At 39.4% G+C, this 144179-nt stretch overlaps 4 protein-coding genes across 6 annotated transcripts; 2 read left to right on the top strand and 2 right to left on the bottom strand.

The window, feature by feature from the left end:
* Positions 1-1713: 1713 nt before the first annotated feature.
* Skp2 (S-phase kinase-associated protein 2) lies at positions 1714-30574 on the bottom strand. The gene is given in 10 exon segments (XM_067085202.1): positions 1714-4384; positions 5731-5893; positions 8898-9025; positions 14484-14583; positions 14586-14663; positions 16719-16827; positions 17920-18143; positions 25774-25891; positions 26954-27155; positions 30420-30574. Coding segments are annotated over 10 exon segments (1332 nt in total). The 5' UTR covers positions 30443-30574; the 3' UTR covers positions 1714-4197.
* Positions 30575-54849: 24275 nt separating this feature from the next.
* LOC136827727 (transmembrane protein 62-like) lies at positions 54850-110625 on the bottom strand. The gene is made up of 14 exons (XM_067085191.1): positions 110482-110625; positions 106553-106798; positions 103844-103952; positions 98552-98689; positions 98193-98414; positions 90464-90677; positions 87616-87747; positions 82256-82433; positions 80059-80184; positions 77633-77699; positions 75311-75421; positions 64763-64881; positions 64342-64397; positions 54850-59186 (listed from the first exon to the last, which is right to left on the bottom strand). The coding sequence occupies exons 1-14, from the start codon at positions 110485-110487 to the stop codon at positions 59012-59014; spliced, it is 1899 nt and encodes a 632-aa protein (XP_066941292.1). The 5' UTR covers positions 110488-110625; the 3' UTR covers positions 54850-59011.
* On the top strand, positions 68028-72063 carry Rpb11 (DNA-directed RNA polymerase II subunit RPB11). The gene is made up of 3 exons (XM_067085197.1): positions 68028-68183; positions 71565-71714; positions 71833-72063. The coding sequence occupies exons 1-3, from the start codon at positions 68106-68108 to the stop codon at positions 71959-71961; spliced, it is 357 nt and encodes a 118-aa protein (XP_066941298.1). The 5' UTR covers positions 68028-68105; the 3' UTR covers positions 71962-72063.
* Positions 110626-116192: 5567 nt separating the features above from the next.
* Positions 116193-126261, top strand: LOC136827710 (oocyte zinc finger protein XlCOF28-like). 3 transcript variants are annotated; one of them, XM_067085180.1, is made up of 3 exons: positions 116193-116307; positions 123274-123321; positions 124317-126261. In XM_067085180.1, exons 2-3 carry the CDS (start codon positions 123310-123312, stop codon positions 125568-125570), a joined length of 1266 nt encoding a protein of 421 aa, XP_066941281.1. In that variant the 5' UTR covers positions 116193-116307; positions 123274-123309; the 3' UTR covers positions 125571-126261. The 3 variants fall into 3 exon arrangements, with proteins under 3 accessions (XP_066941281.1, XP_066941277.1, XP_066941285.1); XM_067085176.1 differs by having other exon boundaries at positions 116204-116367; XM_067085184.1 differs by lacking the exon at positions 116193-116307 and adding an exon at positions 116685-116927.
* Positions 126262-144179: the final 17918 nt, after the last annotated feature.

Here is a 144179-nt window from a genome sequence, read left to right as displayed (position 1 = left end):
CCCACCTAGGAGTGAATTTTACTATTTCAAAGGCTAGGGGGGGCAAACCAAGTCTTGGGGAGGGGGGCCATCAGTCTTGAGGGGGTAAGTGGCACCCCCCCCCAACAAATGACACAATGGCACACAGTTTTGGGTTCTTCACTGCTATGGTGCCACCACAAAACAGTGGCCTCAACTCCAGGCACCCTTCCCCACCCATTAGTACAAACAGGTAAAAATTCAAGTTTAGACTTGTTTCAAGTTTATAGACTATTAACTTCCGTTTAGATTTATGTAAGGCATCTGTCTACAATGCATTTACCTTAAGTAACACTATCTGCTTTCACACTTTAACAATAACAATAGTAACAAGGCTCACAAAAAGCCTCATTGCTGTGTAGCAAGTCTTGTGACATTAGGTAACAAGCAAACTGCCACATGGAGGTAATGTTGCCTTTATGTGAGAATACTGAGGGAGAGTACCAGTTTCATGCTCAGTTTCACTAAAGGGTGGACAATATTCCATTCAGACTTCTTGCTCTTGTCCATCCCTTCTCTTGAGATGGCAGAGTTGGACTCTCAAAACTTCTCTTTCGTCACATTCAACATATCCCTGATTGTTCATAGAGAGGTAGAGAGGCCTCTCTTTAAGCCTGATCACCGCGGCAGGCCATGCACTATGTATGGGTCACGGAACTCTAGTCATTCATCTCCCTCTTCATGACTTCATCCCCACATCCCTTTAGCACAAAGTGGAGATTTTTCATTATGTCAGGTTAATCACACCCGTACTATTCCAGGTTACAACTTCCACTGCATTCGTTACTTAAGGATGCTACCTGAATTTCCAAGGTCATCCTTTGCCCCAGTGCCTATTGTTTACAGGAATTTGACTTCTTACATCTGGGTGTACTATTCGTTTTAGAAGCTCTTGCTTCATCCTCCCTCCTAAATTCAGGTTATGATTAATGTGTTTTGCAAAACAGAATTTTTACAATAAAACAAGCTTTTATACAAATTCATTAATCATAATCTTGACTGCCATCCTCTTCCAGATGAAGGTTGGCACAGAGGAATGAGAAGCAATACCTTGTGCAACAGTGGATCTGGACTCGCCTAAGTATGGTTGGATTTCGACTCTCAAGATCTTTTAATCTGGTGTGACTGGGTCCATTTCACATGGAGTAAGCTTACCCAAGATTGATGGGTATGTGCAAAAATAAGTTTTCCTGTTAAACCAATTTTGATTGGACAACAATAATGGAAAATTTATGAAAATTTACAAAAGATTAATGAAAACAAGTTACAATTGTCAAAACTACCAAATCAAGCTTCATTAGCATGACTCAAGACATGTTTAAGAATGAGCATTGCTGTTGTTGCCTGCTAATGGGTCAGAGATGAGGACATTTTATCAGTTGTTTGATGCTCTTCTGCTTTTGTCTGCATGACATTATCATTATCATCGTATAAGTAACTCCCAAAGATAGGTGCCTTGAGAATTCAACGCTTTGAGTAAGACTAATTATGACTGATGAGTCTGTCGTAAAACAAATCAGATTGTGCAATATATAAGATGGCAGATTAACAAGAGCTACTCTACATGCAATTCCCACACATTCTTTTGTTAATTTAGTCCCGACATAACATGGATACTAATGGTACATTATAACTGAAGTTATAGGAGCACGATCATCCACTTCTTAGGTATCCATGCACGTAAAAGAAAACAAACAAACTTTTCTTTTTATTTCCCATTTGCATGACATTTCTGTATGAAATTCTATGTGGAATTCTCAAAACATAAAATAAAACAAACATGAATCAAACTGAAATAATTCATATACCAAAAACAATTTGCAAAAGCTACCTTAAATGTATGCAAGGAGTACAAATGACAAATTCAACACAAGTAATGTAAAATTATATACATTTAAAGATCTTATCTGTACAGGGCTTATAATAGACCTAAACTACAACACTAAACTAAGCATTTCATAAAAAAGAATGAAAAATAAAATGAGTTTATCTTCTACGCTTGGAAATATTCTCTGCTATTGACCTTTTATCACAGTTCGTTTTCTTTGTGACGCCATAAGACAATGACTCACCAAAACAACCCACAGTATAAGTATTACGCATAATAACATATAGCCCATGAAGATGTCAATGGCCATCACTAACTAGAAATACATCCATGTAACACTTGAATATTATGCTGTACTGATAATAACATGTAAGACGAACATACAAAAACAAGCCTTATCCAAGGAGGAGCACCATCCGAGCTGAGCACTTTCTATGACAGAACACGACCTCTTCCATTCTCAAGGTAAACACCAGAATTATAGACAGAGGCATGGCCTACAACACATACAATCAAAACCTGGCTTGTCTGATTTGTTCTTCAGACTTTAAAATGTCTCTTCAAAAATTAAAACATATGATGAGCTAAGCTATAAATTTTTCCCTAACAAGAATGCTTATAATGCATAAAAATTTTACACATATAGCTTATAATGAATGTTGCAAGTAAATGCATCCAATAAGAGGGTGCAATACCCATACTGAATTATCTTTAAATACTAATGGTAATATGTTACAACCCCAATCTTAAAATATGAGTAAGGCAAAATTGAGGCTAAACATTCTTGTGAGAAACAAATGCAGGCATAAACCAGAGGGAAAAAGGAAACATGCATGAACAGAGCAACATATTTAAAAATGTTTCTATCTGCTTCAAGTCAATGAGCAAAATACGTAGTTTCCTCCCTGAATTAATCATCAAGATAAATAAATAATGCTATCACACACAATTATCTCAAAACCAAAGTACGGCCTGATCTACAGTGGACAACAGATACTTCAATAACAGTACTTACTTTAACAGGGGCAAGGCTGAGACTTTTACTTTAGCCAGTAAATTTTCCTTAAAGCTCCTATATCTGACGGCTTTGTATGCAACAAAGTGAATTACCGTACCAATGGAACATCCTAAACTTCCCACTCATTCCACTGCAACACTGATTTGACTAACATGGCATCTCCTTGGCATAATCTGAGTTGGATACTAGAAAAAGAAAGGCATTTTCTCACAAAATTTTCCCCACAGAGTGATAATCTCATCAGCAAATGAGCAGCATTCAGTAGATCCTCTTTTCAATCAAAATATAACAAAGCCTACTCGATACGTACCAATTTTTCCCAAACAACTCTTATGACACAAAACTAACTGCTAGAGACGTTACATTAAGTGATGAAAAAAAAATCCAAGAATATATATACAGTATACACCTTATACTTCAAAGCACTTCATCCGACCATAAGACACATGATGGTGGTAAATTTGCAGAATGACTACAGTATTATGAAAAATCTTTAGTTGAAAAGTTGAAGCATAGCCAAGCTTAATGTTTTACCTTTCAAATAAAATAAATCTGATGAGTAAAATATAAGAACAAGTTTTATGAATTTTGTGAAGATGACATCATCTGCACTCATTTTTTAGTTTTGTTTGCACCACTATAGAAACTAAACCCTGTCAGAACAAAAAAAAAAAAAGATAAGACTCACAGAGTGACTGGCATTCTGATAAGTCCCAATGATTAGCACAGTATACCTACCACTGGATGAAAATTGATGATATCTAATGAAAACGATAGTCAATGTGGTATTCATATGAAATGCACTCTTTGGTGTTTGGCTGGTATGTGATTAACAATATGAGAAATTATGAATTAAGCATTTCATCGTTTGTGTTGTGAAAACTAATCATAATTTATTTTTCCAAACACATGTACCATGAAAATATGTAACCATTTTACTTAACACTATACTGTATTCATAAATTTCAGAAAATTTATACTGAAAAATTAAAATGAAATTACTCAAACTACCAAAATAACTAATGAAACAGACACAGTTCATAGTTGAACCTATGACTGGACTTCAATTCCATAAAATTCAAACATAAAATCACAAGACTGAAGAAATGAGAATTTGCATGTAAAAATCCTTTGGAAATGAACACTGTACCATTTCTCCGCATGAAAAAACCACTATATCAACTACTTCACTTGTAATAAATGCATCTATCATAATCTCATAAATAATGGCAGTGCAGTACAGAATTATTAAGTTATCACAATGCACTTATGAAATTCAGTTAACTTCAGTGACAAGATACAGTAATAAATACCTACATGCAATGACCTTATTCTAATCTCGCACCCTAAGTCCCCATATCGAAGTTCGGCGAATTCCAACGGTGGGCCGCGCAACAGATGAAAATAAATACTTGTTTACGTGGATCCGTGACAGACTTTGTCTTAGAGTTGCTATGGCGCTCTCGTTGAGTATTCCATAAATATCCAGGTACAAAAGGCTTGGAATCATCTTCAGTTCACTGGAAATAAAAAAAATTAAACAATTGTATTTCTGCAGATACAACACTCTATTTTATTTGTGCTATGATGCCTTCTATAGTGTCTTTTTACTTAAAGTTGGGGCTCAAACATGAAAGAAGTCTTCAGTGTCATCTTCTAAGGTGAGAATTCTACCCTTAAAGGAGGTCCCCTAGCCCCTTTGCTATATATAAAAAAAAAAAGGCAATCACATCATATATGTTTAATTGTAAAAGCAGTTCTCCATTCTTGGACTAGGTCATGTAGGTTAGTTATCGAAATACCCACGAGTCAAATGAGTGTGACAATTTAAGAGATGGGATACAATTACCTAACTGGCATTCTTTTTGAACTACAAGCAATATTATCAAGCAGCAAGTTTAATCTGTTTTATTATTGGAATTATTCCTCATAACCTGTCATTTGCTTAAAATGATAGGGTTTAGGAATGGTAAGAAATCACTGACACAAACACATACATCTGATCTAGTCAAAATAGTGATGCACTACTCGTAAAGGAAACCAGTTTGTTTTATTAGGTAAGAGCAGAAAATCCTTCACCTGGCAAAGATTTGAAACTGCCAGCATATACTGGGTAATATGAAACCTAAAGTTTTGTATGTTTACTGTGAGCTGCTTGTGGTGTTAAAGGATATGTATATGCACCACTTTTAGACGGACAGTTAAAGTATGCACAAACATACTTTGTACAGTCCAAGGAGGGGGAGAGTTATGGCCATCATCACCATTATACTATTGAAGAAAATTATTTGCGTACATTTATTTACACATTTTTTTTAATTCTAATTAGGATTTGCAGTGAATAATTACTTGTAAAAAGAGAGACATTTCAATTTTCATTGCAATTTTATATGCCTACTGTGTCACAGTGAGGAGAGAATGACAGTTCTACACTTTCAACTTCCAGCTCATGTGTCCACCAAAGTTTAAATACTTAGAAATTAGCAGTCTGGCCAATACGTATTTTATTGTTTCTCATTTTTAGTTCATGGTTGACAATCAACTGCTTGAATTGACATCATAAAATATGATTTTTTTTTAAATAAAATGGAAAACTTTTACAACAGCTAAACCAGAACAGCAAGGTAACATCAAGTCTCGTAGGGCTGGCCTGAAGGGTTTGGTAGTAATAAATATACAAAATCTTATTCTAAAAATTACAACTCCTTTACATCTGAATAATCTGAAAATGCTGAAGATTTTGACAAAATCTCTCAGATGGGGTTGTTTCAAAACTCGATATTTGAAAATTTCAGCCCAGGAGTTCTTAATGCAACACGGAATGAAGTTTCCAAAAGGAAGAAGCACTGTACATGTTTTGACTTACATATATGCATCTGGCTGTATTGTATAGCAGCGTGAGAAGGCTAAGTATTCAACACTGCGTAGCTGACTAATAATGGTCGTGACTGCAGCTGCAGTGAGTTGTGTTCCATCACTCACATCAAGTTCCACAAGTCCTGGAGCCTGATCCGCTAATAACTTCACATCTGAAAAACGAAGCGCAAAGCACAATTAGGTCATAGTTTAGAGGAAGCTGTGGTATATTATAAATTTTTAGGATAACTTGCATTTTTCTAGATATATCAACCTGAAGTCTTTCATGTGGATTGCATTCGGTGTAAGGGGTCCAGTCCTTGAAGCTTGGTAACAAAAAAGTTTAATAGCAGTAGATGAGTAAGGGGCGAAGGGACCAACCAACTCACTCAGTATGCAGCACCGGTTTTTTCTTCAGCATCAAGGACAAAAGCAGGGTTGTTTGGAGGTGGGATTATTATAGAAGACTTTACGTTTGTGTATCTAGGAAAAATGCAAATTATCTTAAAAATGACATTTTTATAATAAAAGTTTCACATATACGTACAAAGTAATTATACAGCCTATGTTTCTGACTTGCCTGACAGCTAAAAATTTGAAATTCGCAGTAGTGCTCAATTGTTTTAGTGTAAGTGACAAGGCCCCGCCCACTATTGGGGAAGGATAGGTACAACACAGCTGAAGAGCTCAGTTCGTTTGTGCCCTCAATGTCTGTGAACGGGGAGGAGGGAGGGCTCTAATTTTGTAATTACTTGGTAAGTATATACTGTATATATATCTGAATCCCATATTGACAGGTGGTGGGATGCATGGACATAGATAACCCCAAAATTTCAGTGAAAAAATGATTTTGAGACAAAAATTCTAGATAGCATTGGTTAAAATGCTTGTTGTACTCTTACTGTTAAAGAGAGCTGCTGCAGATAGATACTGCCTATGGCTGGTGCTCATCTTAGCTATAGTAGTGAAGCTGTGGAAGTGCACATCAGTGAGGTTATTCTGAGCTACAAGGCATCAATGGAGGTTATGTCTCATGGCTAAAATAACCTTACAAGAGTGCCCTTGCCCTGGGTGCAGTACTGTAAAGACAGACAACCAGAAAATGCTGTCACCTACACACCATAAAAAATCCCATTAAAAACCATTACCCACCCATAAAAAAGGACTGGTGGGTACTCCAAGTACATAGTACCCCCAAAGCTCCCCAAGAACTCAACAGCCCACATCAAGGCGAAAGAGGTAGAATAGGAGCAGACTCCTATGCTTCCTCCCTTAACATCATGCCAGCTACAGACAACGGACCCAGGGTACTATTTACGTGCAATAGTACCCGTAAGTAATGCGCCGCAAACACAAATTTACATTCCAAAAGGTTAATTAAAGAATTGCAGACAAATACACGTTTTATGTTTACAATGTCCGTCCCAGAGGTTTCAGAAGAAGAGATGTTATTTCTTCTGCACCAGCTGCGGAATACTGCTCACTTTGCTTGGTAGACTCTGGAAGAGGACTGCCGTCTAGTAATCGCTTCTGCAGCTGATCTTGAAAAACCCTTCACTCTGATGAGTCTCCTGACAGTCTGAATCCTGTCAGAGCAAGAACGGATAGGTTGCGATGGAATCCGTGGAAACGCAGTTACTTGAGAAGCTTTGGCTTCTGTGGAAGGAGCCCAGGGTAGTCGACTAACAGTTTGAGGAGATTTGAGAACCACTCTCTTCGTGGCCAAAAGGGGGCTACCAAAGTCATCGTCGTGTCCTGATGGGAAAAGAACTTGTTGATCACTTTCCTCACCATGCTGAATGCGGAAAGGCATATAGGTCTAGGGATGACCAATTCTGGAGCATGGCATCTGTCGCCCATGCCAGAGGGTCCAGTGCCAGAGAGCAAAATAATGGGAGGCAATGGTTCTTCGACGTCGAGAACAGGTCCATCGACGGCTTTCCCTGCAACTTCCACAGGTTGGTGCATACCTGTGGACCTAGTACCCATTCTGTGGGTCAAAAATTGGGGGGAGAATCTTGGCTCCAATATTTTCGATCGAAATCCTAATTGATAAATGAATGTCTAATATTATTTTTCTCCAATATTTTCGATCGAAATCCTAATTGATAAATGAATGTCTAATATTTTTTTCTCCTGAACCACACAGGGAGCAAAAGAAAGCAGAGCAGAAAGAGAGAGGAATTAACCTAGGCTAACAGGTGGTAGGTTAAAGGAGGAGAAGCCACACCGGAAGACAAAAGGAAAAGACAGTAGGCTTCTGGTGTGCCCTAACTAACTGTCTACATAAATTATCAGCCTCTAACATCTTCTGATGCTACACAAAATTTACATCCTCTCATCATATCACTCAAAATCTACAAATCAAGAAAGCCATGCTCATGCCTGAGCAGCTAGCCTAACACAGGCTACAAGGTTATCTTGCAAAATCTAACATTCGGTTTTCACAAAGTCTTTCCTATACAGTCTAATGCTTTCATCTCTGCTTGTAGATGACATAAAGCAAAAACAGAAACAAGCACAGTACCGTACAGGAGAAAATGGCCAGAATCATCAAAATATTACTAATGTCGATCCGACCACCAGGTCAGCATGAAGGAATATGACAAGAAAGTAAACATTCCAGCACCATCTGGTGGGAAAACAGATGGCTACAGTGACAGTCCGAGTAGGTTAGCCAAGCGTATTTTGATTTTTTCTTTTTAAATGCTGACTGCACCAAAAGGTGCAAAGATAAAGCTAACTTTACCAGTAGGTAAGTTCATTCCAAATAATATATACTTACTTGACCCTTTATAACTTTCACTGATTTATTCCTTCTTAACATGTATTATTTAATTATACAAGTATAATCTTTGATGTCCATTACATATACATACAATGGGGTCCCACAAAGTATAGTAAGTTAATTTTAATCCATTCATATTAAAATTTATATTAATAAATTTCAAACAAAATCTACAGCAAACAAAATTTTAATGTTTTTACTTCATGTAATATACCACATGACCCAAGTACCTTATTTGTTGCCTGTTCAATTCTGCAGATTTCCCTGGACAAGACTTTCTATTTAATCATCAGCTTTTAGCCAATAAACTGCTTCATAATGAATTTTCCTTTGTGCTAATCGGGAATTCAAAACAATCTAAATTTAGAAAGATTCACAAGATCACTTACGAGAATCTGTTAGGGTACTACGACAACCAGATATATTCAAGCGTTCCAAAGACGAAGGAAATCGACGGCATATAACACGAAGATCTTCTGTTGATAGCCCAGTCCAGGCTAAATTTAATGACTGCATCCTGCAAATAAATGACAACATATAAGTAAACAACATTAATTTCTTTAATGTATTTGTTTGAGCTGAATAAATCACCAATCTTATCAATAATAACCACATTACCAGAAAGCTAGTTTATATTGTAACTCTTTCTCCTTTCTTTGAACATTAAAACCATTTAAATTCTTTTTATAGAAAATAATAATTTTCATGATAAAATTAATTTATCTGGATTCTGAACTACTGTTAAAGTTAGCTTTATCTTCGTGACATTTGGTGCTAACCTACGAGGACTGTCACTGTGGTCATCCATTTTCCCAGCAGATGGTGTTGGAATGTTTTTTGTTCTTGTCATATTTCTTCTGACCACCCACAATGAAGTGGGGAGGCTCAGTGGGTTTCTACTGTAACAGTAGGTAAGTATCCAAATAATTAATTTTATCATGAAAATTATCATTATTTGGAATGAATCTTACACACTGTTAAAGTTAACTGACAACCACATTGAATAAGGATGGTGGGTTAGTACAGCCAGAGAAATAGGGTTCAGCCAAGTGAACTAAAAGCTTTTTTAAAAGGGGAGAAAAAGCTTCTCAACATTCCTGTCTGAAGTGTGATCCTTCTGGTAAGTACTGTCGTCAGATGTTGGAACCACGCCAGGGTGTAAGGTCCTCGTAGCAAGACTTGTCAGAGGATCCTTACAAAAAAAAGGACTCGTAGAGTACTTGTGACTCCTGTGCCTGAGTCGAAAGCCCATAACCAACAGTTCAAAGCTAAAGACAACTACCACCATCTGATAAGAAGGTGCACTCCTATACACAAAAAGTGCACCTTCATGTTCCTCAAATTCAATAGCGGGATTTCTAACAACTAACGATATGACAGAAATCAAGGTTACTTTCAAATTTGGTTGAGGAGAGAAAGTCCCTACTGCAACGAAAGGACTAAGGGCTTAATACCTCATGCTAAAATTGAACACTCACAAATAATGAGGCAAAAACAGTTATAACTCCCCTCATTGGCAGGAAAACCTTCTCTAGAAGAAGGTTTTAAAGGAAATAAAGACATGTTACAGCACGGAAGCCATGAGGATTATTTCCAGAAACAGGTAAAAAACTCCAGAATCTACTCTGTGTGCATAGACTTTACCCATCTTGGACATTGGAGTGTTTGGCTTTCTAACAACCACAGATAAATTCTTAACCTCTCCTCCTAAAGGTTATGTCTGTCCAGGTAAACCCTTAAGAGTTCTAACTGGACATAAGACAACCATTATTCCATTGCTACCTAATTAGCTAGATTAGGTGCTTTCACAAATCTGGGAAGGGCTTTCAATTCTACTTGGGAAATTCTATATGGAACTTTCGTGCAAAAAATGTTGTAGAGGCAAGTCCCTAAAGGGAAGACTGCAAAGGTAGCGTTAAGAATTTCTAATCTCCCGATTCGAGACATCTTCGGCGATGGCCCTAAACACTTAAGGGTTAAGTAGACATGATGGGCCACTGTCAAAAAACAGCTACCAATGGTTGAGCAGGGCTACGTAATATAATTTACACAACTGTTTCTGTTATTAAAAACGGAGTTCTAAAAGGAATAAGACATTCTTCCCATAGCCTTGGAAGTAGGTCTACAAGGAGAGGTTATAACTGTGAAGCATCATAAACTCTGCCTCTTCAGGACTAATATTTATTATAACCTTACACATATCTACATATGTACATTTATATACATACACATCTGCACGTGCATGCAAAAACATTACACATATATATGCTTATATATACTGTACATACATACAAACAGTCGACCCCCAGTATTTGTGGGGATAGGGACCACAAACCCCCCTGAATAGCTAAAGTCCTTGAATACTTGACACCCTCTCTAAAAATGCTTATAACTATCTATTTTAATCTTTCAAACACCGAAGACCCCCCCTCTAAAAAATGCTTATCACTGCCTATTTTAATAGTTCAAACTATCCTCCTAAAACACGTACATATTTTAATATAATTTCAATCACTTTAATATCATTTCAGTACACATCATTTCTGATACCAGTTTGGGAGTTCAGTTACCGACAGGGTTCCCAATAAGGAGGTCCCTTGGGTACTGTAAAGGGGTCCCTCCTGAACCTATGGAGGGGAGGGAACTAGTTCTTTACCAGCCAAAGCTAAAGACCTGTTTCTTTCCACATAAGTTTCTTTCTTTCTCTCTCTCTCCAAGTTATTATTTACTCTTATTACTATTACAGTATTATTATTATTATTTAATCTTATTATTTGAAAATTAGTACTTATTATTACCTGCATTATTACAGGTATTAGTGAATGTTTCTCAACGAAAAAGTCTGCAAATGGCCAAATTTTATCGCAAATAATTTGGGGGTAAATTCTACAGAAAAATCTGCCAGTCGGTGAGTCCGTGAATTGCAAGACCACGAACAGCAGGGGTTGACTTTATATAAAAAATAATATAATCATATATAAGTATTACACTTGAAGTAATCGAGCTGTAGTGTTAGAATGAAATACTGAAATCAAAGGTACTTTCACCTCAAAATCAGGCTAAATTACCTTACCTATAGAGGAGACTTCACTTCCTTCGTCCAAGAACTAGAAACTTTCACGTTGAACAAAGGAGGGTGAAAAAAAAATGTATATTGTAAACAAGTCCTCACTGAGTTCTAAGCAGCTTCAAAACTGGAAAAGAAGCTGTAGCATCTGAGAACCAGAATAAAGAGAATGCTTCTGAGGTCACCTCTGAAGAAGAGATTAAGCCAGCAACATGCTGGCACATCGTCTAGTTTGATTGGTTCCTAAGAGCTCACTCTACAAACACAGTTGCGAGCACAAAACATTGCTCATGTTAGGAGCAGAACTATTAAACACTAAACAGATACCTAGCTTCATATTTCATTGAAAATATAGTAAGATATAGTAATTCTCTTATGACAGTTCAGCCATTTCCCCAAAGGCTCTAATTCATGAGAACATACCCTACCATAAACAGAGTTAACTTCTTACTCGTTTTAACAGGAGCCGAGGTAGAAGCAAACTAAAGGCCCTGGTTAATGGATTCAATTTGGCAAAAGGAAGAGAATACGGAACAGAGCGAGCTATGCACCACTTAAATACAAAAGGAGAATCAACCGAAACATGGTTGAGACTCCTCAAGTCCAAACAGAGGAACCGAGGTGGAAGAGGTGAAATATGGCCAGAACGTGAGTAATGACTACACGAAATGCCGGGTGAAAATACCGGATGGAGGAATGGGTACTTGGATGGATTCTTGTATGACGTCACCACCTAACCTTGATGACAATCAAGTGGCGTCTGCACAGATTGATGTCATCACTTAACAGTGACGACAGTCGCAGAGAGTGCACAACACTTAAGAGGCAATTAGCGAGAAGCAAGAGCTGTGCTAAAATCAGGCTAACTCACTCTAGTTAAAAAGGCGGTGGAAGAGGAAGAGCCGCTATACAAAAAGGAATAGTAACTGTCACCAGGTGACGAATACGAAACAACAGAGGGAAAAACTGAACAAGAGGGGGGGAGTAAAAGATAACACACGAACAGACACGTGGTTCATATCTGCTGAGGCAAACGTAATACGCCTGAAGCCATAACTCTACCGGTTCACATACTGTACATCACAATTATTCTAAAAGGGATGTTACATGAGCCAGCCAGAGCTGCAAACTTAGTGGAAAAAACCCCATGTTTGGCAGATTTTAACTTGTCACAGTTGGCAACACAGAGCCAGTGAATGCGAGTGTCAACAATGAAAACTCCCCACGAGTTTGCTGTTGAACCCGAACCGGGAAAAAAGGAGGAGAGAGAGGTGTCAAAGGGCACAGAACCTTGGTCCCAAGATACGCCTTGGTTCCCTGTCCGAAGAGACAAGCAGCTGACACAGGGCAGTCAAGAGGGTGGGCTACAGACACATGCCAAGGCTCCGACACCTCCTCCCTCGCGGAAGAAACTGAAAAAGGATGAAAACTGGGGGTCGTTGGAATCTGGCCCTAATATTTTCAATCGAAATCCTAATAAAATATATGTCAATAATTGTTTTTCTCTGAACCACACAGGGAGCAAAAGAAGGCAGAGCAGAATGAGAGAGAGCGAGGAGTTAACCTAGGCTATCAGGTAGGTTAATGGAGGAGGAGAAGGAGAAGCAACAACAGATGACAAAAGGAAAAGACTGGGTAGGCTTCTGGCGTGCCCTAATTGTTTACATAAATTATCAGCCTCTAACATCTTCCGATACTACACAAAATTTACATCCCGTCATCAGAGCACTCAAATTCTACATATCAAGAAAACCAACCCCGTGCCTGAGCAGCTAGTCTTCCATAGGCTACAAGGTCATCTTGCAAAATCTAAACATTCAGTTTTCACAAAGTCTTTCCTATACAACCTAATGCTTTCATCTCTGCTTATTGCAGATGACAGAGAGCAAAAACACAAACAAGCACAATACCGTACTGGAGAAAATTAGCCAGAAATCAACAAAATATTACTGGAGAAAATTAGCCAGAAATCAACAAAATATTACAAACGCCAATCCAACCGGCCATATAACAGGTCGGCATGAAGAAATATGACAAGACTGTAAACATTTCAGCACCATTTGGTTGGAAAACAGATGATTACAGTGACAATCGGAGCGGGTTAGCCAAGCGTATTTTGATTTTTAAATGCAACTGCACCAACCAGCACGAAGATAAAGCTAACTTTAACAGTGGGTAAGAGTCACATTCCAAATAATAAGCATCAAGGTGTCTGCAACTTAAACCTGTCATATTTTTGTTCTATTCACTTAGGACATAAGACTTATTTACCACCAGTCTAGAAATCTTTCCATTACAACCAGGCTACTAAGACCCTTTCTAATCCATATTAAAACAAGGTTCACAGTTCAGCATGCTACCATGGTAACAGAAGTGTTCTGTACACAGTTATGATTAAGTGCAGTTCTTTGTAGGTCTAAATTCACAAGTTGGGTTGGAAATACCCAAGGAGCATTAGGTTACAGGCTCTTTTTTTCTTTTCCAAGTTTGGTTAAAACGGCTGAGAAAATAGTTTTCAGTTTTGAAGAAGATATCTTAAATTTATCTTATTACCAAAAAGCCAAAGCTTTCTTGGTGACCTAAAGGTTACAAGTAAAAAAAAAAAAGAGTATAACATTAAAGTATAGGCTTGACCATAAACCTAAAGAAAAGTATATTTTACAGTATATCTTCATCAGCAAATTGCTTATCAACAAATCACCAAAAAGCCAAAGCTTTGTTGGTGACCTAAAGGTTACAGGTAAAAAAAAAAAAGTGAGCATAACATTAAAATACAGACTTCACCGTAAACCTAAAGAAATGCATATTTTACAGTACATATTTATCAGCAAACTGCTTGTCAACAAATCACAAAAATGAATGATCAGATTACCTTCACAAACAACAAAATAACGTTCCACTGACTTACCTTCTGCACTTTGTTAGAATAGGAGTTAAACAAGAATGACTGAGGCCGTATACCATAGCCAAATTCAATGTTTCAAGCTTCACATTATTGGAAATGTGGAACAAATTATCTTTGACACTGTGCAGTGTTCCAAACTAAGCTTCTTGAGCTCAAAACAAACGCTCAGCAATTCTTCCAAAGCTGAAAAGAAGGTAAACAAACTTGAGAATACTGTCCTTGCTTCAAACTGTCATACACCAGTTTAGCTAATAACAAAAATTATCAGTTCCTTGGACTACACATTTGGATTTAATTAACATACCTTTATACTGTTTATCAAAATGTAGCTATTAAATGATTTAAAACGTGAAATACCACAGATTCAAGATACAAGTCATTTGCAATTTTCCTTGATATTATCACCTCATGTCTTTTATACAGCACTAAACTTCAGTGAAAGCTGTTTCAGCTACTGAAGCCTGGTAACAAGGTGGTAGCTAGCAGCAGGTGAGTATGAGGACATCATTTATCTTGGAGTTCTCTGGAATGCTGAACTTAAGATGAAGTATCAGAGGTACGGAAATGCGCTTGGGCGGAACAACTGGATACAAGATGAGATCAGGTCTGATGGAGCTTCCTTGGAATATTCTCCAACTAACCTTACATGATTTTCAAACACACACATGGGACCCTCCAGTCTTAATGGGTTCCTGGCTAAGATGGACAACACCCCCTTGAAAAAGATGGTAGAGACCTACTGAGTGTTTGGAATTGACAAATCCTGACACTGGACTGCAACTGGAAGATAGCATGTCTCCATCCCTATGTGTAGAAGGAGAACCAGGCTTGCCGGAACTAGTGCCAGGCCTAGGGAAAGCAGCTACAAAGACTTGGGAGGATAAGGACTCCTAGACCAGGAGATCAATTGCCATGGGCTATCTTCCTAAATTTCTCCTGTTTGGAGACAGAGGTGGTGAGGAAAATGAAGAAGGCAAGGAAGACAAAGGTCGAGGCAGAAGGAGCACGCTTGTGTTTCTTCCCTTTGCTACCACTTTGTAGCTGTGTGCTCTACAAAGGCAGCAAACAGAACTCTCTAGGCAATCCCAGAGAAGGCCACAACACCTTCAACATTTCCCAGAACTGCAACGATTTGCCTAGAGTAGATGGCATTACACGAGCAGACGTGGAAAGAACAGGTGCACAGTCAAGCCCACACCAGCCAGTCACCTGTCTCACCAAAAGCAGAGGGCAAGAGTTGAATCTCCTTCTGCCCAATTTTTCCCCCTATGGAAAGGGAAACCTATCACGAATGAGAGGTATCGGGGCAAGCAGATGAAACAGAAGACAAGGGACAGAAAATAGCCAAAAATCAGCGCCAGGGATAATGGCAATGGCTTAACCACCAAACATGCCAGTCAATGCTTTTTGGCCTTCTTGCTCTTGGTTCTGTATTTCACCATAAGTTTTTAATGCCAGATTCCATCTGTCGTTGCAAGGTCCTACTGCTGTGGTAAAGGCATGGTGATGAATACAGTACTGTACCAAATTAGACAGGTGCTGTCACAACAAATCCTCAGGAGTGCAAAATGGAGTAAAAATGTTCAATCCTCACATATATAAGAACACATGATGAATAATGGGAAGTGAAAAACAACATTGTGATTACAAGGAACGGTTAGAAGAAGTAAAACATGTTATTTGGGAAGACACTGGACTGTGAAGTCTTCACTGAGAAGGCAGTGAAATACAGAAAAGCAAACAGCCTGGATGGAGAGGATTTACAGTATATTGCTAGGCTAATGGTAAATATATCCAGTAAGCAGGCAGAGAAAAGACTTATGATGCATATACAATGCTCGTGTAACTCTAACCTGCAGAAACAAAGGCAATGATAAAGAAAATGAAACCTTAAATAGTTGGAACCATAGAATGCTAAAATTCATAAACAGAATGAGTAGGAAGACCATATCAAAAGAGAGGAAAAATAAAGAGAGAAAAAATGTACTGTCCAGTGTCTTGAAACTCAGAAAGAGATATCAAAGATAAGGCAGAGCTAGCCCAAAAAGTAGTAGGCATGAAAACAGCCCTGGAAGGTCAAGACATTCATGGAAAGGGCAGAGATAATGGTCTAGAGCAGCTGGGAACTCAAGCAGAAACTGAACCAGACAGGGAAAAAGAGAAAACTCATTTCACCTCTTACATATCTAAAATATACAAACAAAACTTTTATGGAAACATCAAAAACTCTTGTCTTACCATGAATCTCAATAGCTGCCATGCTTAGGTCCAAGTACTGCAATCTACTACGAACTGGAGGAAGGCTTGGCAGATAATGTAACTGTGGAGAAAATATAGGACTACTAATCTGAAAAAAAAAAAATAAATAAATAACATTAGTACTGAAAGTTATTATGTAAGCAGTGGTTCAACAATTCTGTACATCAAGAATCTAAGTGGTCTGACAGTGTACAATTGTATATGAATGGGCATATCCGTGCATAGGCACAATGAAACAAAGAAGCATGTTTGTTTATGTATACAAAAGCATATTTTGTATATGTCAATTACTAAATAATGTTTGTGGTTCATGTCGGGCAAGGCCTCAGGGACATGTGAGGTGTTGCTTATGCATCCCTGGGTGCTCTTGTATTTCTTGACGGAAACAGTGTGTCTAGCGTTCGCTCACCATGCTAACACCGACTCTTGATATCCAGCAATGGTCAGATCATCTACTCCCTTCCAGCAGAAAGATGAATACGCAAGAGAACACAGACCAGATAGTGCCCCCCAAAACGCCAGACACATTGCTCCTGTCACAAAATACAAGAGCACCGAGGGAAGCACAAGCAACACCTAACATTACCATGAGGCCTCGCCTGACACGAACCATGAACGTTATCTTGTAGCTGATACTGCACAGGCAGTCCCCGGTTATCAGGGGGTGTTCCGTTCTGACGGCATGATGATAACCGAAAAGCGACGATATCCGAGGGGCTTTTTCAGCGATTTTCGTTTATTGGCACCTCTGTTAGGTATGTATCGGCCCCGATATGCAGAAATTGGCGATTTTCAGTGCTAAAAATTGCTGATTTTCGTCACTAGACAAGTGCCGTAAAACCGGATTGCAGATAACTGGGGACTGCTTGTATATGCAAAATATATTTTTGTATAAATATACACATGATGCTTGTAAATATATATACACTCATACCATTTATTATACATTAAAAATAACCTTTAGCGAGCATTTCTCAATGAAAAAGTCTGCGAATTGCTGAATTTTTCATGAACAATTTGGGGATAAGTTCCACAAAAAATCCGTGAATTGGTGAAGCTGCGAATTGAGAAACCATGAATAGTGGCGGTTGACTGTATTATACAGCTTATCACATTGCAGACAATGATGCAATTTATGTAAATTTTAGCATACAAAACAAATGATCAATTTGATACCAACCTCTGCTTTTGCCAGTCGAAGAATGCTTGCACCCCTCAGAATAACACGTCCAACCACACCAGGCTTTAAGGACTTTCCACCAAGATCCAGTCGCCTCCACAGGCTCTCGTCAAAGGAAAGTCTTTTCCATCTTCTGCAAACCTGTGCACATCTGGCCAACATAAACTTAGGTAACCAACGAAACACAGCAAGAATTACTTCATCAGTCATCCTATTGAATTTGTCTGAAAAATTTAGTTGTGTTAGAACAAGGTTCAATGCTTTAGAATATCTAACAATGCAATGTCAAGACCATTCTAAGCTTTAATCTACAGATATATTTTTTCAGTGGCTGGCCTACATTAGCCCCTAAGGGACGGGCTAAATATATATTAAGCTCACCCCTGACCGGGCAAACTTTAAGGTTGGTCAATTTAAGAAAAAAACACATCAATGGAAAGAGGAAGATATGCAAATTTTGCACATGGTATAAGAAAAAAAATTCTAATAATTTTTCCCTACCTTCCATGGGAAGTTGAAAGTGACTATTTACAACCCTGTGTGGGGCCTCTTTAACCCATAAGAGGTTGCATGGTTTACTCCTCAGGTTACAAATAAAAAAATTTTTTTTTTTTTTGCTTAATCAGAGTCAAATGGCCCCAAAACAAAGAAAATAGCATTTAAAAGGTACACAATCCATGTTTACAGGTCCAAAACTGGAAGTTTGCATTAGGGACATATCCCATTCTGGCTGCTGAGACATAATCCTCGTCGTGTTGTTGTTCATTTTCGCTTTTTTTTTATATTTTTTCTGACCCTCCATACCTCCCCTTATAGTCCACTAATACAAACAATTTATTATATAAATTTCTCTTACAAAATTGAAATTAGACAAATTTATTTTACTTTTTATTCAGTAATGCAACTTACAAACTACATTTTCTTTTTTCTCTAGCACTTTTACAAATTTCTAAGAGTATGATATTCTTCAAAGCATGGTTCCAGACATAGTGGAACATCACATTCACTGCAGGGGAGACGAGTGTCTTTTCTCTGCTGTGGTCGAAGATTTGTAAGTCGGCATACATAGCAAGCCCTTTGTACTCTCTGTTTTTGGCACCTGGTGGCACTAGCATTCGTACAAATAAAATGATGTGCAGGAAGTCTGGCTGGATCTCCAGCAGCAGGGTGATGACCAGGTGAGGGCAGTCAAAAGTATTATCTTCTAACAGCTAGTGTATCACTTCAACCATGAAATGTGGCAGTGAACATTTCTTATGGCTCTTGAGCATAAACAATATTTGTGCATCCAACACTGCGATATCTAACATGTCAAAACAAAAAAGTTTCTTGAACCATTTTAGTGTCTTACGAGCACAATCAATAGATGATGTCATTGCATCTGACTTGTCTACCAAACGCATATTAGTGTTATAATCATTGACACATTCAGGTTTGGATATTCTTTCATGAGTATGAGGATCAACATTCTGGCTGAGGACCATGAGAGGATTGTGAACAGATGTGAGGAGGGAAACTTCCTGGTTGTCATCTTCCAGTGACCAGCAAGGATATTATTTGATTGCTTGTGTGTCACTTCACCCCTGCAGACAATAGGAGCGACGTTGGCATGTTTTTTTGTTGTCTTTTCACAGTACCACAGGCTCCTGTCTTTCTGGAATAGATACTGAAGGAGGGCTGGAGGTATACCAATTATCGACAAATAATACATGATCTTTGTCAAGATAAGGTTCCATAATGGTTAGCACTACACCACACCACAGACAAACTGAAAATCTCATTGAGTGTCACTTGTTTCAGCACCAGTGCACAGTATAAGATCTTGAACAAACCAGTTTGACAGTCACATAAAATGAAGTTTCAACTCAAATCTGTGACGTTTTGAAGGAATGTACTGTCTAAATGATATATTACCTCTCTATAAAACGAGGCTCTCATCTATGACCACATTATGAAAGGGATAAAACACTTCTTTGCATCTATATCTCATATGATCAAACATTGCACAAATTCTGTTTATCTTGCCTACTGCATTGGTTAGATAACCTTCAAGATTATCATAAAAATGTAATGCATGTAAAATGTTTCTAAAACGATTCACAGACATTATTTTTGGAAAAATGGGCGTATTCAGGAGAGTATCAGTGACCCAATAATCACGATACCTGCCCTTCCTGGCAATACCCATAAGCACAACCAAGGCAAAGAAACTTCTCATCTCTGATACTGTGATGTCATACCACTGTAGTTCCCTTGAGTGTTCGCTTGATATATGAACTCCTTGCATAAAATGAAAGTAATGATTTGACTCCTCTACAATTAGTTCCATCACAGAATCATTCCAAAATAAATTGAGAAAATCACTTTCACGATTAATTTCTTCAAAATCATCCTCCTGCATTCCTGATAAACTTTCATCAAAATTGAAGCTGGTCTGATATTTCTGACACGGCCAGCCCTACCTCCCCGGCCACCCATGACTCCCCTCCTCCATGCAGTTCGTAGAAATGGACGACAAGCTCGTCTTCCTCTTGGTGGTGGTGGTGTCGGAGATGGGGTGGGGGTATCGGGTGGGATGGGGGGATCATCAATATCAGAGTCATCAGCAGAAACATTGATTGGCTAACTCTTCCTCTACTCTTTTTTGATCAAGAATGAAGCCGTGATGTTGGAGATGGTGTTGGAAAGCGTTGGAGAATAGAGATAGCTGGGGAAATGGAGGCTGCACCATCTCCAAGAGCTAAAATTTCTTCATTCGCTGAAACTTCATCACTTTTGTCTTCAGATTCATCTCTAATATCTTCGTGTACATAAGTTTTATCTTTATCACTATCATCTACTGATCTTCACTACATACATCACCTTCAAAACCATCAGGTCGACACTTACGACCATAAAATACGCGCACAGAGAAAGGAGAAGGTGATTGAGAGTGCGATCAGCCAGCTCGACCTTGCTCCATGATGACTAATAAGGCCATTGGTGTGATTATTATTATTATTATTATGTTATTATTAACACTTTTATTATTATAAAAAAAATATATTTCTGGGCTCGACCTGTGTCACCCAGTGAAATGGTTCCATTTAGCACATTTCTAGGTATAATAATTGCTAAATATACCAGAGAAAAAGCTATCTAGAATGCCGGGGTTACCGCCCCCGGAGCGATCATCTAATCAATGTCGATATACACTAGGGGTGAACTTCCCTTATATGGGAGTAGCCCAGATCAAATAAAAGAGCCCAAGTAAAATCAAAAGTAGCCCAAAAAGTTGCAAGTACAGATTGTGAAATCTGGTTGCCCAAAGGTTTAAAAAGCAGCCCAATCTGGCAACCCTGGGCCGGCCTCAAGTGCCGTTGCCCAATCCAACATAAACAATGTCCATTCAATGAGCTATGAAGGGGTGCAAATCTGAAAACTTAAGATCATCATGTGACGTGGATAACCTATGTGGGACGACCTCTGCAACATGTTTGACCTCTTATGGGTTAACAAGACACTCATAAAGATATGTTAATTTTACCAAGTCATACATGTTTTTTTTAATAATTTATTTTATTTGGTAAAATTATACTTACAGCTCATACAATATCATAACAGATAAGTACTAAGATCGTTAACAAATTCTGAGTATATTTGTTGTAAAACATTTACGAGATTTACTGACATGGGGATATGCAGCAACTTTTTGTGAAGTATACATGTTTTTAATAATATTTCTTTGCAAAATTACAATTATAGCTGACATATACTATCATAAAAGATAAGAACTAAAACCAACAGCAATCCTTGGGTATATTTATGAGCAAATAAATAAAAAGACATCCTGGAGTGGCAGAGAGCCAGTACATTCCCCTATGAAATCTCAGGGCATACTGATCGATGTCTCTCCCGTGCTCAGCTAAATAGTTGCCATAAATCATTCATGGCCCATTTGAAGTGCTATGAACCATTTTCCCATTAAATTCATCCAAACTGAATGGCGTGTAATATCAATACTCATATGAGGATTCCTGTCCATGACCCAAAACCTCTTATAGATATTCATATGAGGATTCCCGTCCATTAAGGGTTAAACTTACTACTGTACAGATACACAATAAAACCAGAACATTTTGATCACAGCTACACTTTCATAAACAAGGAAAATGTGGCAATAATTATAATTGTAAATCTGAAGTGCACAAGATGAAATTATGACAAACATAAAAAGTTCTTTTCCAAATTGGGAGTTGCTAACTAGCAAATCTTTCCACAAGGATTTAGCAGCAACAATTACTAGTACTGTTATAAAAAGTTCTTTATGCCATTCCAATGAATTTCAGCCAATAATTGATGTTTCATAATACAGAGTATAAGTATTGTTACACACGCTAATTTTTTCAAAAATTTGTCTATTAAGTCAGTGGTCTCCATTATTCAAGATAAGGTGCAGTTGTGTTAAAATATTAGGCTGACCAAAAAACATCTGCAAACAGCACATAAATCCATCTTTTCAGACTAATGCATACAAATAGCAAATTTAAGATAATTTGCATTTTTCCTGACATACAAAAATGAAGTCTTTTATATCATGAAGGCTAGATTGGTCACTGAAACTTGGTAGTTAATCAGCAATAGGTGAGTCAGAAGGTAGGGGAACCACCCACTCATTTGGAAGAGTCCACGTTTCCTTCAGCAACGGGGACAAACGCAGGGCATGGTACAGGTGAGTTTTTAATAAAACACCTCGCGCTTTTACATCTCGGAAAAATGCAAATAATCTTAATTTTGTGATTTGTTCCTCTCCGATCAAACTGTCTTTCTTATGAAGATACACCCCTAGTCCACCAGGAAATGCTAGCTTCCCAGTCACATGTATGAGCAGGGGAAGGATCATTCCTGTATCACCTCAGTATCCTGGCGTATGTGATGTCGGGGATGGCAGGGAATGTACCACAGTATAACTTGATTGTAACCTTACCCTAGGAAATTAGAGGACTGTCTGGTTTCCCATTTTGGATGGGCAGACCAGTTGAACAGAGAACAGAACCGTAAGTGTTGGTACCTATGAGGTCATTCAGTGCTGAAACGGAAATTGACAGTTAAATGGTTTGAAAGGTTTAACAGGAAGAGAAACTCACAGTGGCACAATTAAAAAATTGTTAGAAGGCACAAAGTAAGATGGAAGAAAGAGAATATGAATGTGGGTACAGTTAAATGAATGAAAGGGGTTGCAGCTAGTGGCCAAAGGGATGTTGTGAAGTCCCTTAGGTAATGCTGGGAAGACCAACTGAAAAGTAGCATATTATTACACAATCAAATATATGCTCCCTTATCCCTGTCAAAAATTTAAATCTTTGGTATGTAACTAACTTGCATTTGGCCTGTCCAGAGAGAATATGACTGTTGATAACTGGGCAGCAGAAGACAGAAAGAGGAAAGAATACCAGTCATCTTCCTTTCATCTGATTCTCCATCATTTCCTCTCCTAAGATGAATGAATGGGCTACCTGCCACAAGCAAGCTCACACATTGGGATCATTCCTGAGAGAACTTGACACAAAGATTTAGCTTTCTTGTAGCAGGTTGCCATCCAGGCCTCCTTCTTGTGTCTCCTCCAATGCCAAGTATTAGCCTGTTGATCACCTGATGAATCAGGCAAAAGGGTGGAAAGTTGTAAACATCCAGGTTGCCCCACGGATGTTGAAACAGGTGGTGAACAGATCCACCATTGGCATCCCCCATAGGAGAAACAGCCTTTCCGTCACTTCTTGGCGCAAGGACCACTCTGTTCCCAAGACTTGGTTCTGATAACTCAATTTGTCTGCCACTACGTTCCTTTTGCCAGGAATGTACCAAAGAACCACCGAGGCGGTTTATTGCCCACTGATGTAATGGACTGTCAAATCGTGAAGGCGGCCTAGCCCTCCCCCCCCGCGATGGAAGCCACCACCATGGCGTTTCTCTCACAACCATGGAATGTCCTGCTAGGGGGCTGGCCCAGGACATTGATGTGAAGATGTTTTTCTTCCAGGCAAAATAAGTCAGAAGATTGTTTCTCCCCACCCTTTCAATAAGAAGAGAAGGATCTCTGAAAGAGGAGCATGAAGTGTCCCTTGGTCACTTTTCCACCATGCCAAGTTGTCTCACCACCTCTGGGGACACAGGAGAATGGGGACTCTCAAACCAAAACTGTCCTCCACTGTAAAGAGCAGAGGTGAAGTCGGCCGTGAGACCCCGGTAAAGAGTTCTTTGGCTGGGGACAAGATTTGATTTCTCCATATTTATCACTATCCCCAGGTTAAGACAATTTCACTCGAGACCTTGCTAGGACCAGCCAGTCATTGAGATATCTGAGGATGTGAATCCCTTGAGAATGAGCCCAAATCAAAACCAGAGTGAACGCCCTTGTGAACACCTAAGGGGCAGTCGAGAGGCCAAGGCACAGAGCTTTGAATTGTTAAACCGTCTCCCTCAGAACGAAGCAAAGGATCTTGTGAGATGACAGGTGAGTTGGGATCTGGAAGTAAGCATCCTTCAGGTCTATTGTCAACATAAAATTGTTCTGTCTGGTGGCAGCTAGAACCGTACAGGGAGTTTCCATCTTGAAACGAGTCTTCTTGATGAAAAGATTCTGAGTTGATAGATCTATAACTGGTCTCTAGGCACCTGAAGCCTTCTCTACCAGGAAAACTTGACTGTAGAAACACTTGCAATCCTTCACTACTTCCACAGCTCCCTTCTCCATCATCTCCTTCACCTTGTTCTGTAGAGCCAGATCCTTTGGCGAGCCTGGAAGGTACGTCCTCTGACAGAAAGGACGATCTGTGAGAGGAGGATGGAACTTGAAAGGGAGTAGATATCCCACCTAAAGAACATCTACTACCCAACCTTCCGCTCCTAGCTGTTGCCAAATTGCCCAACAGTTCACCAGCCAGCCCCCCCCCCCAACCAAAGGCAGCGGATAGGGAGGGGCACCTTCTCTAGTGTTTCCCCCCTCTAGCTCTGCCCCTGCCTCCCCTTCCGCCTCTAGGAGGATGCGGCTGAAAGGGGTATTGCTGAGAAGAGGTCTTAGTAATCTTAGGAGATGATTGCTGGTCCCTACAAGGACCCGTCTTAGTCTGTGACTTTCTCTGCGAAACCTGCTGTCTTCGTCTAGCTACACTGGGACGAGCAGACCATAACAATTCTGAGACTGCTTGCAGAACCAGGCGGACTTTGTTGTCAGCTCTCCTTCAATCAACTGCAACTTGAACCTGGTCCTTTGGAAAAAGGGAAGATGATTCCAATAAAGGCCCATTCCTTAATGCTAGCATGGACTGTGGGTTGATGTATCTAGACACCCTAGCAAGAGCAGAGTCCCTACTCTTCAGCAACCATACGGCCCACATATTCGCAGTTAAGTGGTTATAAGCGACATAACATCCCAATGTAGCACCCTAATATTTACATCAAATTTGCTTGATAAGACTCATACATTAACTTTGCATCTGTTACGTTCATGGATAGTTTCAATTGCTTTTACCTATTTACTAAGAATACAGTACCAGAGCAAAAAAACACCTTCCATAATACTGGTTACAGGCACTGTAGAATGCCTTCTCATAATCAACAAAAGCCATAAAAAGGAATTTTTAAATTCCATACTGCTAAAAGACAAGTGTTTTTCCTAATACTGAACTGCATTACTCCACTCTGCTTTAAGAAAGCCAGGTAAATGACGCAAATCACTTGCTAATGAAACTATAGCATGTTTAGTGATGAAGGTCTCGAACAAAGTTCAGGTTATGACAAAAACATACTTGGCTCAAACAAATCTTCGGGAACTAAACTTTTTACTGAATGTCCAATAATACCTATGAAACTTACCATCACCAGCTATGGTATCCAGCCTCCTCCTCTTGTATACCATGAATTCCTCATTCATAGAATCCTCATTAAAGAATGGCCCAGTACTAGGGATGTTTTGATTGCAAGGCTGGAGAACCTGGGAAAACAGTAAGATTGAATTGTGAAACTTTCCAAGCAAGGAGAAAATACATTAGTCGAATAGAGTATATTTCAAATGAATGGCTTCATCAGTTATCAATGCTCATGATGCATATGCAACCTGGTCACCTTAGAAAGAGTACGAGATTACTAACCCTCTCGCCTACCAATGCCCATCGCACAGAGGCCTCAAACATACATCCCTAAGCAAGATCTATGGATGCAGATGGAGGCAGTTGCATTGGACCCTTCTCTCCCACTCAAGATGTTGACAGTTCCACTGACCATTCCGACATTGCTTTATTTCACTCTTCACTGCTCTAAACAGTGTCTCTTTACAGCTTCCTTCAATACTTTCCGCACCAGTTTCGTCCCATCCATTTCCACTTGGACAGCCTTACATACTGATCAATTGGTTCCCCCTACAGTTACTTCTTTATTCTTCATTTTGGTTACTTTCAAAAACCCCTTTATTCCCAACAGTTACTTCTTTATTCTTCATTTTGTTTACTTTCGAAAACCCCTTTATTCCTAACTTCTTTCACAACCTATTTTTATTTAAATGCTATCACGTTACCCATAAAAACTGAGTTGTCTAACATTCATAAGTTAATAACATCAGTCTAACATTCATAAGCTATACAGAGTTAATATCAGTCTAACCTCAGACTTGTAATCTCTTATTTTGGTGCACCTACGGTATACTGTACTATTATTCCACACTAGCCTGAGCATTAAAATTGACTGTCCTGGGTTTTTTTATAATATTTCCCTTCAATTTGTATCTTTATGACCCATATTTTGAGACAATTTTACATCATTGCATAAAGCTCTTGACCACAGTTATAATCACCTCAAGTAACAGAATTTCCCATTCACTGAAATTCCTTTGCTAACCATAACAAATTAAGGTTTCTTATTTCTAGCTAATAAATTTGGCACAAATATCAAATAAAGCCTAATAAGCAAGAAGCATAAATCTGTATAATTTTTATGTGACCTCCCATACAAAATCAAATCACGTGTGACACACTGGATGAAATAAGTACAGCTCATTTACCTTTGGGGATGGGGGAGGGTTACTCAAACAGTTTTCAGTTGCGGGAGGAGTTGGCGTAGGGGCTCCTGTGGTCTCCTCATCCTGAAGGATTGAGAGTCCCATGTCTGCCAAGAGGGGGGGATCCGAATCAACGTCCCCTACGTTGAGGCTCCACCTAGTGCACTTGCCATCTTTGACATTCTCTTTGTCGTCAGTACGTTTCCTGTTACAAAAAATGAGAAATAGACCTAAGTGATATTTAAATAATGCTATGATCAGATGTAGAATTTTTATCAATGATGGAAAACACATGATGATTCCCAGAGGCTTTACATTTCGGAGCAAATGAAGAGTAGGGGGTTAGAGCGAGACCACCGAAAGAGAAGTCTGTTCGATGTACTGTGACGTAGACAGGGGTAGTTGAGTGGCTAGCACGGACTACGCTGTCAGACAAAAGGAATGTGAACAAAACGTCACTAAAATAAACCATTTGTTGTTTGCCAGTTAAAGTATTCAGTTAATTTACACTAATTTGTGTACGCCGAATATACAGACTCGATGCACAGGTTATGATTAATATGAAATACTGAACCAAAACAATTTACTTACAGGTACAATACAGTACATACTTTGGCACAAACATGTTTATCATTATATTAAAAAATATTTATACATAAATAATGTTAACGTCAAATTACTGACGGCAGTGCACTGGTTTACATACACCATAAAAAAGATCGTTTATTCTACTATATGTGAATGAATTAATGATTACCTTTTGCATACAGCCATTATTTGATAAAGTTTCTAACTTTATCCTTTTAGTCATGTTTTTGTTGGCTACAATATAGTTATTTTCTTGGGAATAATAATTACTCAATAAAATATTAGCAGAAGGCCATATTATCAATTTTGCCTTTTTTTCCTAAACTATGACCTTCATTACTTACTGGAGTAGCATATTTATTATTTAACCTTTGACCTTTATATGGGGACTTAACATTCATGACTGTCCACCAAATGTAAAAATTTTGACATATTCTGCAACTTCTGAATAAAAGGGCACACAGTGATTTTATCCAAGAGGTAATAAAGCTTGAATGAGATACTTATTGAATATTTGTAAAACTAAATGAACATTTTGTTTCTAAAAGGTGGAGGGGGATAATGCTTTCAATGACAGTTTATATGAATGTTTCAAGAGTAAACCATCTTCTATCTTATAAAGTTTTTGCAAAGAGCTGAATGGTGCAAATGATTTCATTTTCTATATGATTTCCATCAAAGGAGGGAACTTCGTTGTTTTATTAATATCCTTCTGGCCAAGCCAATTATTCCTGATACATTTCAACACATGTACTGAGTCATACGCGAATAAAAAGGGGTCTGTTACTCTGAAATGGGTGTGGATACATGATAGTGTCATGGTATTACAACACAAAACAAGGTGAAACATTTTTTCCAAGCCTATAATTGCTTTCTTCAATGTGCAGTGCAGAACATCAGCTTTCATGCTTTTAGTGGAAATGATATGTACAACTCCTTTGAATCTGGCCTTTATGCTGTTCAACATAAAAACAAATGCAATTGTTGCAGCTTCACTACTGTCAAAGGCTGAACTGATAATCATCATCATCATCATCCAGATGCCATATCCCCAAGGACGTCGGCAATCATGGCTCGCCACTCCTCTCAATTTCCGGCTCTCTGCAGCAACTGAGCTGCAGACATTCTTCCTCCAGTCATTCTCACCAATCCATCCATATATTTTTGTCTAGGTCTTCCTCTCAGCCTCCTTCCATTGATTTCACCAGTGAGAGAGAGATGTTCTAGTTCTTCTCACTATGTGACCCACAAACCACCTTCATAATCAAAATATGGTTTCAAGTGAGTTTCAGCCACCGTCATTATCACTGTTTTGTCATTGGGTAGTAATGATTTACATTTATTCTTAACGTACATCAGACAATTTGAGTCATTTTGTACGCTTGTTTGTGCTCCCGACCTGGCGTAGAGCTGGTTCCAGTGTGACAAATGCAGACTTCATATTGCAGTCGAAAGTTATCCTAATGGCATCTTGAGTCAAAAAAATACCTGTTGCAGTGAAGTTATTGTTGAGCTTATCTACTTGCCATAGTAAGTTCGTCCAATAAAATGGACAAGATACATCCATGGCGCGCTACTTCATTATGCCATGTCAGTTTTATGGTCCAGCTCAAAAATAAAACAACGGAACCACGAGAAAACCTCGTACGTAAGTGACGTGCGGGAAGGAAGCTCGAGAGAGGAAGAGTCGCCAGCTTGGGACCGCCAGGGTCGACGTCATCACGTCAGGTCCAACAGGCCTCGTTTCATTCTACACCTACCCCTGTGGTAGAATGCAGAGTAAGGGGTCACAAATTACTTTGTGGGGGACCAGGGGGAGCAAAGCCACCCCCCCAAGCCAGGTTAGGAGACAGTATCCAGGTTAGGTTAGGCCATATTTTCGCTGAAATGGGAAATGCTTATTATGTCTAAGGTAACTCTAACCAAGACCACCTAGAAATGAGGCCTGTTGGATCCGACGCGATGACGTCGACCGTGGTGGTTCCAAGCTGGCGACTCTTTCTCTCTCTTGAGCTTCCTTCCCGTACGTCGCTTACTTACGAGGTTTTCCGTGGTTCCGTCGTTTTATTTTTCGAGCTGGACCCTAAAACTGACATGGCATAACGAAGAGGGTTAGCGTAGAATGATGGAACAAGTTCCGCGGGCGTAAAAACAAACCTACCCTTCCCTAGAATGCCAGGTCCTGACCTGACCAGAACTTACCTACCTAACCTCACTTCGGGCACCGTGCCCTGACCTAGGCGGGGGAGGGGGGCTTCACTCCCCCTGGACCGACCTAATTTACACTAAACATCGGAGACGATGAACTTAGCTTCCGCTGGGAGGTTGTCCCGTCGTTCTGCAAAGTACCCAGAGGACCCGAATACCCACTTAAATAAAATAGCTTGGGCAACCCAGAAGGGAGCTGCCCGGAAGACCAGAATACCCACTTAAATAAAACAGCTTGGGCAACCCAGAAGGGAGCTGCCCGGAAGACCAAAATACCCACTTAAATAAAGGGGCTTGGGCAACCCTGAAGGGTACTACCCAGAAGACCAGAATACCCACTTACATAAAACAGCTTGGGCACCGTAAGATCAGACCGGAACCTCGCACGAGAATATTAGCCGCAAAACTTCCAAAAAATGGAATAGTAAAATCTATACCCACCCTACCTTGTAAAGCATGCCCAAACAAACCAACAAACCACAACCCTACGAAAAATCTAAAGAGCCGAGATCGAATAATCTTATAATAAATTAGTAAACTTGAATGGGGCGACGGATAGCCATTACCAACGAAGCCTCGTCGTGAAACTTTGGCACACATTTAAACAGCTCTTTAAACCTTTCAGCATCTATTAAATGGCATTTTAACATTCCCTAAATAAGGAAGAACTCACCCAGCCTCTCTCTTGCCATCCATAGTCGTAATTAATCGCGGAGAGGAGAAAAGTAACGAGGAATTTATCCCGCCGACGGAGTTCCGCAGAGCAATTTCGGCGCCAAGTTTGTTGACATGATCAGCTGGGAGGCGCCACAGATGATACCCATAAAATGACCCACGTTTTTTTCTTTTATGGTAAAATGACGGGGAATTTTAGAATCACACACTCTGTCCATAATTTTATGCGACTTATAATTGCTGTTGCGAACACATCTGAAGACGTGACTACATGGAAGTCTGTTAAAATGTTGTTTTTCAAAGCAGGTATCTCAGATTTGATTTTGGCGGCGAATTCGACTTGAATGTTGTCCCGAAATGGAATTAGTTAAGATGCCTTTATTGATCTTTATTAAAAAAAGACACTGCATAAGTATCATTACGGACATAATAATCAAAATTTCATAAGCATCTAAGTCTATTAAAATGTTATCGTGAATTAAACTTATGATTATAATGAAAACGTTATCAGCAAATTTTACGCTATCACAGCATGTCGACCGAAATCTATAATATCTAGTTTACTGAGAGCAAGGTGCAAAGAAAATTATTAATTATTACTTCAGTTTAATGCAATTAGCTGATGACACTGGAGACATATAGAAAAACAAAAACAAAAAAATGTCCCAGCTGATGCCGTCCCCAGCATGTATTGGTCCCCAAAAGTGACCAAAACACACGTGACATGGGCACACGTGAAGCTTACCCAAGTCTGATAGCACATGTCCTCTGAAGGAACACCTTCAAGAAGTTACTTAGTCAGCAAGACGTAATAAAATTAATCGTGGGCTGGTGTTCATTTTCCCCGATCTGCAGTTATTACGATATATGTTAGCATGTACGTTCATTTAATTTCATATTTTGATGATAAGTTCAAGATTGCAAGAAACAACATGCCACCAACTGTCACCAAACGTGAAAAACTGAAAATGGTATGAAATATATTGTTAACATGATCGCAGTTACTAAATATTCTAATGACTGAAGACGTTGCTTTTCAATTAAACTGTAGCAGACAAAATGAGAACTCATGGCGTCCTTATTGTAAAGTGAACATTCTTTTTATGCCATACTCCATAACTGGTTTGTCACCTTACCATCGTTACTCGAATCTATACCGTCTTTTCCACCATCAACCACTTTTTATATATAAAATCCATGAGAAGGCATTCTATGCAGTGTCCCTTCGGCACCTGTTGCAACACCTTTTATCCCTTTTACTCTACCTCCGTTCATATTCTTTCCTCCACCTTACTTTTCACCATTTCCTAGCGATTGTTTCAGAGTACAACTATGAAGTTTTCAAAACATGCTTCACCCTCAACTTCCCTTTCAGCGCTGAATGGCCTTATAGGTCCCATTGTTTGGCCTTTGGGCTAAATTGCACAATTCCAATTCCAAACTGATGGTAAATGAACGGGGCTGGGTTTTTAAATAAATGCTAGTATGACAAGACCCGTGATAACCAGGTCACTATCTCAGATCCTGTCAACCCATGCCATCGCTAAAACCGGTGAAATTAGCAAACCCAAGCAAGAAACGAAAAATTAAGTTAAGCTAGATTTCCTGAACAAGATGCGTCCCAGACTTCCAATTCGAGCCATCAGCCCATCACATGACCTTCAGAAACCCTCTGACAGTCGAAGGGACCTGCAAGGCGGTTCAGTGCTCCTTACAAAACGGCTTCATTTGAAACCTTTTTCATCAGCAAGAATCATGAAAACATCCAAACTTGAAAGTTAAGTGCTTATTTTGAAGCTCCAGTTAAAATTATTAGTTTAAACTGTGGAACAAATGTTTTTGTGCATGGAAACCGGACTTTGTTATCAGAGCGCATGGTCAGTGCTCTCTCTCGATCTCTGTTGTTTGGGAAAGCCCCAAAAAGTTGAATTTTTGATCATTCAATTTAGAATTGCAACTAAAGAAACGTACCACAATTTATTATTAGTTTAGATAATCCTTTCAGACACCGATACCCACAATAGCCAAAGCTCTAGCCAATTTATTATTAGTTTAGATGATAATCCTTTCAGATACCAATGCCAAGGTGGTATTTTACACGAGACGTTTTTTTTTGTAAATATAGTAGATGTTGTCCTTAGCCTGTATCCTAGGATTACATATCCTAAAGGTGATTTAAAGAACCTGGATTGGGTAGTAACCCAATTTAAGGTAAGGAAGAACCTTTTAAGACATATTCTTTTATGGTCCCAGGCAGCAGCCTAGTTTACACCAAGGATCCTAGAGTTTGATAAAAAGGAAACTAAAATTTTCTTTCTATATAGCCTCTATACTCAAGTATGAGCTAAAGTAATCCAGGACTAGCCATTATCTGTTTAGTTTAGGTGATAAACCTTTACAAAACATTATTGGACAATTTTTTTCCCAGACGATAATCTAGATCTAGATGAAAATAGTAAACCTGTGCCACGTGAGATGGTAGGCTAGCCTTATGGCTACATACCAAGGCAATTGTTATGTAACCATACCCTTGTGAATTAAATAGTCCAGATTAGGCAGTATCCTAGATTAGATGAGGGTAGAACTATAGGGTAGCTCCGCGTCGAAGACGGCACTATAACTTGACTTTTTCTACAGTGTTTTGGTTGTTAATTATGAATTTACCTTTCATTTTTGGCGCTCGAGTGTAATTAACTTGTATTAACCCCCGAAGTCCATCCAACAAGGGGTTTCCATGCGCCGCGATCTTCACAAGACAGAACACGGGTACGCCTGTTTCGAACGGTTCATATCCCGTCCGGCAAGTGCAATAACTTGTTAACGTATGGGTAACCCCCCCCCCCCGGCCAGTACTAAACACGGCGAAGGGACATTCCATTTGGCCGACAACAAACAGATGCACCGCCAGTATCAGAACCCCTAAAAGTGTAGAAAAAACCAGTTGAAAAGGTAAAAACAGGCGCGGAGCTAATATATAGAATTACCTTGGATACAAACAAGGGAGGTGGTCAGCCTATAAGATTATATATTATTGGGTTACTGTTTTATATAACAGACCAAATATCCTAGGGTTGGATATAAAACAAGGGAGGTGGTCAGCCTGAGCTAGACAAAAATAGTAGCCTGTGTTTACCATGTGTTTAGTTTTATTAGCTAAGTATACCTTTAAGCTTTGATCTACAAAACCACTGAGCTGATTAACAGCTCTCTTAAGAAAGCTGGCCTAGAAGTACATATAGACTTATTTTACATGGCTAAGAACCACATTGGTTTCTTCAGTAACATTGGTAAGGTCTTATGACCTAAAGCTTATTGTGGAATAAACCTAGAACAGGTATAGCCTAAATAGATTAAGTTGCTAGTTTTACTGTTAACTTAGAAACACCGTACATTTAAAAAAGTGTGATTTATAAAAATCTGGATTAGCTTAATTTATGTGTAGCGTATACCCTTTTAATACTATGAAATGACTTAGAATAGGAACAATAAGCCTCTAAGAGATCTACATATAAACATTATTCTAGGATTAATAAAATTGGGTTAGGATTAAACTAAGGTTTTATAGAACTGTAGGGTAGCTAACAATTTAGAATTAAATCCCCGTGTAAGAAAGGCAGCGACACTATAACTTGACTCTTTCTACAGTTTTTGGTTGCTAATTATGAATTTACCTTTCAATATTGGCTCTCGAGTCTAATTAACCTGTAATTAACCCCTGAAGTCTATCCAACAAGGGGTTTCCATATGCGATCTTCACAAGACAGGGCATGGGTACATCTGTTTCGAACAGTTCATATCCTGTCCAGCAAGTGCAATAACTTGTTAACGTATGAGTACCCCCCCCCAGGCCAGTACTAAACATGGTGAAGGGACATTCCATTTGGCCAACAACAAAAAATGCACTGCCAGTATCAGAACCTGTAAAAGTGTAGAAAAACCAGTTGAAAAGGTAAAAACTTGCCGGACGGGATATGAACTAATATAACAGAATTACCCCTGCTCTGTTTTGGGTACATTTAAACAGTATTTAGGGCCAAAAAGTAACGTTAACATTGTAGATAAACAACTTATAAGAAGCCTATTTCCGCTAAATACAGGTGTTATAAACCTAGAATCAAACTAATCTGTAGATGTAGCCTAACTAGATTAAGCCTGAGAAAGCTGATGAAGGGAAATGTTCTTACTGCTAAATTTAGAAACAATGAGGGGTCTGAGTGTCAGACAAGTCTGTAAAAGAAGTCTAATCAGTGGTCAAAAAACCAGATTATAAGAGGAATTTTTTTTGTAAGATGTAATATGCTTATATGGCACAGGTTTTTAAAAAAACCTAAAAAAATAAATGGCTTAATAATAGGTTAAGCAAGACCACCATTAAGAGACCTTCTATGTTTAGATTAATGTAGATGATACTAGAGGGATTAACCTGCCAAGCCATATAAAAAAAACAAAACAGATCTGCCTGGTTTAGTTATTAAACAAATCATTTTATAGAAGATTAGACCATATGGCTGGCAGTTTAGGGTTAAAATTTCTTTCCGGCAGAACCATTGCAAAAGGATTTAACCCCTTCTCAAAGTTTAAGTAATGCAGCCCTATATGCTGTCAGAGTCAACCTAAAATGGTTTATTTGCGTTAACGTGGATATTTTATAAAAAATACAACATTTACTGTATTTTCAGATAATCAAATAATCTGTGATAAAACTAATAAAATACTAACGGTATAAGGGTTTTACAAAAGTGTCCATTTTTTAAACTATCAAAATACACTAATTGTTTTTAATAACAACTTGGTTCTTTCACTAGGGGGCCACCATTATGCAGGACCCTCAGCTCAAGTGTTCCGTAGAAAATTGCAATTGGCGTTTTTCGGTTATTTTTTTGCCAGTTTAAAGTAATATTTGTCGGCCGGTTGTAATTAAACGGCCCATTCCACCTGCCATGAGCATAGTCCTTGCAAAAATTAAGATAGATTTTCCTGGTCGCCAGAAAATTGTAACCAGAAATCTGCAGTTTGGTCTTGGCAGCAAGTTTTAAGGGAGGGAGACAGCTCTGGCTTCAGAACCTGCTGTCAATTGCGATGGGTCCTCAATGACAGTTCAGTTACAGGGGAGATTATATCTTTCCGTAAAGCAAGAACTCTAGGAAAACAAATATATAACCCCTTCTCAAAATCTATATTTGGGCCAGAACCCAGTAAAATCAGTCCCCAATACCTCCCAGGTAAACCCTGTGGAGGAAATAATGGAAGTTCCTCTTGGAGGTGATTATCTTACAAATGGAGTTGATATTGCAACCAAAATAACCTTGCTGAACCCAGAAGGATCAGGGGCACTACCTTCAGCTAACTGTCGGAGAAACTTTCCTGAAGGAATTCAATCCCCCATGCAACTCTCAGATGCTGATCAGGATCCTTCCCCCAAAAGGGATACAAGGATTCAGTTAACCCCCAATTGAAATTACAGTAAACTCCCTTATTCAGGGGGATGCGTACCGCACCCCCCTGCGAATAGTTAAAATCCGCGAATACTTAAAACCCCTCTAAAGACACTTAGAACTGCCTATTTTGATAGTTTAAACACAAGAAAAACCCTCTAAAAATGCTTATACCTGAGTATTTTGATAGTTTTATCACAAAAAGTGCATTTAGTCATGAAAATTATATGAAAATACAGTAATTAGTGAATATTTCTCAGTGAAAAATGCTGCAAATGGGTAGATATGTTCCACAGAATGGGTATTATGTTCACGAGAAATCCACGTGTGAGTGCGCGGTGTGAGAACGCGAATACGGGGGGTTTACTGTACTCCATTTTTGGATGGGTATAGTAACTCACCCAGGACCTCTGCACCCTGGGTAACAGGCAGTCACAGTTCAGCTGTGGATGCTAAGTCAGATTATGCAAGCACACCTGTGGCGGCAAGACTCGTCCACTTTGGGAGCGTTGGGAAGCAAGAGGGAGCAGAGAGTTGGATTGTTCAAGTACCAAGAGAAGACTATTCAATCCCATTTCTGAAGAAACCTCCCTGAAGCAGCAAGCCTGTTTTATTGATGACCTACTCTTCAAACTCCTGAGAAGTCTTCAGCCCTCTCCCAAGAAGTGACAGCTCTCCTCGAAAAAGAAGCAGTCGAACTAGTCGAGGACATCTCCTCTCTCGGGTTCTACAATCGGCTGTTTGTAGTCCCCAAAGCCACGGGGGGATGGGGGCCAGTTCTGGATGTAAGTGCCCTGAACTTGTACGTGCAGAAAACAAAATTCAAGATGGAGATGTCCCATTCTGTCCTTGCATCCATTCATCTAGAAGATTGGATGATCTCATTAGACATGAAAGATGCTTACTTCCATGTCCCAATTCATGAGGACTTGAAGTTTTTAAGGTTTTTGTTCCAGCACAAAGTGTACCAGTTCAGAGCCCTTTGCTTTGGTCTGTCGACCGCCCCACAGGTATTCATGCGTGTTCTAACTCCAATGGCAAAATGGTTAGATCTGATGGGGGTCAACATTTCGTTGTATCTCGACGATTGACTTATTCACTCCCAGTTGAAGGAAAAATGTGTGGAGGTCCTTCACAAGACCCTTCTCACCCAGGATTTGGGCCTCTTGTTAAATTTCCAAAAATCTCAACTGACTCCTTCTCAGGAGATAGCTTATTTGGGGATGAGGATAAACTCTCTTGAGTTTTCCCTCCCCCCAAGGATAAACTCACCCTTCAGTCCTTAGGAAGGCTGCACATGAGAAACTTAGTTCTTTCTGAAAATCAACTGGAACAGAAAGAAACACCTGGATTCTTTTGTTTTTCTGAAAGCGAAGGAAATAAAAGAGGATCTGGCTTGGTGGAATTCAAGAGACAAGCTCTCTCAAGGGAAGTCGCTTCTTCCTCTGAACCCCTACCTAGTGTTTTATTCAGATGCGTCAGACCAAGGTTTGGGATCCCTCCTGGGAGACAAAGACGTTTCAGACCTGTGGACTTCCAAACAGATGAAGTGTCACATGAACATGAAGGAATTGACAGCTATTCACTTGGGATTGCAAGCGTTTGCATCAGAGGTGTCTGTGAAGACAGTGTCCGTCCACTTTGACAACACCACAGCTCTGTCTTATATCAGAAAACAAGGGGGAACTCATTCTTTTTCCCTTTGCCAAGCAGCAAGAGCCCTACTCATTTGGGCAGATCAGAATCAAACCCAGATCAGAAAGATCCTATTAGTCCATGATAGAATCTTCTGAAATGTGGTTGTCTGAGTAGACTGGGTTTTTGAAGCAATAGCCACGGAAAATCGATGAGAAGTTCCAGCAAGTCCGGGTACCATTCTTGGGCTGGCCAGAATGGGGCTACAAATGTCTTTACATTCCGATGATTCTGGAACTTGTTTAATACTTCTCTCACCATCTGGAATGGGGGGGAAAATTCAACGTATTAGCAGATGAACTCAGCCGTCGAAAACAAGTTCTCCCCACCAAGTGGACTCTCGACCCTTTCGTTCGTATAGAGTTGGGGAAGGCTGATTCTAGATCTGTTTCCAACTGCAAAGAACCATCGTCTCCCCCTGTATTATTCGCCAGCGCCAGATCCACAAGCTTGGGCGATGGACGTGATGCTTTTAGATTGGTCGAACATGGACCCTTATGTCTTCCCCCCATTTCTAGATGGTGAGAGAAGTATTAAACAAGTTCCGGAACCATTGGAATGTACAGTTGACGTTAGTAAGCCCGTTCTGGCCAGCCCGAGAATGGTTCCCGGACTTGCTGGAATTTCTCATCAGTTTTCTGAGGCTATTGCCTCAAAAACCCAGTCTACTCAGACAACCACATTTCAGAAGGTTCTATCAAGGACTGTCCACTCTGGCTCTAACCGCATTCAGACTGTCTGCAGATTGGTTCGAGCGAAAGGATTTTCAAAGGCAGTTGCAGATGCTATTGCTCGTTGTAAACGACATTCCTCAAGCAAAGTTTACCAAGCCAAGTGGACAGTCTTCTGTGACTGGTGCAGGAGAAACAACATCTCATCTTTTAAGACATCTGTAGTGGAAACAGGTGATTTCCTTCTATATTTAAAGTCTACCAGGAGCCTTTCCACTCAGCCATTAAAGGCTACAAAGCAGTGTTGAGCTCTGTTTTTAGACAGGGGTTTAGATCTCTCCTCTAATAAGGATCTTTCTGACCTCATCAAGTTGCTTGATATGACCAAACAGAAAGAAGATAAGCTAGTAGCCTGGAATTTAGACGTGATACTGAAGTGGCTGTTGCAACCACATTTTTAACCTATGCAATCTCTCTCCTTAAGGGACCTTACTAGGAAGACTGTTCCTAGTAGCGTTAGCGACTGCCAAGAGAGTCAGTGAGACTCACGGTTTGAATAAAAAGATTGGATTCTGTCAAGGTAATGCAATTTGCTCATTTACCTTAGGATTCTTAGCTAAGAATGAGTCCCCTGCCAACCCCTGGCCTAGCTCATTCATTATTAAAAGTTTATTTAATAGATATTCTAGGTCCGGAGGAAGCCCTTCGTTGGCTGAGTTGGTTGAGCATCAGGCTGTCACTCGATGGGCCGGAGTTAGATAAAGAGTTAGAGGAATTTATTTCTGGTGATAGAAATTCATTTCTCGCTATAATGTGGTTCGGATTCCACAATAAGCTGTAGGTCCCGTTGCTAAGTAACCAGTTGGTTCTTAGCCACGTAAAATAAGTCTAATCCTTCGGGCCAGCCCTAGGAGAGCTGTTAATCAGCTCAGTGGTCTGGTAAAACTAAGGTATACTTAATTAACTTAGGTCCGGAGGAAGTAGAGAGAACCCTTTGCCCCATAAGGGCATTATTTTTTAAAATACTATTTACTGAGAACGGAAAAGATCCGTGGGCCGTCGAGCAACCTTTGGTGCTCAGTAAAGGATCCTTCTCGCCCTCTTTCAGAAAATGCCTTGGTGTTTTTTATTAAAGATCTAATTCTAGATGCGCACTCGCAAATTGATGAGGATACGTTGCCCGTAGTGAAAGTTAAAGCACATGAAGTGAGGGCAGTTGCCATGTCCTGGCTTTTAGGCATAATTTGTCTATTGCCTCTATTAAACAAACAACGTTTTGGAAATTCAAATCTGTGTTTGCAGCTCATTATTTGCGTGACATTGAAACTGTCTATGAAAATTGCAGTACCTTGGATCCTATTTTGATTGGGAGGAGTGAAGGAAACTTTCTTCATCCTTCCTAATTTTTCGCCTTGATTCATGGTGTCGAGTTGTAGGGGAGCCTGGGAGTACTTGGTATTTGGAGTGCTCACCTGTTTTTTATCCACAGTGGTTGGGTAATGGCATGCTGTAACGTTTGGCTATAGGCAGTTGTGTTTTTTGGTACTGTGTCCAGGGCAGGGGCAACTTTGTTATTCTTTGTGTGCAATCGGACACTTCTTTGCAACAAAGGAATCCCGCTATGTAGAAGGCGACTCCTGGCTACACCGCCACGCCGCTATGTGTTGAGATGAGCACCATCCAGAGGCAGTACTTTCCTGTAGCAGCACTCTCAACAGGTAAGGAACCAGCCAGCATCTTATCTAATGCTAGCAATAATTCTATTTCTTTTACATTACTAATTTTAATGTATTAGGATAATCCATGTATCCCACCTCCCATAATGTGGGATTCTGCTGTGTTATTACTTGGTAAGTAGCTTATATAAAAATGACATTTTTATAATAAAATAAAGTTTTATATATACTTACCAAGTAATTACATGACCAAAGCCCTTTCTCCTCCCCTCGCATGGTTGGAAGGCATAAGCTTATTGAGCTCGTTTGCTAAGCTGGTTCCTCTTACCCCAAAATGGGGTGGGGTCACTCGCCTAGCCAAAACAAAAGTAGCGCTACTGCGAATTTCAAAATTCTAGCTGCCAGTTAATAGAAACTAAAAGCTATGTAATTGCTTGGTAAGTATATATAAAACTTTATTATAAAATGTCATTTTGACGGAGGAGTAACCTATGTTCGGTAGTCGCTGTTGAGTCCTTAAAACCCTCACACTTCCTGACAAAAGGCGGGGGATTTTGGGCAAGGGATCATCCTGCTTTGACCAGGAGAGAGTAATGGAGTTGGTCTTTTGCCTGCCCTGGTTATAAACAAGATGGCAGATACGCATGCGCAATAGTCACTTCTTGCATTTTTTGACGTAGGAAGAACAGGGTTCAGCTCTGCTGAAGATAAGGGAAAATGCTGTCTTATCTTTGAGTCCATTATACTCTATCACGTGTCATAGTGTTTTCATTATGACATAATACCCGGCTACAAGACCAGGCTAGAAAATTATTTCTTTGATACTAGTCTAGTCACCAATGGGGGTTAACTCTTTGGGGACTTGACAGCGACTACCAAAAACAGGTTTTTCCTACGTCAAAACCTGTTTTTTGGAGTAGAATATGTCCATGTATCCCACCTCCTGTCAATGTGGGAATCAGCTTGGTAAATTACTCATATAAAATTGACGTTTTTATAATACATGTAAAATAAAGTTTTACAGTACTTGCCAAGTAATTACATGATCCTCCCCTCCGATGGACATACAGCATAAACAGAATGAGATTGTCTGCTAAGTAGTTCCTGGTATTCCCGTTAGTGGGCAGGACCAGTCACCTGCACTCTGAAGCATTACCCACAAATTTTTTAATTTAAGCTGCCGTGCAATAGGAAACTATAGCTATGTCATTACTAGGTAAGTATATATAAAACTTTATTTTATTATAAAAATGTCATTTTTCCAGCTCGCTGAAAGTTAATCCCATGTGTGTAAAGACCTCAGGTTTGTATGTTAGGAAACATACAAATTACTTTAAAAATTTGTCATTTCCTAGTCATTGGGAGTTCCTTGGAACTAAGAATATCCAGAGATGCTTTTGTCCTCAGATGCATCAAGGAGTAGGGGGAAGGGAGGTGCGCACACATGTGAGACTTTACATCAGCTTCTTGGGAATGTTTGCAGAGCAGATAGCTGCAACATTCTGAGCTTGTGTGATGGTCATCCCATATTGTCAGTGAGTGACACTGGTTTGTAATTAGGGTTGTAAAAAAAAATTTTTTTTTGCATTTCGTGTTTTTTTTAGGAAAAAACTTTTTTCTTTTTGTTTTTGTTTTTCCACGCATCCAATTTCTCCATTTTTATGACAATGCTTATAGTTACTATAGACTTAAGATGTTATTTAACTCACACCTTCCTTCTAGATTAGAGGAATCATTGAAAAAAGGATTTTTTTTGCTATCTATTTTAATATGATTTTTCTCTATATATTGAGGTACAACAATTTTCTTTTGATGTTAGGATATGTAACAACATGTTAGAACACATTTCCATCATCAGAATGACAACTGTAGATACTCAAAATTTTGTAGTTAAAGAGGATAATTTCATGTCCAAACCCTGTCACAAAAAAAATCTGATAGCCAACCTTAGCCCTTAATGCCCTCCCTCACAAAAATGGATTTATTATAACTTTTGTAACCTTTCCATATCTTAATAATTCCTTTCAAATTTGGAGATTTGTTTGGTCACCCAGCAGCCAAAAATTCTTCTTATTTTTCTTCACTGGGAGACCATTTGGTTGCTTAGTTATAATAAAATATGCACAGATATTCTTTTAAGGAACTATTGCCAATCATACAGTTTTCATACCTCTGAACCTGATACATGTATGATAAAAGTTTCAGTCGAACTTGTTTGATACTGAACACATATATGTCTTGTATCATACATACTTAAGGAACTGTTGCCAATCATACAGTTTTCATACCTTTCTGTCCAAATGCATTGAAATTTAAATAATTGACCTCAGCACCTCATGGTTTCTAGATATGATTGAAAAATAACAGTAAAACTTGTTTGATAATTGAAAATTTCAATGTTCAAATGTGAAATATTGAAATTCTAATGATATAAATGTCGTTTTATGTACCCAAAACACTCATAATCTCCAGTGGGTGATGGTTGAGATGCCATTAGTTTTCCTTACTTTTCCTAGTTTTTATTTATCACACTAACAGATTTTTCTTTCCAGTGTTAAACTGCCTTGTTACCCTAGCTCTAGGCATAATATAAGCACAGTTAGCCATTTTTTGTAGTTTAGGAAGCAGTAGAATGTGAATAAATGTTTAAAAATAAAAAACAAATAAAATATTGGCCTGTTTTTTTTTTTTTGCAAAAGCTTTAGAAAAAACAAATTGTGGGGGGGGGGGCTGGTTGCAACCCTATTTGTGATGCATATGTATGAGTGGATTCAAAATGCTTTTGAACTGTCAACTATAGACGCTCCATTTAGGAGCTTTTTGACCGACCTACTCAGCCACCAGGGGCAATCAGAATAGATTGATCTCTACTTTCTTGCATAAGGAAAGGTATTTTAAGCCTTGAGGAACTCCTATGATCAACCTGTTCACCACATGGTTATTTAAGAAGCTCCAAGTGTTCTGTGTTCTCTCCCTTGCCAGACCCCCAGGCTTTCTTGGAAAACACCTTCCAGCAGCTTTTGGGACTATCTGGATATCTTTGGCTTGCCTCCTGTCAGTCTTATTCACCATGAGATCAACATTAACTCATCATCTTACTCATGCCATGAGATCAACTAAGTGTTTGTCATTCCAGGTTTCTTTGGCCCATTAGCTCATCATTAACTCCATGCCCGGTTAGCTTACTCACAACAGATTTGTTTCATAGAAGGTGCTAATCGAGATTTTCATTTGGCCCATTATGTTAGCCACGCATTGTTAGGTTGCCTCAACAGATTTGTTTCACAGACAGTCTAATCAGAACTTCATTGCAGCAGATTGCAGATTTATCCATATTGAAAAGTTCTTCACAGCCTCTTTAGTGAAGCCTGTTGCCCTGCCTTGAGCCAGAACTTCCAAGAGAAGGGATTGGACCTCTTTCCTCAGTAGTTATTCATGCTCATAGGAACTTCAAAGAGTTTTGCCCACCTTGTTGGCTTTGGCTTTGGGAGTGGGAAGTGACTCTTGTCCTCTGTGGTGTGTGGCAGTGTCAGACTACCCATACCTTATTTTATCCTCAATTTCTTGGACATCTTAGGATTTGAAGTAGTTGCTCAGCAGGTTGTGTAATCTCCAAGCACCTTTTGAACATAAAGCATCTCTATTAAAATAAAGGTACTCAGAGGGCATAAATACATGCTGGGTAGGCCATGATGCAGGTAGACTTCACAGTTGGACATCCTGTGTCAGCGCTTTGACTCATAAGGTACAACTGTTCATTCCCTTCTAGCAGTGGGGCAGGAATGGTCAAGTTATCACTTGTACTCATTAATGTATAATTGACCCAGATACTAGCTGCCTTCTGATTTATGGTACCCTATCTGTAGGACAGCGCTTGGTTCTCCAGAGTTTTTCTAGAGGGGGAGAGAATTCAGATACAATTCAGATACACCTCACTCTGGCTCAGAGCCCTATCAACCTTGCAACCCTATGCCAGATTGTTTAGGAGGTAACAGGAGTCATTGCTCCCCTGCTCATGATCCTGACTGGGAGCATGGCATTTCTGAGTGGAGATTTAGATTACCAGTCAGCTGAGAGACTTTCTTGTAACCGAAAGAGTGAGTCTTCTACATGAATGGCGATGGTTTGTATATCTCTAGGAACAAAAACTGTACCAAATTATTAAAGTATGCATACTGGGCCTTTCATCTTTACCACACCACGACCCCACATGGGCATGGATCCTGAAGGAGAAATTGTCAGCTTTCCAATTAACCACCTCGTTACCAAGTGTCAGTGACTGTTCCAGATTGTGCTGAGGAATACTGCACAAAAGGCTCTGCTTTGTATACCCAAGAAAAATACAAATTACTATGAAAATGTGTGATATTTTAAAACGGCATAAAACAAAGTACAGTTTTCACTAATTTTCCATTGCTTTCAATTATTCCAAAGATCAGTCCTGTTATTGACTGAAAATACTGAATATAAATTCAAATATTTAGACATTGGGTTATTTCATGAATTTATATTTGGTTGTATGTCACATACTTTGAACATAGCACTGTAAAGATTAGTGATGAGACATGTTTCAGTGTAATATTAATGATCATATGAACAAATTAATGTCATCAGTCAAGATTATTTTGCCAACTCTTAATGTTGACTTGTGGCATAGATGCGAGAGAGTTCAATATGCATCTTGCATGAAATGTACCATAATGACAAACATCATCTGCATTCTGTTACCTGACCTAGCTGTTTTTGCTTGCAACACTAGGCAGTCTGCTGCTACAAAGTGTGTAATTTTCCAGTGTCAGGTTTAATGTTACTCACCAGTTTGCTAAGAGTTTTATCTTGGCTACAAATGAAATGTGGAATTGTTTACCTAGTGCAGTTGAGGAATCATTTGGTCTCTTAAATGTTTAAATGAGGGGCAGTTTCATTCCTGCTCTCTGCTGATGTTCCTGAATTCAGGTATATAAGTTTTATTTTCTCTTCCATCATATTTATTTATCACCTTTTCTATAACTAGTCTTTCTCTGCAGGATGATTTCTCTTTGAATCCTTATTGGGTTTATAGTCTTATCTCTCTATCCATAAGAGTTTTCAGCCGAAGATTTGAGGAGGGAAAGTAGGAATTCCCACCAAGGCAGTGATGAGAGACCATGAAATGATTTTGTACATTCGTAATGAACTCATTCAGTGAAAGTAAGTTCTCTCCAGGAGATAATAATGTGAATTTAAAGAGGCATTGTCCTTTGAATAAAATTACTTAGTTCACGATGATATAAAAAAAATACTATTTATTGTTAACTGAGGGGCCCGTAACCCAAGTACCCCAGTTCCCTTTGACTTTGGCCAGCTATGCAATGCTCCACATGTCACAAGCACCATGTAACTACTGATTTTAATCTGCCAGTCTAACACAAGAGTGCAGCATCTGTGGACATTTGAAGACCATGTATGTGGGCATATATGTGTGATGAGGTTGTGATGGAACAGTATATTCATATAAATGAAAACACCGAAAAGAGGTAATTAAGGATGTAGTAACATTTTATAAAAAAAAAAATATATACCTGTTTGTTAAGTGAGTTGTTGGTTGATGTTTTTTTTAATTGAAATCTAAAGGAATAGCATTTCACAATTCAAACACTTCAGTGTACATCATAAGACATGAAAAATTATGATCTCTGAAAGGGCCACAATAGGCTGAACCAATTACAGGGTCACAGTAGACTGGGATACTGACACACAACATCAAGCAGTGAGTCAAGTTTTCACACAAGCAATAAGTTTTGAAGTTAAGCAGGAAAACTCTAGACCAGAACCCAGTGCCAAGTTTAGGCATGATTTACATTTACAAGGAGATTTGAAAGTGGGTTGAGAAACATACATCACTTGCTGCCTCCAATGAGTTTTTGGCATTTAGCATGTTTTTAAGGGACATATAGACTTCATGGAATCCCTGTAAAAGGATAAAAAGATAAAATACAACATAAGCCATATTTGAAGCTGGTAAATAATAATTGAAAGGTAATCTTGAGGGAGGTGGAACATTATGTACATTTACATACTTAGAAACAAGAGGAATTCCAGTACCCAAGTTGTCAAGTGTGGCAAGTGGTAATTTTTTACTACAAAGTGAATCTATGTAGAGACAACACACAACACAATTTGACTATGGTAACAAAAGGAGAATGACACATCAGTTTTCAGCTAAGTTTATTGCATGCCTGCTAAAATAATATCACCTTCAATTATTGCCATAAAGTATTTTGATCATGTTGCTGATTCTTGTTAGTGTACACTGTAAATTCATTTTAAAGCAACCAAATACATACAAACAGGAAGAAAATGACTACACCATGTCATCTTGGAGCTACACTCTGGAGTACTACAATGAAGCACAAAAACATTGGAAGACATTTTCAAAGTTACATTATGTCTGTTACCAGTAATGTAATACTCATGAGATATTCATAATACTGTAGAAACAGTTCTTTCAGATATAATTACAATTATTTGGCTTTCATTGCTTTTGTAATATTACTTTAAATACACATTTTAAGTTTTTGTTCTGTTAATGCAAACTTCTGACTGACTTATGTTTTACTGCCTCAAATAGTTACCAGCATCTACATCTCTTGTAAGTATTCCTTACTAAGAGGAGCCCATTACGTACTCAGTTGAAGTATCAGTTAGTAACCTTGACTATTTCCAGTGTGGAAGAAAGGGTGTTAACTCTGAGACCCAGTACCTTTTCCCTCTCAATTTACTTCTTTCTTGGTGAAGACCTGCACAGGACAAGCCCTCAAGGAGCCTAGCCTCTACTTTTGTAACTGCTGCTGGGAAAAGCTAACATACATGTACACTTGTTATGCCTGGTATCCTGTCATTGAGAAAAATGGAGATAAATTGTTTTCTGTGATAGACACAGTGGAAACCCTATGAATGTCTGCATGTTATTTTAAATGTTCTTCAAGAGCACTGGAGAATAGCACAGGAACCTGTGCTGAACAGAAACCTATCCAGATTTGTATCTGTTGAGCAGGGACTGTATTCTAATCCAGACTATCCAAAGGTTGAATGAGTACTCCATTCCAGACTTCCATTATACAGATAACCATCAGATGAGCTCAGCAGCCAGTTTTTGGTTACAGTATTATGATGAAGAAGTGATTGCCACTGATGGCAACAAAACTATGTTCAGGAAGCTTGTGACTATTTGCTACAGTGAAGAATGCCGTTGGTTTATGTGAACCCTATAGGACCTGCTTACGTGGACGGTTAATACATAAAAGGTTGTTCAGTAGGAAAGAGAAGCAGTATTTGTTATATTTTTCATTCATCTGAAACTGAAATTTAAGAGGTATATATAAACCTCATTTTTACTTAAGCTAACTTAATATTTAAGAGGGAAACAACATGCAGCTCCTAAAGGTGCAGAGTTGACCAGCTGATAATAATTAAATTATTTTTAAAGGTTTATGGTATCTTCAGGATCTTTGCTATCCTGAATATTGCTTATCTTGTATTAAGAAGATGGTGCTACATTGCCTGGGGGCCTGATGGCTACCAAACAAACAATGACCAAATGGAGAAGAAAGTGGAAGTTAGGTGTTGATGGGACTAGCTAGATCTGCTTCCTCACTAGACCCTATGCTGTCAAACTGAGCTACTGCCTTGCAGTAAGATACAAAGACATTGATTGACTTTTTCTGCCTCAACATTGAGAAAAAGGAGTGAATAATCAAGGAAGATTTTGTCCTGACTTCACTAACACTGAGCTTAGTAAGGGCATAGTTTAGTTTGACCAATTTCCCAATTACATGTGTATCTGTGGCCTCAAGTGTACCATGGGATGCCATTTCCACGAATGTAAATGTTTTTGACAACTGACAAACCCATGGGTTCTCTGGAATTGAGTATGCCAACCATTTTACTGGTCTTTGTCTCAAACTTAGGCTATGTTCCAGGGAATATTCAAGGCATTCAGAATGCTACTCATCTCTGTATTTAATTATAGCCAATATTTCAACATATACGTGATTAATCTAGTATGTATCCTTTTATATCCCTGCCTGTTGTCTTAATGTAGACCATGTTATAGTAATACACAGAAGTCTTTAGGCTTATTGCCCTTCCCATGCTGGTTATTTTCTTCCTGATCTGCATTTTAGGTGTTGCCACCACAGCAGGTATTAAGAATGAATCCTTCCTACATTTCTTGGTAAACAGTCTTTGCAATTAACTATCCATGGAGAAAGCAAATACATACTTGAATGTTTACAATAGACTAAGAAGTGGTTAACTGAAGCAAGTCTTGTCCCCAGTTTTCTGAGGTCGGTAAAATTGTAAATCCTTTCTCAAAGAATCAGCTGTATACAAGCTATGATTCTTGGTGAGCTCTGTATTCTTTCCAGTGGGAATTCAGACCAACATACTATTTCAGTCCAGCATGTGTTCCTATTGGAATCCACTCACATGCTCAGTGGGTACACTCAGTGACGGGGTATGTTCACTCAAGTTTGTGCATTATTATTCATTTTTCGTGAAGAATGTATAAAGCAAAGTAACTATGAACACCTTACATTATAGAGGCCCAGAACCTATGCTATTGCATAGCAAAGGAAGCTGATTAGTTCATTTTACAATGTTTCTGTTGCTACACATTTATTCACACTGTGTTCACACTTTAAAATCACAACTGTTCATATGTATAATGATGTTAGAAGTTGCTTAAGTTTAAAAATTATTAAAACACTACCTGTAGAGGAGAGGCTGTTACAGATGTTAACATATGTTACAAAAGGTCAAATAGAAGGACATTGTTTTTGAATGAAGCCTATTCAATATTTTAATTTCAGAGCAAATGTAACTACAAAAGTGAGAAATTAAATGCATGTCAGTTTTATAGGTTCTGTAATTACCATGTTGATTGTAGAATCAATGAAGAGGAAATGCATTTATGATGACTTGATCTTGTTTTTCTTAAGTGTTTTAAGTATATATTCTTGTAAGTTACCAGTTGTGTTTAACTGTCTATGACCAGTGTTAGATGAATAAACTTTCTTCAACTTTTTCTCTCTTACTGTATTTTAACCTCTCTCTCTCTTCTCATGGCCTCACGCTGTCCCTGTCTGTTTCTCCTTGTTCCTGCCTGTTTGTAAGTTTGTGTCCTGAGCTCTCCCTCTAATGTTGTGCAAGAAATTAAAACAACAGTAGGGTAAACTTGCCAATTTGTATGCACTTTAAAAAAAAAAAACTGCCACAGGAAAACAAATCCACATAATCAAAAAGTTTTAGTCTCAAAAGAAACTACAACCATGTACCTATAATCCCTGAAGAGTGTCAACTTTTATCTCCATATTTGTAATTTTGACAATTTTATGTGAAAAAGTGTAAAATCCCTTAGCCAAAACATAAGGGCAGTAATTTTACAAAATGGAAAATTTTCACTATTTGCCATATTAATTTTTTTCTCCTTGTTTTTCAGATACATTGCCAAGGCCATGAGGATTGTCTCCAAGAAAAAAAAAAAAAAAAGTTTAAAATAAGGGGGCAGAATGCAGGGGTGTGTACGAATTGGATTGAAAAAGCTGCCTTTAGCTAGCCAATGCATATGCATTTTTTAAAATTTGGGTTTATAAGGGCATATGCAACAGGGGACACAAGTCTGGGCCTTGCTTTATCGATAAAGAGCATAAGAATCAAAATCACTTGAACAATAAGAACACAATATCCATTTGGATTTGACCCATACCGTAGCCAATTTATATGCATTTTTTCAAGTTGAGTATATTGCATACGATTTGACCCAAACCATAGCCAATTCGTATGCAATGCACAAAGCCTATTTGTATGTGCATGCTTTACAGTAAGATTAATGACAAATAGCTTACAAATTAGTTGCCCATTTAATATGAAATCTTGAAAACCATTCAAAGAAAATTTAGCCTGCATTTTGAACAGAGTAACCTAAATGAGTACAAATTGGCTAAGGTGTGCAATAAATAGGGATTTGTGATCCTAATCTTATGCACTACTTTCAAACATCTGTATCTCACAAAGTGTTAGAAACAATCAAATTTCTTTTGCAGGTATGAAAGACCAATCATTACTTTATAGTTTGATAGTAAAAGTTAAAATCTGTAGTGAACACAAATATGATGTAATTCTCGGTAAATGAAAAAACCCTTGAAAAGTGCATACGAATTGGTGAGTTTACCCTAAATGGGAGCATTAGTAATAGCGAGAAAAAAGTGCACTGTGATATAGGAGGAATAAACTTGATTTGTTTGCTTATATTAATAAATTTCATATGTAATAACTTTAATACAGTAATATTAATTTTCATCATTATTCAGAGCAGTGACAGTGCTGGTTTCATAGTGCAAACTTGGTACGTTACAATAATCTACAAAGAGAGACAGTATTACACTGTTATTAATGGAAGGATGATATACAACCTCTGAATTTGATGACCAGTCCATCAGTGTGGCTTTTCTGTGAGTATACTGTATAACCTTTCATTTTATGTATGTAACTTACCAAGTAATTACATAGCTATTAGTTTCTACTTTAATGGCAGCTGTAGAATTGAAATTCGCGGTAGCGCTCTTTTGCTTTGGTGCAGGTAAGTGCCCTGCCCAGTTCTGGGGAAGTACAGGTACAACATAGCTGAAGAGCTCATTTTGTTTCTGCCACTCAATGACCATACATTGGTTGTTCAGCAGCTTTGTTTTTGAAGTTCAAGAGTTTCACTGGATGGTTTTGATTGTTTTCAAAGGGTCTGGTGAAGTATTCTTTACTTTGGTAGCCTCTGCGCTATATTTTTCTGGCTTGGATACGCATAGCTTAGCTTTTGTGGATTTTGATTTAGTATGTCAGACTCAAGCCAAAGATATTCAAATGCCTTGATTAAGTCCTTTGACACCACGAAACAGAGATCAGGATCTCTGGTTTCTTGGAACCTAGATGTAGTACTGCATTGGTTATCAGGCCCTCCTTTTGAACCAGTTCATGCATCACCTTTAAGGGATTCATCCAGAAAAACTGTTTTTAATTGCCCAAGCCACAGCAAAGCAAGTCTGTGAGTTGCAAGCTCTAGATAAACATGTGGGTTTTTCCCAAGAGAATGCAGTATCTGTGTACATATTAGGTTTTTTAGCTAAGAATAAGAACCCTTCTAATCCATGGCCTTGTTCTTTTTTCATTCAGTCTTACAGAACTGGTTGGACCTTTGGATCAAGAGAGTGTTTTGTGCCCATTGAGACATTAATACTATCAGAGGGGATTTTCATAACCTCTGGTGCTCAGTTAAGAATCCTTTGCTCCCCCTCTCCAAGAATGCCATTTCATTCTTTTTGCGAGATATTATTGTGGAAACTCACTTGGGGATTCAAGACGATGGTGTACCTTTGTTAAAGATAAAAGCCCATGAAGTGTGGGCGGTAGCCACATCGTTGGCTTTTAAACAGAATCTCTCTCTCTCTACGATTATCGAATTGACATACTGGAAGTGTCGCTCAGTCTTTGCCAACCATCATTTATGTGTCGAGACAGTTTTTGAGGACTACAGTATGCTGGGTCCATTCTCCACGTCTGGTATGGTACCAGGGAATTAGGGGTAGGAGTGACCCTTCTATTTTCCTCTTATCTCCTACTCTTAAGGGTGTTGAGTTTTGGGAAGCCTGGGGTACTTGGTACAATACCTTGAGTACTGTCCGATCTGTGTTTTTAATGGATGGATAATAAGTTTTTAATTGGTGTTCAGGTAATATAGTTTTTTATGGTTATGTTTTGGTTGGTGTATATTCATGCCCAGGGCAAAGGCAATTGTTTTGTTTAGCTTTGTCAAGTCATAGGAGTACCTCCCTGACCACAAAGCTCCTACTGAAGTAGGGACAATTCCTGACATCATTGGCCATGTCCCCAAGGGTTGAGATTAGCAACGACAGGGAGGCAGTATCTTCCTGCTCTTGCTCTCTCCCCAGGTAAGGTTACAACAAGCATTACCACAATGCTAGCTTTTTATCTATTTCAAATGCATTTCCATTTATAAATGTTTTTGCATAGTACATGTCTATGCTTCCACCTCATGTCAATGTGGGATTCAGATATGTAATTAATTGGTAAGCTACTTATATAAAAATGACATTTTTATAATAAAATAAGGTTTTATATATACTTACCAAGTAATTACATGATCGGAGCCCATCCCTCCTCCGTGCACATGGACATAGAGCATAAACGAACTGAGCTCTTCAGCTGTGTTGTACCTGTACTTCCCCAGAAGTGGGCGGGGCATTTGCCTGCACCAAAACAAAAGAGCGCTACCATGAATTTCAGTTCTAAAGCTGCTGTTAAAGTAGAAACTGATAGCTATGTAATTACTTGGTAAGTATATATAAAACCATTTTATTATAAAAATGTCAATTTTGTGTACAATCTAAATCACTGTATAGAGATTTTTCAATTACCAGTATGGGGTACACCTAGCCCACATAAACCGTAGTTTACTGCTGACTGTGCTCAGTGCTTGGTATTCATTATATATGTTGAGTTTATATGGTATTAGCTATAGTTTATAAGGTATATTAGCTATAAAACAAAGAAATAATTAACAGGAGAGATACATGTTAAACATTTTTCAAGTGCAAATGCCTTTAAGTCATTTAGATTTTCATGCTGCCAATTTTCCATGTTATGTAAACTAACAATTCTGATTGAAAACTGTGAACACACTTAGCAGGAATAAATGAATAATAAAACTAATGCATATTACCCTATCAGGTTTCATTAGCTATGCAAAATAGGTGTGGTGTATTGGCCTGTGGAGTGAGTGACTATATAAATTATTTGATTATTAGACAGGTGTTCATAGTTTATGTCCCATTAATAAGATACAACCAAAATGATTAACAGCGATGTTAATCTCTCCCAATAAGGGATGAAAAATGGGGGTAACACTAAACTGTAAACCTCTATCCGTAAGAAGAGCAAAAGAGGAGTTAAGGGAGCTAATTATTAGAGCTAACACTTGCACTTATGCATTTATAGTAGACAAACATTTCTCTAAAGATGCATATTCATCAGAGAGGAGGACAAAATTCTTCACCCTTATATTGAGGTTCCTTTTCTTAACACAGAACCATTCTAAGCAGTAAATGTGTGACATTAGAGTAGACAGTTTCACTAGTGTACAATATGAAGCATGCACCTAACACAGTAATGTTAAATACATAGTGTGCTTTAACACACATACATGTCCTTAATTGGTATAAACCTTAAACAACTGGTCTTAACTCCTGATAGACTAGTCAAATTGAAATGAGAACTATGGAGACAGTCGGTAGTTTAGCAGAAATATGTAGTACTGGAACTAATCTTGGATGGCTGTTAAAATGATTGATAATTGCTAGAATAAACAAACTTCCTGTATTTGTACTTAATCAATATGGATCAGTATTTGTTTCTTGCTTCTATTTCAAACTATACGGCATAGAGTAAGAGGGACAAGTGACATTGTCAGCCAATTTCTATGCTAATTTTTCTTTAGGTTATTGACACAGAACTCTGTTATGAAGTTAAACTCCTCCAACAACTCAGCCTCCAAGCTCCAACAACTCAGCCTCCAAGCCTGGAGGATGAGCAGGAGCTTTGTTCATGACAAGAAGGGCCTTCAGAGGCAACTGTTTCTTAGCAAGGTATTTCTTGACACTAGGGTTAACCACTTCATTAATCCACTCAATAAAAAACTGCCTGGTTACCTAGGCTTTACTATTTAGCTCTCCACATCCTATTTAAATTACTCTTAAAACCCTTTAGGTTCTCCGAGTGGTAGACAAGCAAAGGCTTCAGAACAAACGAATGAGTCTCCTTCACTGGCTCACGTCCTAACATTGGCTAATACTTTTGAGTGATATAGGTCCCATTTGGCATTTTTTTCCCAATATAAGCCAGTCCTATCACATGAACATTTGTTGGGGAACAAAACCTTCAGCCTCTTCCTAGTCCCTAAAATCTAACATAGTTCTTGGCAGCATCTTTGTCAAAACTGGCTTCCTCCCCTTGCCTTACTACACTGAGCATGCCAATGCTCCTCTCAAATTTCTCAAACCACCTATCACCCATAACTGGCTTCGAACACTTGAATGCTACCTGTATCAGCACTTGTTCCAGGGGTGGTTTTCAGGCATGTAGTCTTGCTTTTCATAATGATGGCCTCAGCAACAATACCACTGTTCTTTGTTTATCCAAATTAGCAAAAATTTATCAACCAATTCAGTTGTCTGAGACCTTTGTTTTGTAACAGCTTTCACTCCCTTAGCAACATCAGCTCCTTTGGTGGCAACCTTACATATAATACTGAAGAAAATATAATATTAGCATATGAAACTCCTTAGCCAAATCAGGGACATGGAGACGACTTGCAGTTCTTGCTATAAGTTTCTATGAAACTCTCTAAAATTTCTATCTTGGAGACGACTTGCAGTTCTTGCTATAAGTTTCTATGAAACTCTCTAAAATTTCTATCTTGCTTTCTTTTTGGTTTGCTATCATCTTTTAGTTGCATTAGAATCTCCCCCCAAAAAAAAAAACACACACACACACACAAAGAAACATGAGATTGAGTGCTAGTTACAGTTAAACAGACAACTTCCCCTTTGTTTCAGCTGGGAACCACACACACACTTGACATGCCTACTCCCATATATGTTTAGCTGGTTATGTTTGTTTATCCGAAAACTAAGCAAACTGGATGAAAACAGCTATTTTTCACTCACACAAAAAACCAGATCATCTGACTAGAGAGCTGTCTGAGTAATGAGGTCCAAAAAAATGTTAAAAAAAGCAAGAGACCCTTCAGAAGATGTTCTTATTGAGCAGCATCTTCATTGTCAGTTATTGTCACACCAGTTTGGGATGGTCTACTATCAGTCAGTGACAGACAAAGGCACATGTACTATAAAGAGTTTCTGTATTTGAATACAAAGACAAAATGGGTTTGTCTTTTTTTCCACATAATATTTCATATCAAACCTTCCACAATTTTGTCAAGATTATGCACGGGGAAGCAATCAACTGAAATTATAATGGCTATTTTACCCCTTCATGATTCATCTACATTAACTACATTTCAGACTAGATGTTGGATAGAGCTAGTTATTACTTCATTCTTTCACAGGAAAGACTTTTAAAACTTTCAAGTGTCATAGAGACAAAAGAGTAAACAAAGGGAGGATTACAAGACAGAAACAGCTGGAGAAGGCTCATTAAAACAACAGTGACCCCAACTGTGGATTAAGCTGAGAAGATATAAGCTAAACTTACTTAACCTCTTGACTGTTTAAATCTTACAAGTTCACAGTTAAATTAACTACAGCATCAACATACAGCTAGAATTGCATTGGCAGCTAAGACTAGGGTTTTATTAGGTACAGATGCAAAGGAATAAAAATACAAATGAATGGGGTTCACTACCTCCATTCATGTAACTCAATCAGGTACTTCTAATAAAGCTCGGGTAGTCGGTAACTAAAAATGAGAAAACATGATATTCCTTAACTATACATCTACTTGTTGCTTAAATTACAATTTTTTCTTCTGTAACACTACCTACTGTCAGCAGAGCAATAAAATACTAGACATATCACTACAGTTTAGTGGCACTGCTAATGCTCTCTGCTTGACAATACATTATCGATTATAGTATACGTACACAGTGTAACTTATGTAACATTTTCTGAGTTAATTATGAAACCTTCCTTAAAACCCAGTGGACAGAATATTCTTCATGTATTTATGGGTAATTATTTCCACTGTTTTCTACATACAAACGTCTGAACATAATACTGTAATGATTTCTCAAAGTCCCTCAATATTCAACAACTGCGTGATACTAAACTAAAGGTTCCACATCTGGAACAAAAAATATGAAATGAATGACACACATTGTTTCTACACTATGATGATCAATGTCATCTCTCAGTATCAAAATGTTTCAAGTAATGTACATACTGTTCAAATACAATACTGTTAATTACTTCTGCCAACAAATAGTTGCACTATAAATTCATAAAAGGATATGGGTAACAAAGAAATTACATTTCAAGTCAAGAAAGAATAAAGCAATGTTCATCTCCAGAGAAAACACAGCAATATCAAAAAGTATAGAATACATAAAAGAAAGATGATGAACACGATTAAAAGGTGCTGATGCACCCTTTGATAAAAATAAAAATTGTAGCTAGAACATTTAGCATGAAAAATTATCAGGGGTAAGAGCATGAATTTTAAAGAAACAACTTTTTTGAATCTCCACTATGTGTTGAAAATACATGAGTAACATGTAAAACTTGAAATAAATGAAAGTGTAAACCCATAAAAATCAGTTTTGAAAAATATGCATGAACAAAACAATTGATGTGCCTGCCGCCATTGAGGGTGAAAAGCCAAGTCAAAATGGAGGTGCCGATTTCCTCTAATATCTCCTCTTACCAAAATTCTTCCATTGCTCAGGAGACCAATTATGACACTCCAAACAGGGATTACTTACGTTACAATCGTTAGAGCTGCACCTGCTACAAGTGGAATGGGGTCTGTAACTGTAAGCAAGGCAGCTAAATAACGAGAACAAGGGTTGTTACCAGTCCCGGGCATCATCTCTGGGGCCTGGATTGCTTAGATTATTTATGGGTTTGCATTTCTAGGGATGCAAAATACACACAAATATCACACAGAAAAACACAAAAAAAGAGAGAGAATGAAATACCAGAACGCCAAGGCATAGTATGGGCAGGAAGTGCTAAAACAACTGGCTTCTTGGCTAGAAAGGCAGTAGCGCTGTCTTGCTATACAGGCGTTTAGAGAAACTGGTATGTCACAGCGTTGTTGGGGATAAGCCAGGCAGGCTGCACCTGCCTCCTTCATCCCTATTGTCTGTCTCCTGCTGCCACCAAAATCCTTGTGCTATTTTAACTGGACACCAGCAGGTGCTAGAGAAATTCCCCTACGTTAAGACCAAAAGCTGTTCTGTGTATGAACAACTAACTATAGTTCATAGCATTCATATGTTTTGCAGTAAACAATACTATAATGCTACCAGTATCTAAGTAACAAACTTCCTTGATATGGGGAAAAGGACTTTAGTATAAAGTAAGTATAGGAAGCGTTGGCTAACTCCATGAGAGTGCAGATACGTACTCTAAGTTCTAATTATAACAACAAACAGAAAATAAATTCTGTAAATTCCTACTTCAATGTACATGCCAACAAGATAGTGTTAGGATCACAACTATATTTTCATCACTTGTGGAAATAATCCAAGAAAGGTTGGTGTAAAAAAAGATGTCTAATTTAAGATATTTGAAGTACAATAATACAGACAAAAATTTTCATATTATGGCACACTTCCATGACCTATTTTGAGTGGGAATGTTGTGACTTAGAAGTAGGTTATACAGTCCCAGTCTTTACAGCGAATCACTATTCCATTTCATGGAGGGGATGGTTTTTGCAATTTAAAAGGTCTAAAACTAAGTACCATATAAAGTCCAACAATATTACAGTCACTGCTGACCCAGTACTGTACTGCAAGGTAAAATTACTTATTTATGTATGGCAAGATTAAATCCCTGACAATGGGCAGTACTCTTGCAGTATACTGTACATGAAAGCCACTGGTAATTACTGCACACTGTAAATAAATAGTCAAAATACATATCTTGCCTCCATGGAGATCCTTAAGTACATAATTCTCTTATTCACAAACGAAAAAAAGACCACAAGGAGAGTTGACAGTTTATACATATACTGTATATGCTTGGCATAATTTTCTTCAAAGCCTACAGCCCTGCCATGCATTGATTGTAAATTATTATTACAAACTATTCTGTCTCGAAATTGAATGCGCAGTCAGGTCTATCTGCATACTGCATCTTTCAGTGCAGTACTCCTTACTACTGTATATTATGACCTTGGAAGGAAGATTAATTACTGAAGCTGATAATTTCACGTCTGTTATCTTGCAAACTTTCCAAAATCTTAGCTTTCCCATTTCTTAAAAAGATACCTTAAGGCATTGGGGTTAGAACATAATACATCAACAAGCCACATTATACACTGCATTCTTTGATGTGATGAAACAGACAATGGGTTATAAGGCCACAAACAATTGAGAACATTACCTTTTCAGTGGTCTGTGCCCTAACAATATCAGTAAAATTGATGAGTGTCTTGAGATCCAACTTTCTTTGACCTTCAAATCTCGGCTACGACACTCAAAAGAAGATGAAACCACACAATTCACCACTACAAAGCGGTGAAAGGTTTTTGGAAAACTTCACTGCCTAATGGAAAAATCTGATCATGTATGGTGCTGGAATGAATGCACAAAATCTTCTGGACATTCTCCTCCTGGTCATAATTATGTGTACTATGAAATCACTCGCCCCTGCAGGAAATTTTGCCTCTAATGAACATAAATAGTTTTGAAACCATTCATCAAAAGCTACCAATATACCACTCTGGGACAGCTATTATGAAATGGACACATTTCACTTCATCCTGAAACAGCAACACAATTACAGTACAGCTAATGTGAATACAGTACAGTATACTGGATAACAATGGGTCCTTTTGCAACACCACCATATTTAAATCCAATACAATTTTTGGTACAGATTTTAAAACAGTTTGCTTGATTTTGGATTTCATGTCTTCGTAACCAACTAGAAATAAAATAACATTTCAGAGAACTATGATTATGGAATTCTGAAATTAGCAAGTTTATACATAAAATAAAAATCATAATTACATGTCATATTACACTACTTTATACAAACTGCATATATATATAACACAACTGTACAATTTGACATTAATTATCATTGTTTCAGACAGAACCACATAACAATATTTACAAAACCTTCAAATTTATAAAAACTTACAATGTCATAAAATAATGTACAAAACAGTACCTGTTCTACATATCACTTTGCCAGGATATTACCCTATACGTAATAACATTTATGGACAATAAGAATATGACTTGCTGTAGAGTACTGTATTACATAAAAAGTTTTCATAAGAAATTAGTAAAGTAAATGTCAACATAAAGTGTCTTTACAACTTCTTCCATAAGTATATCACAACCAACGAAAGGCCAAGACGAATAGGTCCGTTTAAAAGGATACTGTCAAGGAAGAGCCAAGCCAAGATACAGGGTAACTGAAGGCCCAATGTTGTCAGAAGGAAAGTCATCAGCCAGGTGTTGCATCGATTTCTGTTTACATCCAAACTGAGAAAAAAAAAAAAAAAAGTAACAAGGAAAGAAACCAACAGTTATTTGAGTTGTATTTTCTATATTTGTAAACAATTAAATGGATATTCCTGATTTCTGAGTTGTCTTATCAAGGAAAAAGTGTCTCCATTGCTTAACTGTAACAGCAACAATAATAAAAATCCTTCATTTGATTTTGGTCATTCTGGTATGTGATTAGTCAAATATTACTAATTTTTAACTTTCAATGTTGTGGCATGTACTTTACTTTTTTGAGTGTTTGCCTTTGTATTCAATTTATAATTAATTCTGACTTGCTGGTAAAACTAAATAGAGTACAGAATAAATATTTGCAGCTGATGATGGGTTAAGAGTAGAAACCACAAAGCTTCATGATAATAAAGAGTTGGAATGGAAAGTTGGTTACTATTATTAAATGTCCTGCAGTTCATCAATTGATTACAATTTCCAAGAGGGACTCCATCAGTAGAAATAACAAACAGCTATGGGAGAGGAACCTGGATTCAAATACAGTACAGGATTTCCCTTTTCCAAGGAGAGTGGATTTCGTACAATTCTGTTGTTGGGCTTGTTTATCGAGCCGAGCCACAACAGATTCCTGAAAAAGATCCTTACAGAAGGGGGTACAATGTAACAAGGTTATATTGGGAAGTGACATATTGGAGCCTGCTATGTTTCCAATCAAGCCTTTATGCGACACTATGGAGAATCACAGAGTGCTCCCCAAAGGGTCTGCATAAGTGATTTGAACAAAACAGCAAATATTGTTTTGGAAGATTCTGGAAGCCGTCTAATGGCAACTTCCAGCATAGTAGTCGAGGTTATGATACTAAGGAGGTGGAGCCTGGCATGAAATTCAGCCAAGGGTGTCCCCTCTGAGATTTTTCTCATAGGGGTCCCAAACTGCTTAGTTGCCATGTCCAGAGGGAGGGAGCTTTTTCCTTTCAAAAGGAAGGACAAGTGTTTCTCATTCCTTAGTAGAACTATCAGACACCGGGATGACACATGCAAATGTCTTCAATTCTGCCATTGGCTTTCGTTTCCCAGTTACCAAAAAATTCTGAAAATCTGCCTTCACATGATTAATTGTTTTAAAGGTGAAGGGACAAAAGGCTGGGGCTACCCGGTGAGCACACTGGGTCTTTTCCAATATAGATGTAGAGCTCTATTTTCTACGGCTTTCAATGCTACATTCATAGGTAGGATAACCGTCTCCTTCGGCGGTTTCTCAATGCCTACTGAAGGAGGGACCAGGCATCACTCTGTATTAGGAAATGCTGCTCTGTCTCAAAATTCTACATCAACTTCAATCATAGTTTTCCTTTCATTAATAAGGTATTTACCATCAGGAGAAAAGATACACATTACTACAGGCTAACTTGGTCACAAGTGTGTAGCTGTAGTATAATGCTATGACAATGGTTATCCATAAGACAATAATAAGTTAATATTACCATGTTCATAATTGTACTACCATAAATTTGGTCTTAAATGTATTCTCACAAAATGTTGAAAGTGCTAATTATTTGCACTAACTTGAGCACATCTAACATAAAATAGGTTAACTTTGGCACAAGTATGTAGCCATATTGCTTTACAGTATACTATTAGTCCTGGTACCAATGAGTTTGTTCTTCTAAGATAGTAATCATGTATTCAGTTGTTTAATTACTACATAAATTTTGCCTTAAAAGTAAATTTTTTAATGTTACGCCACTCAAGCTAGCTAACTGTATACTGCAAATCTAGTTTGTTTACCAGGCCTACACTACTTGCAAGTCACAGGTAAAACTGTTGGCTACATAAGAAAGTACTTAAATAAAAATGATTTTGCCAAAGGAAAATTTTTAGTAAGCCCCATTATGAAAATGTAAAAGTTTAATAATCACATCGGCAAACAGACATGGCAAACATTTTCCTAGTGATGCCACTATTAGCAGAGCAATAACAGCTAAAAGTAGGTCTGTTAAGGAAAACATCGTATAATCTGATACAAGTTCTTTGATATTAATGATAACTGGGGACCATTATCACCAAAACTATCCAGTTCGGTAATTAAGTACTAAAATTAACCAATTGGTTTACTTAATACCAAGGTTTGAAAGTTGAGCATAGTCAAAAGCCAGTTAAGGCTGTGTGTAGCGTACATGAACGGTTAGGCTACTACTATTCAAAACAAAATGAAAAATGAAGTAGCCTAGCAAATTTACAAAGTAGCCCAAGGTTAACTATTAATATAAAAATTATATACCAATGATCTTCAAGAACAACACTAGTTTTAAAATTATTACTTCAATATAATTAAACATTGTTTGTCCACTAAATAAGAATGCACCGTAAACACTCAAACCAAATCTTATGGAAGACATGGCGCTGGCTTGGCGCTGACTTTTTATGAAATAAGCTACCAGCTAAAAAAATGTTTAAAAAATAAACTTTTCTCTGGGACTTAAAACTATGCATTTAACTTTCTTCTGACTTTGGTACTTCCATGACAACCAAATTATGATCTAGGAACTTGTAATCGGACGTAAATGTCACGAGTTACAGTTACTAAGACAGAGAATAATGAGTAAATAGTCTAGTGCAGAGTGCATGGTTGACACAACAATGGCTGATGTGCAATGCTGTTGCCACATCAGCAGGTTAAGAATAGGAGTTGAACTGAGGCAGTTGCTGTAGACAAGAAAGAGCCCTCTTGTATTGGGTCCTATACTCTATCAGCATCAACGTGCATTATACTTGGCCGAGATAAACTAGAAGAGAATTCTTTGAAAGTGGTTGGTCTATATTATGGAGCCCTCTAGGGACCATGAGAGTAACTCCTTTGAGGACGAGCACCAGTTACACTCAAAAATAATAATTAATAATAATAATAATAATAATAATAATGCCAGGGTATCCTCGAGGCTGACAACACTATCAAACAACAGGCAATGGAAGTAAAACATTAGAAGGAATCCTTCTCTGTGATTAAGGCAATAATACACTCCAGGCTCAATGGTAGAAACTTTTCCAAAGGCAATTTGGGCTATGACAGTAGTAAGATATGGTGGAGGACTAGTAGGCTGGACAAATGAAGAACTAGAAAGCAGAGACAAAAAAACAAGAAAACTGACAACTATCAATAAGGCACTGCATTCAAGAGCAAGAGTGGCAAGGTTCAACTTACTAAGAGGAAAAGGAGGATTGAGGAACGTGAAGTGTGAAGGACTGTATCAACATCAAGAAAAGAACACTCAGGCAGTACCTTAAGCACAGTGAAGATCATTGGTTGATAACAGTTTGAAGTAAAAACTCATCAATAACAATGGAGAGCCTGTCATATATATGGAAAGGATCACCAACCAGCAAAGAGAAATGGGGAAAAAATGCATGGCTCTCATCAAAGAGAGACTTGGAATATAACTGGAAATGATAACTGTCAACAGCTGACTATACAGAGATCTCAAGAAGGAAGCTGAAGACATGTTACGATAGCATAGGACTAAGCACTATGTACACAATGTATAAAATAAAATAGATGGTCAAATAATAACAACAATGTGCAAACAGAATATGGATACCATCAACCACATAGTATGTGAATGTCACTGCAAAAAAAAGTGGCATACCATTTTCAGACCAATGGTGCAACCATATGCCTGAAAAAAGTGCTGGACAACCAAAAAATCAAAGTTCTCGGGGACTATGCTGCAAGAACAGACTGTGATACAGACTTGATAGTATCTCTGATAGATGTAGCTATACCATGGGTTAAGGACAAAGGCAAAGAAAAGATAAAAGACCAACATGCTCTCAAGATGAAAATATGGAGACACTGGCAAGCTGAAGTTGAAGAAGTATCTATCATTCTGGGAGCACTAGGGTTGATCCAAGAGAACTTCAGGAAGGACTTGGAGAAGACTAGTTGCAAAACCTTTGAACAGGCAGGCTTTAGAAAAGTGTATTGCTAGCAAAAGCAAGCCTAAAAACAAAAGATGATGGGGGGGTCAGAACCACAGGTGGGCAGGTTGCAGCCTCCCTCAGCTTGGTTTTATGATGAGAAAAAATAACAATAAAGTATGAGACTTATCACTTATGAAATATAAAACAACCATCTAAGACACAAACTACATGACACTAGTCATTTTTTGGTATTCATGAGGATCAAAATTTTAGAATTCCTAGTATGCAAACAAATGACAACTTTAAGAAGAATGCAGCATTCAAGTCCTATGAGTCTTGAACATGTAGTTTTTCTCAGTAAGTTTTAAAGTAAATCATTTATCAATGACTATTTCTTAGACTTCAAGTTCTGTAAATCAATTTATTATCAATTAGTTCCAGTAATTCTTAAGACATAAGAAGCAAGTTCTGTAAAACATTTATTTTCCAACTTAACTTTTCCAGTAACATAAATACACAATACAGTAGTCCCCGAAAACGGCAAACCGAAAATCGTCGTAAACAAAAATCAAAAAATCATAAGAAAACCTAAATGCTTTGGGTGCAAAAACGAATATTGAGTTTTTCAAAAAACCTTAAATCATTTATTCTGAACCATTTTCTCATCAGTGAACACTAATACACAGTACTTATGAAATGAAACTAAAAGAAATAATAAAAACATATAAATCCTTATGAAATGAAACTAAAAGAAATAATAAAAACATAAATCCTTATCTTTCAAACTGTAACTCAAGTGTGGTATAAAAGAGAAGGGAGAAAAGATATCCAGATCACCTAACCACACTAATAAAGTTTGCAAAAGATTTTAACATAGAGAGCAAGAGTTTTGTCATAATTAAATGCAGGATCTTCATGCAGCTTCTTAATAATAAAAATAGTATTACTGCATGCACAAAATAAATCTCAGAGAAAAGTAAAAACAGAACTTGACAAAAAGGATCTACAAAATTCCTTCTGAAAAGTTTACCAACAAGCGAGATAAAAGGTCATCATCTATTCAATATCGCCATGATTGTTTACTTAGTTGTTGCTGCTGAGCAATGATGATTATCTGATGGTCTGGTTCACCTTAACTATTATTAATTACAAAATATGGTACATTATTACAACAATGTATATAAATTCATTAACTTAATTTAAATTAGCCATTATCTACTAACAGTCATGCAACCTACAAAATAGTCTACCATACTTTCCTTACCTCATCCAGCGCTTAATGAAGATAAGAAGATATGCAGGGAACTGCAGCGTAGTCCACTGAAAGATAATTTAGATAATTATCAGTCTGTTTCACTTTATGCAGCACAGTTAACCCTTTGTTCACTCATAAAACTGTACCAAACAAAAAAGTTATTTTAGAAAGTATTGCTTCAATTAAAAATTTTCTATTGCAAATAAGTTTTAAGTTTATACATAAATTCTTCACTGATGGGTTCTGGCGCTTTGGTCTTCAAGACCTAAATTTCATAATCAATCAATCAACCATTGTCGTAAATGTTTAAAATGTTTAAACAGATGATGTTTCTGAGGCCAGAAGAAAACCTATTACAACCACGATTTCTATCAAAATGTCCACTATGATATTTAGCTTATTAAAAGTATATGAAACAATATTAACTTACCAGGAAAAAAGCATCTGGATATGTTAGTTCTCCAGGAAGAACAGTTGAACCAACAAATATTCCCCACATAAACACCACACCATACTTATCTCCTGCAAGTCGTCCTATGTACCAAGGTCCTGTATCAATACAAGTTAAAAGTTTGTTAAAAATATATTCATTAACTATCTTTCAAAACAGGGACATTCTGACACTGCAATATTTCAACTTTTTTGAGGTTAAAAATTAAGGGGGATATGTGAAATGAACCCAAAATATCATATCTAGATGACAAATACAATACTGTACTTCTGTTAATATTATCAAATGGTTCATAAAATACAGGCCCAGGTATATAGGTTTAGAGCTCTGTTACAGAGCACTCAAAAGGACAATGCCAACCCAGTAACGAAAATGACAGCTCTTGTACAGTGAAAACATTCAAGCAACTGTGTGGTAGGTGATACCTACTGTGAACTTTATTATTACCCAAGTGACTTGCCGTATCCAACTTCCGTACCAAGAATATGACAACTGTATTTTACTTGTGCCTTTGAACAAATCAGATGAAATTTACTTTAATAATTTTAATTGTGTCACCTTGTGCCTGCATGTTTTCCATTAAGACTGGTCAGTTTGTGCAAATGCTTCTTGTGGAATGTGGTTTGAAGATATACCCACTGTACTTAAAGGGTTCCTTTACTTGAGTGAGAAGTGTGCTTAACTGATTCCTGCACTATCACCAGGAACTTAGAAATGAGGCTAACTCATACATACAATATCATTAGAAAAACTATTTATAACTTATTACCACCTAAGTCATTTCTTACAAGTAAAACTGGAGACCTTTCAAACTATCATTCTACAATAACTGTCTTGTCAGCTCCATAATTGTTTCTGTTAATTATACTCAAATCAGTTTAATTATGCTTAAATCAGCTGTTCAATTTTAACACACTTGCTTTCCAATAACAGGCTGTACAATATACAGTATTGTAAATGAAAACAAAACCATTCAACAGATAAAATACCTCCAACAAGACCACTCAACAGTGAATTAATCAACCTAGTGAAGAGACAATACCTGTGATAATTACTGTACTGTATTATAAAAATGTAAACGCAATGGAACATGGAAAAGAACTCCAGGTTTCATTTGTTCCTATTTGATATGCAATCAGTGAGTGCATTCTTCCAATAATATTAACTATAATAAGCACATTTTTTTTTTACTGTACCCTTGTATGTCTGTCTGTACTTGAACAAAACACCTTGAGAACACATGAATTTATTTTGAAGAATGTTGGACAGAAAAACTGAGAGACTCCCTCCATAACTTTTATGGATATTTTCAGAGATTTGGCATTGTTTCTATAAAAATATTTGTCAACTCCTCATAATTATCAACCAAAAGTTAGTTACTTGAAGATGGTATCCAAATGAATGCTTTTATTTTTTTATACGATTTTTTGGGAAATTTCATCTACAACAGTTCTTTGGTTTTGTCAAACTTTCAGACAGACATATACATAACAAGAATATCTACTTTTTCTGATGACTGCTGGCATCACAAAGACCCTACAGTAAATAAATACTGAGGAATTAATTTTTTAAAGACAAACCCATTACTTTACATAAGCCTACTTTGCATAAGGATTTATGCTTGCCCACTGTCCACACAAATCCTTCATACACTTCATATTGTATTCCCACCTGGAAATATAATATAAGGATGAGATTTGTGATCTCTGCAGAATTGAAGACAATACTAGGTATTTATTTTCCTGTAACGAATTAATGGAAATAAAGATTGGGATATAACCTTAATTCACCTATTCATTATCAATCATATCATTAATTTATATATTTCACCTTCATTATGGCGCTGAATAATCCTGATGGGTCCAGCGCTTGGTCTTCAAAACCTAAATTTTATAATCAATCAATCAATAACCTTAGAGTCCCTAATTTCTCCTCCCCCCCCAAAAAAAAAAAAAAACAAAAAAACTGGGTGAATACAAAACTAACACAGAGTTAGCATTGGGAAATATGGGCTGTTAAAGCAAGACATGGCATTTACTCAGTAATAATAACAGTAAAAGGTAAAAGGGAGGTCACCTAATATTCAGTTGGAAACTGTTAAAGGGCATGAGATTTTAGAATACAGAAGAAATTTGTTCATTCACAAATAATTATTAAACCTTATAGGAATGGGTAGTAATCCGGGAAGAGTCGCCACCTTTCAATGGCAAGAAAAGTGAATGACATTAACACAAAATATAAATGAAAGAAAGCACTCATCAATAATAGGTGAACTATCCACACACACACACTTATTCTCAAATATAGTAATAGGAAATCAAACAATATTTATATATATAATAAAATTTGTCATATATATATATATATATATACACACACACACACATATATATATATATATATATATAATGTTGATAAAGCACTCATCAATAATAATTAGTTCCCCTCGGGTGAAAGTTATTCTCAAAGTATAGTGAACAGGAAATCAAACAATATTTGTGGCATAATAAAAATTGTCACTATGTGACATGCACACTCCTTGTTTGTGGCTTTACACTGCATATATTTTCGTACTATAAAATCTACGAGTCATTAAATTGTGAAAAGTTAAATTGTGAAAATAGTCATAATCTGTATTTTATGAAATGATGTGGGTTTTAATGTTCGACGTTTACTTGCTTCAGTAACAAATCATCTTAAGAAAACTTTAATTGGGAAAAAACCAAGCATAATTTCCTTATGAGCTAGCGTTGAAACCGTTTGGTTACACAGTACCAACACCTATTACCAGATCCATTACAATTCAAGAATAATTTAGTGAGGTTGAATATTTCGTACGCACGCAAACGTTCATTAAAATAATCAGAATTCGACGACGAAAATGTATTTTGTTATGAGAAATACATGCACAAACATATACAGTAGATATATTTATATATAATATACTAAAGATATATACTGTCGATAATGAAGTACTAACTCGGATATAGACTGTCGATAATGAGTAGTAACTCAAGATATACTGTCGATAATGAAGAAGTAACTCAGATATATACTGTCGATAATGAAATAACTGAGATATATACTGTCGATAATGAACAAGTAAATCAGATATATACTGTCGAAAAAGAAGTAACTCAGATATATACTGTCGATAATGAAGAGGTTAACTCAGATATATACTGTCGATAATGAAGTAAATCTAACGCCGAGAACCATTACAAACCAGGAAGACGACAGCTCTCTAAACACGGACCGTAGAATGTTTCATATCAAAACAACAACAAAGGAAGAGACTCCGTTAACGTTGTAAAGTTACAAAATGAATGCGCCGCCGACTTTCGAGTCATTTTTGCTCTTCGAGGGAGAAAAGAAGATCCTGAAGGAGGTGGACACTAAAGTAAGTGAGCCTCGCAAAGGGCTGCTACCCTAGATACTCGGTTACGCTGATCTCACGAACTTAAATAAATCTCGTAATTTGAGGTAGAATTTCCTATGGTTAAGCTGCTTGAAGCTTCGCCATGATGTCGGCATTCGTAGCCTATTGCCTGTTTTTTTCTCAACGTAGTCTAGCCTGGGCAACCTATAGCCTGTTATTCTCAGCGTAGCCTAGCCTAGGCAGTTTAATTATGACAGGTTTTACTTTACATTGTCACATTTTGGCACATTTTGGTTTTAAATTTATTTTGTCACATTTTTAATGGGAAATTTATTTTCCTGTGTTTTAATGTATTTTCCTGTGTTTTTAAAATATTATTTTCCTGTGTTTTAATGGGAAATATTATTTTCCTGTTTTAATGGGAAATATTATTTTCCTGTTTTTAATGGGGAAATATTATTTTCAACGTTTTAATGGGAAATATTTTCTGTTTTTAATGGGAAATGATTTTCCTGTAACCAACCAATGGGAAATATTATTTTCATGTGTTTTAATGGGAAATATTATTTTCCTGTGTTTTAATGGCTATTATTTTCCTGGTTTTAATGGGAAATATTATTTTCTGGAAATATTATTTTCCTGTGTTTTAATGGGAAATATTATTTTCCTGTGTTTTAATGGGAAATATTATTTTCCTGTGTTTTAATGGGAAATATTATTTTCCTGTGTTTTAATGGGAAATATTATTTTCCTGTGTTTTAATTATTATTTTCTGTTTTTAAAAATATTATTTTCAATGGGAAATATTTTCAATAGAAATATTATTTTCTTGTGTTTTAAAAATGGAAATATTATTTTCCTGTTTTATATTTTCCTGTTTAAAATATTATTTTCCTGTGTTTTAATGGGGACTTTCAACATTTCTTACGTTTCTGTTCGCAAATGACCTATAACCAACCACACATTAAACTAGGCTAAGATCTTACTGAACCTTTAGGTTGGGTTGGGTGTATGCATGTCATACTCAATATATAGGAAAATGATATTTACAAGTTTAAAATGTTCTTTCTCGTTTACTTTAGTACTTGTTCCCCATAGTGGAGGTTAGTGCCGTCAGTGCACCTCATGCAGGGCACTGTAGGCATTACTCAAGGTTCTTTACAGCATGCCCGTAGCTGCAGCTGCAACCCCTTTCATTCCTTTTATTGTACTTCCTTTCATATTCTTTCTTGCATCTTACTTTCCACCCTCTCCTAACAGTTGATTCTTAGAGCAACAGCGAGGTTTTCCTCTCGTTACACCTTTCAAACCTTTTACTGTCAATTTCTGTTTCAGCGCAGAATGACCTCATTGGTCCCAGTGCTTGGTCTTTGGTCTAAATTCTCTATTCAACTCAATTCAATTTAGTACTTGGTCTTGATAGCGAGGCTTTTTGCTCTGTTCTTAAGTTTCCATAATCATGTTGAAATCTATTGTAATTTTACTGTTATTGAGATATTTACAGATAAATATTGTAATATTGTCACCAGCATGGATTTTTTCTGGGTAGTACTGCGATTGACATTCAGTGTGCTCTAAGCCTCCCAAGTCGACGTGAACTTCGCTCCCCTAGACCTTAAGATGGCCATGGGTGGCGTTCAGATTGCCCTATTACCTGGTCATGGGTAATTTAATCAGGCAAATTGCATGTCCAATTGACCTAGGTCATGCCCTATCAGCTTCCCCCCCCCAAAAATAACTAAAATCCACGAATACTTAAGAGCACTTCTAAAAACACTTAGAATTGCCTATTTTGATAGTTCAAACACACACAAAATAAACTAAAAATGCTTATACAGGTATTATCCTACTTATGATAGGGTTAGGTTAAAAAAAAAAAGCCATCATTTGTTGGAAAAAACGTATCTCGAATACAGCCTATCCTACACTAGGGTGTTCAATACCATGTATTCATATATGGTAGCGTAGCCTACACTATAAAGTATACTCTATACATACATTGTATAGTAATTATTAATATCAGTTAATTCTGGAGCTTCATGCAGAATGACTTATGATAATTCAATACAAAGAGAAGTTGAATAACAAACAAGAATTGGCTTAGCCTACACTATGATATATGATAAATTCAATACAAAGAGAAGTTGAATAACAAACAAGAATTGGCTTAGCCTACACCATGATATATCGTATACATATAAAGTAGCCTAGCCTACATTTTACTGTACTTCTATATTCACATACTGTATTATACAAACGCCAACATAATGAATATGCATCTTTTCCATGGATCTTTTAAAATGTCATGCCTTAATTCACTGTATCCAATAATACTGTATATATTTTTATATTGCTTTTGTATTATAAACTGCGATCATAGCGATCAATGTTTTGTTTTAGAAATCGATTTTGCGGTAAGTTTATTTTGCCGTATTTAACTTAGTTCAGTGCGTTAATGTAAATGAATCTCTAGATACTTTATTTACTGTAAATGGGACAAGGTTATTTTTCGTTATATGAAGTGTTTTTAAGTCAAAATATAACTTAAATACGTCTTGTTGTGAAATTAATTTAGTTATTTTTTTCATTAACATTTGACATTGGCTGTTTGGGGGCGTTTGTTTTATGTACAAAAAACCAAGATTCGTTTGCTACCGTTCGCTATTTTCACTTGATTTCATCATAATACGAGCTTTACGTATTTATCGTTTATCGGCATAAAAATAGCAGTAATGTGTTCTTTCATGCCCAGTAGTTTTGATTAAAATACTTTCTCTCCAATTTTAATTACGGTCGAGTTTCATCCATGTTGCTGATGCACAAATTTATAGTCATTAGCAGCTTGAACATTGTTTTCTCAGCTTCAGCTACAACTTGTAGCTTAAATTTAGTAGTGTATTTCCTTGCTGATCTTTTATCCATACCGAATAAGGGTAAACTGTAAAAATATATCAGTCCTATTCTGCTTAACGTCATTTGTACTATAACTACAATAATGGTTTACTACCGTACGATGGTTGAAATACAAGCAAAACGGCTGTTGTTATCCAATTGGTGATAGCAAAACAACAGTTTCTTGTTTGGTTGCTTATGGCTGTACGCATTTATGCATTTATGTATCAGAAACAATAATTTTACATAAGGGGCCCTCCTAACTGACCTTTTTGTCTTGTAACAAGTCTAGACAACACAAGAGAATGAGTGGCAGTCATTATGAGTTTGTATTAAGGAATTAATTTTATTATTCTATGATCTTTTGTTGTTGCTGATTAGTACAATTATTGGTTTCATGTATCCAACATCAATTTAAGGGAACTGCAATATCACAAGTTTTACCATAGTAACTTTTAAAATAAAGGAAAATTTAAAGTTTTATCTTTTTAAAATAATACTTGATTTCAGGTACCAAATGCTGCAATTTATACTATCAACAAGGAGGATCACACCTTGGGGAACATGATTCGCTTGCAACTACTTAAGGATCCTAATGTTATGTTCACAGGTTATAAAAATCCCCATCCACTGGAGCATAAAGTAATTTTGAGAATTCAGGTAAATTTGGTACCCATCACTTTTTCTGTGTTAAAAGTTGGTATTACAGCTGCAGAAACATGAAAATTCTTCATAAAAATATTGTGGAACCAGCATAACTTTTCCATCTATATTCCAGACATCTGATGCCAGTTACACACCTCATGATGCATTCATGAATGCAATAACAGATCTCATCTCTGAACTATCTCTATTGGAAGAAAGATTCAGAGAAGCTATTCGTGAGAAGAAGGAAGGATTTGACTGAAAGGACTCTCTTTTCTACAATATTTCATTTACTGTATTTGATCTTCCAGTCTCCTTTGTATTTATTTTTATCTTGTCAAAATGAATAAAGTCTTATTTTAAATTTGATTTTGAGAGCACCTAGTAAGTCTTGCAAATTTTGTCTTTCAATTTTTAGTTTCAGAACTTGACATACCATTTAACTGTTTAAACTTCAAAACAAGCACATACTGTAAAGTTATGAGTGAATTGCAAAACTATGAATAGACCTCTTGCATAATCTCTCTCAGCTGAATTATCAGCCAAGAAATAAATCTTATTCCAGTTGAGTATCCTACTGCTGGGGAGCAGCCACCTTTATTTATTAAAATTATACTGTAACGTGTTTCAATTAATGTTTGAGCAATAGATTTCACCATGCAGTGTCTTGTATTAAACATTCCAAAAAACAAAAGGGATAAAGAGGAAGGGCACAAACGCAAAAGAAAAATCACAAAATGGGAAATAAAAAAGGTGTTTGGAAGAACTGAAGTGATATACTGAGTAGGGAGGATCTTCCTATTTCTAAAAGTATAAGCAACCAGCCACTTCAACCCACATGCTTTGGCTTAGTATGATGTACATTTTGCAAGCACATGTTTATAGGTTATTACTATTGGTTTTACAAAAGCTTTTCCCTTTATGATATTAAATATAACTTCTCAATCTCTTCTGTATTATGCACAATAACTCCATTCTGGTTTAGGTCTTTATCTAGATGCCCTTTAGTCATGATCCCCTCTATATACTTGCTATAGCAAAATCCACGGCTCTTTGCAGCTAAGCCCCACCCACTGCTTATGTCGCGACCATTCCTTGAAGCTGATTGGTCGGCGATGGTTTCAAAAACTTGGTTAATCTGTGGTTCTTTTCATCTTCATTAATTTAGCAATAGTTGTTTTTACCAAACTAAAATAAGTTCTGCTGATTATCAAAGGGAAACGTATCCCCTGAAATAAAATCATAATACACATCTCAACAAAAAGGGTAAAAAAAAAAATAGGAAAATATGAATGAAGTCAGCAGTGTTTCACGATGCTGCAATCTGACTACATTTTAATAGTCATAAAATCGATTTCACTGTAATCATTTACACATTCGGTGGTATGACAAGCAGTGACTGCACTCTTCAAAAGCAGAATTGGCTTATGTTTAGCTTACAGTTATTACAGTATGATAGGCTATACGAGTAATACATAATCTCCTTTTGAAATAATAGCATCATAGAAAAAAATGATGTAGACCTATAATGTCTAATGTCTTTTTGTCGGTTTACGCAGCTTATGATGTTCGGATCATAGGCATGTCTTATATTCAGCCGTTTTATTGTGGTTCTTGTTTTTGTTGTTGCTTTTGCGGTTCTTGTGTCTTTGAAAACTTTTCACATGGTTAGCTAACATTGCAGAATAAATACAGACATTCCTAAAAGAATAAAGAATTGTCTGCTTACTATTGTTTATTGAAATTTAGTCATTTCTTATATATAAGTAACTGAGATCTGACACTTATCTATCCTTTTGCCCAACAGGATAATCTACAAGAATGCCCTAAAATCAAATGAATCATGGACTATTCTCAGGCAAGTTTGGGTCATGTCATACATGTCTTATTCCTCTATTTTTTTTTATTTCATTACGTATCTCAATCACCTTTGGGCAAGATGTTGGCCATGGAAGGGTTGACAAAGGGTTCTCTTGAATATACTTGTGAACCAGTGTATACTTCCAAAAAATGGTGAGGTGTGCACAGATGAGTCAGCGCTTTCTTCTCATTCAGCATATGCAAATCCCTAAATCATGCACATGCAGACAAAAGGTTCATGAGTGTCCAGTCACCTCTATGTGATACAGCTAGTGTTGACCTATGTGCATGATCATGCAAACCCTTGGGTGGTGTCATGTGCGTCCGGAAATCCTGGTGTACACAATCCTGGATCGTGCATATGCAATGGAAAGTTAACACGCAGACAGATACCACTGGGCATCTTGTGAATCTGTACGGAAGTGATCGTGCAAACCCTTGGTGCCTAATTCATCTACAATTCCCAATATAGATATCCAAATTATCTGCAAGCAACAAAGGGTTCATGGGCGGAAGGTTGCTGGATTATGAAACTTCAGTACTGTGAGGACATGGTTCCTGGTTCGTCCAAGATTACTGCTGTGCACAAGCAGGATAGCGCATGTGCGCACTCATCAATAGCCCCAAGTCTAGTTTCAACCAACCATATGATAAGCCTCAAGTCTAGCTTCAACCAACCATATCATAGTTTACAGGATTGTGGACCATAATTTCGAGTGGTTACAAATCAACCTTGACCTGTTATTCAGCAATTGGTACTGCAAAGCCCAATTGTTCATGTCCACAGTCAGAGAGCGCTCACCTGGAAAGACTGGTGTGTCAGCCTCTCTTTCAGGAGAGGATCCAACTCATGTTCTGGAGAGTCTGTCAGAACACCTGCAAGCAGGGTTAAATGGGTAAAATCGTTTGGCTCACTGGGAGCTTGATCTTGGGGAAGCAACTACTGCCTCTCATTGACAGAGCATGCACTTGGGTTCACTCAAGAACTGAGGCAGTTGTTCCACCTGCTGTGGTTGCTGCTTGCTTGTGGTGTCTTGTATCAGCATAATAGTCTAATCTGTGGGTCAGAGGGTTTCCAGGTTCCAGCAGATCAAGCAAGCTACTTTCCTGTTGTTTATGTGCCATAAGATGTACAGATTACATGTCTGTGTTCTTGGCCCAATAAGTTTCAACTGGGAGTAATCCTACTAAGTGAACATTTCAGTCATGGGTTCTTCTTTATGCTGTCCAAGCAGTGAAGAAGAGGCATTCTCATAGCCAGTGCACCCTGATCCACTGTGCAGTCAAACTCTCTTAGTTTCTTTCATGTTTCTTGAACACTGTCTTTAGCAACCTTAATCATTTACTCTGGCAGAATTCCAGTAATGCTTATATCTCCTAGTTTATCTTTCCCAAGCTACATAATCCCACCAAATCTCAAAACTAACTCATCAGACCCTAAGTAGCCATTTAAGTCTCCTCCTAACAGCATCCTCCCTGACTGTGAGACCCTTGTCACTCTGTCTGTTAGCCCTTCTCAAAATTCTTGCCATTCTTTTGGTTTCCCTGATTGTCGTGAGTGTACTAAAAATGTAAGCACCCCTTTTCCTCAAATTTTAATCTACAAGCAGGTAAGTGGCATGTGCATGAATAATGGAAAAGAAGACAACATATATTAATGTATCTGGAGAATGGAATTCAATAAAAATGGTATTAAGTGTTAAGCGATGATTCTATAATTTGATTTGTTAATAACAGTAGCAATAACTTACCTAACAGAGGATAAAGAAGCAGTGCAAACAAGAAACCCAGGTAAGTATTGTTGTGGCAAAAACTTGCTGCAGTGCTAATCAGCCTCTTTGATAAAACTGGCTCCCATCGCACTGTAATGTTGAAGGGAAAAGCAGGTGATAATAATTTAATGTAAATGCCTTAAAGTACAGTACCGTATGATTATACTTATGAGAAAAAACTATACAAGCAAGTAATGCTTTGTTCCACAAAGATCTTAGAAATTTAAAATCATTTAAAATACTATAACTACATTGACATACCATACAATAACAACGGAACTGCAAAAAATTACAGTATACTACTGCATATGATACAAAATAGTACTATGATAATATATTCAAGATATGTGGTACATCACACAGATAAATAAGTACTCATAAATTGCCCAGTTAGTGGGCTACCTGTGGCCACGCTAAATCATGGACACAGGTAGTACATTGAAATGTACAAGACATTACTATTTTTGTGCCACGTAGTGGAACATGGTAAGCCACTACTTTTAGTGTGATAAGAATATTTCTTGACCATTAGAGATAACTGAAAAATTTCCAATTTGGTCTTTCACAGCCTACTGACAAGGGACAAAAAGGAAGGAAAGAGATGGGGAAATAACTTCCTGTTATCCTAATGCAGGAAACTTGTTAAACAGAAGTCTGGCTCATCAACCCACTTCCAAACTGTATGAATCACTATCTGGTTAATATATATATATATATATATATATATATATATATATATATATATATATATATATATATATATATATATATATATATATATATATATATATATATATATATATATATATATATATATATATATATATATATATATATATATATATATATATATAATATAAATAAATGAATAAAAAGACATCCTGGAGCTATGGAGAGTAGTACATCCCCCCATGAAATCTCAAGGCTCACTGATCTCCCTCTCTCCCCATACTGAGCTACTACAGTTGCCAAAAGTCATTTAAGGCCCATTGAAGTGACATGAACATTTTACCCTCTAAATTCATCAAAACCGTACTGTGTGCAATACTGATACCCATTAAAGTTAGCCCGGCGTTTGCTCAAAACCTATTACTGTATAGTTCCTCATATGATCATGCCTGTCCAGCAAGGGTTAATATCAAAAACATATTTGAATTTACACATTTTCATTACTAACAATTATTTTCATAAAAACAAAAGAGATATGGCATAATTTTTGCTGTAGGGAAGTTGTAAACAATATGCAGTGCTGTTGTCGTGGATGCTCAACGAACTAATGGCAGCTGATTCAAAACTGAGCCGAACTACGGGAGTTCCCGGACCCCAGAATGCTGGTTTTAAGAGGTTTGATTGTACAGCGCGGGTCTACCATAGTAGCATAATATTGGTTTTAAGAGGTTTGATTGTGCAGTGCGGGTCTACCATAGTAGCATAATATTACAGAGTAGTTTGCTGGGACCATCGAGTCATTTCTAGGCTTGCATAGGGCTCATCCAAATGATAGGTTTTGAATTAAAGGTGAAAATGAGTCAAAGGTGAAGTTCAACTTGGATATCCAAGTGGATAAAGATCAAAGGAATCAATGAGATGAAAAGGCGGAAAAGCCACGTAGCTTGGAGCCAAATGACCACTACAAAAAATCTTCAGTAACTTCTAAAGAGCTTTGCATGGCACACTGTAGATGGTAACCCACAACAAAGGAGAGAATTAAAACTGTCATCATGTATTGCAGTGTGGGGTGGACATTTACTACATATGAATACTTTCAAGTAACAATCATGGATGAAGGTCAAGGAAATTCTTAAGGACAAGAAAGTAACTGCAAAATTGAGCTTTAACCAACACTTTGGGAAACCCAAAAATAACCACTTGCCAAAAATATATAATTAATTGATAACATATTAGCCTGTCATCATATTTTTTTTTAATCTGTGGTGCTGTTTGTTGAGATAACTAGCCTGTGATATGATTCCAGGTGTATCAAATTTCTTATTCAGAAACTGACAAATTAATGGGCAAGGAAAAAAAAGAATAACAGAACAGGCAAGCATGAAACATGTTGAATTTGGGAAAAGAACTTTCTGACTACATTTCAAATAAAACCTAATAAACCAAGGTGGAAATGATTATAAAAAAATCTTATTTGATTAAAGCAAATAAGTTCTTAATCATCAAAATTACAGTTAGCGTTTCTTGGTTACCATTTTTTATTTGGATGTATTCCAGATTCTCAAAGAAAGAGATACTTAAATACTAAAAGAAATAAAGTACAGTGCTATACAATCAAGAAAATGGTCTTACCTTGATATTTGCCAAGAATGAGGATGACACTACAAAGCCCAACACCCGTCACATAGATGACGATAAACTATAATCAAGTGACAAGGACAAAACAGACTTATCAGGCAAAACATATACTGTAGTTATACTCCATGAACAGACGTGTATATTTTCTAAGGCTACTACTTTTAGAAGTTGGAAGGAACACACAATGATGTTCCAAGTGAAATGAGAAGTTAGGGTAATATATAATCATATCCTTCACATTATCTTTAACATATAAAAAACAGTCATGAGCTTTTATAACAGGACCTAATTCATATGTATTCATTCATTTATTTGAAATAAGAGAACAGAATTTTCTCAAATGCTACCAACACTGGATGGTCATGAACCTGAGTCAAAAACAAGGGATAGGAAATAACAGAAGGGAAAGAAAGTAAGGTACCGTACAATGTATAAGTTTTAGCACAAAAGAACTAGATGAGGTTGGAATACACTAACAATACATGTTAACAAATTCATATTTCCATTTAAACTTTACAAATCTTCAGGTAACTCCACAAATGTACAGACCACCTTCCACCAGATCAAGAAATGATTTTACTCTCATTTCAAGTCTTGGAATTACAGTATTATGGCACTCCCTATTACCCTTTACAAATGACCTGAGATCCAGGTAGCTATGAACATTCCTGGAGATACCTTCCTGGGAAGCAGTGATCAGTGGAAATCAAACAATGGTATGGTCTTCACCTGCTTACCCTACAAAAGAAAACTGACCATAAATATAATATTAAAAAACTGAATCCAAATAATTCTAAGTACTTTAAGAAAATTAAGTTTTAAAAAACCATTATTTTTAACATAATGTGTTGATATAGCATAAATTTTAATAAATTAATTTCTCAATAATGCATAACTTTCAAGTAATGTGTTCTGTTTGCTTTTCACTGTACTGTATCACATACTTGCACCAGCAATGTGGAAAACATTGGGGTTACGGTGCAGAGTGAAAGGCTCTTGAGCACTTGTGAAAACAGAAGAGCACCGTATACCTAAGACTTCCAATTAGAGTTGTTCATCACACACCTATGACTTATAATCAGCCCTTTTCATTTGAGAAATGGAGTTTTGGAAACTTTAGTAAAGGGGGCAAAAACTTATAATACATATAGCCTGTACTACTCTATGCAGCAGAAACAGGAAAACGATGCTGAAAATGTGTGACTAAAGACTGTTATGATTCATGGGTGGAGTAGGGTGAGAAGATCACATTCCAAATGAAGAACTGATGGAGGTGTGGTTTAGGAAGCTGGAAAAAAAAGACTGGGATCTTAAATACTGAGATGGTTCAGACATGTCACGAGAAGGGATGAGGACCAGCTGGTCAGAAAGGCAGTAGATATGGAGGCAGCAGACACAGACCTGCAGCAAGGCCCAGGAAATCATGGAACAAAAAAAAGTTACATCATAACCCAGACCTGTCATTAGTTTTGGCAAAAAGAGCAATGGGAAGACAAGAGTGGGGAGAAATTTCACATTTAGTTCAATGAAGGGATAAGCTGATGTGAAAATGTGTATGAAAATGATAATCTGACTAATTTTGTTTTGTTTTTGTTTAAAGTGTAATTAGGCATACATGTACTGCAAAGATATATTCTACAGTTGTTATGGAGGCTCTTTATTGAGCAATTCCTCCTCACTTCTTAACAACTACAGATAATCATCAAACAATCCATACTTTTGGTACCTAACTGGTCACTTAACAATTACTTTTGAGGAACATCGTCCCACTGTATAGTGAGGGTTATAAGTTCTCTCCTCCCTGCTCTGCTGTATTCTCAATTCTCACTGACTAGACAAATGAAGAATGACGAAAATAATTGGCTTGGCCTACTGTTTTCTTTTTATACTGTATGAAGGACAGATTATCCAGAATTTTTTTTTTTTTGCAAACAAAAAGGGCTAACTGTAAGTAATAAGTCTGTATAAAAAAAATCAATTTTACTTTTTAAAAATTAGGTTATAATCAACTACATGAGCAATTATTCAGATATTTTAAGGGTTCTCCTTGATTTTCAGTAAACTTCAACTCATTAAAACACATCAATACACTCATGCTCTGGGAGGATCAACAATATACTAGATTTATGAATAAAAATTTAAAAATTTCACATTTCAATTTTCTAAACTTTTATTTCCACGTTCTTATAAAACAGGTTTTGGCGTAAGAAAAACCTATTTTTGGTAGTCGCTGTTGAGTCCTCAAAGAGTTAACTTCCATGGAGCTCTGGTAGACCATGGAAGGTAACTCCTTGAGGACAAAACAGCGACTACCCTATAAAAAATTTTCATGTTTAATAACCTATAGCAAACACTGATCTCTGACAAAAAAGCAAATGTCAACAGTGAACTCAATAACTAGATTTTTTTTCCTTACTTACCACATCATGCATCCTGAGAGACAAGATAATACCAGCTAAGAAAGATGGCTTTGGTAACTCAAATCCTGCACCATTTGAACCAATTCTCAACAGTGTTTTGCTGCCTGATGAATTGCCAACCAAAACCTGAAAATTTCTTATAGATTTTTATAACTTTCTACAGATATAATCATGCACTAGAAAACATTTTCTTGGGAAAAAAACAATTACAATATTTTTCAATCAATGGATTTATATATGTATGAATCAACTCATTTATATAAATTTTCAAGTTCACATTATTATAAAAGAACAATGACTTTTAAAACCATGTCCATGTAACCTACTGAAGTTACCTTTTTCTTTTTACTAAATACCTTTTCTGCCACTAACAGAAAAAAGTAGCTTTCCTAGCTGAATTATCAATGGATCATCTATGGTGGTTGCAAAGTGAATGAAACTACAGCTGTCCAAACTATTCCATTTTGTCTTCATTTAAAAAAACTTTTACTTTAAATCCCTCTCTATCTCTCCTGCCTTTCCCCTTTTCTCCCTATCAAATGCTAAGAGAGAAAAGGGAAAACTAAGCGAAATTCTCTCTCAAATAACAGTAAATAAGTGAAACACTGATCTTTGCTGTTCTAAAACCTTTCAAATAGGTTTGAAAGTCAGGAAACAGTGAAGACATGTCATCAAATCAACTGATGATGGATAGAGAACAAATCAGTATCAGGTTAGTACCTGTGGACTAATAAATTTCATACATAACACAGCAGATCAAGACAAAAATACATAATAATAAAATGAATAGCTGTCAGTGGAGGGTCTAGATCTTGAAATATTCAAGCTCCCTGGAAAGCTCTGAGTCCAGTAGATGCATATCTTCCATAAACCAAGTCTCTTTTGGGTCTTACCGATTTACTATATTAATGTTGTTATAAAGAACTTTGAAAGGAACAAAAGTTATTGAATGTATGTAATAAAAAGTTTGTTCACAGTGAGGTACGAGAGCCTGTGATACTGCACCCATGATAAAATGTTTAAAGTAGGAAATAATCCTTAAAAGTAAACTAAATGGCATTTACAGCTTCACCAAGAAAATATAGTTTACATATATATAGTATAAAAATATATACAATATACACCCAGAAATCTTATTGGCTCCCTCTGTAAAATGGTATTAACTATCAATTGTTGATTGTCATCTGACTCGTTGGAGAACTAAGTAAAATAGATGAAATAGTGGAATTCTTCCCATTTTCCAAGTACATCCGTTCTACTTTTAATACTGACTTGTGGCATGAACATAAAATGAGATCATTACTGTATATTTGTTACATGAATGTATTAAAACAACAATCATCCTCTGCACCATTCCTTGTTCGACCTAGCCACTTTTGCTTGCAACACAAGGCAGGCTGATGTCGCATTGTGTCATTTTCTGGTTTCAGGTTTAATAATACTCAGTTTGCTACAACTAAAATTTTGAATAGTTGCCTAGTGCAGTTATGGAATCTTCTGATCTCCACATGTTTCAGCAAGATGCAAATTCACTTATGCTCTCTGCTGAAAATCTTCTGAATTTAGGTGTATGTATCAGTTTTATTTTCTATTCCCTCATATTTATTTATTTATCACCTTTTCCTATAACTTGTCCTTTTCTGCATGCTGATTTCCCTAGAAAGCCCTCTTGGGTTTATAGTCTGTTGACTCTGTCCGCAAGAATTTTTAGTTGAAGATTTAAAGAAAGAAAGGAAGAAATAGTAGGTGCATCTAATAATTCAGTGAGCCTCACATGGCAGGAAATACAGTGCTGTATTTCCTTGCTCACAAAAAGTATACCTGCCAGGCAACTGTCACATACGTAAGTGGTGAGAAAATAAAAACATCACAAATTGTTACCACACTGATCAGATGAAAAATTTAAGATTCCAGACAGTCATCATATCCAGAGCTATGAATTAATGGGATTTTTTCACTAAAAAGAGGTACAGAATTCTCTTCTTTGGTAACTGCGTGATGCAATGAAGACACTTCAACAAAGTATACAGCCGTCTAGTAAATGATTTGTTTGATATGAAGATAATTATGCTATTCATGTTTTTCATCTGAGTAATCATACTGTTTCTAAGCACAGGTTTGGTGATTATAATCACAATATTTACAGAACTATACTGCATATGGCTAACTTGAAAAAATCTTAGAATCTGCTACTTGCCTGGAGATTTCTTATGAAATCTTTTTCATTTGCTGGACGATCCCAAGACTCATAGTGGATTTCAACAGTAGCAGTAAATAAGGGACCAAAGTTATGCACACACGAAATCCAATGGCCTAAATTATCATCAACACGAACTGAAACTACAGCAATCTCTTCATCTGTAAACACCAGCAATCTGAAATAAAATTTGCCTCTATAAGAATTGTTTACAAAGAAAAGAACATTTTCTAAGAAGAAATTTTTTTATACAAAATTATCAGTTTATGGCTGCCTTCATGAGTGTCAGATCCCTTTCCATAGACAAAGAAGCGTCCATCTGGTAATCTGCACATCAAGGTTCCCCTAATTCCCTCTGTCAGGTTGATAAGATGGCATATTACTTTGTACAATTATGAGTTTGTATAAAAAAATGACATCTTTATGATAAAATAGTTTTATGTACACTTGCCAAATAACTACATAGCTATTAGTTTCTAACTATTGCGGCAGTTCAAAATTTGAAATACAAGGTAACATTCTATTGTTTTGGTGTAGGTAACTAGACCTTGCCCACTTTCAGGGAAGAATAGGTGTAACAGTGCTCAAGAACTCAATTTGTTTGTGCCTTCTGTCCATGAGAGAGGAGGCGGGAGAGCTCTGATCATGTAGTTACTTAGTAAGTATATATAAAATTTTATTTTATCATAAAAAAGTAATTTTTATATACAGTAAGTAACTTACCAAGTAACTACATAGCTGAATCCCACATTGACAGGAGGAGGGATGCATGGACATATACTACTCAAAAACACTCAGTAAAGGAGATGAATCTGAATTAGAAAGGTAGCTAGCATTGGTGGAATGCTTGTTGTAACCTTACCTGGTGAGAGAGCTGCAGCAGGAAGATACTGCCTCTGGTTAGCGCTCATCTCAACCTGTTGTGACGTGGTAGTAAAGCCGAGGGTCGTCTCTACTTCAGTGGGGGAGCCTTACAGCCGAGGAGTACTCTGAAGGCTGACAAGGCATTACAAAATAAAACAAATGCCCTTGCCCTGGGTGCAGTACAATGAACATAACTAGAAAATTCTGTTACCCACATATTACTAAAAACAAAACCATCACCCATTCATTAAAAACAATGACTGGTGGGTACTCCAGGTACACAGTACCTCCCAGTCTCCCAAAACTCAATATCCTTAAATAAGGCAAGGAGATAGTGGAATAGAAGGAATACCCCCATCCTTCGTCCCCCAATACCATGCCAGCCATGGCCAATGAACCTAAAGTACTGCAATTAGCATACACTGTCTCCACACTGTGCAAATAATGGGAAGCAAACACTGATTTGGACTTCCAGTATGCTGACTGGAGAATCATGGAGAGCAAGACCTTCTTCTTAAAAGCCAACGAAGTGGTGACTGCTCTTATTTCATGAGCTCCAACTTTAAAAACAGGAAAAACATCCTCTTGAATTTTCGAGTGTGACTCAGATATTACACTCCTCAAAAAGAAGGCCAAGGCATTCTTAGACAATGGGCGTGAGGGGTTCTTAACTGAACACCATAAATTCTGACAGGGACCTCTGATCGTCTTGGTCCTTTCTATATAGTGCTTCAATGCTCTTACTGGGCAAAGAGCTCTCTCCTGGTCTGCTGGCCCAAAGATATCTACTAAATTCCTGATAGTGAAAAAACGAGGCCAGGGGTTGGACGGGGTTCCATTCTTTGACAGGAATCCAAGAGTGAATGAGGAGATCACATCTCCCTGCAAAAAACCCACTGTCTTATCGAAGGCCTGCAATTCGCTGATCCTCTTTGCCGTAGCTATGGCAACCAAAAAGAGAGTCTTTCTAGTCAAATCTCAGAGATGAGGAGTGAAGGGGTTCAAATGGAGGGCCCGAGAGCCATGTGAGAACCACGTCTAAATTCCAGGCAACTGCCGTTGACTTCTCTTGCTTGGATGTGTCCAGGGACTTAACTAGGTCACTTATACCTTGATTCATGGGCAAATCCAAACCTCTATGTCTAGACACAGAGTTTAGCATAGCCTTGTAACCTCTGATGATGGAGGTGGCTAAACCTCGAGAGGACCTCAGGAACATTAAAAAATCAGCAATCTGTGCTACAGAGGTTTTAGAAGAGATGTCTGCAGCAATTGCTTCTGCAGCTTTTCTTGAAAAGCCCTTTGCTCTGACAAGTTCCCTGAGAGTCTGAAGCCTGTCAGAGTGAGAGCGGATAAGCCTTGATGAAACAGATGGAAGTGAGGTTGCTTTAGAAGGCTTCATTTCTGAGGAAGAAGCCTGAGGAAACCTATCAGGAGATTGAGAAGGACCCGGAACCACTCCTTCTGTGGCCACTTCCCTCACCATACTGAATGGCGGGAAGGCTTATACATCCAAGTTTGACCAGTCCTGGAGCATGGCATCTGTTGCCGATGCCAGAGGGTCCAGGGCTGGGGAACAGTATATGTGGAGGTGATGGTTCCTCGAAGTTGCAAACAGGCCTATCGACAACTTTCGCCACCATTTCCACAGGTCCACACCTGCAGATTCATTGTCCACTTAACTCGTCTGCAAGAACGATTAATTTGCCCTGGATAAAATGAGTTACGATTCTGGTGCAGCTGTTCTGTGTCCAGAGAAGATCCTTGGCCACTTCGTAATGGGAGAAGGAGTGAGTCTGTCCCTGATTCTTGATATAGGCCAATGTGGTCGTGTGTTGTCTGAATGGACTGTGATTGTCTTTTAGCACATTCTGGAAACTTCCACACTGTTTGAAAGAGCCCCCAACCCAGATCCAACACGTCTGAGTACAACATTAGGCTTGGGCTCAGCAGCTGCAGTGACTTCCCTACTAGAAATCTCTCTTCTGCAAACCACCACTGAAGGTCCTCCTTGATCTCGGGAGTGCCGCAGAAAATGGAAGAGTCTGGGAGAGTTTTCCTATGACAACTGGCCTTTAGGAAGAATTGCAGGACTCTTGTGTGTAGTCTTCCTAGAGGTACAAACTTCTTGATGGATGAGAGAGTGCCCAGCAGACTCACCCACTCATTGGCCGAGCATGACGGGCCAGATAGGAAGTTCCTTACTTTCTGTAGGCAGGCTTGGATCCTTTTGTGGGATAGAAAAGCTCAAAAACTCAGAGCATCGATCCTCATTCCCAAATAGAGAATTGACTGAGCTGGAGCTAACTGCGACTTCTGAAAGTTGATTAAAAGGCCCAATTCTCGGGCAAGCAGAAGATCTTCTGAAGGTCCTCTGTACATCTTGTTCTTGATGGGGAGCGTAGCAGCCAGTCGTCCAAATACAGATCGGCGCTGAAAACTGGAGGTTGGCACATATTGGTGTCAAAAATCCAGTTACTGTCATCGCTAGACAAGCGCCATAAAACCAGATCGCCGATAACCGAGGCCACCAACAACCGTGGACTGCCTGTGCTGTGAATCTAATTTGCAAATTTATGATTTGTTTACCAGGCCTAGTCTACTCGCAAGCTGCAGGTAAAGCTATTGGATACATATGAAAGTATTTCAATAAAAATATTTTGCCGAAGGAAAAATTTTTTAAAAAAGGTAGGTGCATATAAATTGAGTACAGTTTCAATGACTGATATATGAAAAATGCAAAAGTCTAATCATCATATAGGAAAACATGCATCACAAGCATTTTACTAGTGATGCTGCCATTGACAGAGCAATACCTGCTAGACATAGTTCCGTGAAGGACACCATATAATCTGATATAAGTTCCCTGATATTAATGCTAAATGGGGAACATTATCACAAAAAACCATTCAGTTCGGTAATTATTAAGCACTATAATAAACCAAAATTGGTTTTACTTAACACCAGGGTTTGGAAGTTGAACATGATCGAAAGTCAGCTACGGCTGTACGTATCTATATGAACGGTTAGGTTACTACTAATCAAATATAATTAAACATTGTTTGTCAGCTAACAAAGACAGTACCATAAATGCCCACACAGACCTAATTCTCACCTTGTAGGAGACACTGGCTCCCCACTTCAGTGAAATAACACTATGCACTTAACCTGCTTCCAAGTTTGGTTCTTCCATGATGACCAAAATATGATCTAGGAGTACTTATACAAGCACAATTCTAGCTGTGTGCTAACAGTTGCGGAGACCATAGAATAATGAGGGTAGGTCTGGCGTGAGGTGCGTGGCAAACACAATAATGTCCAGCACACAGCGTGCTGATGCCACATCAGCAGGTTAAGAATAAGAATGGAACCTAGGCAACCACTGTAGACAGGAGAAAGATCCCTCGTCTTGAGTCCTATGCTCTATCAGTGCCAACGTGCACTATACTGGCCAAGACCAACCAGAAGAGAATTCTTTGAAATTGGCTGGTCTACCTTATGGAGCTCCACTAGGGACCATGAGAGTAACACTTTTACGACAAACATCGGCTACGCTAACAAAAAGAAGTATTATGTCCTCCACTGTGACAAGTACATAACTGTAACTGCTTATGATGGCACACACTCCCATGACATTTTTTACGTTGTGACAGGGCAGGAACATCCTCAGGAGTTTTTGGGGGCAGCAAAGGAACTTTCTTATGACTCCTAGAGGCTGCAGGAACTTCTTAGGTCCTGGGGGTCTAAGGAACTTCTTGAACCATTCGGGCAGGGGATGGGGATTTTTCTTGAAGTCTTGAAAGTGCAGAGTAGTGTAGTAACTTCCACTCAAGTCTTTAAGCTTGCAGTAACAATTTCCTCTTAGGGGCTTGGTCTTCCAGTGGGGTGTTGGATGATCCATCAGCTTGTTGGAGCAAAATCCTTGAAGGATGTAATTCTATCTGTTTTCTTTTCCTTGAAGACAATGACATCAAAATCAACTTCGGTAACAATGACTTCACATTCTGTGCAAGAAACATATTCACTGGTGACACTTCTTGAAAATGTGAAGGATCCAGTGGTTGGCTGGCACCACTACTTATAAATACCAAGTGCCTACCATCAAATGTAACTTCCCCATACTAGGTGACAATAAGGGAAAGGGGGTGTGCTTGTGGACTACACATGAAGCATAACTGAAACACCTGTCACACCAGAAGGCTGTTAGAGCATGGATGCATGGAATGCCTAGAACTGGAGGATTTTCTTTTGTGGACTGGCTGAAGTTTGCACCAATGCACATACAGCTAATGGAAAGTAATGGGTTTGTGATGAAAAACTAATCCTGAGTCACTACTTTGAACAACTGCAAATTACATCTTGGCAATGTTACTCCTTTTCTGGAATTAAAATAATAAAATCAAACTCTCAACATGCTATTTGGTTGCATAAACAGTTTTCCTATGAGTCACTTCCACTACAGTTCAGTATAAAATTCAAGAAATAAAAAGTGTTACCTGAGCAAAAATCGATAATTATTATCACCTAGTGATAAACGTTTCACACTAGAAATCATAACTACTGGCCATGTGGGATGAGTAACATCTATCCAAGTTAGTCTACCATCATCAAATGCCAATATTCGGAATCTGAAAGAGAAAAATATTATATTCTATGGACTGCAGAAAAACATCACAACAAGCAGCATTGTAAAGAGATACCAGGAATTCTGGGAAAGTCAAATTCTTACTTTCAATTTTTACATATCAGCTAAGTATTTCATAAAGAACATTATATCTTTGCATTATATTTTGAACATTTTTAGATATAAAATAGGGAATCCAAGATACTAATTAAAAACCAAGGATAAAATATACCTATCTAATGACAAAGATGTGACATAACACTTACTTGCTACAAAAGATACAAAAAGACAAAAGCATAATGTAGAACGCAGAGTGTTTGTTTTCAAGTAGAATGCATTGCATAAGTAGGATGTACATCTACTGAGGAAATCGAAATCACAAGAATGAAAAGATTTTAGGTGAAAAGTATGAAAGATCTTACTGGAAAACCCCTGAGATGCAGACTTGTAAATGGAAATCAAAATCAATATTTCAGTTCAGAGTAACAGAACTTTAAACCATATTCAGGAAATTTCTAAATTTCTGGCATCAAAAGTGATCCATTGTTCCAAAAAGATTACGAATTTGGTAAGTAGCCTTGTTAATGGCAAGACTGAAATATTTATCCCTATTCAAAAGTTAAATCTTGCCATGCAGGTTTGTAAAAAAAACTTTCATAAGGCTACAGTAAACAGCAATGTGATTCCACTTTGGAGGAAACACTTGCCGTATTGGACTATCCTACTTATGCTCAGGAGCAAACGAGAAGAGATATACAGGTTTTAACCTTTTTGCTGCGAGCCAGTTACCACCACTAGTGACGACATCAATGTTCTGCTAATCGTATAACTGACTAATTTTCTCCCTTTTATTTTTGTTCTTCGAGTTTTTGTTACTTTAATGACTATTATAATATTACATTCTACTACTATGTTATTATAATGTTTAGTTATACTAGAGTGATAAAATATTCAAATACTGTATATAGATAAAGGCAATTATTCAAATAGTACTGAATTATGTAGATTTTACTGTATTAGTGATTCATTTCAGTGTGGTACCTCTCAGAGCATGGAATACAGCAATCCCATTTTTGTCATTCAGTTTAAAATCTTTATCATAAACCTGGAACGCATGCTCTTGGCCAAAAATTTCATCTGAGAAGACTTTCCAGAAAAAAAATTAGACTCTTGGCATTCTGTAGAAAATGTGAATTTATCATCTCCAATAAGAGTTTCAGAGCACCAATTTTTTATGAACTGAAGCTTCACTGGTCTTTCATTTGCAAATTTTATCATGTTTTCTTTGTTTACTCACACCAAGGTACTTGGCAAATCTGCTTCCTTCTCTGTCATTTCCTCTGATTCATGATCATCTGATAAAACATGAAGTCAAAAAATTATCTAAGGTAGGTGTGTCTATAGCTACAATATAACAAACATCACCATATTCACTACTGTCACTATCAGAACTATCTGACAGTTCAAGTTTACTACTGGCAATGCCATTTCTAAATAAGGCTCGGTACTGCTTCATCATCAACAGAAATCGCCTCCCTTCATGGAATTTTGATGGTTACTGAAGGTCTAGTCCTTGTCCTGAGATTATCCTGTAAGTTGGAAACCAACTATTGCCATTTGCCACTAGAACATAGATAAAAGCTACTTACAATGACAAGCGAAATGCCTTATCTATTACCAGCTGTTTAACAAGAACAAAAAGATTTATGACTGAGCTCGGTCCCACATCACTGAAACGTCTATAACTGCCATCTGACAAAATGTCAAACACTGCCTGGATGAAAGGAAGGTCAACAAAAGTTACGCGTTCTTTTGTCTTATTTAACTTTCTGCCCCATTTCACAACTGAGGATACCTCTTACAGCCTCTAACACCTCTCAAGATTACAGAGGTTGGAAACTAAATCAAATACCTCATACTGCTCAGCTAGTGGCCCATCTGGAGAGTTGAACATCTCCACCATACAAACTTTGTCCATATAGGAGTTGAATCAGGATGTCTTTGCTGAGGTTAAAACTTAGGCCCCAGATCAATAGAAGCTTGCCTACCCAGGGTAGCAAGTATTTGCTGATCTCAGAGGAAAGAGAACATTTCCTCTTGGACCTGTTGTGGGAGGTTTGCAACCTTCAGGTCACTGCTAAAGAAGCTTGAAGATGAAGGAAATGAAATACCAGCCTTAAAAGACTTCCCTTAAAGCTTTTACCAAGTCCTGACTTGTCAATTGCATTTTAAATTGGCACAGGAAGTCCAGAATCACTATGATCTTATTCACTTGAAGCTATATCATCCCTTTCCTTTGAACGACTGGAATCTTCTGAACTGAAAAGAATTCAAGGAGTAAGTTTCAATGAAGGCTGGATTGGAAATACACTGGTTCCATACAGGTAGAGTGACTTAAACCTGTGAAGTCAGAATCAACTGTATCCTGTGAAGAAGAGTAGCTAAGACAAGGACAGCTTAGATTCTTAAAAGGGGTAGCTTGAATCATTAGGAGTGAGGCTGATGAATCGTTCAATGTGGAGCAGATTGAGTCCTTAGTCAAATGACTCTGGTCCTTAGAGGTTTAGCAACCCAGGTCCTTTCTTAAAAGTAGTGCACAGTACTGTTTTGCAGATATACGAAGAAGACTGACGTGTAAAGAATTTTGACCACAAAATTGGGCTAATTATAGGTAATGGGTTTGTGGTGTAAAGAAAACTAATGTCATATTTTACACTAACCTGTGGGTATGTGCCCAGTCTGAGAGTTCCAGCTCCATTAATCCATTTGGATGTCTTGTCCACATAGGATCAACTGTACCAAAACCAGTGTGGAGATGTCCACATACATATGCTGCCCCAGTAGACAAGAGTTTTGTTAAATCAGTTGAGGACACTATTGTACTTATTGGGTAGTGGCCATAGAATACGATAATGTCACCTCGGCTGTGTGCTTCTGTATAAAAAAAAAAATTAAAATTATAAATGGGATGACTTTTAGTGCAATAAAGTAAGTTTAGTTCATTTTCAGGAAAAACAATACTTACCTCGCTATTTTACAGTACTTAAAATAGCAATGTAAAAAGAGCAACATCCCCTTAAAGGGAGGGCTAACACCATAAGGGCCATTATAAAGTACGTACTTGTTCCTGCCTTATGATTCAAGGGATTTACTTCAAATATTTACCACTTATTCTACAACTAATAATGAAAATTCTCTCAAGGGGAAACTTAGAAATTTGACCTCTAAGTTAATATTTTTGCAGTTGGAAAATCACAATTTTTAAAAGTAAATTATATTTCTCCTAACTATACAAACCTGAGATTCTTTACATTAGGAATTACTTACAGTGGAGCTGGAAACGGCCATTGACCTTTCAAACAAGGTGGTTAGGCAGTTAACTACTGTCCAGGAGGTGGGAGGACCACCTCCCTGGATGTAAACATTCCAATTTGCCTTTCGGCCCAGGTGTCAGACTGAGGGGTGGCATGAGGCAGGCATAAAATATAAAGGACCTCAGGTTTGTATAGTTAAGAAAAATACAATTTACTTTTAGAAACTGTGATTTGTTCCTACACAATACCCAAACCATCAGTCCTTTAATGGGAAAACTCACTGGTTGACGGGAGGAATCTGAGTGAGTCTTTTTGAACTGACTGGAGTTTGCCACACCTGGGACTCTCTTCCTGGTTGATAGAACAAAGAAGAGAAACCTGCCTCTGACAAACTGACTGGGGTGTAGTAAATGCACGATCAATTGTCAGACTTCTGGGCCTTTTCGAATGAGGGAGGAAAATGTAACCTCATATGAAAATTAGCTAGGATGAACCTTTAGAGTCACAGACAGTAAGATAAATACAAGTATTGGGTTTGTCTTACTGTCAGAGTCTCCTTCCTCTCCTTGCTAGAGGAAGAAATGGGTTTGCCTCTATATTTCTGGAAGAAAAAATAAAATGGGAGCTCAATATACAGACTTGCCTACATCGATCGCCAGTTCCAGTATGTAATGGCTCAAATCCATTCTCTCCCAGAAGGGAGAGAGGAAGGATGAAGAGGAAGAAGAAGGAGAGGCCAGTCACTCCCACAGTCATTCTCACATCAACAACCGAACATCTTAGGTGAGATGCAACCCTGTCCTGTTAAAGGAGCTGGGTAAGCTACACAACTTGTCGAGCAGCAACCACAGGTCCCAAGAAAAAAAAATGTACAAGGACTTGTGGGCAATGTCCCGAAAGTAGAAAGAAGTGAAAGTGGTCTGTCGAGACCACACCCCTACTTTCAGTACCTGAGGAACCGACAGGTTCTTCCAGAATGCAAGGGTTGGACCAATGCCCCTGACTTCATGAGCTCTCAGGCGGAAGGTATCAGTGTCGTCTCCGACAGTAGTAGAGTAAACTCTCCTCATAACCTGATGAAACCAGAAAGAAATCATGTTCTCGGACATTTCTTTCTTGGATGAGCCAGTGCTAACGAAGAGTCTTCGACACTCAGGCTGGGGATGACAAGTCCTCTTCAGATAGTGCCACAGCCCTCTTACAGGACAAAGTAGCATCTCGTCTGGGTCATTATCTACAAAGTCCCCTAGGAAGGGGATCGTGAAGGACTCAAACCTAGCATCTGAGTCTTCGCTACGAAATCCGGGACAAAATAGAGCGTAACTGATCCCCATCCCCTCGAGTGTTTAACATCAAAGGAAAGTCCATGCAGTTCTACTCTCTTCGCCGATACCAGGGCAAGCAGGAAGACGGTCATGAGGGTCAGATCCTTGTCAGATGACTCTCGTAAAGGCTTGTACAGTGCACGAGTTAGGCTCCTCAAAACGAGTCACATCCCACGCAAGGGGCCTGAGGTCCCTAGCTGGGCAAGACCTTTCAAAGTTTCTCATCAGTAGTGAAATCTCGAAAGGAGATGTCTACATCTCTCAGCTGCAAGACTAGACTGAGTGTGGCCCTATAGCCTTTCACAGGCCGAAACAGAGAAAAGCTTCTCTCGGTGGAGGAAGATGAGGAAATCCACGACCTGCTGAATAGTAGCTCCAACCAGAGAGAGACCCCATCCATGACACCAACCACAGAAGACAGCCCACTTTCCCTGGTATACTGCTGCAGAGGACTGTTTGAGGTATCCAGCCATCTCTGTTGCTGCACGGCGCAAAAACCCTCTCGCTCAAAAGAGATGCTGGATAACTGCCAGCTGTGAAGACACAGGGACTGCACTGCCTGGTGGTAATGTTCTACGTGGGGTTGACACAGAAGGCTGGGCTAGGGAGGAATCTCTCTCGGTGTCTCAGAGAGCAGAGCTAGCAGGTCAAGATACCAAATGGCCAGCAGCCTTTTGGGAGCCACCAGAATCATCCTGAGATTCAGGGTGACCAACACTTGGCTGATGACCCTGCGAATCAGACAAAAGGAGGGAAGGCATAGACGTCAAGGTTGTCCCATGGGTGCTGAAAAGCATCCTCTGCAGCGGCCCATGGGTCCAGCACGACGGAACAGAAGACCTGAAGTTTTCTGTTGTGCTGGGTGGCGAACAGATCTATGACTGGACGGCCCCACAGACTGAACAACCTCTCCGTGATGTCCGTGTGAAGAGACCATTCCGTCCCTATCACTTGATTCTGGTGGCTGAGCTTGTCTGCCACTACATTCCTCTTGCCCGGAATGTATCTGGCTGACAGCTCTACCGAATGAGCCACCACCCACTCACGCACCTGCATTGCCAACTGGTGAAGTGGAAGGGATACGAGATCCCCCTGCTTGTTGACATATGCCACCACTGTGGTGTTGTTGCTCATCAACACAACAGAGTATCCCATCACTTGACCCTGAAACTCTTGGAGGGCCAGGAAGGCCGCCTTGAACTCCAGGATACTGATGTGACGGTGCTTGTCATCTCAGTTCCACACTCCTGAAGTCAGCAACTCCTTCAAGTGTGCGGCCCATCCTCCGGTCAATGCATCTGAGAACAGAAGCATGTCCAGAGGGGGAGTCTATTAAGAGGTTCCTGTCATCCAGTCACCAGTCTACAGTAAATCCTCTCTCATTTCCTCCGAGAGGAATGAGAAAGGAATGAGGATCTCGATACCAGGACCAGTACTCCTTTAGTCTCCACTGTAGAGAATGAGGGTGAAGTGGCCCATGAGGGACCAGATTCTCCTAGGACAACAGGTGACCGATGACAACTTGCCATTGCCAAGCTGGCTGCTCCCGTCGAGAAAGGAACAGCTGTGCTGCCTTCCTGAGCCTGCTGATACGAGAGTCTGAGGGGAAGACTCTTGCTGCTACCATATCTATCAGCATGCCCAGGTATTTTATCTTCTACTTGGGGGTGAGATCAGACTTCTTGAGATTTACTGCAATCCCTACACTGCGGCAAAACTTGAGGAGCCAATCCCTGTCCTGAAGCAACTGCGAGTGGGAGCTCGCCAGAACAAGCCAATCATTGAGATACCTCAACAGATGTACCACGCGTGAATGAGCCCAAGCTGACACCAGGGTGAACACTTGCATGAACACCTGAGGAGTGGTTGAAAGCCCAAAACAGAGTGCCTTGAACTGGAACACTGACTCCCTGAGTATAAAGCGAAGGTATCTGCAGGGGGATGGATGGATGGGTATTTGGAAATATGCATCCTTCAAGTCTACAGTAAGTATGAAGTCGTTCTCCCTGATGGAGGCAAGCACGGAGTGCACCATCTCCATCATGAACTGAGTCTGGCCAATGAATCGTTTCAAGGAGAGAGGTCTATGATCAGTCTCCAACCCCCTGAGGCTTTCTCTATGAGAAAGACAGCTGCAAAAGCCTGGGAACCGATCCGACATGGCTTGCACTTCTTGCCTGAGCGTGAGATCCTTCAGCGAACCAGGAACGTAGGTTAGGAGATGAACTGGAGAGTTGGAGAGGGGTGGCCGAGATTCGAGGGGGAGCAGATATCCTCTCCGAAGGACATCCACTATCCAGGTTTCGCCCCGTATCGCTGCCATGTTGCCTAATGGCTCGACAGGTTCCCTCCCACCAATGGCAGCAGCTGGAGGGGAATGCAGCCAAAGTTTTCCCTTCTTCTTCCCTTGGCCCCTTTTCCGACTGGAAAGCGGGCTGAAAGGGGCGCGACTGCTTGCCCTTTCCGGCAGAAGAAGGCTGGGTTTTCCTGTGGCTGCCCTTCAAAGGCTGGGTGTTCCTGCTGCTACCCTTCAAGTCTGGGTCTTCTTAGGGCTGAAGAAGTGCTACCCTGACCTGAAGCTCAGGCTGCAGTGGCACGCAAAGACCCAGAGGTCTTAGCCATTGCCTGATGGACAAGGCAGTGGCTGTCTTCAGCCCGATGCTTGTCCACTGCAGCATCCACCAACTCTCTAGGGAAGAGAGGGGCAGAACCCAGCAATGGTCTGTTCCTTAGGGTCAATGCCGACTCAGGACCTACAGACCTGGCGATCCAAGTCAAGACAGCACCCCTTCTCTTCAGCACCAGGTTTGCCCAAAGGTTTGCCGTTTGGTGGGCAAGGTAGGAGATGGCTCTACCTCCAGACTGGCACAGTCTCCCGAAGTTGGAGTCCTTTCCAGGGACAATAGCACCTGAGGAGGCACCCACCTTGGGTACTGTGAATGACCACAGATCCAACCAGCAGACTGCCTGGAGGGCCGCCATGGTGGTAGCCTCCTGGCTTGCTGACTCTTCCTGCAAAAGGGAGACCCTTCCGAAACAAGCTGCTGCAGTGAGAGACCTGTGCCTAAACGAACGAGGTTTGGGTCAACCTGCTTGGTTGGCAAGGACTCCTCCGAGTGTGTAAAATCGCTTCTGTTGAGGCAGAAGAGAGGGAAGGAGCTTGTTCAAGCGGTTCGACTGAAGCTAATTCTCCTGCCCAGAGACAAGATTATTCACCCGGTCGAGCACCTCCTCGCGAGCAAGGACCACAGCATCCCCACTGAAACCTTTGGTCCATTCTTAGGGCCCCAAAAGGTTTCTAGGCACAAAGGATAATGCACAGAAAAGGCCATGGCCCCTTCCCCAAGATCATTGTGCTGACAAATCAGCGTGATGATCTCTGCAAAGGTTCTCTGTATTTCGGGGGTGTCTGCATCCTGAGGAAGAGGACCCTCGAGTCCTTCCAGGGTGCGGTCCTCCTGATCTACTCTCCTGGCAGAAGGGGGAACCTCAGCAGACCCCTTAGATCCACCCTTAACTACTCGGGCGTATGACCAAGTCGATACGAGGACCGAGCCAAGAACGTAGGCCTTCCTAGCCAAACTCTGAGGAGAGGACTCTACAGAGATCCTCCTGTCTGTCTCGCACCTCCTGGTAAAACCCCAGGAGGTTGAAGGGACAGATGAGGAGGATTGGGTATGCCCACCTGTCCTGCCAGCAGAGCCAGCAGGAAGGCCAGGCCATGCACCTTTCATCAACCCGCGGTGATGGTGGCAAAATGGGTCCAGGAGAGCGTCTACACCTTGGCAAAGCACTGTCCCGAGGAGAGAGGAGAGGTTCGCGCGTGCCGAGCTGATCTCATGAATGCGATTGGGGGCTGGGTGGGGTCGAACGGACGGTTGGCTGGCGAGAACTTGCGCTGTCCTTTTGATGTGCCCCAGTCTTCTTCGAGGCTGACTCACGAGAAGAGGACTGACAGGGAACTTCCTCTCTGTCTCTCCAGGTGTTCAGACCCTTGGGACCGAGACACCAGGTTGGGAACCTGGCTGAGCACTGGTGGTAGTGCCAGCAGGAAGAACCGAGACACCTGCATGTCTCAGCTCTTTCTCTCACACCCTGTGACTGAACCGGGATGGTGAGAGGCCTCTCCGGCACAGGTTCGAGATGCTCGAGACTCCCTGACACAGCACCAGTCTTAGAAGCAGACTTCTTAGGACTGGCGATGGGAGCACAAACCAAGGTCTGTGCATCCGTGGCTCCCGAAATACAAGACCCTGGCGAGGTAAGCGATCCGGTTCCCAAGCCCAAAGGCTGGGAAGAGCCGATGAAAGATCCCACTGCTTCCCCTGCGGAGGAAGAAAAAGACACGCCAGGTTCAGGAGAGGAGGAGGATGGGGGCCTGTCTTTGGAAAGTCTGTCCCAACTTAAGAGGATAATCAAGGGGCTGCAGGATGTGGCTTCAGCATGGGATCCTTATATGGAACTCTCCTTAAAATTCTCAAATGTCCTTGATGCAGCACTGGCATCTTATGATCAAGCCTTCATCAGCACGAAGAAGCAGCGACAGCAGCTGCTTATCACTCGCTTATTAAACATACAAAGAAGGACCCTCCAAAGCCTCCCAAACCCCTGATGCCTCCTGAAGAAGGGGAAGAGGCACCCTCAGAGGAGAGGTGCCTCTGCTTTGCTGTGCAGTCATATCTTCATCATTATTCATCAGACTGCACGGCTAATTCATCATCATCATCTATAATCAACCCATATTAAGATTTAAGTATCTTATTATTAAATACTGTATTTTTAATGTGCATTTGTATTTTTCTTCTCTCTCTCTCTCTTTCTCTCTTGAGAATTATGAACATACCAATGTTTCCCCTGTAAAACAGGGTGGCTTGAATAGTAACTGTATGAAAGAAAAATGTGAGTACATGGATTATAGTTTTCACATGTAGCTGTAAGCCATACAGTATACGTCGTATATTTTTAAGGGTAATGTTTAAGATGACATTGAAATGATATTAATAATATCATTTCAAAGATTAATACAGTAATAACAGGATAATAGTTTAAGGTATATTTGATGTAGGATGATAGTTTAAGGTATACATTTGGTGTGCCAACTTTCAAGATAGGCAGTTATAAGTGTTTTAAGAGGGGGGTTTTAAGTATTCGTGGATTTTCACTATTTGTGGGGGTTGTGGCACGTATCCCCTTAAATAAGGGGTTTAGGCTCATCCCAAGTAATAATAATATCATCTATAGCAAAATACTGTACGTATATATGATTAACAGACATAAATTCCTGATATTCTTTACATGATGATTTTTAAGTACAATTCTGGTGTTTCATTCATGAAGTACACTACATTTACAGTATCTGTTATGTTTTTTCCCAATACATACGTGAACAAAAAACACACTTCGAAGACATATGCATGATGACAGAGTACAATGCTATGATCTTCATGTACACTATTATAAGCTACAAGCATTCTAACAAATAATGATGATTTGCTTGATGCTGTTTACATTGAATGTTAGCATTTGTAGTCTATCCTGCACCTAAATGGTTTAATTTATTGCCATATACACGTAGTTAATATGAAATAGTAAATTTTTGGTTTGTTGGGAAGATGGTACTGATTCCCTATCTCAGTCAAAAATATTATGTAACAAACATTTGCAGTGACTTATACTTAAATGTAACCAAATGTTTCAAACACATCTCATGTGTTAAGTAACTTACATTTGGATGAAAAACTTATACGAACTTGAATGAAGGAAATGTAGCAAAGAGAATCTACAATGCCTTCCTAGTGCACAATACTTGCCTTCGGCTGCTCGATGCAGATTTTTAAATTCATCCTCTGGGAGATACCCTAGAAAATTGTATGCTCGAATTCCAGGTTTCAAAGAGGCATCAACAGGGAGAAAAGTAACATTCTGTCCTCCAGTGCCAGCCACAGTGACCCCTATGGCTGTTCTTGATGCTGTGAAGGATGACTGCACAGCGTTAGCCTTGAAATAAGAGTGTGCCACTTCGTCAAAATTATCTGAGGGGAAAAACAATATCATTTACCACAAATATTAAATAAAGTTGGTGCCAAAGTATTTTAAGTAATTTATGCTTACAAATATTTATGGTGTTTAGTACAAATGAATACGATACCAAGAAAAACTTAACATTTACCGTGATTTCCTGCAATGTCCAACCAAATAGAAGAAATGTTACGACCGATTCGTTCCTTCACAGCACGCCTATAAATAGACCACTCTTCCGGAAGCTCAGCAATTTTCACTCCATATGTTTTTGAATTTGTCAGGTCACCTGCACATGACAAAGAATCAGGAGAGATACTTAAACTTCACATGAACTAAATACAATGAAATTACAAAATGGGTATGGAAAACAGTTACAAAAGTGTGTAAACAGATTTAAAATCTGACAAAAATTCACTGAGCAAAGGTCTACAAATCCACAGCAAATCCTTATAAAATACTGTGACTATTCTTTTAGACGGGCTTTTCATGTACAGTGACTGAGAAGCATAAGTAAAGCAAGAGGCTTATCCTTGAGATGCAAATATAATTTCAAATTTGTAACATTGCAGAAGTGTACATGACTTGGAATGTACTCCATGTTGGCATATTTAAGTTAAGTGTTTGTATGTACTATAAACCAGGTTCATATGAGGTTATAATTAACAATCAAAAATAATCAAAAGTATGGATTCAAGAACATTACATAAAATTGCATTATCTAAGCATAATGTGCAGCAATGAACTTCCAAGTGCACCAGACATTCATTTAGACAATCATAATACATAAATAGACAATCATAATACATAAACAGTCATAACATAAAATCTTACATTGTCAACTCAAGACATTTGGTAATGACCTTGTTTCTAAAATGCCCAATTTAAAAACTAAAAGAGGGATTAAAGGAAAATACTGTGGTACGCAGTCAACCTGTAGGTGCTATTTCTCTGGTTAAAAAAGGCAGCAGAAGAGTAGAAGTGGTTGCTCAGCAACTGTGTGCCATAATCACTGAATACAACTAAGCTGACAGTGCAGGTACTGTAGTGAAAATTTCAATAAAGATGGAAAACTATGCGGTGACAATCACATGAGATTTTCATCATTTAAGAAATAAACATAAAATGCATAAGATGCTGACATTCTCTCAGATTATCCTTGATGATGAAATAAGACAAAACAAGGAGGAAAAATGTTTGAAATGCATGTCTGAAACTTCTGACAAAAGACTTTTTGCGTAATGACGAAACTGGCGGAAGAACTGAGCTTCAACTCCCTCTCAGCAGCAGCTCATTCATACTGGGTTACCACTATTGTCAATTCCCACCACCCTGAGTGGTCTTCTTTCTCTGTAGATGAAAGCATGGTGAAAAAAATTATTTGTGTCTGTCAGTGTGCAGGAGCATACAAACGTCTAATGACTGACTGTCAATGGTCAGCAGATTTTTTGTTCAATAAGCTTCTCATTCATCTACTCAAAATACAGAGTTCATACACCAATTTTAGAAAATCATTTCAGTTGATATTACTAATCATTAGGTGTTGCACTCCTCACCACCACCTTTTTACAAGGCTTACACAAAGATTACATTGCACTCTTATTACACTTAGATCTTCTAGATCAGGGTCCCAAAACATTTTAGACCATAACTCCTAGGCATGTAAAATGGTTAAATAAATAAATAAAAAATAAATATTACACGTAATATATTCCTTTATCTAAACATGTAAATTTCTTCTCCCTTTGACTTCATTACTTTTTCTATAGGATTAATTTCACCTTTGTTTCATTATTCCTTCTTCAATTTCTATTTCTGTTCCTATACTGGACACATTTATGTGAATAATAATAATAATAATAGTAATAATAATAATAATAATAATGAGAAAAACTTCATAATTAAGTTAAGCATTGTATCAAAAACATTACAAAATCATAGTTCTTTCTTCATAAGAAAGAATATTGTTGCATTACTAAAATATCTAAAATATAACCAAAACATTGTAATTTACAATAGTTGTATTACTTTATGTATGTCTATTTCTTATGCTGTTGTCAGCTTTTGACCTCTAAGCACTAATTGACCTTTTGGATGTTCCAGTTGACACTCAGATTTAATGGGCATGAATTTCTAATGCTCATAGTACAACTGTACTTAGTTTTTGACAATGCAATAATGGGGGGGGTTATATCCACTGTACTAAGGGGGGAGGGAAGTATTTAATCTTTTCAGAATAAAATTAGTTTTCCACATACAAATCCATAACATGTATTTTAAGATAGTCTTTCTGAAGTAGCAGACTTCTTCAAATATACACCAGAAGAAGATGAGGCTCCCTATCCATCTATCTGAGTATGCATCCTGGTCCTATAACACCTCTTGCAGTGAAAACTGGTCGTGCTCAATGAAATCTGCACCAGCTGCAGTTTGGAGGGATTTGCAAGATGGGCAAATTTTTACAAGTAATGGGTTTTTATGTGTAAAAACTAATTTTGTGTTTTAAAATTCAATTTGTTTCAACACAAAAACCATTACTTTGCATTAACCTGATCAGCTAATCAGATACTTAGGTGGGAGGACTCATCCCCAGAAGATCCAAATTATGCCTGAACTTGACAAAACACTGAACCAGTAGGCCCTGTTGGATAATATGGATATGTGTACAACACAAATCTTTGGGCTAACAAGTGGTCTGACACAGATTTGGTCATGTTAACAAAACTGTGGGTTGTATTCTAACCTGCAATTAGGTACAGCCATGTGAAACAGTTCCCGACCCCAAGGGCTGGGAAGAGCCAAACGAGAGAACACACTGCCTCTCCAAAGAGAGGTAGTTCCTCAGAAGTCCTGCAGGACCTCTGAAGGGAACCTCCTCCTTGCTTCTCCAGGCGTTCGAACCCTCGGTACTAAGACACCAGGCTGGGAAGCTGACCAAGCACTGTTTCGGAACGGATCGAGCACTCAAAACTCAGTACTGGCACGAAGAACTGAGACACTTGCATGTCTTGGTTCTTTCTCTCGCCCTGTGCCTGAACTGGAACAAAGAGGGGTCTCTCCGACAGCAATTCAGGATGCACGAGACTCCGAAGATTCTCGAGCACTCGGTGTGACTTGATGAGGTCGAGCACCTGACAGCACCAGTCTAGAAGCAGACCCCCTAGAATGGCGATGGGAGTGCAAATCGAAGTCTGCACGCCCGCGACTCCTGAAACGCAAGACCCTGGGGCAAATGATTCGGTTCCCAAGCCTGAAGGCCGGGAAGAGCTGACGAGAGATCCCACTGCCTCTCCGTGAAGGGAGGCAGCCACTTAGAAGCCCCATGGCTCTTAGGGGAGGGAGAGACAGCCTTCCTATTCTTCAGCTGACAAGCCTTAGAAGAAGAAGGGAAGAAGGCAGCAAAAGACAAAGTCAAAGATAAAGTTGAAGAAGAAGACTACAGTAAACCCACGGTATTCACGGGGGATGTGTACCACACCCCCACAAATAGCTAAAATCCACGAATACTTAAAACCCTTCTAAAAACACTAGGAACATCTTTAATACAGTGTAGCCTACACTAAGGTATTCAGTACCATGTATACATATATGGTAGCCTAGCCTACACTATAAAGTACTGTATACTGTATACATGGTAGCCAAGCCTACACTATAAAGTACTGTATACTCTAATACATGTACGGTATGGTAACCATTAATATCAGCCAATTCTGGTGGTTCATGCAGATTGACTTATGATAATTCAATACAAAGAGAAACTCAGTAACAAACAAGAATTAGCTTAGCCTACACCATGGTATACTGTATACATATACAGTGGCCTAGCCTACATTATACTGTATTCTATATTCACATAATATCGTATTATACAAATATCAACATAACGAATATGCATCTTTTCCGTGGATCTTTTAAAATGTTATGCTTTATTTTACTGTATCCAATAATATTGTATGTATTCTCATACTGCTTTTGTATCATACATTGCGATCATGGCGATCAATGTTTTGGTTTGGAAATCAGTTAAGCGGTAAGTTTATTTCGATGTATTTAACCCAGTTCAGAGCGCTTTTCTTGCTTCTAGTTAGCATAAATGAGTCTCTAGATACTTTATTTATATGGGACAAGGTTATTTCGTTATAAGAAAAGTTTTTAAGTTGAAATATAACTGAAATACGTCTTGTTGTTAAATTAATTTAGCTATTTTTTTCGTGAATAGATGACGTTGGACATTTGGGGGCATGTTTGTTTTGTGTAGAAAAAAATCAAGATTCCATTTGGTACTTTCCCTTTATTTCATCATAATACGAGCTTTACATATTTATCTTTTATTGGCACGAAAGCAGCAGTAATGTGTGTTCTTTCATGCCCAGTAGTTTTGATTAAAATACTTTCTCCCCAATTTTATTTACGGTCGAGTTTCATCCATGTTGCCGATGCACGATAATTTATAGTCATAAGCACCTTGAACATTGTTTACTCAGATTCAGCTACAATTTGCAGCTTTAATTTAGCAGTGTATTTCCTTGCCGACCTTTTATCCATAGCGAATAAGGGTATAATGTAAAAATATATCGGTCCTGTCCTATTTTTTGTAACATAACTATGGTAATTGTTTACTACCATATGATGGTTGAAATACAAGCAAAACAGCTGTTGTTATCCGATTCGGTTATAAGCAAAACAGTTTCTCGTTCGGTTGTTTATGGCTGTACACATTTACACAAGAGTATAATGTTACTAACTTTTATCATTCTCTTTTACTTTTTTAACTAGAAGATGGGATAGAGAGATGGAGGAGAAGAACTTGGCCTACTGTAATTTGGTCTCTCTTGCTGCCTGACTGTATGCTGCTGCCTACGCCCAAGCGAAATTTAAAAATATTTTATATATATTGTCGTATAGGTACTACTGTAATTGCTTACCCCATCGCAAATTCGAATTTTTAAGGGCGAATTATCATAACTCAAGCACTACCTGCATACCTGAGTATTTTAACAGTTTTATCACAAAAAGTGCATTTAGTCATAAAGGGACAGCTGTCTGAATAACACCTCAGCTTACAAAGCTGCAGACAGGTTAAGTCCACTTCCAGGATAGAGAAAATATACATACACCCAAAAATCAAAGAAAAAGAGATGAAAGTGTCAGAAATAACAATGTTATAATAATGAAAGTAGTATTGATTTAATGGCACATAATGAGGATTCTGAGTGAAGAATTCTGAGGAGTGAGACAGCAGTTGTTGTCTGACCAACTGACACGCAGAGAACGACTAGTTTTCCCAGACAAGTGTCCTGGAACCTGGATGCGTGCTAAGTTGGGTGTAAGGGGAGATGTCTTCTTGGGCACGTCTGGATATGACTACCACCACAGTACAGCTATCGTAAAGTAATAGGTTTTGCAAGGAAACAAATAAAATATTTGCAAACACCGAAATTACCTGTAACTAACACAACGGCAGGTTTTAGGATGTTCAGAGCATCATCAACAAATTCCTGAAAGTGCTGTATTTCCATCTCGTCTCCAGTACGCAAGTGAATATCCGAGACCTGTAAGTAAATTTTAATTTTTAAGATCTTACACTGTCTACCTCCTACCTCCCTATACCTTACATAAGATTGTAAGGTAGGTATAACTAGCACAAACAAATGCAAGAGAAAAAATAGCATTCTTGTGCATTGTTCTGAAATCATAAAAATACAGAATTCTTAAACTTTTGATTACTACTGCCCCTTTGAAAGCTAAATCCATATTTTTATAATAGTGAATTAAAAAATACAAAAGATGGGAGTGTCAAATATTTTCAAATGCCCATTATCACAAAGCTTTATCTATGGTTGATTATGAACTGTATATGATTTCTATGTTTTTTAAACTTATTTGGATATATCATAAATTACTGTACATTTTCATACAAAATTAAAAACTGAATGACATGCATTCTGTAACTAAATGATACACCGGACTACGATAAGTTATCATTCAACTGTAAACTGATACAGTAAAAATGCATAAGTTCTGATAATGTTTTAAGCTTGTAATGACATTTATGTGAAAAAGAAACTCAATTTCAGCATAGTACAGTATATTTTTACAAAAAAGTTATAAACTTTGATGACAATCATACCACATCTCTACTCTTATTTCATGGGAATATGGGTTTGCTATACAAAAAGCTCAATTATTTCAGGGTTCATTAATGTGAGCACTATCATGAGATCAAATTGACCAATTAAAAACTACAACTACAGTTATAAAATAAAGTAGAAACATCACAGTTTTTTAAAGTAAACTGTATTTTTCCTAACTATACAAACCTGAGGTCCTTTACATTAGGAATTACTTACAACGAAGCTGGAAACAGCTGTTGAACTTTCAAACAAGGTGGTTAGGCAGTTACCTACCGTCCATTAGGCGGGAGTCCCGCCTGTCTGGATGTAAACATTCAAAATTGCCTTTTGGCCCAGGTGTCACATTGAGAGGGTGGCATGAGGTGGGCATGAAAATGTAATGCAAAGGACCTCAGGTTTGCATAGTTAGGAAAAATACAATTTACTTTAAAAATTTGTGATTTGTTCCTACACGATATGCAGACCATCAGTCCTTTACATTAGGAAGACTCACTGGTTGGAGGGAGGAATCTTAGTCTCTAGAACTGACTGGAGTTTGCCACGCCTGGGGTTCCCTTCCAGGTTGACAGGGCAAGGAAGGGAAACCTGCCTTTGACAAATTGATCGGGTTGTAGGAAACACGAAATCAATTGTCACAGACTTCTGAGCCTTTTCATATGAATGAGGAAGACAAAATAGGCTAGGATTAACCTTAAAAGTCGACGACAGTGTGGCAAATCCCAGTATCAGGTTTGTCTTACTGTCATCATCTCCTTCCTCCCCTTGCTAGAGGAAGGAGCGGGTTTGCTTCTATAGCTTCTACAGTACTGAAAGGAAATAGAACGGAAGCTCGAAGTATAAGCTTACCTGCATCAACTGCCAGATCCAGCATGTAATGGCTCGAATCTGCTCTCTACCATAAAAAAAGAACCAGGATGAAGAGAAGAAGGAGAGGCCAGTCACTCACACACTCATTCTTGCATCCATAACCGCACATCTTAGGCGAGATGTAACCCTGTCCTGTTAGAGGAACCAGGTAAGCTACACAACTTGTTAAGCAGCCACCACAGGTCCCAAGGAAAAAGGTGTCTAAGGACTTGTGGGCAATATCCCTTCTTCATCTAATGTTATTTTATTCCTTTATGCATAACGTACTTGCCCTAATTGCTTCTGTTTTTCCTGGGAGTTATTTTGAGTTCCATCTCCATTATATTAAGCAAGTATTTTGTTTTGTTGACTAAAACACCCTAGATTCGTGACTGGCAATGGTGTTGAGATCAGAAGCATAAGAACTTGGTAAAGGAGCGTGAGGTATGACAGTAGGAGGGCTAAGGATGGGAGACAGAAGGGACAAGAGGAGAAAATATAGCACTACAGTATCCTCAACCACTGGAAGCAAAGGAATAGCCTCTATACTAGCTCATTTTTGGCTCTAAGAGCTGCCTTCCTCCTTCTATCCCTATCAAGCTTTTCTGAATGAGATTTAAAACTTTCCACTGTTGATCATCCCAATCCTGACATTCTGAGCATGTAACCTCCTTATTACACTCCTGCCCCCTACATTTGATACACTTAGTATGAGAATCATAAGTAATCTTAACTAGTCTAGTTTTTACACCTTTGGTGCAGTACCGAACACTAAAAGAACTAGAGTCTGACATGCTAAATCAATTAGATATTATATTAACCAAAGCTAACAGAATAACTAATACAAAAGCCGCACAAAATCCGAATACTTCACCAAAATGGAACAAAAATCCAAAGGATGATGAAAAGGGACTGCACAAAACCACCGACGTTGATGGGAGATGGCAGAAAATTAATTGAGGTTTCCTGCTGAGTTGCACCTGTTGGTCCCAAAAGTGGGCAGGTCCCTGTCACCTACACTAGCGATGGTAGCGCCACCGCGAAGTTTGAATTTTTGGACTGCCGTGGTGGAAGCTTGCAGCTATGTAATTGCTTGGTAAGCCACTTACAGAGAAAAACGTATTTCATAAACCCATGAATAACACACAGGTAGACAATACATTACAACTCACCTGTACAATCCAGCTCAGTCCGCCTTGCTGATCTTGCTTGTTGTTCTTCAGCCTCAGTTCATTTTTAGCATCATGTGTTGCAATTTGTAGTTTATTTATGAAATCTACATCGCGAAAGTATGAACGGGAATTCCAAGAGCGAATCATTAACAAAGCTAGAGATACCATGAAGAGTCCACATGCTGCAGTTAGGTAAAACCTTCGGCCCCTCTGAGTTATTAGTGTCCTCATCCATATACTGTACACCTGGAAGACAAAGATAGAAAATCAAACAAATTCCTCTACCAATACTGACGATTTCTTTTTGTAAATTACACCACATTTTGTGTTAAATACAGTGGCAGCAAAATTTTGGTACATCATGTTTTTCATTTGCTTCCAAATAAGCCAGAGAAAAATAAAAATAACAATTATTACTTTATCATCAACACCAAATCACAGGACCAACAGCACTTAGCAGTAAATTGAGTCTATCTTACATATAAAAGCAGTATAAGGATAAAGTACTGCACTAGTCTATGATGAGATCTGAAATATTAAATGGGTACGAACAATTCTTATCAATACTGAAACAGCTTAACCTCTACCATTCAACTTAGGTCTGAGGAGAAAAGCTCTCAACTCTAGGTAACTCATCAAAAATGACAAAATTTTAAAGTAATTTATATTTTCCCTAACTATTGTATATGCTGGTGCATAAGGCAACCTTTTATTAACCTTAAGAAATCTTCTGCAAAATAGGGGGTCGTCTTATACGCCAAGTATAAAAAGAACCTTAAATTATGCTGAGATTTTTAATGATGGGCTAACTCCTGAAATGTTGATAGCTGTGTCAGTAGTTAACTACCATCACAACTATCGACACTGTTACAAAGTCACAGTTTCTTAAATTAAATTGTATTTTTCCTAACTATACAAATCTGAGGTCCTTTACATTCTGAATTACTTTCAGCAACACTGGAAATGGCCGCTGACCTTTTGAACAAGGTGGTTAGGCAGTTAACTACCATCCAGGAGATGGTACCGCCTGCCCGGATGCAAAGATTCCAGTTTGCCTTTCGGCCCAGGTTCAGATTGAGTGGTGGCATGAGGCGAGCCTCTGACATATTGATCAGAGTCTAGGAACTGCAAATGTCAGATACTGGACCTTTTCGCATGAGTGAGGAAATGTAACTCATACGAAATAGGCTGGGAAGAATCTAAGAGTCAGAGGCAGAAGGAAAACCCGAGATAGGGTTTCCCTTATTACCAGTCTCTCCTTCCTCCCCTTGCTAGAGGAAAGGAGCGGAATTGCTTCTATGATTCTACAAAAAAAGAGAACGGGGGCTCAAGCAAGTATCGGTTCAAGTCCTATTTTCATCCCAAAGGAGGGGAAGTAGGAGGATGCGGAAGGAGGAGGAGGAGAGGCCAGTCACTCACGGAATCCTCCTCACTTCCAGAACCAACACCTTAGGTGAGATGCTGCTAGTCCTCTTGAAGGAGCCGAGTAAGAAAACACAACTTGTTCAGCAGCCACCACAGGGCCAAGGAAAAAAGGTTCCAAGGACCTATGGGCAAGACCACAAGAAGACAAGAGTATGGTCTATGAGACCAACAGAAACTTCCGGAATGCGAGGGACCAAGCCATTGACTTCATGAGCTCTCGGGCGGAAAGTACCAGTACCATCGTCGCCAGCTGCCGAGTACCACTTTCGATCGCTTCACGAAGCCAGGGGAAAGATGTGTCCTTAGAGACTTCTTCGTTGGGAGAGACAGTACTAGTGAAATCGTCGATGACATCCAGGTTAGAAATGTCGAGCCTTTCAGAAAGTACCACAGCTCCCTAATAGAGCAAGGTAACGATTGATGTGGATCATTGATACAAAGTCCAAGGAGGAGGGGAACAAGAAGGACTCGAACCTGACAAAAGGTATCGATGGATTCAGAGTCCATTTACAACATCCGAGAAGGAGTCGAGGCATTGATCCCCTTCACCTGTTCTTCCATCTTCTACACCAAGGGTGGAGTGAGATGAGTGATGGTCCTAAGACCGGAGTTTGCCACACCTTGTGTTCCCTTCTTGGTCGATAGAGCAAGGAAGGGAAAACTGCCTCTGACAAAAGAGTCAGGACACCTGCTTGTCCGGACTCTTTCTCCCATCCTATGCCCAAGTTGGTATGGAGAGAGGTCTCTCTGGTACCAGACCAGGGTACCCGGGTCTCCTTAGAGACCTGGGTACTTGGCGCAGCTCACAAACGAGTGTCTTACACACTGCCGGCCTTAGAAGCAGACTTCTTCAGCACAGCAACGGGACTGCAAAATGAGGTCTGCACACCCTCGGCTCCCAAGACGACTGACCCCGGGGTCAACGAATCGGTTCCCTGGCCCGCGGACTAGGAAGAGCCGACGAGAGATCCCACTGCCTTCCCTGTGGAAGGAGGCAGTCCCTTAGAAGTCTTAGGGTGAGACTTCTGGGGAAACACGAAAAACAAGCGTAAAAAGAAGGGCGAATAATTGGATAGTGGGAGCCATTCCAAAGGCACGTTTCATTCATTACAAGTACTACTGATTCTAAGCCTTAACACGCATGCGCTAGCTTTTGGTTCACCAATCACCAGTTGCTGGTTTTCTGCGCTTAGCGAGAACTGCTGAACAAGAATTTAAAGTAATTACCTCTTGCCAGAATATACGAGCTCGCAGTAATCTTTAAAAATGCAGATAAGGCGTGCAGCGCCATTCTGCTACGGCAACCTACAGAGGCCACCCAAGTTGAAAGCGGAAATGGTAATGTTTTGTTTCCCGTTTACGAAAGCTTTGAATAGTGTGCAGTGGAGCTAGACTATGGCAATTGATGTTTTTCTATGTTATTTTACTTGCTTTACAAGAATTTAAGGTAATGTTTTGCCGGTTGGCTGCTGCTAAACTGTAATTTAACCTTGAGCTGTGTGTGACCCACTGGCGGTTCTACCTGCCCGCTGGTACAGACATACAGTTTGCAAGGGTCAATTACATTTTAGTTACAGCCGACCGACAAAATATTATCTTAAATTCTTGTTCAGCAGGTAAAATAGCATAGAAAAACGTCAATTGCCACAGGCTAGCTCACCACGGACAGCCGGCTTAGAATTACCAAAAAGACAATTTCCAAGATAATACCCGACGTGGAGCTAATACTTAGTGCTAGGCTATCCCTTTTATAATATGTTTCCTTAGCCAATCCCATCTTAAACATAGGCTATGGCTTCCTAATGATTTGCGATTGCACGGAGCCGTTCCGTAACAATAACATGGCAGCCCAGTCTTTCTCCCATCGTTTCCAAAACCCAGCATTCCCAAAGGATCCCCAACCATGTTGGGTAGATAAGTTTAGGAACAATCAACGGTAATTCTATATATTAGCTCCGTGCCTGTTTTTACCCTTTCAACTGGTTTTTTCTACACTTTTAGGGGTTCTGATACTGGCGGTGCATCTGTTAGTTGTCGGCCAAATGGAATGTCCCTTCGCCGTGTTTAGTACTGGTCTGGGGGGGGGGGGTTGCCCATACGTTAACAAGTTATTGCACTTGCCGGACGGGATATGAGCCGCTCGAAACAGACGTACCCGTGCTCTGTCTCGTGAAGATCGCGTATGGAAACCCCTTGTTGGATGGACTTCGGGGGTTAATCACAGGTTAATCAGACTCGAGCGCCAAAAATGAAAGGTAAATTCATAATTAGCAACCAAAAAACTATAGAAAGAGTCAAGTTATAGTGCCGTCGGCGACGCGGAGCTACCCTATAGTTCTACCCAGGTAGGGCATTAAACAGGGGTTCACTGGGCTTGTCGTAAGCTTAACTGGGCAAGGTTAGGGTAAACCTACCCTCAGTTACGTGAAAAAGACTCGTCCAATGCAGCCCCGTCTGGGACGCGACAATTATATCATGACTTCAGAAATACGCTAAAATAATACCTTCATTTTGGACAGGGGTCTTGATCTTAAGAGATCGATCTTGATCAGTAACTCATGGTGTCCTTCCGAGGATACAATGGCCTATTGTATCTACCGGTATCCTTTATCATCAACTTGTCACTTATGTTTACATAGAGTTTACACAAACACACTAGAGTGGGACTCCCGAGTACAAAATGATAGAGTTTATAGAATTAGATCAGCTACATGTTACTGTAATGAGAATTGAGTCACCGCACTGTACTGTATTATACAGTATATTATTATTCACCGTACTGTACTGTATTATACAGGATACTATTCACCGTACTTTATTGTATTATATACAGTACACTATTCATCAAAGCCAGGCACGCTTAGACATGCATACATCACATCATCTAGGTTTACGTACTTATGAAGACCATCTTCAAAAATATAACATTTTACGATGAATTCAATAAATTTTCAGATAAAAAAAAACAAAAAAACCACAGGAGGAAAAATTATGTTCTGAAATGCTGTGAGAATAGTGGATTTGTTATTATACCTCAGTGTAGAATATGAAACAGTAAGGTTGCCTTAGAATTGATAGACGAATTACTGTACATATGAATACAATTTACCGTCATGAAGGCGACATACCAATTGGTTCTCTAGGGATATGAGGCTTGTAAAATTTCTTAACGGAAAATTAGAAATTGCAAATCTTACTAAGGCTTATCGAGAGGAGTACTACAAGGCAGCGTTTTATGACCTGCGTTGGTTAAGTGTTATGAATAACGTCATGAAAAATAGTGAAATGAATTCTATTTTTGTTTTGTAGAAGATATGATCTACCTGGTCGTAAAAGATGTAGAAAATATCGTATTCAAACTCCCTTTAGTCAACAATAAAGAGAATTGCCCTACACCTTGATAAGATGAATTTTCCGCAGGATGACCTTGTCTCTTTCCAATACGATGTTTGTCAAGTCTATTAAAATATTTTTTTTTTTATCTTAATCGTCTCCTGAAGAAAAACAAAATTCTAACTGATGCGTGAGATTTATGCTTTCTGACCTTAAAAGAAGTACAGCAATAAAAAGAAAATTATTTTTTTTCATTGTGTTAATGTATTTCTGGTACATAGTTTCTTATGACGGTCTAAGTTGAGATGATTTTGCATTCAGTTCTTGAAAATGTGAGATTACCTGTATCCCTGAAATTTACTTTTACTTTTACTCCTGGAATGCGTTTTTTTTTAAATTTTTTCTAAGTTATATAGTAAGGCGCATATAATTTGTAACGAATAGGCGCATATTTGCCTAGATGCAAGCACTATGCACATTATATATATATATATATATATATATATATATATATATATATATATATATATATATATATATATATATATATATATATATATATATATATATATATATATAACGTTCTAGGATGTGGTGGTTAGTGGTAACTCGAACAATAGAAGACGGTTGAAGGAGAAAGTACATATCAGGTGGTCCATAAAATACATTTATTGCAACGTTTCAAAACACAAAGGTTTCATTTTCAAGCTATAGAGATAAAAAAAACAATAAAATTAAAATTAAAAGCGCTAAAATACAAATACAAGACATAATACATTATATATAGCAAAATTAAAAACTAGTCGTAGCAGGACCAACCATCAAGAGAGGAAGGAAGGACGAAAGTCAGAAGGAACAAACCAGAGACGACAAAAGGCAACAGCTCACGTAAGGTAAAGAGTTGTCAAGGAAGACTGCTAAGTGTTCAGTTGGGGAACAAGTTGTTTAATAAACAAGGACTCCTGGATTGTCAATAGTTTGCCATTCGGTTCCCGTCCCAATATTTCAAAATCTTTGTATTGTATGTTATGTTTGCATTTATTGGCGTGTTGCCTGATGTTGGAAAATTCAGGATTAGCAAGTTTGCAATCAATTCCGACTCTTAGTAACCTCTGTGTGGATCCCACGCAGATCCCTAGACTACATCTAGGGCAATTGAACTTGTACACAACACATGAGGTCATCAAAGGGTCAAGTTTATCTTTGAATTTAAACAAACTACCCAAAGTGAGTGGATTTGTCGGGATGACATTAAATTTAATAGCTGGTATATAATTAAATATGAGTTTGTCTTAATGCATCATAGAAATTTTGGTCACGGATCAAAGGTACAATTGCTGCATAAAACGGAGGCTTAGGCACATTAGGTAAGGAGACTTTTGGAATAAAAACGTTATTAAGAATTTTAAAAGCATACCTGTGAAAAAGTGTGGTGGGAAAATAATTACTTGTAAAATACTGATGTAAGAAGCGGATTTCCTCGTGAAAAAAACTCCCTACTAGATGTCAATGAGAAGGCACGATGATCATCAGGTATAATTATGAGTTGTCTCAAGTGTTTCCATGTTTATTTGTGAACTTACGTTTCTATAAGTTTGGATAAGTACGATAGGTTCGATTTTGGTCTATAGAAGCTTAGAGTTTCTTTATCACCTTTTCCTTTATAGGAGGCTTTATACAAGCAAGCTTTTCACTCATGTTGACAATATCAAACTAAAGCTCCCGCAACTGATCAAAGCTTTTTGACTCTTTTATACCACTTATGGGAAACGGGTCATTTTCACAACAGGTGTTTTTTACTTTTCTCATCGTTTTTTCAAAGTCTTTCATGTCCAGTTCTTTAAACTTACTGAATTTGCTATTTCTAATTGCGATCACCGGGAGTTCAGGAGGGATCTCCTTATCTAAACTATGACAGATTCTTTCAATTTTGTCTTCAAAGTAGTTCACAAAGTTATTGGCCAGGTTTTTGTAGTCACTGGTTACATCAGGTAGAACCTTTTCTTTCTTGAGCCCCAATATTCCGGCTAAATTGTTATGGATTTTTTGGGAATTTTTCTCTACACCAAACATTTTATTGTAATATATTTTCTTGGTTTTCATAATCAAGTCGTTGTAATGATTTCTAGCTGTTTTATACAGTGACCAATTATCACTACTTCTTGATTCTTTCGATCTTCCATTTTTCTTTTCTTTTTCTTAGCTTCACACAATTCACTGATAAACCATTTGGCATTTTCTTTAACTATTATTTGCTCTGTTACTTCTGGACATTTATCTTTGTAGCTTGACGCCAATATACATTTGCTATAGAATGCAAAACAGCTTACACATATTTGGTCGCCTGTCAAGGTATTCCTCAAATTACGCCTGCACTCCTGACTTGCTTCTCTTATTTTCTTTATGATCTCAACAAAAAATTCATCTGCTTTAAAGGTTGTTTTGTTTCTGCAAGTGATAGTTTTTTTTTTCAGTGGATAGACATTCCAGATATTTATACTAAATGTAACTAGTTTATGTACTGGAGATGTCACGCATTCAGGCTCAGCTTGTATGTCACTCACAGTCTCGTTGTTTTTGTTTTGCATCACTAGGTCAATGGTATGGTTCAGTAATGATGTCAGTTTTTCCACAACATGTACGAGGTCGTTGCTTTCAAGTAACTCTATAAATTCCTTTGACATATTTGTCATCGTTGTCATCCAGATGTAGGTTGAAGCCACCACAAATCTGTATAATTTTGTTATCGGCTAACAAGTCGAGGAAGTCTCTGAATTCATCCAGGAACGATCTCTTACTTGTGCTAGGTGGTTTATAAATTGTTATGATTTGTATGTGTTTGTTTATGTGCGTAATTTTGGTGTTGGTGTGTTCAAATGTACTGAACACATTTTGGTTCATTATAGATACTTTGTACATTTTTTTACAAAGATTCCCACTCCACCACCGTGTTTTTCTCCCTGCACATGGTAAAAGTTGTGAGACCCTGGCGTCGTTTCGTTTATTTTAGAATAATCACTTGCATTATTGCTTAGCCAAGTCTCCGTTAGCATGCATATATCTAGATTGTGATAATTTATAAGATTTTTTAATTGTGTTAGTTTTATTTCCTACGGACTGTATGTTTATTAAATTGCATAGAAGATTATTGGTCAAAGCCATGGTCCGTATTATTTTTCACCTGTAACACATATTCTTCATATACTGTGCACATATATCCATCATATGTTTTATGTTTAGTATCACTATGGCCTTTCTTTACACAATGTTTAGGCCTACACTTGAAGATGCTGTTAGCACATTCATTTGATTTGTGATTTTCACCACATCTAGGGAAAGCTTGGTCATTTCTGCATTTGTTGCTCTATGACCAAATTCCTGACATTTATAGCATTGATAGGGCATGCAACAGTCGTATACTTTGCAACGACTATACAGTATACACAATTTGTCACCTCTGTCATAGATAGCCTTTCGTATTTGTGGTGTGAATTTGATGATATATAGTGTTTATATTTGTCATATTTAGCTATCATTTCCTTTTACAATTTTCAGGTCGTCATTTTCAGAAATGAGGTTACCTATCCATGGATTTTTCTTACTACTTTTATTTTTGGTTTAAGGTTACCCTTCTCATTTACTAATATAGCCTATTGCTGATTTCCTGAATCTCCATTTTTGCCTTTTCTAAGTTTTTCCTGTCTGGAAATCTTACAAATAAGTGTCCATCTCTTGTTGTTGTAACCCGTTCAACTGGCGCCGTTATTTTACTCATAATTTGTCTCTTTTCATTTGCTACTGTGCTCTCTTCAATGAGTTTGCGTGTGTTCTTTGTTCAGGCCTCTTGCAGTTATTACAGATGTATAATATGTTGTCACTCCGAAGTGTGGGGGTGTATCTAACCTCGATACCTGAACATTCACAGTGGAACCGTGCATCACACAATTCACAGCAAGTTCCCTCATCATCAACTTCCCCAGAGCAATGTCCGCAGGTTGCTGACTCTCGATTTGGGTTGACTCATCCTTCTCCAGTATTTTACTTAGTGTTCCATCTTTACCCACTTCGATAATTATGAGATAATGTTTGCATGATAGTCTGATCTTCCCTTCACTTGATTTAATTTCTACAAGTATTTATTTTCTCCTTTTCCTTCCTCTTCTTCTATTCACTTTGAACGTCGCGCAAGTCAGGCACTTTTACACAGAGCACTTCACAGGCACGTCCTAACCGCGCGAAAGCGACTGTTTAGGGCGAGATAAACTGAGAAGTTTACCGAGACCATGATAGATTCATCGTATATTATCTATATTTTTATTTTAATCCAGAGGGGCTGGTATACAGACAGCGTCCCGTGGAGCTTCCACCATGTTTAGCAGGATTAATACTCTATTAATCCTGATGTTTAGTACCATCCACTCAGGGATTAACGTGAAAACATAAATAAAAGACGACAGGTTTCTTATTATCTCTGTAATTTTCTCAGATTATCTCACGTGCGCTTCATTACACAGGCCTACACCTTTTTCTATACTGTTTAGCCAAAAATTATTATTATATTAATAAAGGATATCATTATGCGGCCTTCTTCTTCACATTTATCTTATACTTCTCTCGAATGACCTCTCTTAATAACTTTTACCACATTGACTGTGAATAGAAATATAACTAAAAAACGTAACTGGCAAAATTCTCAATCCGAGAAGTTTTGTGGATACTGTCGATAATTATTTTTATCTTGTCACCTTATGTATCTAGATTGTGCGTATTGTATTTGTATATTCCATGTATATGACCCTGAGCCGAAATAAAGCTTATTATTATTATTATTGACTTTAGAGAGAGAGATGCCACTATTAAAATCTTTGGTATTGAACGCATCCTGCTTTGTTTACGTTCAGGTTGCGTCTGTCAGACAGTGATGCGTCTTCGAACGTTTACATCTCTCCTCCTACGCTAATAGTAGGAACTAAGACAGGAACGGCACAAAAGACCTGGTAAATGACCTTGACGTATATTTCCGTATGAAGATGAAGGCTGCCTTGAACACTGACAGGGTACCATGACTGTTAACGGAACTGTCAGAAATTGAATTGTGTCCATTTCGAAGATGTTTTCTAGACTTGCATGATTCACTCTTCTAGAAACCGGCATTTAAATGTATTTTTGATGACGCTTTTATAAGATAGTTTTAACATTTCGAAGACTCTTTGCCGCTACTTAGAAAATAATATTTATAAATTATTAATAATCCAGATAAATAGTCGAAGACTCTTTGCATCTATTTGGAAAATATAAATGATTGATAATCTAGATAAATAGTCGAAGACTCTTTGCCTCTACTTGGAAAATACTTATGATTAATAATCTAGATAAATAGGGGTAGTTTATAGGAGGTGGTGGTCGAGGGTAATCTTTTTCTCACTCGAGATTTTAAGTGAATCGGTTTTACAGTTCAGTGGTTTTGTTTGGGTTATTTATCCAGTTTATTTTCGGATGTGTTTTAGCCTCTGGAGGTTTTAGCCAAAAGCATCTCGGTAAAATTTCGTTTCTGGTGCGAACTCCAGTGCCACGTGAGGGCTACACTTTTGCCGTGTTTAGTACTAGCCCCTGGGAGGTGAAGTGTATTTCGTTGTGTTTAGTACTAGCCCCTGGGGTATCAAATGTATTCCATTATGTTTAGTACTAGGCCCTGGGGGTAAAATGTATTTTGTTGTGTTTAGTACTAGCCCCTGGGGGGTCAAATGCATTTGGGTAATTCTAAGCCAGCTGTCCGCGCTGAGCTAGACTATGGCAGTTGACGTTTTTCTATGTCATTTTACTTGCTTTACAAGAATTTAAAGTAATATTTTGTCGGCCGGCTGTAACTAAACTGTATTGACCTTTGAAAACTACACGACTCGAATTACCTAACGCAGGGTAGGTCTAAGCCAGCATTCCGTGGCGAGCCCACTACCCCCCTCCATAGCTGGTACGGCAAAATTGTAACCAGTAATCACCCCTACGGTACATTAGGTTGATATTTTTAGGGGTGTTTACTGGTTACAATTTTGCCGTTTTAGCTATGGAGGCAGTGGGGGGCTCGCCGCGGAATGCCGGCTTAGATCTACACTGTCGGTAGTGTAGTCTTCAAAGGTCAATTGCAGTTTAGTTACAGCGGGCCGACAAAATATTACTATAAATTCCTGTAAAGCAAGTAAAATAACATAGGAAAACGTCAATTGCCATAGTCTAGCTCACCGTGGACAGCCGGCTTAGAATTACTGCATTTTGTTGTGTTTAGGTCTAGCCCTTGGGGGGTCAGATGTATTTTGTCGTGTTTAGTACCAGCCCCTGGGGAGGGTCAAATGTATTTCGCCATGTTTAGTTGGGGGGTCAAATGTATTTCATTGTGTTTAGTACTAGCCCCAGGGGGATCAAATGTCCCTAAGTGCATTATGCAAAATTGAAACTTAGAAGTAATCATCAATTATTTACATATATTTTATTTTTTATTGTGATAAACATTAGTTGTTCGGACACGATATATAAACCATCGGTCCTTTACATTAGGCATTATTTTCAGCGAAGCTGGAAACGGCCGTTGAACTTTTGAACAAGGTGGTTGGGCAGTCAACTACCGTCCGGTAGGTGGGAGTCCTGCCTTCCCGGAGGTAAACATTCCAATTTGCTTTTGGCCATCTTGTGACGTAGATGTGTTTCTCACTCTCTGCTTTCCCGTTGGGATCTTTTCTTTTTCCTTGCCAGTGGTTGCTTTGTGTGTTTGTTCTCAATATGCAATCCCATGAAGGAAATAAAGCTTGTAAGCACGCCTTCTCCCAGCGTGTGTGTCCTGGGGTTGGCGGGAAGAAGTGCTGTAGCATTAGGTCTAATGTTGATGTGGACCCGCACACCCTTTGTCCTCTTGCAGGGGGCGTGTGTTCACAGTTATCTACTTGTGCCGAGTGTTGCCCCTGGTCGGCTGAGCAGTGGGTGAAGTTTGAGAGGAGGAAACAGTACCGGAGGAAGCCTTCCAAGGCGTCTTCTGAGGGTTATATGCCCCTGATGACTCCCCTGGTGACTAACCCTTTGGGATCATTTCTCGTAGCAAACTTCCCCTTCTGGCTGCCTCTGCTTTGGGAGAGGACTCCACTACGTCTTCTTTGCTCGCTTTGTTGGGCGTAGAATGATGGGGGTGGTGAACGATCAGGACAACCTCTTCTCAGGGGCCTCTCCTTGCTTCCGGGGGAAATTACCCCCGCCCCTGGAGCGAGTAGAGACTCCCTCCATTGACCCAACTTTTTCTTTAGGTTTGGCAGTAGAGGCCTCTCTCGGGTGGCAGGCTACGGACCTGACTTCTGCCTGGCTCCACCTGGGTCTCCCTGGAGTCCCATCATTGGAGGGTCTCCTTGCCCATTAGACTGGCACTCTGGTCTTAACCCACGCTATGGCTACTGCTACCACTAGCACTGTGACTATGACAGCTTTTGCCAAGATGCTGGTGACTGTCTTGCCTCCAGGTGACTGCCATGCTGGCATCCCAGCACGCAGTGCCTCTGCCTCCTGGTTTCTCTGAGCCCAGCTGTCCCAGCCAGGACCCTCCATGATGGTGACTTCTTCTGTGTCTCATCTTATGATTCCTGCTCCTGCTGTTCCTGGCTTTGCTGGTTCCCGGGCTATCCTGGCTGCTCTACCTGCCCTGGCTATCCCGATCGTGGCTCCTGTCTTACTTGGCTCTCGGCCTATCCTGGCTCCTCCAACTGCCTAGCCTGTTCCGGTCGCCCCAGTCGCTGCTCCTGGCTTTCCTGGCCCCGGGCTGCCACTGCCTCCACTGTTGATGAATCTGCTGCCCAGGTTGCTCCCGCTACCCTGGCCACCCTGGCTACTCCTGTGACATCTGCTGCTCCCTCCTGGATGGGGGACTTGACCGCCATCCTGAAGAAGTTGACGAAGACGAAGTCAAAGAACAGGTCTAGGAAGGTGTCGTCTCCGTCTTCATCGTCTTCATCTTCGTCATTGTCATCATCTGCTACCTCCTCCCCTTCTTCTCCCGAGGCTCATCGGTCGAAGAAGAAGAAGGCCACCTCTCTCCCCAAAGAAATCCCGTTCTGGGACTTCTAAGGGACTGCCTCCTTCCACAGGGGAAGCAGTGGGATGTCTCGTTGCCTCTTCCTGTGGGCGTGCAAACCTCGGTCTTCACACCCATTGCCGTGCCTAAGAAGTCGGCTTTGAAGGCTGGCACTGTGTCAGGCGCTTGTTCACGAGCAGCTCTGAATACCCAGGCCTCTAAGGAGACTCAGGTATCCTGAGCCAGTACCTGAGGGTCCACTCTCCGTACCGATTTGGGCGCAGGACGAGTGGAGCCAAGACATTTAGGTGTCTTGGCTCCGCCTGCTGGCACTGCCTCCAGTGCCAAGCCAGGTTCCCAGGTAGGTGCTTCGGTCTTGATAGAGTCCGAGCATCCAGCGAGACAGAGAGGAGGTCCCCTGTACAGTTTTCTTGCAAGGTTCCAGCCACGAAGAAGACTGGGGCCCGTCAAGAGGACAGCGCAAGTTCTCATCAGCCAGCCGCGCATTCGACTCCACCCAATCCTTGCTTATGTTCGCATGATCGCCCTGGCTCAGTAAAGTCGAGCGCCCAGCTCGGCTTGTGTGAACTGCTACGCTCTCCTCAGGACAGCACTGCGCCAAGGCGAAGGCACTCTCCTAGGGACTGCCTTGGACCCTTTCCCTGTTTGCAGTTCTGCTGAGGTACATAGGTACATAGAGAAGAGGTGATTCTACCTTCTCGGTTGCATGCACAATCCCGGGATTCTAAGCATTACCAACAGGTCACAACTTTACGATACTGCTGGGATATCGTGTAGGCACTTTGAGTGTTCATGGTTCATCTAAGACTCCTGATATGCATGTGTGTTGTATGCTTAGCCTTTACTAATTTGGTTTCAAGCTGGTTGAGTTACAAGTCAGCCCCAGTTCATGATTCAGCAATTGGTACCACCTGAGCCAATCATTCATACCTATGGTCCAGAGAGCACTCATCATACTTTTGGGAATCCATTTGGACATGAGGGCCTTCTCCTAGAACCCCTTTAGGATGAGTTGGAACAGTTTTTTCAAGAGGTGTTGGGCTTATTTGTGAGTTTAATGATCACTGGGAAGCAATCATTGTTCCTTTATCAGACCATCCCATTGATGGAGTGTACTCGGGGTGGTTCTCCAATGTTTTCATAGAGTGAGAGTGCAGATACATCTCACTCTGGTTCAGGGCCTTATCAAACTTGTGTTAGTATGCTATACCATATAGGAAGTTTAAGGAGTCATTGGTCTCTGCTCATTATTATGACTAGGAACATAGCATGTCCAGGTTGAGATTCAACTTTCCAGTCAGTTGGAAGACTATCCTCCCTCCTAAGGAGTAAGTCTTATATGCAAACCTCCGTCTTACATAATTCCACCTCATCCACTCCGCATTGCTGAGCCTTTTCTCAGGTAGTCAGGCCGAATGGTATGGACCTCACTGCCTTGGTAGAGGTTTCCATGCTCTTAAGGCAATCTTAGCAGTCTTGCCCACTCCATGAACCCAGACCTTGGGAGGGGTATATGATGCTAGTGCTCTGTAGCCTCATCCAGATGCCTAAGTTGGGCTTTGGACTGGGATGTCACTCTCAAGACTATCCTCCTGCTATCTTTACCTTTTTCGTGGCAAAAACTCATAACTGTCAGTCCTTGACAAGAGATTCGAGAATTCTTGGTTCCCTTCAGTCCTGCAGATGATAATTGTTATAAGATGTTGATGTGTTCAGTGAGACGTATGGTTTACCACCATCATAGGACTTGACATCTTAGGCCGGAGTGTCACTGATTGTTCATCAATACTTGTAGGAACAAGAGGAAAGTACCCCAGAACACCATATTGGTTTGGGTTTGGGAGGTCATTCAGCAGGCAAAAGAGAGTCATTGGGCAAGGGCTCTAGAAATAAAAGCAAGGGGCATTGCAGTCTTGGGTGTTCAAGAACTTCTTGGTGTCACAGTTATTGAGGAAAGGTGTTTGGCACTGCTAGAGCACCTTTACCTCCTCTTACCTCAAGGGTGTCACCCACAAGTTTCTGGATGCTCTTTCCTTAGGACTTGGGGTGGCTGCTGAACAAAAAGTGTAATCATTGTTCCATGCAGAACCCCTTCAGCAGAGTCGGGATGGAGATTGTTTGGCTGTTTGTGTGTGCAGTGATCCCGGGGAAGTAACAACTACCCATATTGTCAAACTCTTCTCGTTGATGGATTGTACCACAAGGTTCACTTAGGTGATGAGGCAGTTGCTCCAACAGCTGTGGTTGCTGCTTGCTAGTGGTGTTTCGGAGCAGGTGCTATCCCTTCTCTGGTGGGAGATGCCCCAGGAATATCAACCACACTGCCTTCAACATCAGCAACAGACCTCTCCTTGAGCTAGGTGCACTGAAAGAAAGTGCAAATGTTATACCTTCTCCCCCTTGTTGTTGAGCTCTTCCTTATCCTCCTTCTTCATCTTCCTCCGGAAGGAAAAAGAAGTCCAAGAAGACCTCTCATAAGAAGTCTTTTAAGACTAATAGAAAGTGCCCTGCCCTGGCTTGGAGAGGTGATGGTGTGCGATCACCCCTTGGTGTTCTGCCCACCATAGGTAGGGTTGACATGGGTCTCTGAGTGTGCTCGGAGCTTTCTTGGACGTGAGGACTGCTCGTGACTCTTCCTCCTCCCGTGTTTCACCCAAATTACATGGTAGAGGCTCAGTGTATGGACAGTTTCCAGATCGTACATGCACACACACAGGGGGTTCATGTGTGATGGATCATCACTGTATGGTACCCTCAGTTAGTGGGATGACCATACTGCATGTTGGTTTATTCGTGATTCACCACAGGCTCCAGAGTTACATTTGCATGATAGCGCTTGTGCCCATTCTCCTTTGGCCATTACTAGTTTGGCATTAACTGAATAAAGGGAGCTCCATGGGTTGGATGGTTATTACTTGGAATCCTGTTCCACGCACTGTTTATCCTTTGCTCAGCGTTACTGATCGTGTGCCTTTGCCCTGTGAGTGGGCACTAGAAAACTGGTGCACCTTCATCTCTTGAGGGAGAGGACCCAGGAAGTACCTCAGCTGTGTCTGCAATGGGATTATCTGCCGGTGCTTTAGGCTGGCAATGGTCCCACAGGCATTCACCTTTGTTAACTTGGGCCCTTTGCATGGTATATGCTTTCATTGTTAATTAGAATTCCCACTCCCCCACAAAGCTACCAACCCCAAACCACAGTTCCTCAAGAAGGATGCACCAATGCTTTTGTAGTGTGTGGGTGTGTGTATGTTTGGTTTCCATCGTATTCATTCAGTTGGATAATATTAATGGGAAGTTTTACTTGGTCACTTGTTGGTTGTTAAGTGTATGGTGTTAGCCAGACTAGGCAACTCCTTAGGTACTGATTAGGTATTTAGGTTCAAACTTCTAGTATTGTCAGTGTTGCAGGGTTGGAAGCATCCTTATCTCTTACTTAGAAGTCCTGAGCTCAATCTCAGTGTAAGGTAGAAATTTAATAAGTAATAATAATAATAATAATAAATTTTGAGGTGAAACTTACCCTCTATCAGTAGCTTTATCTGCGGCTACTTGGCACAGGTAGCCGCAGATAAAGCCAATGATAGAGGGTAAGTACCTAAAAATTGATTTTATCATAAGAAAATCTTAATAACAATGATGATAATAGTAAAACTGATGTTTCAGGAATAAGAAATTCTCGATTGTTCAAAATAATGAATTTTGCCAAGGTTTTTACTGATAGATTCTTCGAACCGTATAACATTTTACTGTTTTATTCGTCCTATTTTGATTGCTACCGTTATGATGAATATCATGAAAGAACAAATACAGTACAGTCATTTGAGTATCATCGAATTTTATTTGTTAATATTAAGTTCCACTATTTACAATAACTGTCTGTTCTTTATTTCAGGTTAGAAATGGATTAAGTGCTCCAGTTTGTAGTGAGATGGAAATAATGGTATGGGCAGCTTAGTTTTCTCATTGTTGAAGCTTTTGTGCCAAAAGGAATCAGACAGCCATCTAGGTGCCATCATGTTACTGTTTTTATAATCAGTCAGCAAGCTTTAATGATCTGCATATTTATCATGATGTATTTATTTTAGAATATTGCGTTAGCTTATTTGAGTAAGTTAAGGCCTTTTGCTATGGATGAATTTCCTAAATTGAACCTCACTGAAACGACAAAGAATGATATACGTACCAAATCTTAAGTTTAGAAGTGATTGTGAAATATTTTTCCCTTTTTGTCCAAAGATTAGAGCTTTTGAAATACTGTTCGGTGCTGCATAATACACATGTAATTTTATATCCTAGCTTTAACTTTGTTATATTAGAACACAAATATGTAGAGTATCTTATACTCTTGTACTAATAAATAGCACAGAGTTTATGTTTTCTTTGGGACATCATTCATAAAGTAGAAAATTGATATGGAGTAACTACTTGCAAGGAAATATTACGGCTTTGTCAACCATTTAAAAATCTTTTACTGTCATTCCTCATTCTCAGAAAGCATTTTCGACTTGAATAACTATATATTGCATGGTCATAGTTTGAACTGGGTTATGGATTTTAACTGCAAGATTCAAATTCAGTTACTTGTGCTGTAGACACCTAATGGCTTGTGGTAATATAATGCTTTTTAGGGAAGGTTCAGAATATAGACACAAAGTAGTGACAACTTAGAAGCACTTGAATGATAGAGGGTAGGTCATCAAAAAACATGAAAATGGATATGATGTAAAATGTGATAAGTGTCAGTTTACCTCTAATAGTAGTGAATAACTTCTGCAGCTTAGGAATACTTGTGGCTATTAGTGTTATAAAGTCCACTACAGTATACATGTGCATAAAGTGAAAAATCTAAAGGCTCAGAAGAAAAAGATTCATTATAAACTAATGTATTCTTGCAGTACTTGTGGATTGGTATTTTATAAATATAATTTGTTTCAGCATCACATCAAAAGTCACATGTCATCAAATACTGAAGGAGAGTTATGTGATGGCTTTAAGCAAACATACATCACTGAGAATTCTGAGGAAAAGGTGGATGATGAAATCGAAGAGATAGACGTCACTGATGACAGAAAAGATAATGATTACAAAGAAACTGCAATCACTGGCAGCTCTGAGGGAAAATTACATAAAGAGAGTGAAGAGACAAATGACATAGATATTTTGTCTTTTGATATTCGGAAGTCAAAGAATCCGCCTGAAAAATCAGAAAATGCCACTCACCATGTGTCATCGGAGTCTTTCCTAAATTTGCTTGAAGAAGATTTAATTATAACCGGCAACAAGGAACGACCTTACATGTGCCGCAAATGTAAAAAGAACATCAGGCATTTGTTGAATTTTAAGAGTCACATGAAGGTTCACACTTTAGCAAAGAAATACTCGTGTCCTGTTTGCAACAAAACTTTCCCTTATGACTGTAAACTCAAAAAGCATATGATGAGGCATTCTGCAACAAAAACACACATTTGCAAGGTTTGTGAAAAGGCTTTCCTGTATCGTAAAGAACTTGCAAAGCACATGAGAAACCATTCTTGTAAGAAAGATAATGTGAATGCCGGAATATCTAGCCATCCACCCAAGCACAAGACTACACTGAGCATTAAAGGATTGTGTAGACAGAACAATGCTTTGAAAAGAAAGAAAGAGAATCCTCAAGATTCTCTCTTAGGTTCATGTAATGTAGTTAGCATATTAAGAAACCATGATTACAATACAGAGTCCAACTTACATTTTAATGGAATGGAAAATGGCATTCCAACCTTAAGCTTAGGCAAAAAGTGTTCAAAACCTGAAGAACATGATTCTCTTAAAGATAATCTTAAACTTGAAATGAGAGCAAACCCTGAAGAAAATACCTTGCGTACAGTAGAAAGTGATAAATGGACCCGGAATAAAAAGCTGCTGTGTGAGCAAGAAAAAGAAGCTGAGAGTGTTACTCTAAAGCAAGAGTATCCAGACGTAGAGGTCTCAAGGGAGTTTTATGTTAAAGAGGTGGATATTGAAAAACAAGAATCCTCAGGGGGCCCGTGTACAGAACGAGGTAACTTCAAGGAAGAACAGGAGATGGATTCTGATGCTAACTGTGATGAAAAGGGTGTACCATATTTAAATTTTATAAATGAACTGATTATAGTTGATGAGTTAGTTACTGATGAAATATATGAAAATGCTACTGATCCATTAATGTAAACCATTAGTATAAATGTTGTTACAGTATATAAAAGGGAGTACAGTTATGAAAGAATGGCTTGCATTTCGACTGCATGCACCTCTTGTTATAGTTGCACTAAAGTCAAGGAAATGTTGCTTACTTGATCAGGAAGCATTTTGTCAACCTGTCTCAATATTTTTGTACATAAGGGTGGATTTTTTGTGTTTGCATGTACAGGCAGTCCCCGGTTACTGGTGGGGGTTTCGTTGCCGATGGTGTGATGATAACTGAAAATCACCGATAACCGGAAATCGATGAATAAGTGGGGACCAGCACCTCTGTTAGGTGGGTATCAGCACCGATCTTTGGTTACCGGCACTTATTGGCACTGAAAATCCAGTTAGCGTTGCCGAAAATTCAGTTGTCATCGCTAGACAAGTGCCGTAAAACCGGATCGCCGATAACCGAGGCCACCGATAACTGAGGCCACCGATAACGGGGGCCTGCCTGTATTGTAAGTTATGAGAAGACAGTATTTATGAGTTATCTTTTTGTGACCTACATTATTTTCAAAAGTTGATAGCACTTCAGGTTGATGATTACTGTATTTGTATTGAAAAAGTTCAGGCTCATTTAAGTTCATTAATGGATGTCAGGCTCATTCTTGGCTTGCTTTGGCATTAAGGCTTATGAAAACTGGTTTGTTCCTACACGATATACAAACCTTCAGTCCTTTACAATAGGAATTTACTTCAGCGCAGCTGGACCACGGCCCTTTAACTTTAAACACGGTGATGAAGTACGTAGTTAACTACCAAATAGTGGTGGGAGTCCCGTCCACCCAGTCGGTATACACTCACTCTGCTTTTGGACATTGGTGAGGAAGGATGTGTGCTTCTTCCTCTCTGCCGATTGACATTGTTTACATTTTTTTAACTTTGTTCATATTGTTGATATATGGTTATAATGTGTTAAAATATACGCAAATACAACTCCTTGTTTTTCTCTTGAGTTTATGCTTTCAGTATTCCAATATAGTGATTCATGCTCATATTTGTAACCCTACGACTTTTATTAGCCGATGATGTGTCACACTGGTTTTAATGTTGCTAAGGCAGTGGGCTTTAAACTAGTTTTTTTTACCTCGCCTACGTGTTTAGCTCTTGATGTACGTTCTCTCGGTGAGAATTTTATTCTCTCAGGGAGAATTTTATTTCTTTGCATTGCGAAAGTTTATTTTGCTAAAAATTCTTTGACATATGTAACGTTTAGTATTTTCAGATGTAGAGCTCAGTCCTGGGAGTAAGGGTTCTCTCGCTGGCAGTACTTCCAATATTGCCCTGTATGTTTCCGATTGCTCTTTTTCTGATGCTACGGGAATGAAGCAGCTGTTGCATGGGTTCTCACCGAACCTATAGCTCAACTCGGAGATGATGTAAGGGTCCCAGGGCAGCAGTAGCTTTGCAGTAGAAGTTGAAGAGGGAATCGATTCCTCATTGTCATCTTTGTGCCCTCCCATGTCTTTGGACTCGGGAACTGTGTCGCGGGTCTCCCCGAGACCCTGCAACAAGGGAGCACCAGGTGTGCGGGTCTTCTCAGATACGACAAGTTGAAGAGGTAACCCGTGTCACTCATACTGGCTCCAGGAAATTTTTCTTGGACTAATATGTACCTCTGCCTGTGTTTCTTCAGACACTTGGGTCGTCCTGTAAGCAACTCAGAAGCTTGATTGCGCAATCATCTTAGGAGAATCGTGTCACTCCGGGTACTTGGGTTTCTTCAAAACCTCGAGTTACCTTCACCAGATTCAGGGAGTTACCTCCACGTACTGGTATACCCTTCTGCCCGAGTTTCTTTACTCACTCGAGGAGAGGGAGCAACTGGCGAGTGATTCACTCATGACTTGGGAGCTCCAGGTGTGCGAGTCTCGAGTGCTCGGCTCTGGCCAGCCTGCGATTGTGTTTCTTGAAACCCCAAGTTACCCTCACTAGTATCGTGGGGTTACCTCCATGGACTGGTATGTCCTTCTGCTCGAGTTTCCTCAGACACTCGAGTAGCTGCTCCAGCTGTTCCTGCTGCCCCGGCTGCTCCTGTGGTTCCTACTGCTCCCTTCTGGATGGGATAAACTGACTGCCATCCTGAAGATGATGTTGAAGAAGAAATCGAAGAAGAGGGGTCGTAAGGTGTTGTCGCCATTGCCTTCATCTTTGTCTTCAACCTCGTCATCTGCTGCCTCCTCCTCTTCTCCTTCTCCTAAGAAGACCTGTCATGGGACTTCTAAGGGCCTGTCCCTATCCACAGAGAAATCAGTGGGATCTCTTGTTGGCTCTTCCTGGCCCTAGGGCTCGGGGATCGATTTGCATACCCCACCGGGGTCTTGCGCCTAGGGAGCTTAGAGTGTGCAGCCTCCCAAGGCATACGCACTCGAAACCAGTTTGAAGAAGTCCGCTTCTAAGACTGGTCCTGTGCTTGTCCATTCCTGAGTTTCTCTGGACACTTGAGAGGAGACCACTCCCATTGATCATTCAGTACGAGATTCAGGAATGTTGGGTGCTCAACAGAGTCGAGTCACGCCGAGTGCTTGGGATTCTGCGGAATCTCGAGCACCTCAAACCAGCACTGGCGAGTCCTCTCCCCGCTCTGGTTTAGGCACAGAGCGAGATAAAGTGCTGAAACATGCAGGTGTTTCAACACTTCCTGCGAGTACTGTACCGCTTCGAGTGCTCAGTCAGGTTCCCAACCCGGTGCTTTGGACTCGAGGGTCCGAGCACTCAGAGATGCAGGAAGAAGGTTCCCTGTTTAGTCTTCTTCAGCTCCTACCTGTACTTCTTCAAGTTCTAGGCCAGGTTCCTGACCAGGTGCTTCTGTCTTGAGGGTTTGAGCACTTGGAGATGTCTTGAGGGTTTGAGTACTTGGAGATGTAATGAGGAGGTCCCCTACTCAGTCTTCTCTGAAGGAGGCTTCGGCCTTGAAGAAGACTGGGGCACTTTGTAAGGTGCAGACATAGTTCCCTTTAGGATATGTATTTCTGAATACTGTACATATCAGTCTTCTTCTGGGAGGAGGAGACAACTTCTCTACTTGGCGGGACTTGACAGTCTAGTGCAAGTTTGAGAAACGCCTTCACACTTGAGCAGAACACTTAGTGTCCTGTCATGCTGATATTTCAGTCTCAATCCCATATCGGCATGTTCAGAGAAGAGTTCGGTAATTCCTGTTACTAAGTAATAGACAGATCAACAGTAACAAGATGTCCTCGTTCACCTGTCGCCCTTGGGGAACTGGGCCTTCAGGAATGGCCTTCCCTTTGTTCCCATCAGTGGAGATTTCAGAAATTCTTGTCTCCAATAGGGGACTCCCTATTCCTTTCCATTCCTTCAGGAAGAAAATGAATTAAGGATTCTTGTCTCTGACAAGGGACTCCCTATTCCTTACCATTTCTTTGGGAAGGGAAGGAATTGGGAACTAGTCTGGTGATTAGATGACAGGAACTTTGTTGGAGTGTCTCTGCACACTCCTCTTCCCGCCATGCCCTTGTTCGCAGGTACATCGACCGATCGAGAACTCACTCACCTGGAAGACTTGCTTCTTTCAGGTGAGCAGAACCAGTACGGCAAACATCTCTACACCAATTTTTGAAACTCAGGACAGTTTACTTAGCTCTTCCAGAGTTTCAGGATCTTGGTAAACTTTCCTGCTGTGCAGATGAGTGTCAGTACCCCTTCGCTGCAAGAGTAACTTCTGTCAACAAAAATGGTGGGGGACAAGTGTCCCTCCAACTCTACAGGTTGATGATGCAAGTATACGAGTGGGCGGCTGCACACTCAGTACAGCTATTACCCAGGTACATCCCGGGGCTTTGGAAAGTAACGGCAGTCAAGCTCATTGCCAATGTCAGGTGAGGATTTGCCCCTCTCCCCCAGACATTATGAAGATTTCCAAACCTTTGGAGCCTCCCAGCGATAATAATCAACAGAAGCTTCAGTGTACTATTCAATCGTCCCACTTCCATGGTTGTCAGTACAGTAGTAACATCTCCCAACCCACGGAACAATCTTCAAGTCTCGGAAGAGGCAAGAGATCTCTCAGTTGCTACTTCCTGTCTACTGATGTGGGAATCATGGTACAGGGCTGTTCAGAACCCCGTGCCGTGAGAGCAACAGAGGCACAGGTCTCCATGGACACCCTGCCTCTGACACTGGTCCCGGAAGTCCTCTTCCCGGGCCAGTAAAGAACCTTCCACCAGCACATGGGGGTCCTCGGATCCCCGTGTATTGGTAGCAACTGTTGTATGGGGTTCCCCGGAACCTCGTGTCACAGGTTCTTTGGGTGCACAGATTCTGTGGATACGCATGTCACCAGAGATGCATGGTTCTCCTAGATACCTGTGTTGCCAGAGGTACACGGGGCTCCAATATGACCCCCATGTCATCATTTTCGGCCTTGGGAATCTTTTCCCCGGGCAGGGTCCCACAGACTCCCGTGACACTAGCAAGGTCCCTGGTCTATGGACCCAGGCCCGACGTACAAGAGAGAGTGAGGGTCCAGTGCTCAAGTGTGGCCTCACTCCCGGCACGTTCTTGCATAGAAACAGTGCTAGGGTCCCAGATAGGTGACGCAAGACTATAGGCAAGCTCACCTGGGAAGGAGGTCTCCCATTTAATCTTCTTGTCTGTTGAGATCAAGGCCTCCAACCAGACTATGGCATTCGAAGAGATGAGTTTCTCTCACGCTCGAGTTTGTCCCGAGTCTTGTAGCAAGACTTTCGAGTCACTCAGTCCCATTTCAAACTGGTTAGTAGTATTTGAACAGGATACTAGTTTCCAGTTAGAGTACCTTGGTATTGTCTTCAAGAGGACTTGGCATCTCAAGCCTGAGCGTTGATGACTCTTCTTTAGTACTTTTTCGACTATGAAAGAAGTGTTCAAACACGTTTTCTTTCTAGCCTCATAAGGCTACTGAACGAGCGTTCTTGAGGGCCAACAAGGGGCCAGGAGTTCGTTCTGAGTACCTCACGAGGATAGGGACTTTGGTCCATCCCTTGCAACCTGGAAGAACATGTCGGTTTTTCAGGTATTAAGACAGAAAGTGGCGTAGGCTGTCCACTCTCATATCTTTCTACCTTCAGGATGTTGCCCACGGGTCTTTGGACTTCTTTTTCCCAAGTCCTGTGGTGGCTGCTCAACAAGTGTAGCTCGCCCAGATCCCATTGCAGACGGTTTGCATCTCGCCTAAGGTGTTCAGCGGCAAAGAGTGAACGTTGGGGTGGGGGGACTGACTCCCTCCCTTTTCTCTTTTTCTCTCCTCTCTCATAGAGAAAGTTGATTTGCCATCTGTCACTTACTGGTAAGGCAGGTCGTGCAGGTGAGTCTACATAACTGAGCACCCTGTCTATAATCTTAGTTAGATTAATAGTTGCAAGTCCTCCCCTCTCTCTAGCAAGGGGAGAGAGGGACTGACGATAAAAGAAACCCATTGGTTAATCCTAGTTTTACTCTCTCTGACACTGTGGCTTCATCCAAGCCTTTTTCGAAGCAATGTTGCTCTGCACACATTAATTCGAAAGGTCCAGAAGTCTGATAATTGAACACAGTCATTCACATTTCTGTTCAGTTCATGAGAGGCTGGTCTCCTTCCTTTGCTCTTACATGACCAGGAAGGAGGCCCAGGTGAAGCGAACTCCAGTCAGTTCAGAAGCTTACTCAGAATCCTCCCTCCAAGAAGTAGGTCTTGCTATTGTAAAGGACCGATGGTTTGTATATCGTGTAGGAACAAATCACAAATTTTGAAAGTAATTTGTATTTTTCCTAACTATACAAACCTGAGGTCCTTTATGGTTTATGCCCACCTCAGCCACCCCTCATTCTGTTTCTTGGGCCAAAAGGTAACAACGTACTTCATCACCGTGTTTAAAGTTAAAACAGTTCCAGCTGCGTTGAAGTAAATTCCTCTTGTTAAGGACCTCAGGTTTGTATAGTTAAGAAAAATACAAATTACTTTCAAAATTTGTGATATTCATACTTTGAAATACTCTAACAAAATTGTTTTAAGACAAGTATTTCAAAGATCATGGTGCTATATTGTAATTCAGATTATTGTGAAGTATACAGATTTCTTTTTGTGACAAGTTATTTGCTTTTATACAAGATGTCACTTGTAAAAAAATATGCACAACTCTTATCTTTTTTATCACTGTAAGCTTAATTGTGGTAAACTTTGATAAGTCCTTTAGAGTAATTCAGCTGTTTTTCTCTACTAAGTAATACATAATGAGGAAAACTTTTAGATTTACTGTGGTGCAAAGTACAGTATGTACAATAAGACAAGTTCAATAGAATGCCATTTTGGTACCAGTGGACAATGCCCACATCATGATGTAGATATGCTATTATACTATTTATTATTGTGTTGGTGTTGCATGTACTGTACAGTACACTATTGCAGTATATTATTGAATAAAAATATTGTATCACAGTAGTACACCAAAGCAGTTTTTTTATTGTATTCTAGTCAACTTTGTAAGAACTAGTCTCTTATTATATATTATTTATTATTATTGTATTTCTTAGAGATGGTTATAAACTGTCTAGACTGCCATAAGATGTGCATCAAACACTTTCATTCAGATACAAATACTATACCAGGACTTTCATGTACTTATAATCAGTTGGCCGTGAAAGCCAATCCTCTGGTCATTTTGGTGAATAATGTTTTTATTTGTAAAAGTACCTTTTGCTGTAAAATGTACCTGAAATGTGCTGGTTCATATTGTTGATTAGGAATCATTATCAAGTTTGGTTTCTAAAGTACATCGCTTAAGTTTCTATTAGATCTGTTTAGTGAACTGTATTACAATACAGTATTAAGAATTTCAGTCAAACTTATGTGGAATCAAGTACCAAGAGCTTTTTGTTCTTATGTGATATGCAAACCATCGGTCCTTTACATAAGGAATTAATTACAGCAGAGCTGGAAACGGCCGTTGAACTTTCAAACAAAGTGGTTAGGCAGTTAACTACTGTCCAGGAGGTGGGAGGCCTGCCTGCCCAGATGTAAACATTCCAATTTGCTTTCGGCCGTCGTGCTATGCAGACGTGTGTTCCTTCACTCTCTGCCCCAATAGTCGTTGAGCTGTTTTTTCCCGGTTGAATCTTTCTTTGTCGTTGCTTGTGTTTATATGTGTGTTTGTGTATTTTGATATCATGCAAACCCACGAATCTGACAAGCCTGTTCATAAAGCTGCCTTCCCTCAGGGTGTGTCATGGGGTTGGCGGCAAGAAGTGTGGTAATTTCTGCTCTTATGTTGATGTTGATCCTCACCCCTCTGTACCTCCTGCAGGCGATGTGATTGTTCTTGTGGCTCTGCTTGTGCTGGGTGTTGCTCCTGGTCGGCTGAGCAATGGGCAAAGTTTGAAGGGAGGAAACAGTATCGGAGGAAGGCTGCCAGGGCCATCATCTGAGGGATATACACCTCCAACTACGCCCTTGGTGGCCAACCCCTCTTCCTCGTTTCTCTCTCCCTGCAATCTTCCCCTTCTGGCTGTCTCTCCTTTGGGAGAGAACTCTCCTTCGTCTTCTTTGCTCGCTTCGTCGAGCATGGAATGGCGGGGGCGGGTGGGTGATCAGGACAACCTCCTCTCGGGGGCCTCCCCTCGCTCCAGGGGGGGTAATTTTTCCCCTCGGAGCGAGAGGAATCTCCCACCGCTAATCCAACTTTTGCTCCTTCAGGTATGGTGGTCGAGCATCTCCTTGGTGAGCAGGCAACAGATTTGAATGCAGCTTGGCTCTTCTTGGGGCTTTGGGCCCTCCATCCCTGCAGGGTCTCCTGTCTCACCTGGTGAGCTCTCCGGTGGTGACCCACTCTGCTCCAACTGCGACCACTACCATGGTGATGATGACAATGTTCATGAAGATGCCTGTGACTGTCTCCACACACTTCCCAACTCAAATGGCTTTTGTCCTGGCAACCCCAGCACGCGGTGCCCCTGCCTCCGATAATTGCTGTGGCCCTGCCTTCCCATGCTATGCTATCAATGATGGTCACCTCGTCTGTGCCCTATATGATGGTTCCTGCTGCTCCTGTGATCTCTGCTGTTTGGGCTGCTGTTGCTGCTCTGCTTGCCCTGGCTGTCCGGGCCGCTCCCATTGCTGCTCCTGCTGTTGCCGATGCTCCTGCCACCCAGGCTGCTCCTGCCACTCCTATTGCCCTGGCTGGCCTGGCTGCCATCCTGAAGAAATGATGAAGTTGAGGAAAAGGTCCCGTAAGGTGTCATCATCGTCGTCTTCATCAACTTCGTCTTCGTCTTTGTCGTCTGCTGCCACTTCACTTCGTCTTTGTCTTTGTCATCTGCTGCCTCCTCCCCTTCCTCTTCCGAGGCTTGTCGGCTGACGAAGAGGAAGGCTGCCTCCCCCCAAAGAAGTCCTGCCATGTGGCTTCTAAGGAACTGCCTCCCTCCACAGGGGAAGCAGTAGGATCTCTCATTGGGACTTCCTGGCCTTTGGGCTCAGGAACCGAATCGCTTACCTCACCAGGGTCTTGTGTTTCGGGAGTCTCGGGCACACAGACCTTAGTTTGCACTTCCATTACCAGTCCTAAGAAGTCCGCTTCTAAGGCTGGTGCTGTGTCTGATGCTTGACATAGTCAAGCCACTCCGATTGTTTGAGTCTCTAAGGAGTCTCGAGCATCCCGAACCGGTGCCAGAGAGACCTCTAACCATCCCGGTTCAGGCACAGGGTGAGAGAAAGAGCTGAGACATGCAGGTGTCTTGGTTCTTCCTACTGGCACTACCACTAGTTAAGTATTCCTTAGTTTAACCAGACCACTGAGCTGATTAACAGCTCAGGGCTGGCCCAAGGATTAGTGAACCAATTGGTTACTAGCAATGGGACCTACAACTTACTGTTCCCAACCTGGTGTCTATCACCAGAAATCCTGAGGCTGGTTGGAGAATCGAACACAGGACCAACAGAGTGCTAGCTGAAACGATACCTACCGTCCAATGAGGAACCAGTGCTGTTCTTCCTGGTGTCTCGGTCCTGAGATTCCGAACAACTTGAGAGACAGAGAGGAGACTTCTCGCAAGATTCCGGCCTTGAAGAAGACTGGGGCACGTCAAGAGGATGGCGCAAGTTCTCGCCAGCCAGCCGTGTGTTCGACCCCACCCAGCCCCCGATTGCATTTGCACGATTGGCTCGGCTCAGCTTGTGCTCTCCTTGGGACGGCGCTTCACCAAGGCATAGGCCCTCTCCTGGACCCGGGTTGCCATCATCATTGCAGGTTGATGACTGCGCACGGCCTGCCCTTCCTGCTGGTTCTGCTGGCATGTCAGGTGGGAGTGCCCAATCCTCCTCACCTTTTCCCTCAACCTCCTGGGGTTGTACTGGGAGGCGTGAGACAGACAGGAAGAACTCTGGAGAGTCCTCTCCTCAGAGTTCGGCTATGAAGGCCTATGTTCCTGGCTTGGTCCTCGGATCGACTCAGTTGTACGCCCGAGTAGTTCTGGTTGGATCTAAGGGGTCTGCCGAAATTCTTCCTCCTGCCTGAGAGTGGATCAGGAGGACTGCACTCTGGAAGGATTCGAGGGTCCTCTTCCTCAGGATGCGGACACCCCCGAAATAGAGGACCTTTGCAGTGATCATCGCTCTGATTCGTCAGCACAATGATTTTGGGGAAGGGGCCACAGCCTCTTTTGTGGATTGTCCTTCGCGCCTCAAAACCTTTTGGGGCCCTAAGAAGGAACCAAAGGTTTCGGTGGGGCTGCTGTGGCCCTCGCTTGCCAAGGGTCTGCTTGACCAGGTGAATAATCTTATCTCTGGGCAGGAGAATTCGCTTTGGTTGAATCACTCAGACGAGCTCCTTCCCCCTCCTCTGCCTCAACAGAAGTAATTTTACACGCCCTCGGAGGAGTCCTTGCTGACCAAGCAGGATGACCCAGACCTGGTTCGTCTAGGCCTGGGTCTCTCGCTGCAGCACCTTGTTTCAGAAGGGGTCTCCCTTTCACAGAAAGAGGCATCGAGCCTGGAGGCTACTGCCATGGTGGCCCTCCAGGCAGTCTCCTGGCTGGATCTGTGGTTGTTCACAGTATCCAAGGTACGGTAGCTGCCTCCTCAGGTGCTATTGTCCCTGGAGAGGACTCTGCCTTTGGGAAACTGTGCCAGTCTGGAGGTAGAGCCATCTCCTACCTTGCCCACCAGAGGGCAAACCTATGGGAAAACCTGCTGCTGAAAAGAAGGGATGCTGTCCTGACTTGGATCGCCAGGTCTGTAGGTCCTGAGTCAGCATTGACCCTAAGGAACAGACCATTGCTGGGTTCTGCCTCTCTCTTCCCTAGAGAGTTGGTGGATGCTGTGGTGGACAAGCATCGGGCTGAAGACAGCGACTGCCTTGTCCATCAGGCAATGGCTAAGACCTCTGGGTCTTTGCGTGCCACTGCAGCCCGAGCTTCAAGTCAGGGTAGCACTTCCTCAGCCCCTAAGAAGACCCAGGCTTCGAAGGGTGCACTCAGGAACACCCATCCTTCTTCTTCGGCCAGAAAGGGCGTGCAGTTGTGCCCCTTTCAGACCTCAACAGGTTGTGTAGCTTACCCAGCTCCTCTAACAGACAGGGTTGCAGCTCACCTAAGATGTGCAGTTGTGGATGTGAGAATGACTGTGGGAGTGACTGGCCTCTCCTTCTTCTCCTTCCTCTCTTCCTTCGGGCAGAGAGTGGATTTGAGCTGTTACATACTGGATTTGGCGGTTGATGCAGGTAAGGCTATACATCGAGTTCCTGTTTTATTTTTCCTTCCAGAATTATAAAAGCAAACCCGCTCTTTCCTCTAGCGAGGGGAGGAAGGAGCCCTGACAATAAGACAAACCCGATACTTGTATTTGCCTTATTGTCTCCGACTCTTAAAGGTTCATCCTAGCTTATTTTCGTATGAGGTTATGTTTTCCTCCCTCATTTGAAAAGTCCCAGAAGTCTGACAATTGATCATGCATTTACTACACCCCGATCAGTTTGTTAGAGGCAGGTTTCTCTTCCTTGCTCTATTGACCAGGAAGAGAATCCCAGGTGTGGCAAACTCCAGTCAATTCAAAGAGACTCACTCAGATTCCTTCCTCTAACCAATGAGTCTTTGTAATGTAAAGGAGGGATGGTTTGTATGTTGTGTAGGAACAAATCACAATTTTTTCAAATTAAATTGTAAACCTGAGGTTCTTTACATTACATTTTATGCCTGTCTCATGCCACCCCTCAATCTGACACCTGGGCTGAAAGGGAAATTGGAATGTTTACGGCCTCCTGGACGGTAGTTAACTGCCTAACCACCTTGTTTGAAAGTTCAACAGCTGTTTCCAGCTCTGCTGTGAGTAATTCCTGATGTAAAGGACCTCAGGTTTGTATAGTTAGAAAAAATACAATTTACTGTTAAAAAATTGTGATTTTTCCAAAGGGTGTGTAGCTGATCTGTATTTATGATTACTGTACTGTATTATTGATTTTATGAAAACTACTAACGCACTTCTTATTTACGCTTGCATTTTGTATTTTAAGTGATCTTTTTTGTTCCTACACAATATACAGACCATCGGTCTTTACAATAGGAATATACCTCAGCACAGCTGGAGACTGGCCGTTTAACTTTGAACAAGGTGGTTAAGTATGTAGTTGGCTACAGACTACGGTTGGGAGTCCTGCCCACCCAGTCGGTATGCATTCACTTTGCTTTTGGCTGCGGAGAGAGAAAGAGACGTGTAGCTCTTCCTTCTGTGCCTGCTGTTCGACTGATTCGTTTGTTTATGTTATGTTTTCATGATATATATTAGTGTGTTGATCTTTTGCTTATATCTGGAAAATAAATGTTCTTTTGTGATATAATGCAAATCCAACCTCTTGTTTTACTCTTGTGTGTTTCGTATTCAGTATTCTGATATAATTGTTCATTCTGATATAATGCAACCCTACAACTTTATTTACCTTGGGAGTGGTAAAACTGGTTTGATGTTTTTTACTTATATCTGGACATAATGCACTTTATGATATAATGCAATTCCATCCCCCTGTTTTACCCTCTTGTGTTACTTATTCAGTATTCTGATATAATTGTTCATTCTGTCTTAATGCAACACTATAACTTTATTAGCTTTCAGAGTGGTAAACTGGGTTTTATGTTGCTAAGGCAACAAGCTTAAACTGGCTTCTCACCTCTGCTTACCACCCTACAACACTACTACTTCTTTTTGGAGGTTTGTATTCTGAAAACTGTAGAACTCAAGGCACTTGGGAAATATGGGTCTTCTTGCTATCAGTAGCTGCGGTATTACACTGTATGTTGCCGATTGCTTGTTCTGATATGTCTGCGGGCATGCAAGCAGTTGTTGCTTGGTTTCCCACTGGGTGAGAGAGAGTCCAAAGAGTGTGTCTATGCTTATTCCATTCCTACCTTCCCATTCCCGCGTGGGAATGGTGCAAGGGTCCTGGGACAGCAACAGACTTGTGGTAGAAGTCGAAGAAGAGAATTGAATTACCATCGTTGTCTTGGCCTTCATCTACTTGTGTGCTATCTGTTCTGGGTGCTCTCCCACGTCTTCTGACTTGGGAATTGTGCCGCGGGTCTCTCCAAGACCCGGCAACATGGGAGCACCAGGTGTGCAGGTCTCCTCAGATATGATACGTTGAAGAGGTAACCTGTGTCACCGATAATAGTTCTAGGAGTTCACCTCCCGGGCTAGTGCACACCTCCGCCCATTGTTTGTTTGGACACTCAGGTAGAGGGAGCAATCGAAGATCGTTTTATACATGGCTTGGAGCTGCTCAGACCTCCAAGGAAAACCATGACACTCTGGGTACCCAGGTTTCATAGAAACCCCGAGTTACCTTTACCAGTATCATGGAGTTGTCTCCATGAATTGGTATAAGCTTACCTCTGCTTGAGTTTCCCCCGGACACTCGAGTAGAGAAAGCAACTGATTATCGAATACCCTTGTTACTCATTAGCCCCAGGTGGGTGGGTCTCTGATAGGATCTGTGGACCAATATCAGCCCTGAGAAATTTTTCCCCAGCAGGTAAGGTTCCTCTGTTGTGGCAGAGTCTTATGGACTCCCGTGACACTGGCAAGGTCCCCTGGTCTAAGGACCCAGGACTGACTTAATGAGAGAGAGTGAAGGCCCAGCGCGCAGGCACGGCCTTGTCCCCCTGCACGTTCTTGCATGGGAATGGTGCCAGGGTCCCAGAAAAGTGATGGAGACCCACAGACAAGCTCACCCATAGAAGGAGGTTTTCTGTTTAGTCGTCTTTATCAGTGAGGTCTCAGCCCTGAGGAAGACTGCAGCCCTCGAGGAGGTGAGGTTCTGTCATGCTTGAGTTTGTCCCAGAACTCGTAGCGAAGACTTTTGAGTCACGTTCAGTCCCATCGAGGAACTGGTGGGTAGTGATCGTAACAAGTTACTACTGTGTCCAGTTAGTGCCACAGAGGGCTCGACATCTCAGGCCTGAGTGTGGATGACTCTTCACTAGTGCTGGCTTGGCTAGAAAGGGGTGTTCGAGAACACGATTTCTTTTTAGCCTTGTGAGGCAATCAACGAGTGGACTCTACACCCAACATGTAGCCAGGAGTTCGTTCCGAGTAGCTCACGGGGACAGGGACACTGTCCATCAATCGCATTTCGGAAAAGTAGTCTCGGCTGTCCACTCTCACGTCTTTTTACCTTCAGGTTCCTTGGGTCCTGTGGTGGCTGCTCAACAAGTTGTGTAGCTCCCATAGTGGACAGTTTGCATCTTGCCTAAGGTGTTAGGTGGCAAAGAGTGAATGTGAGGGGGGGGGCAACTGGCCGCCTCCCCTTCTCTCTTTTATCTTTCCTCTCTCACAGAGCGATGCGAGTAGCCATCCATCACATGTTGGTCAGGCAGGCCATGCAGGTGAGCCTACATAACCCTGTCTATAATCTTAGATAGATATAATAAATGCAAGTCCTCCCCTCTCTCAAGCAAGGGGAGAAAGGGGCTGACGCTAAAATGACCCGTTGGTTATCTCTGGTTTTATTGTCTCCGACGCTCTGGCTTCATCCCAGCCTTTTTCAAAGCACTGTTGCTACACACACACATTACTGTAATGCGAAAGCTCCAGAAATCTGACAGTTGAACACAGATGTTCACACTTATGTTCAGCACGTCAGAGGCTGGTCTCCTTCCTTTGCTCTTACATGACCAGGAAGGAGGCCCAGGTGAGGCAAACTACCAGTCAGTTTAGAAGCTTACTCAGAATCCTCCCACCAAGAAGTAAGTCTTCCTATTGTAAAGAACGATGGTTTGTATATTGTGTAGGAACAAATGAAAAATTTTAAAAGAAATTTGTATTTTTCCTAGTTATACAAACCTGAGGTCTTTACAGTTAAATGCCCACCTCGTGCCACCCCTCATTCTGCTCCCTGGCCCAAAAGGCAAAGTGAATGCATACCGACTAGGTGGGCGGGACTCCCACCCATAATCAGTAGCCAACTAAATACATAACCACCTTGTTTAAATTTAAATGGCCGGTCTCCAGGTGCGCTGAAGTATATTCCTATTGTAAAGACCTCAGGTTTGTATAGTTAGGAAAAATACAAATTACTTTTAAAATTTGTCATATTTCCTTAGTGTCAGCTATATCTGACTCATTATCTTGAGGTAGTAGTTGGCTTTCATATTGTATTAGCAATTTAGGTATGAGGTCATGAAGTTAAATTTTAAAAATGTATCCACTCAAGACTATGAACCACAAGAAATAAGTTGGCTTGAACTGAATATATGATAATATGAATTTTGTTTGGAGTTGTAAAAGTTTTTTTTTTTTTAGTAGAACTGTCAACAAGAGCAAAATACATGCTGATTTTAAAGGGAAAGAAGTCTTTTAGTTTAAACTCTATATTTCATTGATACAATATTAACCTTTGAGACAGCAACAGAAACAGACTCCTGTGTAAAAATAAATGTTGTATTAGGTTGATTAAAGATAAAGGTTTTTGGTTACAAGTTGATGAGATGGACTTTTTATTTTGTAATAGGTTTTTCATCTTGACAGGGATGTTTTTCTCATGGCAACTTTTTAGCTTATTTATAACAATCCCGGATTCCTCCTGATTAGCACAAAGAGTTTCTTTCTGGTCCAGATGGGCTTCAAGCTGTAGCTTTTCATTTCATTTCAGATATAGCCAGCACAACCATGTTTCTGGGGGACTGATAGTTTAGTGAACTCATCACACTTCATATAAGTGTGTGAATTGTGCCAGTGTATTAATTAATGTAGCATTACTTATGCTGTGTTATGAATTGTTTGAGAAATGGTGTGAAAGTACTATTTAATTTTTAGTGTTTTAACTAAATATGGTTGAAAGATTGGGTGTACATTCTCAGTCAATGACTTGCTAGGTGAGTGGAAAATGTTTAGGAAAACGAATGTAGATACTTTGTTCTTGCCTTATTTTGTGAGTTTACTGCAGGGAATTTGATTTTTCCACTATAATGTGTTGTATTGTCTACACGGTGTGCATTATGTATACCAGTAAATATTTTTTAGGAATAATTTTTTTACACATGAATTATTTTCTCTTAGTGTACAATGAATAATTTTTGTGTACTCAAGTTTCAATATCATTTATTTAGAACAAAGTTTTGTACCATAACTTTTCTCTGATATGTATTTAGCAGCACATTAGAACTTCAAGAAAACCCAAATACTGAAGCCTTATTTTATGGACACCAGTCCTAAATTATTTATTTTATAGATGTAATATTCATAATTGTATAACTATAAACAGTGATATTCATGTTAGTCGAGATATAGGTATGATATGCATTGGTTTTAATTTTACCAGTTTCCTTGATATGCCTCCTGTCTGATGTACTTTAAACTCAGGGATTAGTGTGTGGTTCGTGATTTTGGTTTCATCTTCATTACCTAACTTTTTTCTATCTAAGATCAGCTTTTCAACATTGCATTTTGAACTTCTTATAGATGCTAAAATGTTATTAGCGATGGGTGAATTTCATGTCACGTGCCAGTGTTTAATATAAGCAATGTTGTAATGTTTGTAATCTAGGCCGTACAAGTCAGTCTTTCAGTAAATGAGAGTTCAGTATGGTTGTTTTATTTCCAGTGTACAAAGTTGCATGCTGATAAATGTTATGACTACGATCATTCAACAAAATGAGCTATATTTTTGTACACAATAACTTGCTATCAAACAATGACGTCAAGAAAGTACATCCTCAGGAGTGATGGACTCATTGAACTACTAGAGTGATATAACTGGCAAGTTCTAAAAAGGAGTCCTCTCTACTGACTATAGGATGCACTGTTGTGTAATCAATGCCTCTGGTCAGACCAGCCAGGCTAGGAACTGCTGGATGGAAGTGAGAAAGAGGGAAAGAGGAGGAACCATGAAACTCGAGGCAGGTCTCTGTTCATTCCAATGGGCAGGGCCTAAGGAGAAAGTATCTAAGGACTTGTGGGCAACATCTGAAGTAGGAGGTAAAGGTGGTCTGGCAGTGCCAGACACCATCCCCCAAGACTTTAGAACAGAGTTCATCCTGAATGCAAATGGATGTTATCGTATTGTGATATTTGCTAGATAAACATTTCAGTGCATCCCATTGTAATAGAATATATATGTTTTAATTGTGAAAGGTCTAATTTATGGCATGGCAGGTCCATGAATGAATTACTTGGGAATTTAGTATAAAGAAAAGTATGCTTCTCAAAAGAGGTAGGAATTGTTATTGTTTTAATGAGAGATTGACAAGTTTAGAACTAAAAATAGAAAAAAATTCCAGGTTTCCTTATTCATTTCTAACTAAAAGAATTTAACATTTTCTAACCTAAAAGTACAGGTTTGAATTGTATGAAGATACAGTAAACCTTGCTGATCCCAGCACCTATATCCATTTCCATAAAAGATCCTAATTTTCATGACTAAATGCACTTTTTGTGAAAACTATTAAAAATACAGGTACAAGATTTTACAGGGTTTTTCTTGTGTTTAAACTATCAAAATGGGCAGTACAGGGTGTTAAGTTTGTGTTTTAGCTATTCAAGATACTGCATCTCCCGCGAATACAGAGGTTCACTTACCCCTGTCGGGGGTTAGTGCCACCAGTGGACCTTTGCAGCATCCTTTCAGCTCCTAGCTGCAACCCCTTTCATTATTTTACTGTACTTCCATTCATAATATCTTTCCTCCATCTCACTATCCACCCTCTCTTAACAAATATTCCACCTCTCAGACCTACTTACCCTCAATATCCTTTCCAGTGCTGAATGACCTCATAAGGTCCCAGTGCTTGGCCTTTGGCCTAAATTCTTTATTCAGTTCAATTCAATTTATAAATACTGTTCAACAAACTTAGAGTTGCCGAGACCAGAGATCCGTATACTTTGGTCTTGAGTACTGTATCTGGCAAAATCTTGAACATGTCGGCCTTCTTTCTATAACCGCATTGAAACCACTAGTGAGTAGAAGTGGGATGTCTGCCTGAGAAGCCTGAAGTAAAAGTTAGATGAGAAATAAAACTAAACAATGCCAATAAGGAAGACAAACAAAACTGTCAAAAACTGGTAAATCTCATAAAATCCAAATCCCTCTTACCGACCACAGATGATAATTAAGAGAGCATTACAGAAATAGAAATGATATGACATAAAATAATAGAAAAGCAAAATCGAACATACAGGAAACATATTGAGGTAAACAAAACAAAACCACTACTGTCACTAGCAACAAGAGAAAGCAAGGTATCCACGCCTAGTCAGACCTGGTAATATGCGAAAAGTAAAAGACAACCGCAGGTGGAAATGACTCAAAAAACACAAAACTTAAAACGTGACGAAAGAAAAAATAATCTAGAACAAAGCAAAGAGGTGAGTTTCGTGACTACGGATGTGGGTGAATAAACAACTGATGAACTATAAAGAAAACTATATATTTTTCTTTATAAATTAACGGGAAAATTCTATATTCCATACCATTCCATTCAACAGGTATAAAATTCCGCAGATGGAAATAGATCCCAAACAGAATTACTTCTCGGAGGAATTCAGATCTTCTTAGAGGGGATCCACAGGGACATTCCCCTTGGCTGGTTGGGATGTCTGTGCCGTCAGTTCACCCCACGTGGTACACTGTAGGCATTACTGAACGGGTTTGTAGGGTTACTTTGGCCTTATTTTCATTCAGTAGTACTGCAGTTGGAACTACTGCAGCGCTACTGTGATTTCACTATCTCACTGCCCCATGGTGAAATCACAGTCAGCGATGCAGTGGTCCTCACCATGATACCATGAGTTTGCAGTTCAATCTCTCATTCCTACCTTTTTAATCCCTTTGTGGCTCTGATGCTTTTCTTCATTAAACTGCATTTGCACAGTAGTACTACAGCACTAACTGTGATTTCACTACCCTCACTGTCCCACCAACAGTGAGGATGGTGAAATCACAGTCAGCCATGTAGTGGCCCTCACCATGAGTTTGGGGTACCGTCCACTGTGTCGTGTTATATGAGATCTTATTCTATGAGAAACTTCTCATTCATTTACTTCACGTTATAAATAAAGAATGCATACGTTTCATTTTTCTTCATTTATTTTTACTACATTTTCTGTCATTAAGTACTCTTTTCATTTCACTGAGT

Source organism: Macrobrachium rosenbergii, chromosome 3 (genome assembly GCF_040412425.1).
Source record: "Macrobrachium rosenbergii isolate ZJJX-2024 chromosome 3, ASM4041242v1, whole genome shotgun sequence".
Lineage (NCBI taxonomy): Eukaryota > Metazoa > Arthropoda > Malacostraca > Decapoda > Palaemonidae > Macrobrachium > Macrobrachium rosenbergii.
Note: the sequence above shows the minus strand (reverse complement) of the source record. Positions and strands in the feature narration are given on the sequence as shown.

Bases quoted from the DNA above. Each gene is read 5' to 3' on its own strand.
- LOC136827727 (XM_067085191.1), bottom strand. The intron at 87,748-90,463 runs GTTAGTGTAAAA...TTTCTCTTTCAG, and splicing joins GACTGGGCACATACCCACAG to ATTCCGAATATTGGCATTTG. The intron at 64,398-64,762 runs GTAAGTTAATAT...ATTATCTTTCAG, and splicing joins ATCCAGATGCTTTTTTCCTG to TGGACTACGCTGCAGTTCCC.
- Rpb11 (XM_067085197.1), top strand. From the start codon at position 68,106: ATGAATGCGCCGCCGACTTTCGAGTCATTTTTGCTCTTCGAGGGAGAA. The intron at 68,184-71,564 runs GTAAGTGAGCCT...ACTTGATTTCAG, and splicing joins TGAAGGAGGTGGACACTAAA to GTACCAAATGCTGCAATTTA. The intron at 71,715-71,832 runs GTAAATTTGGTA...TCTATATTCCAG, and splicing joins AAGTAATTTTGAGAATTCAG to ACATCTGATGCCAGTTACAC.
- LOC136827710 (XM_067085176.1), top strand. From the start codon at position 116,335: ATGAAGATGAAGGCTGCCTTGAACACTGACAGG. The intron at 116,368-123,273 runs GTACCATGACTG...TCTTTATTTCAG, and splicing joins CTGCCTTGAACACTGACAGG to GTTAGAAATGGATTAAGTGC. The intron at 123,322-124,316 runs GTATGGGCAGCT...AATTTGTTTCAG, and splicing joins GTAGTGAGATGGAAATAATG to CATCACATCAAAAGTCACAT.